The sequence below is a fragment of the Gymnoscopelus braueri genome, assembly GCF_963280865.1.
Source record: "Gymnoscopelus braueri genome assembly, chromosome: 10".
Lineage (NCBI taxonomy): Eukaryota > Metazoa > Chordata > Actinopteri > Myctophiformes > Myctophidae > Gymnoscopelus > Gymnoscopelus braueri.
The window spans coordinates 24,733,651-24,852,665 of NC_137611.1; the positions used below are offsets into that span (position 1 = coordinate 24,733,651).

A 119,015-nucleotide genomic window follows, 5' to 3' on the forward strand; every position below is an offset into this window, starting at 1 on the left:
TGCAGGTTAGTTTCTTTGAATAGAGAAAAGAGTTGATTTCTAAGGGGGCCCTAATCCATCTTTAAAATAGCAGTCTCCAAATATAGACCTTAACAAAGATATAGGCTAAGATACACATAGCAAACATAGTTTAAACATTGGAAACAATAGTTTCCAAAGTTTGAGAACCACTGGCCTGTATAAACCATTGGTTCTCAAAGTGGGGTCCCAGGGGGTCCTTGGTACGTGTGGGGGGGGGGGGGGGGTCTGCTATTCAAAAATAGCAGATCTACAAGCTAAGTGTGTCACTTTATGCCTAGCTGCAAGCTTGTAGATCTGCTATTTTTGAAAATGTTTGGAGAATGTAGAAAATGTTTGGATGTTTTTTAATAAATTGTTTTTTTTTTTAACTTAAATCTTCTCTTCTGGGGTCCATGGCGCAAAACATTTACTCCACTGTATTTGAAAACTTTAGTTTACTAGTTACTTTGTAGATTTGGATTATTATTACAAAATATACATTAACCACTTCAGCCCTACATGTAGGCTATATACATTTTGGCCATTTGAAAAGTAGCCGATCTATAAGCTCAAAATGGCATTGTGAGCTTGTAGATCTGCTGTTTTCAAAAGATTTTTACACATTTGAAAACTTGAAATCGGACATTCTGCACAATGAGTACTTTTAAAATGGTACTTTAAGTACATTTTGATGCCAATACGTTTGTAGGCTACTTTTACACAAGTATAGCCTAGGCTACACTTTGAATTCCGGTCTTTTACTTGTAACAGATTATTTCTACATTATTTGCAGCATTGATACTTTTACTTAATTAAGAATGTGAGTAGGCCTACTGGGGATGTGAGTACCTTTTCCACCACTGGGCTCTCTTGTTAAACAGTCGCACTCGGCACTATACTCTGGCTGTCAGAGATGCTCCATTCACAAGCACAGGGACACCGCTGAGAGAGGAGAGAGCAGTTCACTCTGTCTGGACCAATTATCTCTGGAACAGCAGCTTTCGCCATGGATGCTACAATATTTCAAATCCTGTTCGGAGAGTTCGGCGACCCAAACTGTAGTTTGATGGACGCTTTCCAAGACACTTTTTACGAGAACGCGTCCCTCTTGTTGATGAACACTGACGGTAAGCTGTCATTCATTGCGTGTTTCTTCTGGACGTTTATTATGAGCACTTTAAACTACTGTATGCATTGAAAATAGCCGATCTACAAGCTCACAAGGCGTCGCGATGCATCGCGTTGTGAGCTTTGCCTTGAAAAAAAATTAAAAAAAATCTTGAAATAAAATGTGGAATATTTGGAATATTTTTTGATGAATTGAGTAGCCTACACAGGAGGACCCCAATGGAAACAGCGCTTTCTTCGGTATAACCCTCTTAGCAGACCTTGTATTGAACTGTAGGCTACTGTAGGCTACTTTCCTGTGCTTTTTTTTTGCAAACTGATAAAGTATGCAATCAATCAACCAATCAATCAATCAATCAATCAATCAATCAATCAATCAATCAATCAATCAATCAATCAATCAATCAAACAAACAAACAAACAAACAAACAAACAAACAAACATTCTAACAACACAAATCTGGTAGGCCTACGGGACAAAACATTTCAGAGAGCTATTTTCAACCATTGCATTGCATGCACCAGAGCAAATAATAAGCGTATGATTGCTTTTTCCAAAGGTGCTTATTATTGCAACGCCACGACCGATGAGATCGGGACCTGCTGGCCACGGAGTGGCGCCGGGCGGATCGTGGAGAGACCCTGTCCCGAGTACATCAACGGGGTCAAGTACAATACAACAAGTAAGATACATAGTACATCAACGGGGTGAAGTACAATACAACTGAGATAGCCTACTGAACTCTTGCTCAACCCTATAAAGTCGCTCCACCCGCGTTATTGACTTTATGCATTTCTTTGCATTATGCTTTGAGCGTTCTCACCAAATCAATTCTGCAATAACGTAATACCTGTCAATATACTCTATACGTCGTTGGCCTATTCTTAAAGCCTATATCAGTCAAATGTGGTCCTGCCAATAATAATGATAATATAGCCTACTAATAATAATTAACAGTGTCCCAATAAATTATTCAATTAAATTGAATTATTATTATTTATTTTTCCAGTTTAAGTTTAAAAGGGTGTAACAAAAAAAAAGCTAAATTAGCCTGTAGGCCTACATGTATGAGAAAAAGAGAGATAGTATTACATAAAAGTTTTGGGGGCACAGTTCGATGATGTCCCAGCTGGTTCTCAACCTTTTCAGGCTGTGACCCCCCAAAATAATCATATTTGAAGTGAGGCCCCCCCACCCTGACAAGCACTTGGAATTGTAAGATTTGAGGCATTACATTTATTTTGACTCAGATGCACAGACAAATGTTGTGAAAATAGCCGATCTACAAGCTCGCAACGCCTTGCGTTGCGGGGCATTGTGAGCTTGTAGATCAGATATTTTCAAAATGTTTGTCTTTCTTATAATATTTGATAATTTGGCCAATGTTTCACCAGTTTTTATGTTATAGTTTGTTGATTTAGTTTGTCACTTCACTGTCATCTGAGGACCCCCCCCCCAACAAAAAAAAATCATGTGGGGACCACTGCTACATATGCAATAAATCCTCCTCATGAGAGACAGTTAATTCTGTCACTAGAGGACCTGAATTACAGTATACTATTTTAATAATGTCATTAATGTGTTAGAGGGGGTAGTTCATTCATTCCGCATCCCACCCCCATCCCTCTACCCTTACAGTTCACAGAGATGATGGGTCTACTCTGTGTGCACTGCACTTTAAATGTCTCTGCTAGTCGTTATGAATCTTGCTCTCGCATGTAGAAACCATTTCTGACATGCTGTGTTGTGTATAGTTAGCTGGTGTGTTGGTCTGAAATCTCTGTTTACCATGACAGCACCTGTTCCATTGCTCAGCCTCCCTCTGATTTTCTGCACGCATTGCTGGGTAGTACAGTATGAGTGCACTGACTGCAGGTGAGATTACTATGACTAGATAATTCTGGCAGACCATGCTGCCAAAAGCACAAGTGAGTCAGTTATAACTGAATTAGATTACATATTGTGTTGGATATAAAATGTGACAGGAGTTTCTAGGTGATAACAAAATCATATCCAAGAGCAGGCTTGGACTTAAAACTTGCACCTTTTGCTCAGACCTGAAAATCTGAAAACAGATCATGCATAAGTTCAAACATTCCTTATTAACAGCGTTATCTTGGTTTGCTCTGTAGTTCACTGTAGGTTTTTTGTCACATTCATGTGCACTTGTAAGAATCCTTAACAAGGAATAATGATGTTTTGCATAAATGCCTCATATAATTTTTCTTTTCTATGCTATTCATGATTGTTATAGCTGTGTATGATCAAGGACCATATTTTGCTCTTACGTCATACAGTACAACGTATACATCTGGTGGAAGTTGACGGGAGTGCTACAAATTCTCAGGTTCAACATCGACAGCATTTACTTTAAAACAAATGCAAATGGATTTTTGAAATGGGTTCTTAATAGCCCTCATTTGTTTTGGTACTTAAAAATCATTGTTCTTGGTTGAGGTTATAGGGTTATAGTAAGTCATTCTTAATTTGTTCATGATTTAACTTTTACCAAATGCTACAGCTCATCGTCTCGGTGAGTGGTTTCAAAGGTTGCATTTCAAATGACCCATCACTGTCAGAGTTCTTTATTGATTTCCATTTGCTCAAGCAATTCCACTGTGCTGAACATGAGGGTCTTTCAATGCACATCCAAATACACACATAATGCATACAATACAATCTTGTGAATACAACAGAAGTTATAGTTGCATTAACAAACATAATTGAGCTTGTAGTGTAGGTGCATGTTGAGCAAAGTGTGAAACAGATAAAAAAGAATTACATAATAGAATAAGCTTCGCAATAGTCCTAAATGCATAATTGATATCAATTCACTGAACCCAGCAGGGTTTTACAACATTGGGTCACATGGGTTCTGAGCCACGTGAGGTGTCATGATGTGATTATCCTTGTCTTACTATGGTATACACAGTAGGCTATATATACGCAAACACAATGAGCAAACAAAAGACAAAGCAGAACAGTTCTATGCTAAGAATATCTCCCACCTCCCTCTCTGTGTGGAGTTTGCATGTTCTAACCGTGTCTCCTAGGGTAGTTAATACCCTCACAAAAACATGTAGTAATCCTGGTCGCTATATCGCCTCCCCCATGACAGCCTGATGGAGGGGAAAGGAACTGGTTGGAATAACGTGTTCCTTCCACGCGCTACGTCCTACCGGGGAAACTCCCCCCTGTCAGGTGATAAGAAGTTCAGTTGGCTCTCATGCATTGAAGGAGGCATGACCTCGGCTCTGGGCTCCCTAGGCTGGCGGGGGGAGTGTAGCGCCCAGGATCACTTAGATAATTAGCACCGGGTGAAAAAGGGTTACAAAATTGTGGGATAAAAAAAAGAATATCTCCCAACATATGGAAGCTTTTGAATGTATTCATGTTATTAAATTACATTACACATTTATGTTACACCTAAACTCTGGAGTTTCGGTGTAGTCAAGCTTCTTTCTCAGCTGACTCATTTGACTTTAATGGGACTAATAATAATATATTGTTCTGCTTTTCAAATGGCATCCGTAAGAATCCTCAGGGCAGTAATGGAGTTTTCATTCTATAACGTTGTTTATTAGAACAACAGGTCAAACCCATGGATTACAGGGACTCCATTATATGGGCCATTATACTAGACCCCAAGTAGTTGGACATTAACCCATTAAGACCGGGAAAGCAACCACTTTAACCATTATTTTATACTTTGGCTATTCAAAAATAGCAGATATACAAGCTCATAGTGCGGCACCGAGTGCCGCGCTATGAGCTTGTATATCTGCTATTTTTGAGAAATCGTGAAAATGTGTGCAAATCTTTGAATATATTGTTTTAAAGCGAACATTTTTTACTAAAATCTTTGCTTCTGGGGGTCCCTGGAACATTTTTTTAGACGGGGGTCTGCGGCCAAATACATATAATTTTGGGGGTCCTTGACATGAAAAAGTTTTAGAACCACTGATATATATATTTTGTTCCAGGGACCCCCCAGAAGCAAAGATTTTAGTGAAAAATGTTTGCTTTTAAAAAAATATATTGAAAGATTTGCATACATTTTCACGATTAAAAACATACAAGCTCATAGTGCGGCACTCTGTGCCGCGCTATGAGCTTGTATATCTGCTATTTAAAAAATGACACCGATTCGTTCCCGGTCTTAAAGGGTTAAAAGATGTAAGTACAGTGTTTGACCTTGATGAGTGTTTCAGTAACCCTGTAAAATGAACAGCTGAGTGGGGTTAATGTTGGGGACATGTAATTTGACAGTCACTTAAAGTCCAAGGTTTCTCACAGATCTGACCCCATCAGGTGTGGGGCTATAAATTGCCATTTCCATTTCGTTCAACATATAAATATTAATGCCTGTGGAGTGCCTTGATAAGAAGGATATGCATTTTTAAACCTCCCCGTGTCCTTGTTCATCCAGTTCAATGGTTTATAGAAGATGCACTTCCCACTGTTGGAGCATAGTTGCTGTACAGTATGTGTCACAAAGTCATTCATTGTCAGTGCTTGGGGGCTACTGTGTCACTCAATAGCTGGCAACCTGGGCTAGCAAGGTCTGCAGATGAAAGTATGACCCTGGTGTCAAGGTTTCAATTATCAGGCCATACAGTGTATCTCTATGCCCAATAGCTGACTCTTCATTGTAAAAGCAACTCACCTTTGCTGTGTGTGATCCTCTATCCTTGATTTCTTTTGTATATAATGCACCACGTAGGCCTACTGCACATTCAGTCAAATCAACAGTGTCTACACACTTGTTATCACTGCAATGTTGTTCATTATTTGTGATGGTAAAGACAATTTTCAATACATGATAAGTCAATTGAAAAACACTGTCTACACAGTAAATTCAATTACTCCTTTTAATTGGCCGTAAGGAAACAGTGGCTGTGTGGCAGGTTTAGGAAGAACAACAGAGTTTTGGCAGCATTGCATGTTGGGAATAGAACTTGTCACTTCATTTTTAAATCAGAGTTATGAATCATGTACAGTACTACTGCAGGGAGCAAAAGCAGTTTGTTTTTCAGAGGGAAAGATGAACTGTGTCAAACTTAGATTTCCTGGTAATAGTTTGAGAGTGTGCCGATTTTTACGTCACCTACTGTATTTGTTCTTCCTTTCCCAAACAGATTGACAATTATTTCTAGAATTCAGGACATAATTTCAGTGACCAGAAATCAGGTAATATACAAAGCTCTTATAAAACTATAGGTTTAGATTCAAGCGTAATACCCAGGCCCGGCCCGGACTGGCCCTGTAATTCAGGCCGGGAGTCATACACTCTTCCAGTCCAGACCACCTTCCCAAATGCTAGGCTACATGAACACACATGAACACGCCTGCCGCCCGCACTCACACACATGCCTTGCGCATGCACATAAGTGACAGCCTGACAGTGCTTCAGACCATAACAATTGTCAATTTTGTCTGAGATGTTTCTTGTCAAAAAAACATACATAAATATAATACAGTAGTAGTCACTACAACACTCACCTCTACTGTACAGTACTGTATGTCACAGGACAATCCATATGAATTCAACAGTTACAGCATTATTCCTTTCCTCATTGGCAAAGTAATCACCGAAAATTCTTCTTATTATTCCATATACGGTACTGTATACCAACAGTCACACACAAGTTCTATATGCAGTCCAGTGCTTTTCTATTCCCTACATACAACATACCATCAAATCTTGTCAACAAAATGTTTCCCTCAAAACAACAGTCACAACAGGACTCCTAAAATAATGCTATACTATGGTATTATGAAAACGTGATTGTCTTATACACATTCGCACTACCCTAGAGGAACAAATGCCACCCTTTTAACATTGCCCTATTATAGCGCCACCAGGAGGCCGATTTTTGCAACGCTTTTTTATATTACTCCTACAAATTTTGTCCAAACATCATGCAAATCGGTACACATTATCTAGTCAAGATGGTTGGTATAGTCATTCTGATTGGCGAATTCCGAACATTGCTGGACCACAACAACCTACCTGACCTGGCGGAGACCTGTGCTCCGAGGAGCACTTTTTCTAGTTTTGTCATCAAATTAGCTTACCAATAGTCAATATGCCAATACCAATATTCAACAAGAGTAGAATAACAGTAAGAATAGTAAACGTATACAGTAGTAGTTCTATGTCAAAAGCAACGTTCAATTTGTGTGATGTTATTTCAGTAACAGTAAAAGTTGACAAAGTCAACTCACTAAACTATAAGAGACTAGTAGGTTTTATGTTTGTGATAGTTACCACTACAAACCACATCTACTAGCACTACATTGAATAAGCTTTGTACAGTAACAAGTAGCCTAATGCCAAAGTTATTTTTTACAGCTAAACATTCAGCCATATACACGAATCCACGGAGCGCTGCCCTGGGCGCAGCCATTGCTACGGTGTCAACGCTCCGCGGACGCGACACCGCAGCAATGGCCGCCTACAGGCAGCTACAGGCAGCGCGTCTGTGGATTCGTCTATAGAATAGCCTACCAATTGTGTCATGTTATGAGCTAAATCTTTACAGCTTGTTACAGGCTGGTGAGAATACAATACTTAGTAACATAATCCCTAGGAACTCACTATTATATCAGTTATGTCCAACTGTGGACTGTTTGTTGTGGCATCTAGGTCTGTGATTCTCAATTAAAAATGTAAGGCCCCACAGCTGCAGTGCATAATGTATTGATTAAACCACGGAACTGAGAGCTGCTAAATGATTAACTGTTAATCATAGCTGGTCTAAAGCATTCCTGAGAACCCCATTTGTGTTGAGAAGAATCAGTGTTGTGCAACTTACTTGCGACTGCAGCAGCATATTTGACTGACAGGGGGTTTGAATATCAGTCATTTTGAAACCGCCGCCTCCACAGGACAGACAGGCCTTTATTTCTTGTCCTTTCAGCTCCACCACTCTTTTTCTTACCGGGAATGGGCTTGGGGTCCATATTTGATAAAGATAACATGACACAAACGTCAATTAATCTCTCCTTCTCAGGAATCTCACAACTACTCCTCTCTCACGTTGCTGTTCTGTTTAGGGTTTTTTAACTGCACTGGTGATGGGGGCGGGGTGGAAAGCGAAACAAGCCATTCACGTCTTGATCCTGCCAAAAAAAACTTGATTACTGACATTTCGAGCAATCCAACTAACAGGCGCTTAGCCTATGTCTGACAGCGCTGCGCGGCCATTTTCTGCTTCTTTTTTTTTTTGCAGACAGGCCAGGCAGGCCAATCAGACGGCAGGCCACCGGGGATTGTCCCGCCCCTCCCGACAGGCAATCCGGGTGTGGTAATACCTATAGGGCATAGCAGTGGCGGCCATTTTCTGGTTCCACTTCAAAATACTCAATGCATTTTTCCCATTGACATCTCCAAAAATATTTATATCAATTCATTTAAGCCTAGAATCAAGCCATCCAGGGTCCTGGTGAATCATATCAACCATATTTTTCTGTGATTTTATATTTAATTATATGATATACTATATTTAATAAATACCCTTTGTTTTGCCGTTTTCAAAAAAATGTTTTCACAGTATCAAACGTTTTATGGTCATGATTCACCAGGACCCTGGATGGCTTGATTCTAGGCTTAAATTAATTGATATAAATATTTTTGTAAATGTCAATGGGAAAAATGCATTGAGTATTTTTAAGTGGAACCAGAAAATGGCCGCCACTGCTATGCCCTATATCAGTGTATATCAACCCTGGCAAACGTCCCAATTTTGGGCCGGGGCTACTGCTGAGGTGTGCCGCGCCGTTTGAAGAAGGTTTGAAAAAAATATCATTTTGAAAAAAAAGAAACTTTTTTTTTTTTTTTTTTTTAAATAATAATAATCAGGCATGCAAACAGCCCCGAGGTGAAAAGGGTGACAAATGCTGTTTTTTTCCCGGGTCAGGTGTCACACTATTGCCCTATTTGGATTCAAAACTGCTAGTGGAAGCTGAAAAGCTACAAGTTTGCATGTCTGAATAATGCAAAAACAGAAATATTTGTTTGCATTTGCTTTTTTTCTCCCCCATATATTTTCATGATAAAAAAGTGCGTATCGTATCGAAATCGTATTGAAGTTGTGTGCCCAATATCGTATCGTATCGTTTCGTGAAATTAGTGTATCGGCACACCCCTAGTTTGTGTATATAGATATACCGTAAATATATATATATATATATATATATATATATATATATATATATATATATATATATATATATATATATATATATATATATATAATTATATAATATATATATACCGTATATCTAGGTGTGCCCTGGGATTTTTTGGCTATGCCAGGTGTGCCTTGGCACAAAAAAGGTTGATAGACACTGCCCTATATAACTTTGTTTGGGCAGCAACTATTTGCGCACGTAAGTCATGATGTCTGAGTAAAGAATGGTGGCACCTTATATTAAATGAGTTTCAGGCAAACACAACCTGTGTTGATGAGGTGGTGACCACGGCAGGTAATAATGTTGATTTTTTTTTAATTAAATGGTTCAGGAAACCTGAAACTCTGAGGAAGACTATTGTCGAAACGTGTCATGTCATTTTAATTACAATATTGGGCAAAATATCTTACTGTAGACAAGTGGAGGGCAATCTGGATCGTTCAATTGTCCAGTCTATCACAATGTACTTGGTAAAGTCCTATAATAAATCATATAAAAATAATTGGGGAATATGTTCAACACATTTTACAGGCATCTATATGTAGTCTCCTTGCAAGGTTGCAATCTGAAATGACAAATTCAGATGAACCTCTGTAGACTAAGCAGGCCTCCACCATGAGCTGAGCTAAGTAACTATAAATCACTGAGGACACTTTTGACTGCAACTAATTAAGACACTTGTGACTGTGAGTATGTTTGAAATTGTGTCCGTTAAAGTCCTGTTTCAAAATGGAGCAGTAATGTGCTGTGCTCAACACTGATAGAAGCAATGTATTTTCCATAAGAAGCTTGATTTCCTCCCCTTCACAGCATACTGTTAAACAATAATTACTTAACAACATGTTGCCATTTTGGAAGGAAAGCTGAATTAGTGAGAGATACTCCAAAAATGTTTACTGCACATTCTGAAAGACATGAACTGGTGAATTACCACTGCGTATATCTCTATGCTTCCACCCGAGTTATAATATCTAGAGAACGGACGGCCCCGCCCCCATCTATTCATTTCATTGAAGTTGCTCACCCAGCGCATGAAGCACCCGGAAGTATCCTCTTCTTCCGCATTTGAGCACCAAATGTTGGTGCCATAGGGTAAAAAATAATAGAGAGGTAATGAATGCGCAGTAGTGTCACCTCCGTGCACAACCCTGTGCGCAAGCTCATGAGTCGAGCCCATTGGTCGAAATCGGTTTCGCTCGTTCATGTGTCTGGCCCCAGCCGTAATAAGCTGCGGTACCTATGAACGGCCACCATGTCCAATGCGCTTCACTGCTACCTCTCGGTTCTGGGGGCTTGGTTGGTGCGCACTAGGGTTTCAAACGGTAGAAGCATGCACAGTAGCATTTTAAATGCAGAAGTCTCTTCACTGGGCATCCATTTGTTGTCTCCGCCGGGCCGATCTCCTTATGCTGGCGCTACAATAGCCCACTTCACGTTTTGGCCTATAACTGGGATCCTTGGATCATGACACAATTTATAGGCTTATAGGCTTATAGGTTTGTGCCAGATAACATTTTCTGCCATAATGCGTTTTCTTCAAAACACCCTTTTTTGCTACTCTTCCTACAGATTACGTCAAAAACTCGCACAAATCGGTGCGCATTATCTCGGGGGTCTTGTGATCAAGATGTCTAAGTTTGATTTTCAGATCCCATTCCAAGTGGCTATGACCAAAGTTTGCGGGCCAATTCGGCCTGGCGGAGACCTATGCTCCGAGGAGCGCACTTTCTAGTCATATTTTTGCACTCACAAATTAATGTGCATTAATACAGTAACATTCAAACATCTATTTGATTTACTAATGAATCTTCACACATAATTTCACACTTAGATTATGAGAACATTGCTTAAGAATTACAGTCAAGATGTGCTGCCTGGCAGTAATAGTGGAAGGCCTGTCTTATAGATTTTTGCCATTGATGCATGTAAATCGTGCTGTGTAATCATTATGAACATCAATTATTAACATAACTATGCTTGGATGATCCAGTGTTATATAGTGTTTTGCTTCATTTGCAAACACAGTGAGAGATCAGGGTGACCTAATAAGCTCATTGCTGTCTAGTACAGTCTGTGGTGGTTCAAATTGACAGATATCATGGTGTTCTACATTAGTCTGCAGGGTGAGATTTGCCGGGGGGGGGACGGGGACGGGGACGGGGACGGGTTGGTGGGATCATGCCTCTGTTTTGATATGCCCTCTCTCTGGCCATTCATTTTTATCACCAGTGGGGATATGTTTTATCCATGCTTCTGGTCAGACTGATGTAATACATGCAATTTACAGTCTGATATGTTTGATATTTGTGTTTTATGATAATAACACAATTTAACAATATCATTAAAAATGTATGTTAAAAATGTGTCAAAACATAATAAAAAGTAAAATAGCAGATCTACAAGTTCACAATGCGTTGCGATGCGACACTTTCTTTTCTTTTCTTTTCTTTCTTTCTTTTTTTATTTTACAAATCAAGCCCAATGTCCAGCAGGAAATTGTATATTAAGGACAAATGCAGTATAATGTCAATTCCATTTTGGTTCTTGTTCTATTGTACTGTTGTAGTAAACTCCAAATACAACGTTGTCCAAATAAGCACAGATCAAGTAGAACTACAAAGATGGGGGAGAAAATTATCCGCTGTGGCGACCCCTGGTGATAAGTCACCCAAAGAAGAATAATTAGAGCTGCAAAATTGCATGAATGTGTCTGTACAGTGGCCAATAGTGATGAGCGGGCCGACCCGTAACCCGCGGGTCAACCCGCGGCGCGGGTGGGTCGAGTCAGAATTTCAGAGGCAATTATGCGGGCTGCGGGTGAGCGGGTCAGCCACTTTCACACGCAAAAAAAAAAAAAACTATTTTGAACAACATGCGTGTTTATTTAGCCCATGACAATGTTGTGCTACTGTAGACATTTAAAGCGACGTTGGGTACTTAAAAGAGCGCTATATAATATATATATATATTCCCACCGCGGGTCGCAGGGCGGGTTGAGCCATAGATTTATATATGGGTTCGCGGGGCGGGTTGAGGCGGGTTGGGTTCCGTCGCGGGTTGGGGCGGGGCGGGTCATGAAAAAACCCGACCCGCACATCACTAGTGTGGCCAAGTATGGCACATGCACCATTTACATGACAAACAAGTTGTACTTACTGTAGATTGGATGTAAGGATCAACAGGAGGACCAGTCATATGGGAGTTTTTTGCTCTCACAGTTGTGAGATAGGCAATTATGAAAACATTCGGAGATAAGCTCATTTCAAGCCTTTTTTTACGTTTACTTAGTGGAGGGAATAGGCCACTGGCTGGAAATATTTTAATATATGGCTATATCCAGTCCTTGGCCAGCACTTGTGGAACACCCTTAATGTATAATGCATAGACTCTTATTGTATTCTTAACTTGGTTTATAATTCTGTATGCATAGATTTCATGAAATATGACTGAAAATACTCAGAATACTCAAATCATACTGCAGCAGCAGTGTAATATGCTATTTTTTTGATTGATTGAATATTTTATTAGGCAAAACATGTAAAACAGCACAGTTACATTTAAAATACTTTGTCTAACAGGTCCGTTCATAAAAGTCCTTGCGGACTTGTTTCCAATGAGGGCCTTGGTATTCAATTCATAGACATATACAGTATGTGGCACTACAGTTCAAATATCATTACAAAAAAAACAGCAAAAAAAATAAATAACACTATGTACAACAAAAAAAATAAAAAAAGGGGAGAAAATATGTACAAGAACAGGGGGGGGGGGTCTGCTGTCTAACGGGAAAATGGTACTACCTCCTCTTTTGGCCTCCTGAAAGGTGATTTTTTAAAGCTATTTTAAATGAGCCCAGCGAACTGCATTTTTTGAGGGATGGAGTTAGACTATTCCAATCCTGGGTGGCAGTGCTGTAGAAGGAGAATTTGCCCATGTTTGTTTTATGGGTGGGTGGTACCAAATTGTTGTTAACGCTCCCTCTGGTATTGTGACTGTGGGTGTCGCTAACCTTTTGGAGGTATTTACTCAGATATGCGGGAATAGCGGGCATATCGGGCAAATTTGCATTTACAATTTTGAAGGCCAGTCCCATTTTTAGTTGTTTAACCCTGAAAGGTGGGTCATGGGCCCCAATCCGAGGAGTAGCCGAATCAGTTTGTTTTGGGAGGTTTGAAGCTTAGTCTTCAGTGACACTGAGGTGTTGGAGTATCAGGAGGTGCAAGCATAGTCAAAAAGTGGTTGAATCAGGGCCCCAGAGAGGGTCCTGAGGGCCTGAGGGTTGACAAAAGAGGAAACTCTGCCCATAAATTTGGTTCTCTGGTTTACTCTTTTGACCACCTTTGTAGCCATGCTTTCACCTGTCAGGTATTTGTCAAGAATACAACCCAAATAGGTAATCTCTTCTTTGCTAGAGATAATTGTGTCATCGACTTTGCCTGCCTATAGATGGGTTTCCTGTTTGTAAACATGAGAGGATGATGCGCGCGCAGTGGAGGGGTGAGCCTATAGAGGGCGCTATTACCCACAGCAGCTCTGGTCAAATGTACATTCATAAAAGAAATGGTCTTCACCGGGTTTAATGAAAGTAGATTAAATTATGCAGTTTGTAATATCTTCTTTACTCAATAAAAATGATTTGTCGGAAGTTGGATCTGTTTGTATATAATAGCAGCATTATGCCTATTATGCCTATAATAGCAGCATTATGCCTATCTAAATCCCGAACACAATAACAGAGTGAAGGGCGCTTCCGGTTCGTTCTACCCCAGGCATGCGCAGATTGCGCACTCTGCTCTGTGATGACGTCGCAAGCTACACTACAAGCTACACTACAAGCTACATGGCAAAAGTAGCTAGCTACATCGACACTACTTTTTTTTTTTTTATCTACTTCATGATCAAGAACAACTTTCCACCAAACAAATAGGCAGGCAATAAATGCTCAGTTCGATTGTTTATTATAATGTATAATGTGTGATGTCAAACAAAACTGACATTTTCAAATAATATTCCTATATATTCCTCATTTTGTAAGTAAAATCAATTGATCAATTGAGACTGTATTTAAATCCAAATACATATTTATAAAAAGTATGAATTATCAACTCTACTCTACTTTTTCAGGCCGTGACCCCCCAAAATAATCATAATATTTGAACTGGGGACCCCCCAAAATAATCATATTTTAATTGGGGGCCCCCAAACCTGACAAGCACTTGGAATGTAGGAGTTGAGGCATTATTTTGTATGACTTGGTTCCACAGATTAAAAAAAATGAAAAAAATTCTCTTTTTTTAATAAAAAAAGGCCTTAAAAGCCCATAAATGGTCACTTCACTGTCATCTGGGGACCCCCCCAAAATCATGTGGGGACCCCCCTAGGGGTACCGACCCACAGGTTGAGTACCACTGCTCTAGATGATCTTTTCCCTCTTATGTAGCCTACTGTATGTATTTATTTTAGTTTGCCTTTTCTTTTCCCCACCCCATAATGTTATTAATTTTCTGCCTACAGTGAAATAGCAGCTATCTATTAGTTATCTGTTGACAAAAAAGGGCATTGACTTGTGTGCTGTTTGGGAACAGTTGACAATGGTTACGTAAAGCTTTTCATCAGCTTATTTGGGGCTTATTTTTATAGACCTGGTTGCTTGTTTCTTTCGCACAATTTGGCAAGGCAACACTGCTTCTAATGGCTTTGATCATAGAGTTATAATATATCGTCTGTGATCCATGCTCTGTGGCTGCTATCAACAGCCATGGCTGGGACGGTGGATAGGTCTTTCTGTTACTGTATGATCCATCTAAAAGTACCATACAACTGAAAAGTATCGCGGACACGTTATTATGGATCCCACTGCGCATCGCGGACTGCTCTTCATGTGGTCTCTGGTCTGTCTGTATTGATTTACTTCCTGGTTTGGCATGACCCGCCCTATCATGCCTCTGATTGGCCTACCCGTAATGTTCCTTACCCAATCGTGAGTCGTCATATCTAAACCAACCAATCATCATGGATTTTCTCCGTGGATTTTTTTTTTCTTCAGAAAACTTTATTTGCAGTCAACTTTTCTCCAGAGAGTAACGTGTAGTGTTTGTTGGACGCTACGTCACTACTTGGGTCTAAAAATAGCTACACTACAGAAAACGCTACTTGGTTCAAAAGGAGCGACGCTACTTGGTTCAAAAGGAGCGACGCTACCATCACGCTACTGGGAAATGTAGTTAAGCTATGTAGCGTCACTACTTGTAGCTAGCTACTGCCCAACACTGACTGTAAGTTCCGAAGACTTAAAGTCCAGACTCTCTGTGTGTAACTGATTTCTTTTTACCTTACAAATCTATCTTCTGGAGCATCCTAAATACAAAATAAAAATACATAAAGATTACCCGACTGAGCAAATTAGATAATGTAGTGAAACCTGCAAAACTGTGGGCTTTATTCAGCCTAATAGGCTCTTGGCACAGCAGTCATATTGGCAAGAAATTGGGCCGCTTCCTTACTTCCTTCTCAGGTGTTACCAATGATACCAATTAAGGCTCTGTTCCATTTTGGTCAAACTGAGTCAGAGTGCTACTATTATCCAAGACAAACAATAGTAAAGCAAGACACTCCATCTCCACTTTACTTCCCGTATCTGTGTGACATACGTAGGTGGTCACCTTAGGAATCCAGAAGTAGGTCATGACAGCAATGCACGCAATGGGAGATCTACTGTAGGAACAGTAATCATCTAACATCAGACGGCGCCCACTTAGGCGACTATTTGTGGATCCTTTCACAGTAATTATAGTTAGACCTATTTCATCCCACAGGGGAATTTCCGTTTTCAGCTTCACCTAGCTGAGTGATTCACAAGTGAGCGTGGGGGGAAGTTACGGTTTAAGTGTCTTGCTCAGGACACCTGGACACATTGCCGGGGCTCGCACCAGGCACCTTCTGCTTCCCAGGCAGGCTCTCTACCCATTTGGCTATGGCAGCCTTAAATTAAGCATATTTGCCATTGTGCACGTTGGTTCACTGGACAGGCTCTGCTACACTAATTGGACAGAGCCTTAATTAGTATGATTGGTAACACCTGTGAAGGAAGTAATTGCCCGATGTTTGGCCAATATGGCCCCTGCATAGAGCCGAGCTCTCCGGAAATCAGTTCCATAAGGTAGACAAACTGTAAATAGTTGTTTGGCCAGGCAGGCAGGCAGCCAATTATTTTTGAGCCCCTCCATGTGTCTTATCGTCACTGTCGGGCGGAAAACTTGTATGTACAAAACCAGTTTTCAGGAAATGGAAAAAATAACCTGTGTTCCAGTGAATCCAATTTAGTTATTTAGTCACAAGCTCTTCTGGTTAAATATTTATGAAACCCACAGCTTAAACACTTGCTGTGTTGCTGCTCATTCCCACAAGAAATACAACCACTGAATCAAGTCAAAACACAGTTAATTTACAAGCTTGTTTTAAAAGCAATGGCTGGCGGATATCTGTGCACCGCAGAGCACACCTTTCTACTGTAGTTATTTATTTATTTTACATTTCTGTATTGAGCATGGATATTAGGTTATTTTCTTTCATTCTACATTCTCAAGCATTAATTTCCATGCATTTCAATATCCCAAAGATTTACCACATCAGAAGGATCCGCAATATTAGGGGTGGCAGTCTTTTTTCTTAATCTTCATCTTCAATGAATAGAACACAAACGGCTTGTGATCTTTTGGAGTGGTTCCCAAGATCAGTGTTTCCCCTACCAGTCAAATTAGTACCAAATCACAATAGAAGTAACCCAATGGCACTTTTAATAAAGAGCAGGTCTAGAACATACTCTTTACAGCCCATCCCCCCGCAAAGCAGTAAACCTAGGGGAAACACTGAAAGATTAATCTGATGGCTCAATCAATACACCCAACTAGGAACTTTCTATTGACATTATACATCCATCCATCCATCCATCTTCAACCGCTTATCCGGTATCGGTTGCAGGGGTAACAGTTCCAACAGAGTGCTCCAGACTTCCCTTTCCAGAGCAACATTAGCAACTTCCTCCTGGGGTATCCCGAAGGCATTCCAAGGCCAGTGTGGAGATACTGTATAATCCTTCCATCTGGTCCTATTAGTCTGCCACAGGTTCTCCTCCCTCCTTTCCGAGTCAAGGAGTATCGGTGAGTCTCTCACGTATGACTGAACTTCTCACCCTATCTCTAAGGGAGAGGCCGGCCACCCGTCTGATAAAACTAATTTCGTCCGCTTGTATCCGCGATCTTTTACTTAAATATAATTATATTGCTTTCAGTTGGAAGGTCTTGTTAGTAAAGGACCACAGCATCATACCAGTAATCCCAGACAGAAGAAATAGGATTCCCCCTTTCACATTATATTGCAAGTGACCTTGTGCCTCTGCCTAGCCTGCAGGCTTGAGTCAGCAGATGAGATTTGAACAGTCACCTCTTGACTGGCCATGGTGCACGACCTCGTGTGTGCAACCCCAGGGCCCCTTGCCACCGACCCAATGATCATAACGTCACTGTCGACCAGAATCTTTGTATCTCCATATTCCACACAGCTCTTTGGTCTTGTCGATGTTAAGAGCCATGGGTTGTTCTTCTTACATCATTGTATTGTGTTCTCGAACTGTCTCTGTAGGCTGTTTCATGGTCATTAGTGATCAGGCCTATCACTGTCGTGTCATCAGTGAACTTATTTAGCTTTTTTTTAGATTGCGTTAGTTCTCTCTCTCTCTTTCTCTCTCCCTCCCTCCCTCTCTCTCTCTCTCTCTCTCTCTCTCTCTCTCTCTCTCTCTCTCTCTCTTTCCCACTTGTTTATTTTTAACCTTGATCATTCTAATGTGGCCGGACAGCCCCCCAAAAGAGGACATGTTCGGGTAAAAGAGGACGTATGGTCACCCTATGCAGTCTCTTTGTTTCTCTGTCTATTTGTGTTGTGTGGACTGTGTGCATGCGTGCAATGTAAAACTGGTGTCGAAAAAAACAACAACTTGCATTTTAGTAGAGATCTAAACTAAAGGTTTCAATGATGTCATATAGTCTCTCTCGAGCCAGACTGTTGCGTCCCACAATTTTCAAATTCTTCTGTCATACGATCTGTACATGGGAAGCGCTGAAACCGATCTGGGGGTGAAGTGGATGTCCCGCCTTTCCCCCCCCGCGTCCATCTTGTCTTTGCAGTTGAGAAAAAATATATAAATCATAACATTGTGCTTTATGTTGGGATTAGTGACAGAACATTGTGTTACATACACATTTAAGATGTTACTATACTAGACAATGATGTATCCATCAAACATAGTACATGATTATACAGTATACTATATAAGAGCATGCTGTTAATTCGATGCCTTTTGCATCTACAGTCATGAATCTAGTAGGGATCATTCTGGGTAACGAGACTACAATCTACATGACCCTTGACTCAAATTACTAAGTATTGGTCTCCAATTTGTCAGTTTTGTCAACACTAGTGTATCAATGACACAACATTGAAAAGCCAGTTTCAATGCCCTTCAAGGAACCATATGACACATAAGATGTCAGCTTAATTGTTTCAGCAAACATAAAACATAATCTCTATAGTCATTGCTGAGTCACAGGCAAAACTGTAAAGTAAAAACAAGCTCTGAAGTATTGCAAGTTTAAAAGCTGACAATGCACTGTGCTTGACAACTTTATTTTGGAATTGGAACTTGGAACATTGACATTGACTTTCATTGGTTAATTTTCTTGTTTAGGTGATTCACATCTGTGGCTAAAGTAGATGTTTTAAAGACAGGTTTATAGTGTGTGGTTGTATTATAGTAGATGTAGACGGTCTTCTCCGCAAGCCAAAGGCGGGGCCTTCACAATTCCAAGTTCCTCTTTTTTAGACTCTGTGAAATACATGTTTTTATGTGGGAATTTCCCTTAATTCAATATCCAGGCTTTGAAACCAAATGTAGAGTTTAATCCAATCCTCAGCACCTTTTGGAAGGATATACTGTAGGACAAGACAAAATACGAAAGACAAGACAGAATACATCTTATGACATGTATATCAATTACACTGTAAGATATAGGTCCATCTACATTATGTTAAATAAAGCTGTGGATATTCAAGCTAGTATTCATTGAGCAGAAGGTGTAAGGTGATGACATTTTCCCTTTCACTCATATACAGTATAAAAGCAAAGGCACGATTTGTGACTACCGTAACTGCAATTTTCAATTGCATGCTGTTTAATTATGGCTACGTACTATGAACAGAAATAAAGCGAAATTGCGCTTGGGAGAGATTGAAAGAGATTGAAAGAGGGAAAACCATCTCATATTTCTCAATCAAAACCGTTCACGGAGGCTCTGCACATTTGTCATCTTCAGGAAATTTCATGGCAGTCATGCATATAGTTCCCATCGTATCGTTATTTCCATTGAAGAAAGAAAGGGAAGAAGAAAGGGGGGGGGCAAGGGGGAAAGGAGATCAAACAAGAAAGATCTTGTTTGATTTCCTTTACCCCCTTTCCCCCCTCTTCTTCTTCCCTTTCTTTCTTCTATGGAAAATAACGATACGATCGGAACTATGCATGAAAACGAATTTCACCCACTTCTTTACTTCTGACAATAAAGCTGATTCTGATTCTGATTCTCTGCGTTCATGATTTGTGTCATTTTGTGCAAAACGGTAGCCTAGAATCCTGACTGATTCGCAATGGGCCACCCCAGCAAACTTTGGAAGCCAATCGTAGCCAATCTGAATGGAATATGAGAAATCTGACCATTTTGTCTTGATCACATGACTACAGAGATAATGTGTGAGGTTTTGCGTGAGGGTTGGAGGAAATCGGTAGTAGTAGAAAAAGGCGTGTTTAAAAAGACGCAAAATAAGCGAAAGATCTTGGCATGATCCAAGGAATACAGGGGAAAGGACTTTTGATTCTATGACCTACGGTTCAAGAGTTATAGGCCAAAACCTGAATCGCCTTGTTATAGCGCCACCATGAGGCCGATTTGACGGACAGGGGCAAAACATACAGTAGTCTCCGGCCTTCGACTGCCCAGCCTAGAGGAGACAATGACTACATCACGTAAAGGAGTATTGTACAAAATGGGTGGGCATGTATTCCTGACTTGGATCGTTCTCGACTTGGGACACACACTCAGGTAGGCCGGCGCCTGAAGGGTGCTGGTCTTGTAAGAATTAATAAGTAAACATATGAATAAACATACAATATACTGTATACAGTAGGGAATGGACGTTGGTGTGTTAGTAGACCTTAGGAGACCATCAAGTAAGAACAAGGTAGTAGTAACGTTTGGAAGGCATGAACAGACAAAAAATAATAAACAAATTAAACTGTAGCAGCTGAATGGCATCTTTTGATTGATTGATTGAATACTTTATTAACAAGCTTTATAACAATGCAGGTAGTACAGTCTAATGTTATGCTAAAACAATGACACAAAAAGCATACTAACAATGCAATAGGATACAAATATAATACAAAACATATTGGAATAAAACTCAGTAGAATCATAAGGTATATTTACAGAGAAAGGATGGGTGGGGGTGGGGGGCAGAGGAGGTGTTCAATGAGTTAAACTGTCCACTTGTAGTTTAAGGACATCAATTCTTTTAGGTTAGTTTTGAGTTTGGATAGGGAGTCGAGAACCTTTATGTAGCATATTTTGGTAGGTCATTCATTCCACACTTTGATGGCAGTATAGTAGAATCTGTTTTGTGTTAAATGTATTTATAGTACAGAATTTAAAGCATATTCAATGTTACATGTAGCGCAGATGGTATACTTGGATCTGGAGAAAATATGGAAATGATATAGAAATGCAAATATCCTACTGGCATTATACTGACCCTTTTCAAAAGAGAGAATCAGGTTTCACAACATAAGTCTGTAATGCTACTGGGCTGGCAGTACTCAAAACTTTAAACCACAAGGCCTCATGTGATCATCATCTTTTGTTATAATAAGACATATATCTCTCAATGACGTTCACATCGTGTTATTGTAGCAACCCCTCTAAAAAGTTATGTAACCCATTAAGACCTGAGGCAGATTCAACGAATCTCTTCTAAATCCTAACAGTTTTCTTAAAAACGTATGTTGCTATATCTGTGGTGCTCAAACGTTTTCACGTCAAGGATCCCCAAAATGCATTTGGCCGCTGGCCCCCATCTAAAAATATTTTGTTCCAGGGATCCCCAGAACCAAAGATTTGAGTTAAAAATGTTTGCTTTAAAAATATATATATATTCAAATCTTTTCAACAATTTTCAAAAATGTTCAAAAATAGCAGTTCATATGAGCTTGTATATCTGCTATTTTTGACATAGATGCTTTCCCGGTTTTAATGGGTTAATCTATCAATCAAAACAAGTTGGAGAAAAAGGAAGAAAAAATAAGTATTGCAATAAAGTATGTGTAGAAATAGAAAAAAACTAAAACAAAACAACAACAGCAACTTAAAACAAAAAAACAACTGTGTGTGTGCTGGCCTACGTTTGTACGTACAGTACAAGATCCAACATGTCAAAGTTCATAATGTCACTCTCCTCTAGAACAGCTGTGACAGGTCTTTACATAGCCCACAAAAGGTGTCCATGTTTGTTCAAAAGTTCTCAGTAAACCTTTTAACGAAAATCTAATCTAGTGTGAGGTCAAAAATAATACATCCTTGATCCATCTATTATGGGTGGGTGGATACACATGATTTCATTTAAGGAGTATAAGGCATCTAGCTAAGAGAGAGGTAAAGGACATAATTCTATTAAGATATAATAGTCCCTGACGGCAGTGGTGTGTTCTCGATTTTTTTGGAGGGTATACTATAACTATTCCCTGCCTAGTTCCTCCCACATGTACGGCACACGCGCGTGTATATAATTAATTAATCTAAAAAAATTGCTCCACGCGCGTTTCTGCCGCGCACACACTCGGCCAGGCCAACTCAGGCCCAGTTTCACAGTAACACTGAGTACAATTACAATATGCGTTGTACTGATTTTCTACTGTTTCTAATGTTAATCAACCTGTAACTCAACCACTTCGGAGCTGCTTTTAGCATTAGATGCATTTTCAATGCAAAGCATGGATTATTACCATAGAATAGTGCAAGGATTGTTATAAATAAATGCTGGTTAGGCTTATCAGATATAATAGCAGTGTAGTGTTAACAGCGAGCATTCCTGTATCTATTACAGAATAGTATTAACTTGGCATCGAAGACACAAACTGATTCAAGATTTTGCTGTGCTATGACGCGCACTTTGAATACTAATGAAGTACTCAATTCAGTGACCTACGTTCAATGAAGTGAATGGTTCTACTCTACATGTAAAGTGTCTTGAGACAACTTGTTGTGATTTGACACTTTAATAAAATTGAATTGAATTGAATTGGCAGGTCGTTGAGTTAATGTGTGAATTCCTTCACCAGTAGCCATTAATTATCACCTCAAGAACAATAGCCACACACATGATAAGCCTTCACCTCGAGTCAGACTAGTCAGACAGACCGCATTCTTGCCTATTACTGCCCCCCCCCCAGCAGCGTATCAGATGCGTAGCAACGTATTTGATAGGACGTCTCGAACGTTTTTTGGATGTATACGATGGCACCGAAAAAAATCTACAGGCCACACTGCGTATACAGCGTACCACGCTAGAACACACCACTGCCTGACGGGAACACCAAACAGGCCAATGTGATAAGGGTGCCATTTCTTCATAGGCCTCGTGGGAATGTGTGTGGAAAATTTCACGGAAGCTGCGTTCATGATTTGATGTTTTAAAACGGACCAATCCTGCAAACTTTGGAAACCATTGGGCCAATCAAATTGCCACTCGGCACTGCACACGGGTCATATGGGACACACACGCCAAGTTTGAGGCCGTTCAGTCGGGTGGTGCCCGAGTTATGCCCACAGGTTTTGTGAATGAATAGATAGATAGATGTGTAATTCCTTTTTCCTATCTTCGATTACATTTGGATACTGTGTGTTGCCATGTTCTCACCCCTTAAAGCTGACAGAACTGAGGCAGAAAGAATCCCCAGGGTTTTATTCAGCTGATCTAAACAATGCTGATGTGATGATGTAAAAAAGAAAAAAAAGAACCTAAGGCTTGTCAAAAACATGGATAGATTTACTTTTGTCATCAACACTGTGGTAGTGTTTGTGCCTCCATGTCTGCAAATCGCATTTTGCACGTGACCCTGCCTTTTACAGTACATTTAGACAGACGCTTGCCATATGAGATGAGCTGAGATGAGATGAGAGATGAGATAATACTTTATTGTCTGCTGAAGCAGAAACCGTTGTCACAGTCTATGTGCTCCTTACATTCCTCTCTCTATATATATTATATATATACACTCAAGAATGTATAGAATGTAACCTGCTCTATGACCTCATTATGGTTCCTAACTAGATGATCTTTACTAGCCTTGTGATACATGTGCAGTATGTGACACTAAAATCACAAGTTTGCACTTGTTTATACTTTCTTTAAATGTGTGTCAGGCTGCATTCAAGATCCAATATTTGTCACATGCTCATACATGTGTAGTGAAATGTTGGCGCGGCATACTTTACCAGACTGTTCCCACAGTGTCCAATGTAACAAAAACAAGATATATTAAGTAAGGTAGATAAGATATATAAAGTAAGGTAGTAAAAGTTAGAATACAAGGTTAATAAGTAGTACTAAGTAATAAAGTGAAAATTGTCGAAAATGTAACCACTTAGACCCTGTTTTCAACAATAGCGAAAATATCAATATCTGGCCCCCTTGTATGCTTCACATGATGTTGCTGAGTTTCATATGATAGCTTGATTGATAGTCTTTATTAACCTGAAAATGATCAGAATCTGAGCTTTTGATTTAACCACCTGCAGGCACTGATGAATTCTGCTGTGCATTGCTGAAAGGGAAAAAAAATCATTAAGACAACGTAAGGTATTTAAACACCATAATTGTGTATTTTAGTGTTTTCTTCAAAACACACCTTTTGATACTACTCCTACAGATTTTGTTCAAAAATTGATAGACATTCTGGAGTTTGCGGGAGGGGATGGGGGGGGGGATGCCACAACGACAAATCATTAAAACAGCGTCCGATCTACACCAAATTTTAATCACCCACTGAGAGGCCTCTAAATAACGCTGCCAACCCTTAGGGGTGCTACAAATGTCACTGTTTGTTGCAGATACTTGACACCCCCCCCCGTCCAAATTAGGTCTACACAAGAATGCTACGAATGGCATTAGGTGTCACATGGGAGGACCACATCAGAAACGTGGAACTCTATGGGGACCTACCACGGGTCACAGACAAGGTCAGAGAGAAAAAGGATGAGGCTGGCTGGACACTGCGTCAGGCACCTGGAACTGGTGGCAAGCAAACAGACACTGTGGGAGCCAACCCAGGGCAAAACCAGAAAAGGAAAGAGGCGCACCACCTACATAGATACACTGCGGCGCGACAGCAGAGCTAACAACACTGCAGAGCTCAAGACCCTGATGCTAGACAGGAGGGTGTGGGGAGCAGCGATTCAGGACTCCTGAGTTGGTGTTGTCTAGTCTGCACTCGCACTTGCACTCGCATCGCATCGCATCGCATCGCATCGCATCGCATCGCATCGCATCGCATCGCATCGCAAAGCCTCTTTCACTTTCTCCCATAGGGGGTGCAACAAACATGAACAGTCTGTCACTTTGTGTCCTGGCGGCTGCACTGCAGAGCTGGCACAGGCCTGGGTAGACAACCCGGCCTGGCAGAGACCTGCACTCAAAGTAGCGCACTTTTCTAGTTTCCATTTGAATCATTTAAAACACACCGTTACTTTAAATGTTCCACGTGGGCCGTGGCAAAGCATTAATATTAGTTTAGGATCTCTTTTTTCTCTTTTTTCAAATATACTGTACGCCATCTTTAGATTCACCACGAGGATACTATGTTACACTTTCAATAGAATAAATAAAATCCTGAGCTAAGGTTTGGAGTTTGTCAAGAAATGTGGTGCATAGGGTCTGTCTGTCAGATTGTGCTATATGAGAGTTTCCCTGTCACACATACAGTAGTATCTTTCTAGCTTCTCAGTACACACTATGACATCCCAGCAAGAGGAAGTAGGACTGTCTGCTGTCATGTACTGTACCTCTATTTCTTGATGAAAGAAAGACCAGGGCTGTGTTTGAAATCACTCACTACTCACTATATAGTCCACTACATTTTGTAGTGCTGTCCAAATGTATAGTGAGAATTATTATACCCTTGTGGACTCATCATACCTTACAATGCATGGTGAAAAGTAGTGTACAACCTATGGTCACTAACCAAGCAGTAATAGTGTAGCCTGGTAAACCCTCCCTCCGGAAATCTCATTTGTAATTTATTTCAGGAGTGAGTCTGGCATGATCGCCCATTCTGCAATTTTGGCTGTGGGCTGGAGTTGGGCGGGAGTAATACCGTTGACTGACAACCCCTTCAGCCAATCAGCAGTGTCCCACTTCAGCATTTTTACCACCTCCAGACTAATGTGACGCAACGGGACTTTTGAGACGGCCATCCCCAAAATAGGTTGCCTTATTCGGATACATGCGTGTCACTGCCCGCCCCTGCCGGTTCTCTAATTTTTTATTTTTAAATAGGCTCTGTCATGATTAATTGACCACATATATGAAGTTAAACAACTAAATTCTATCCAAACGATATCTTAAAAGTAAATTCCGTGCCTCAAAAAAGAAGTTTGAGAGCGTTTTAAAACCGAAAGTAAAAAGTTAAACTGCCCACACAAAACAATAGCGGCTCGTTCCATTTTTGTCGGCTGCACTCGCTCTCATTCGGGCTCACTCGAACTCGCCACCTGATTGGCCAACTGTCGCTGTCAATCACAGAACGATGAGCGACGACGCTGATAGGCTCGTCCATTTGGTGAACGGGCTAGAAACGCCCAGACAAGCCTTCAGGCCAGACTCCTTCCTGAAATCAAATGGAAATTAGATTTTCCGGAGGGAGGGGCTTTACCAGGCTAGTAATAGTGTACACCATCGTGCATTGGGGTGAAAGACAAATTGCAGACGGATGAGAGGATAGAGAGCATTGCAAGCTTTTGTACATATAATATTTATAGTTTTTATGTTTTAATTGTGCAACAGCAATGATGTAATTAACAGTGACCTGAGTAGTGTCCAAACTACTTTTTATTTTTATTTTGCCAATGAGCTCGCTATAGTCGTCAAGGATAAAATGAGATCACGCACATCTACACACCCTTTAAAGGCAGGTGCTGAACCCAAAAGAACCAAACATCAAAGGATAATTAATAGGCTTGCAACTGTAGCTCCCTTCAGAGACTTTATTTAGGCATCCAGAGTGAAATTTCAGAAGCAGAAAGCTCTTCCTTCAGATCATAGTCCTCTCCATATACAGCCCCCTACTGTATAGTGAGTAGTTAATACTGAATAAGTGAATGACTTCAGACATACTAGGAGAAAAAACATAGCTGGTGCAGTCATTATTTTATTTGCATAATAAAATTAACAGAACAGATTAGACAAAAAAGGATGAAACTCATGGATTAACGCTAGCACCTTGAGAGAAAAGATAGAGTATGAGAGACAAAGGCTGGTTCTGAGATAAGTGGCGGAGGAGGTTGGTGATGTTGGCAGGGGGTAAACCAAAGGGTAATTGCATGTTTCTTTCATTTTTAATAATGCATGTTAAGTCGTTCGTCTATGCCTTTGGAGTCTTGCCATTGTTTTGTGCTTTGCTTGCATTCTCAACATCTTAACAGGGAGCCCTTATCAAGGACCATTATGCAGATTTGGTAGAACCTGAGGAACTTGTTATTTAAGAATATGATAGTATGCATGATGATGTAGGTGAATAGAGTAGCTTTATCATGTGTAATACACAGATGGTTGAAATGTAAGTCAGAAATGTGCTTTCCCTGCACCACTGCCTTGAATTAGTTCTGCCTCGCTGGAGGAAGCTCACAGGCACAAGTCACACAACCTGCTTCCCATAAGCTCTGTCTGCACCATTAGGACTTGCTTCACAAAGACAGTGTGATATCACAGTAACACAGGGAGACTAAGGGCTTTTGCTGTGATATTTCTGACACTGAACTCTGGATCAACTAGTGAAACTTTTATTTATTTGTATACTGCCAAGCCAAGTGCTGCTTTGACTGCAATATCCACCAAACACGCAACCACTGACTAAAAATATCCTGTTTGTATGGAAGCATGTACAAAAAAAATGACAAAAAGACAAAACAAAATGTGGTGCAGTGTCATCAACAAACAAATCTATGGCACCTTGAACAGACCACAGATGATGTATAACTATCTTTGGAAAAAAAGTCCTACAGTATGAGAAGCGTTTCTCAGTGTAAAACCCATGCATAAGTCCAATTCATATTCACCAAATTAACTACACAGACATCCTTGAAAAGAATAGTGCAGAACCTGCAGAATGTGTACTGTAATAATCGTATTTACTGTAGTTGACCAAATAGTAGGCCTAAGCCTTTAATAAAAGAGAAACCAATATGGATATTATGCCTTTAATATTCCTCTGCTAAATAAGGCTCTTCTGCATTTTAAGGTGGAACGACAAATAATAATGATTCTTCTTTGGTAACGGCACCAAATTATTGCCATTTGATTGCAGTTTGTGACCAATAACAAGAACCAACTAGAAAAAGTGCTCCTCGGAGCACAAGTCAGGTAGGTTATTATGGCCTCCTGGTGGCGCTATAATAGGCCAATGTGAAAAGGGTGCCATTTCTTCTTAGGCCTTTCACGGCAATCGGACACTGCATTCATGATTTGAGGCATTTTGTTCAAAAAAAATTGGTTTGCTAAATTAGACCTGCTGGTGGCGCTATAACAGGCCAATGTGAAAATGGTGCCATTTCTTCCTCGGCCTAGTGGGAATGTGCGTGCAAAATTTCACGGAAATCGCACACTGCGTTCATGATTTGAGATTTTTTGTTGAAATAGGACCTATCCTGCAAACTTTGGAAGCCAATGTTAGCCAAATAGGATGGAATAGGAAATATCGGACGGATCCATCTTGATCACATGACTATGGAGATACTGTGGACCGATGTGTGTGTTTTTTGGACAGAATCTGAGTAAGAGCAAAAAAAATGTTTTACAAAGGTCAGCCTCCTGGTGGCGCTCTAAAAAGCATATGTGAAAAATGCAGGGCGAAGGTTTTTCTTTGGCTTCTGTGCATGCAAAGTTTCACACAGATAGGTGCAGTTATAGGTAAAAACGTGAATCGACCTGTTATAGCACCACCATGAGGCTGATTTGAAAGTTTTCAAGTGGAATTTCTTCCTGGGCCAAGTGGGAATCTCCATGGGAAAATTTCACGGAAATCCCATGCTGCGTTCATGATTTGAGGCATTTTGTTAAAAATGAACCAATGCTGCAAACTTTGGAAGACAATCTTAGGCAATCAGGATGGCATATGGAAAATCGGACAGATCCGTGTTGATCACATGACTATAGAGATACTGTGTACCGATTTGCGTGTTGTTTGGACAAAATCTGTAGGAGTATATCCAAAAATGTGTTTTGCAAACGTCGGCCTCATGGTGGCGCTATGACAGGCTGATCTGAAAAATGTGGGGCAGAGGTTCTGATGTGGCATCCAGGGAGTGTGTGTGCGCGCAGTTTCACAGCGACATGGCCAACGGTGGCGGAGATTAGCTGCTCGCAGACAGAAGGACGGACACACGGAAGGACGGACAGACGGATGGCAAAACATACTCTCGCGCCATGCCGATAGCAGTTCATTAACACTACATGATAATACAATGACATCCCTTGCCTATTTTCAGGCTATACAATTGTCCTTCTAATAGTGACATGCTTTTTTCTTTTTTTCTTTTCCCCCCCCTAAAGTAGGCTAATAATCATATTCTAACAGTCCAGTTTAATGTCCTCCTGAGAACTGGCTGGAAGATCACATATAATAGTGCAGTCACCTAAGTGGCTGCAGTGGTGGCAGTAAAGTGAACGTTCTAAAGTGCAGTACTGTATAAAACTGAAAAATAACAGTCGAAGAAAAAACAGAAATGGCACTATGAAATGTGAATGAATCTGCTTTACAAAGTACTAAAATAAAAAATCCATCTGATCAAAAGATAAGATAATTGAACTGAGGCATCTCTGCATAACATGGTAAAATTGTTTTTCAAAACGGTAGAGGTGGGTGTTAAAATGAAGAAGCTTGATGTGTTTGGAAGGGACATCCTCGCCTCCTCTAGGGGATACATGTTTTGAGCATCTATTTGCCGAAGGATTTAACTGAGTCCAAACTCCACACACCACACTCCAAAGCCTTGACACCACAGCTGTCATTTGGGACTTTACTTCATGACCACATGCTGCAAGGATTTGCAAGTCCAAATGCAATGTATTAAAATCTCCTGTGCAATGAATGTCAGTCAGTTAAAAGTACAGTCAAAGTAGGCAAAGTATGAGAAAGCATTGATTGATAGTTAATGCTATCCCTCCTCCTACTGCATTTTCTGTACGGTCATTTTGACACAGATGGTCTTACTCCATTCTAGTGACTAATGGTGGTTTAGTTGCTTCACTGACATTCATGATAGGTTAAAGTGCTTACAAGGACTTTGGAGTCTGGATGACAGAAATAGGCTGCCATGCTCAGTCTGACTGGGATTTGTCTAAACCTCTACTTATCCTACAGGAAAAATCTAGGTTTTTCAACAGACAAACTTACTTTCCAAATTTTGTCATATGACAGGTTCTGGGTTTCAGGCCTACTGCATTCAGTTAAAGGAGTAGTTCACCCCTAGCCTGGTTCCAGACGAATCTGCCATTGCAAAATTGCATTCCACGCGAGGCTAGTTCACCCCAAAAATGACTTATTTTCTATCAATTACACACACCATGAAGCCTTGAACTTTTAAATTTTTGTCGCATTCCTGAGCCAATAATTTGATGGCCGTGTCATCATCGTTCAACTCAGTAGAAGACTCTTTGAGTAGGAGACTTTGAGACTCCTCCAGTCATCAAATTATTGGCTTAGGAATGCTATAATAAAGTTCACAGTTTATCATATAAAGTGCAATCTGGGAACCCATCGCCAACTGAAAATGAAAAACAGCGCCCTCTGCTGTTTGTTCTATGTCTGTTGGCTCTGGGCGGACGATAACGTAACACCAGAGCACAAGGAAACCGGTGTTTGTGATGCGCCTTCAGCGCATCACAAACACCGGTTGGTGCGACTATGTTTTCATTCCCACTAACAATATTTCTACACGGAACACTAACACCACTTCTCCCAGAGAACATGGATCGTTTTGGTTATAAGCCCACTTGTTTCTATGATGAAAGAGTAAGTTAAAATGTGAATATATTTCCGTGGTTTTGTCTGCTCCGCGGACGCTATTGTTAAATTAGTTTCGGTTTGTTTCGAGGGGGAAAGATCGACGGACATGTGAATCCCGCCCACTACATGTGATTGGGTAAAGCGCGGCCTACTTCCTGATCTGAATGCGCACTCGTTATGACGAACCTCCCCGACAGATTCCAACGCAGTGCAGAAGCTGTTCTTGAGAGATTATATAAAGTGCTATACCAAACAGTCTATTAAAGTGCATATTATGGCATACATTAACTATTTGAAACCATTTAGGTGACAGCAGGGCAAAGGTAACCTATAGAAAAAGACAAAAAGAAAGAAACAAAAATAACTATAAAAGTAAAAATACTTACCGGTAGATTTAGTTATTTTAGAGCCATTTTTTAAGAGTGTCAAAAAGAGCTGACACTTTTTTTTTGCTCTTCATTTTTTTTGCAAGTTCCAGACAGTGCGGGTCCTTTTCTTTGATGTCATTATCAGAGATCCCCTTCTGAATATATACACTTTTTGTCCTACGCACCTGTCACAAACCTTTGAGGTGTGCAACCTAGCCTTCTTCTAAAAAGTTAAGAGCTGTTTTAGAAGTGCTTAGAGAGACACTTGTTTTTATTTCCTCAGGCAAATCATTCCATTGCACTGCTGCGCTGTGCAAGAATCTATTCTTACCCATGAAGGTTGTTAAATTTACACGGAACAAAGTCTGTGTAATTGATAGATTTGGGTGAACTACTCCTTTAAAACAGGACAAATGCACAACTTGATGCAATTGATAGCATGTTAAGGGTCAGTGCCACGGTTTTGTACTTCCTCTGTTTTTCATTTGTCTATGGAGTCGACCGAGTCGGTTAAAATGTGTTACCACCCGATGTGGTTAAATGTGCGAGAATATATTGTCTGTATATTTTCTGTTTCTCATTGAATGCTGCAAGGTTCACTGGAAAACGGAGAATATAAACAGACTGGACATTTGTGGTATCAAGACCATACTGTAGCTACCTCCCTTCATATTAACATTAATTTTGAATCGTGTCGCTCAAAATAATATGTGTGTATTTATATATCACACTAGATGTGAATGCACCTCAATAACCAGGAAATGCATAGTGAAGAGAATGTGGAACTTCTTGATAATCTATGCATGTAATATATGCAGCACATGTAAAAATACATGTGCTGCAGCTATTGTCTTAGTTTCACCAGCACACTTTTGTGAAGCAAAACACTATTTTTATTTGCAAAGAGTAGTGAGTATGCTCTGGTGAAACAGAAAGTGGGCGGTCCTTTGGCCCCAACCTGGAATTCTTAATAAAATGTACCTTAAGCCCAGTCCACACCAATGATTGGCAACACAACACATTGCAACTGCAACCACTTGCAACCACTTGCAACAGAATCCCCAAACTGCACCAATCGGGTCAATTCAGACCGCTGCAACTGGTTGCAAGTTGCAACTCGTTGATGTGCACTGGGCTTATTAGATGAATGAAAAAGCTAAATGAAAAAAATAAACAATAAAGACGATTAATGAAACAAATATAGTACAGAATACAAACCACAAATGAGAAATTAAATACATTAAAAGCAAGTCTACAAAAATAAGGTTTTAATTTTTGACATAAAAGATGAGAGAGATTTAGCCATTGGGACAGAACAAAGAAGGCCACACTTTGAGGTGCTTTGAACGTGCTGTGTTTATGGGTCCTACTTCTAAATGTGATATATACTGTGTATATGCATATAAGCATATTTTTAGCATAAAGTGTACAGTGTGTACATTTATACAGGGTTCCGGACTAACTTTTAAGTTGGTTGCACTGGTGCGGCAACCTTTTCATATAAGTGCACCAGCATATCATTTAGATGCACCCACACATACAGTACATACACAAATGTAAGCTAAATGAATATACAGTAAGATGCACTGGTGCAAACAATGAAAGTTTTTAGTTGCACTGGAGAGAGTTGTGGGTGCACTCTGGAGCCCTGTTTATGTGTGCATGTGTTTGTGTGTGCAATCTTCAGTAAACTGTGTGTGGGATGTGTTTAAATAATATAGTACATGTGTGATGGATGCTATGTGTGTTTGTGTGTGAGACGGCCGGTATGGAGAATCATCTTCTTGCCTCTCCTTTGCAGGGAGTGCATACCGAGAGTGCATGGACAATGGGACATGGGCAATGAGGAGCAATTACTCCAGCTGTGAACCCATTTTGGAGGAAAAGGTTAGTATCCAGAAGTAACCCTGCTACATGTATTTCCTCCATTCTGTACTATATGTAGAGTACTGTAATCTGTTAGCAGCAAGAGACATGCTCACCATATTTACTCATCATTATGATAATGGTATGCGATTAAAAAATCACATAATCACATAATGCAAATCAAATTAATGTGATGTTCTAATTGCATAAGATTAGAACAGCTTTTCCTACTCATGCATAGTGCAGTTGAACACTAAATGTTTTGCACTTTGTCTGTGCGACATCACAAATAATACATTATCTTCCATTTAAACAGTTACATATACAGTACTAATCATAGGCGAGACTCCCATATTGTATGTAATGAGTTTTGGCCTGATTACCTCACATCATGGCCCCTGATTATGTGGCTCATGCTCTATTTCCATCTAATTTTAAGCCGAGACGTCTAAAGTGTGTCAATGACAGATTCCTTTTTGCACTACCATTTTACCTGCTGTCTCCCTTGATGGGACAGTATACTGTATACTCATGAAAACAAATTATGCATATTCAGCATACGACAGGCAGACATAAGATAGATCAAAAGCTAGGTAGGTACTGCAGATGGATAGATATATAGTACAGTAGATAGACAGACAGACAGACAGACAGACAGACAGACAGATAGAGATCTTTCCCTTTAGTTATTAATGCACATAATGTACACCATTACCCATGCACATTGCATTAAGTTGGTGTGTGTTTTATTTCATGTCCATTCCATGTAATGAAATGATTCATATTGCCCCTACAGAGGAAGTATCCCATGCATTATAAAGTAGCACTGATCATCAACTACCTTGGCCACTGCATATCTGTGGGAGCTTTGGTCGTGGCCTTCGTTCTCTTCTTGTGCTTAAGGCAAGTACAGAAATAGTTCCCTTCTAAATGTATCTTATACACATGTGGCCTCTTACAAATCAATCACAGAAAATCATGTAATGCCTTGGACAGCTGCTGTGCGTATCATTAACTCGTTTATGTCAGATGAATATAGCCCCCCCCCCCCCCCCCGCCTTCCAGTTCAACACTATGAGAGCAATCCATACTAAGAGATCCAGTACATATGCCTACTGTGTGTTTCAAAATCATGTTTAACCAACATGACTCCTTTCCATTTCTTGTTTGCACACCCACATGCACTCACACACGCACGCACGTACGCCTGCACGCACGCACTCACTCACACACACGCACGCTTGCACGCTCGCTCGCACGCACGCACGCACGCACGCACGCACGCACGCACGCACACACACACACACACACACAAACTATTTCCGGGAGGGATTAAGGCGGATAAGCAGTAAATGTGCTACATACAATGCAGAATGCACCACGGCTCTCATGGCTCAATTTATACTTGGTTGTGCATCGTGTCTCACACTTATCTCACTCTGTTATGAGTTTGGGGATCAGAAATGTTGTGGTGAGAGACACCGGCACACAACTACGTATAAATCAGCCCTCATGTATTGTACAGCAGTGGTTCTCAAAGTGGGATCTGGGGACCCATTATTTATTCTCTTCTGGGGATCCCTGGCACAAGATCCTTTCAAATGGGGGTCTGCAGCCAAATACACAGTGTATCAAATTTGGGGGTCATTGACATGAAGAACCACTGCTGTGCCGTACACTGATCAGTGTTGGTAGTAATCCATCATGTACTGTAGGCTAAACACATGATGTACAGTATGAGTATGACATACATACAGTAGGAGCAAAAAGAATGCCCTATGAATGTCTATTGTGGCATTCTTCTCTGTTCTATTCAGCCTTCCCTTTTCCATCTCATATTTCCCTAATCCCTTTGTGCTTCAGTGTGAAAGTAATGCAAAAGTAATATAACACATTTCTTGGCACAGAAAGTAATATTGTAAGTGATATGTAATACACTATATTATAGCACATTTTGAAAGTAACTCCCCCACACCGTGAATGAGCTTATGCTAATAAATAATTTTGACATCTCCTCCACTTGACTTTCACTACAGAAGCATACGATGTCTTCGAAACGTCATCCACTGGAACCTAATCACCACCTTCATTTTAAGGAACGTTATGTGGTTTCTGCTTCAGTTGATTGACCACAACATCCATGAGAGCAATGAGGTAACAATCATGATCTATAAGTGCTGTATGCACATATTAAAGTCAGTGTCACATTCTTCTAGTATTTTGTTCACTCAGAGTCAGAATTGAATGAGTATCAGTTATCCCACGGTAAATGTGACAATAAACACCTTGAGCCTTTGGAGAAATGAAAATAATACTTGTTTTAGCTTCAACCTTGAGTGACTAAAATACCCTTTCTCTTTCAGCCCTGGTGTCGCTTAATTACCACAATATACAACTATTTTGTGGTGACTAACTTTTTCTGGATGTTTGTTGAAGGATGCTACCTTCATACTGCCATTGTGATGACTTATTCAACTGGCAAGCTTAGAAAGTGGGTCTTTCTTTTCATTGGCTGGTGTAAGTACATTTATGTTCACAATGCAGAGCTTGAGTTAGAAATGCTTTCATAATCATAAGCCTTCTCTTGCTGGCCAATTGTCACACTGTTATTGGTCATTTCAAAAGCCATTATTCTTTCTGGTTCCAGTTAGTTAGACATTTTCCCACTTTTTAAGATACCAGGGTGTAATTTGGGGGTGATAGGTTGTGAATTGAAAATGTTGAACTCGTCACATGTCCACCAAAACAGGCAAAGGAATTATTGTTGAGATTGAAAACAAAATTATGTGTCAGCTGCCTACACTTGCTACAGAAAACGAAATTACCAGTCAGCTGCCTACACTTGCTACAGATGCCTGTTCAGTTTGTATTTCCCTCCAACTCCAAAACAACATTATTCCATGCTCCATCATGAGCTTGAATGCTTCAAATACACATCAGTTCGTTAACACAGTGATTCTCAAGCATTTTAATTTGAAGGATGGCCAAATTGATGTGCATTTGGCTGCCGACCACCATTTGAAAAGATTTTGAGCCAAGAGACGATAAGAGACGATTTTGTCAACATTTTGTCAACATCTTTCGTAAATAGCAGATGTACAAACAAGCTCACGTGTTGCGATGAGACACGTTCAGAGCTTACAGACCGGCTATTTTTGAATAGTCAAAAAACAAAAGAGGGCTCAAGTGTTAAAAAACTGTTCCTTATTTTGCTGGGGACCTCTTGGAACCCCCTCATGGACCCCTGATGGTCCCCCGCACCTCACTTTGAGAACCACTGGTTTAAAGGATTGTAGGAGTGGGATGGGCAGCAGTGAAGCGTGGACGATGGTCATGTTTGTGGTTATGCATGACTTCCACACTGTGATAGAACGAGCACTGGGGAAAAAATATGTGGGTCATGTTAAAGTGACTCACACCAAACATCTTCAGAATGAATTGCTCTGAATGGAAAACTCATATTGTCCCTAAAATGGAAATAACCACATTACTTTATATCAATTTATGGTCCAATCATGACTGGCCTTAACGGTTTTCTTTATTATGTTATGTATTATACACACATTGCAAGATGTAAGACTTGTATGAAGTAAGCAAACATGTAAGATGCAAGATAAGGGAAGTAGAAGGGAACACAATAGCTGACACATCACACAAAAGGATTGTTTATTTTGTGTAATTAATTGGCATTAATTCAAACTATTGTTTGTGTCATGAGTACATCCACCCAAAACGCGAATTATTACGTGACGATAAAGCGACATCTTTTAAAACATTTTTTTTACTGTGATTAAAAGCATCAACCTGTATGCATGAGGCATCAACTATATGAATAGTTTGATGTGAAATATTCGGCGATGCATTACCGCATCGTTTATTCGTCACCTTTATTATGAAGCTGCATAAATATTCTTATGTTCATGCTATTCTAGATTTTGATATCTTGGGTGACACCACCTTTAATGAGAATTGAGAACAGTGTCCATTCTTATATCACTCCTTTGTGATTGCTAATTATTATCTATCAGGACATGAAAGAAGTGGAACAGTTTAAATCTGTATAACACTAGGGAACTGATGATAGCCACTACTATGATTGGACCTCAGGTAGCCTCACTGTGATTGAAGTGTGCTGTATTTAAGAGGTGGGCAGGAACACACTACAAATGATGCGTAAGAAAAATAGAAGCAGATTTTCATTTCAAAACATTTTTATTTTATTTGTATTTCTTTATGATTAGTACTTAAAGGTAGGGTAAGTGATATTTTTTGGTTAAAACAAAAAGTATTTTGTTAAAAGGTTAAAGCACTATATTCTGATAGTAATCATTGCTATAGAGTGTTTGTTCAGTAACAGGAGTCTCCCCGTCTCTCCAGCTCTTTAATAAACAGAAAATACATTTTCCGGTAGGTGTCAAAATCTCAGCCAATCAGGAGAAAATACCCATTTTTAGGCTTCATTTTTATAGTGTTCCAGTTCCAATTTTGCCTGCTCATTTCTTAGTGTCATCACTTCCAATTTCACTTCAATCACTTCTACAATTCACACAATCTATATCCTGATTGAGTTCTCTATCCTGATTGGATAAAAATGCATTTGCTGTTTTATAAAGAGCTGGAGAGACAAGGAGACTCCTTTTACTGAACAAACACTCTATAGCAATGAGTACTATCAGAATATAGAGCTATTTAACACTTATTTTAACCAAAGAAAATCACTTACCCTGCCTTTAATCAATTTTCTCCGGTATAACAACATACAAATACATCAACATCATCAAATAACAGACACGTAAAATAAAATACACACATCAAACAAAACACACACACAATAATAAAAAAAAAAAAAAAGTAAAGAGAAGCATACAGAATTCCACCTCAGCCAAAACCCCAGACAATAAGTTATCTAATAAATCATTTCCAGTAGATATAGCTTACTTAGAGCTGGAAACTTGTCCATCCTGTTAAGCAACCTGTATGACAGACGCTTGTAAGCGGCCAGTTGTCCAAGAGAGGTGAACCACAAGGACGGTGCAGGTGCACATGAGGCTTTCCAGTCCTTGACCAAAAGCCTCCTACCTAACATGAGGGCAGTCTGCAGTCCATTCAGCTGAAGGAGGAGAAACATTCCTTAAAGTGGCAGGGTCCCCCAGAATAAACAGTCTGGGGGAGAAGGGGATGTCCAGGCCTGTTATCCTCTCCAATCTGTAGGGATTTTTGGACAGCTTCAGAGCATATGCACCAATGTATCATCCCTGTCCTGACACCTCCAACACTCAGGCCCTTCAGTCAGGCCCACTCTAAACAGTCTTGATGGCATCCAGTATATTCTATTTATGTTTTAAATTTGTACGCAGTTCTCTTGGCATTTTCTTCCCATTCCTGAGAATTTTAACCCATTCCCCATCTGAAAATGATACCTCTAAATCCCTTTCCCATGGTATCTTTGTCGCGAATATACTCGAGTGCCCCCCCCTTTATACAGGGGGGGCTGATGTGATAGAGCCAAAGGTCCTCACCAAAAGGTGTCTCAATTGTAAGTATTGTCAAAAGTGATTATGTGGTACACCAAACTCCGTTCTTAATTTAACAAATGATTTTAGTTTGTTTCCTTGGTATAGGTCTCCCAAAACTGTGATTCCCCTTTGAAACCATGAATTCCAAAGGAAAGGCTTTTTGTCTATGCAAAGCTTGGGATTATGCCAAACTCCTGCAGACCAATGGAGAAAGGGATTAAATTTGAACATACGAGCTATTTTCTTCCAAACCCAGTGAATATGAGACACAATTGGATGTGATTGAAGTGAGTCCAACTTGGTTGAAAGACAGTTGATAGGCATAAGAGGTGAAGTAGCAGAGCTTCGTGAGCATGTTTAATCTTATTGTTTTTTGTTAAAACCATCTAAAATCACATGGCTCTAAAAAATGTGGTAAAATTGCATCCTTAATTGGTTCAATTTAGTGGGTTGGAGTTGGGTTACATTTTTCATTTAATATATTGGTACTGATTGGTATTGGTATTGATTTTACTAAAGCAGTTGAGTCCAGATTGTGTACATAGACTGCCTTTACCCTACTTAGCTTAGAGCTGTTTCTGCTGCAAATTAATATTTTTGTGCAGATTAAATCCCTTTCAAAATGATATACAATAAATGATGTACGAGGTAATTCCTCTCTACAAAAATGTAAACTAATCCTATTCATTTCAGGCATTCCATGCCCTATCATTATTGCTTGGGCTATTGGCAAGCTATATTATGAGAATGAACAGTAAGCATTCACTCTAATTATTCATTGATATTCAACAATACAAATTCAACACAAAACCTGATGGGATTTTCACATAAAATTATTCTTTATGCCAACAGATGCTGGTTTGGCAAGGAGCCTGGAAAGTATATTGACTACATTTACCAAGGGCCAGTTATTCTTGTCCTTATGGTGAGCAATAACAGGGAAATTCAACTTTTTACTTATGTTTCACTTTACTGGGACACGCTGGTAGATGCAGGTGTCTGCTACACTCTGTAGTTACAATATCCCCTGTTTCCAGCTAGAGACCTGTGTTGCATTTTCCTCCCTCTCTATATATACTTTATCATCCCCACCCCCTACATTTGGTAAAGCATTCATTGATATCATAATGTACTGTGTCAGCATGTATCATAATAATTTACTTTGGGTTTATACATTGGAGAAAGCATTGATGAGACTTTTACTAACAAGTGCTATTCTGTACAGTTAAAACAGTTAAATGATTCTGTGGAAATGAGAAAATGTTTTATTATGTTTACTTTCTCATTGTGCACATGCCGGTCCCAGAATGGTAATAGATTGATGATTGATACCTTGCAAAGCCCTTCCCTTCAGTCAGAGCTGATCATGAATGCAGTTTGGTGTCTTCACTACCTAAAATTGCTGTCAGGTTCATTTAATTGCGAACTGTTAGAAATTAATCGAGAACTTTTTCTTTCTTTACCAGATCAATTTTGTGTTCCTCTTCAACATTGTACGAATTCTTATGACCAAACTGAGAGCTTCTACGACATCTGAAACAATACAGTACAGGTGGGTTCCTACTGCAGATGATTGCAGTACTTGTTTAATAAAAATGTCATAAATAAACAACTTTTTCCCCCAAATTGGTTCTGTCAAAGAAAAATCAGCCAGCAAATATAAGGGCCTTTATACACTACTACACCAAACAAACATTCATTTTGAATGCAGGTGAAGTTAAACCATTTTATATAAGGTGGCCCAATGCTCAATATATTAATTATACCTATTTTTGTTATAACATGCTACTATATTTGGGGATTTTTTTTTATTTCATTTGCATATGTTTTTCTTTCTTCTTTTTTCTTCTGTTCAACCATTTTCAACCTGGTGCTCCTATTTTGGGCATGTCATAATACAAGCTCACAAGCTGTAGATCAGCCATTTTCCATATTTGTTGTACAATGAAGTACTGTAGGGCTTAAAATTGATTTTTTTTATTGTTTGTTTTTTAAACCTGGGCCCTATTTTTGGATAATTTGGACCATAAATGAAGGGTAGCTGTGATTTTTTAAAAATTGTTCTTTCGCTCGCTTTAAAATGTTCCACTTTCCGGAGGGACAATCCGGTATTTCAAACTATGACCTTTCTTTCCAAATACAGGCTCACATTATTGTATTTGATTGAGAACATTGTTCCAGTTTTCTCTGGGCTTATCTGTCATTTTGACATTCCATGGGAATTGACTGTGTTGCTGGAAGGGGGTAGGGGTTCTGGGCAGAGGAGATAGTTTTTTTTATAAAAAAAAGGCATAGTTGGGCGCGCATACCACAGAGGCTGGTAATCCAGCTTGATGGTGTGTCGCAGGTTCGACTCCCGATCCCGATGACCTTTGCTGCGTGTCACCCCCCCCCATCTCTCTCCCCATGTCCTGTCAGCCTACTTTCCTATCAATAAAAGCAAAAAAAGTAAAATATCTTTTTAAAAAAAAGAAGAAAAAAAGGCGTAGTTTGCATCTGGCTTTGTCGAGCGTCTATAGACCATATTCACACGGCGGCCATATTGGAATTTAACATTGAAAGTGCCGCCACCCGGGGTGGCTACATTCATTGACTTCATAGAAACATGGCCGCCGTGTGAATATGGTCTATTGGCCGGTGTTCGGGGGAGAGAGGCCGGGCGGGGAGGATGATATTGTCATTGCAAGTAATCCTACGGAGCTGGTGGCGGCACCTGTCAGCATGGAGTGTTGGGCGGGAGGAGTAGGACGAATGGCTCTACGTCCTCCCGGTGGGGGCTCCTCAGTGGCAGGTGAGTCAGTAGGATACAACAGCAGTGACAACACACAAATTGTGTGTGGGGACTGGGAGGAATCAATTGGCACAACGACTAAAGAAAAAGGCATAAAAAGAAGGGGGAAAAAAGGAAAAAAGGCATAGTTTGAATCACTGGATGAATTATGGATTACTGGAATTACTGGAACGCCCGGAAGCAAACGAATGGACCAATTACAATCATTTTTTACGCCCAACCTCCGTTTGTGGTCCAAATGATCCAATAATATAGACCCAGTAGTAGTTTAGAGCAATTTACTGTTCAAATGCATTGCACAATAATATGTGAGTATACCTGACCAATAAACAGATTTTGATTAGGGCCATTGCTGATATTCTGGCTTCCAATTCAGACATCACAAACTACTGTAGTTGTATCTCCAGATAGGGCTGGGCAATATATCCATCCATATCAATATGGTGATATGAGATATCGTCTGGGATTTTCTCTGTCCTTCCATTCTCCACTTTGGCACCAAATAAGGTATCTCGATAATTACTGACAGGATTGACATGGACATTTCTGTGCACCTTCATAAACCCCAGAGGGTGTCCTCTACTGATTTTGACCTACACAGACCCGTGGTTGAAATGTCTCAACAGAAGAGTAGAGAGACCACCTCCAACCATTGCAGCTTTGTTAGTTATTGTGTTAACATACTCATATCATACAGATTGGTTAACCCATTAAGACCGGGAACACATCCGTGTCACTTTCAGATTTCTTTGGCTATTCAAAAAATAGCAGATATACAAGCTCATAGTGCGGCACCGAGTGCCACGCTATGAGCTTGTAGATCTGCAAAAAAAAAAATTAATCGTTGAAAATGTGTGCAAATCTTTGAATATATATTATATTATATTATATATATATATTATATATTTAAAGCGAACATTTTAACTCAAATCTTTGCTTCTGGGGATTCTACAAATGTCTTCTAAATCCTTTTTTTTGGGGGGGGGGGGGGGGGGGGAATTATGTTGCTATAATATCAGTGGTTCTCAAACTTTTTCATGTCAAGGAACAATTTGGCCGCGGACCCCCATCTCAAAATATGTTGTTCCAGGGACCCCCCAGAAGCAAAGATTTGAGTTAAAAATGTTTGCTTAAAAAATATATGTATTCAAATATTTGCACAAATTTTCACGATTAAAATAAAATAGCAGCTATGAGCTTGTAACGTATATCTACAATTTTTTAATAGCCGAAGTATAAAATAATGGTTAAAGTGGTTACACGGATGCGTTCCCGGTTTTAATGGGTAAAAAAATAAGTATTCATTAAAATAAGTCCCGGATTGTAGCTTTAAAAGCTCATTTTGAGAAATGACTTCACGATCAAGTGGATGATGGAATCCAAGCACATTTTCATCATTCACACTCAATGTTTTATATCTCTGTCTTCACAGAAAAGCAGTGAAAGCAACGTTGGTGTTACTACCCCTGTTGGGAATCACTTACATGCTCTTCTTTGTGAATCCAGGGGAGGATGACATTTCCCAAATAGTTTTCATCTATTTCAATTCCTTTTTGCAATCGTTTCAGGTGAGAGTAATGAAGGCTAAAGCAAATGCTAGATCTCAGGTTTCTTCGATCAAATGAATCTTAATATTTTTTTTACAATACTGTACATCATCCTTTTGTAGAGTTTCATCACTCAACCTTTCAGGTAATGAGCCCTCGAGAGGAAGAGCAATTTGTAATAGCATATCGTCACTGTCTTGTGGAAACCTTGTATGCCTAAAACTGTTACTTTTCAGAAAATAGGAAAAAGAGCCTGTGTTCCAGTGGATCCAATGTAGTTATTATTCAGTCACAGGCTCTCGTTAATATTGTTGATTGGTTCAACATTTATAAAAACACAGATAGGCCTACACTTAACCACATTTAACCAACATTTTCAGAAATAGCAAAGATAGCAAGTCTTCAAGCTTGTGTCGCATCGCAACAAGTTTGTAGATTGTTGCGATTGATAGCTATTTTTGAGTGACTATCTTGCATGATGAAGTAGGGCATTCATTAAAAAATGTAAAAACAAAACATAAAAGCTTGAAATATGGAGATACAAGGTTCCTGCCCGACAGCGATGATACTTGTCAGAACATACGGACTCGGCCGTCAGGCTAAGTGGAGACATGTGCGTCTGATCTCTGCTCTGTGGGTCAGGGTTTCCGCTAGACAATTTTTTAGACAGCCACCGTAACTGGCAAGATTACATTTTTCCGGCCAAAGGGTGAATTAATCGGCCATAATATAATAAATGTCACATGTGTGTTTGCAGATACATGCATGTGCAGTGAACCACCCAGCTGATCATTACACCTCGTTACGTTACTGCTTCTTTCCACTTATCTCAGATGCAATCTGTTCCTGCGTTTATAGTTTCCTGAAGCATATCTACTACATACATCATGGGTGTCCCTTACCAAAAAGAACAGAATAAAAGTCAGGAGGATGAATGTGATCTTGACTACTACAAGTGGTACAGTACGTACTACAGTATAAACAAACTATAGGCTGAGTATGTTTGGGGCTTTACCTCTCGTTCAACCTTAATGCGCAGTAACTTACAGTACATCATGTTTTGTTATGTGTATTTCATGATGGCAAGGAAGGTAGTCAACTGCAACGTGCCACCAAGTTATTCCACCGCTCCACCGCTCTCTCCATTGCAGTCACTTTGCTTTCTTGTATAATATCCATGACCCATATGAGTTGGGGTCCCTGTTTTATTATCGTCAATTGAGTCCGGGTTTTTCAATTGGGCCTACTCAGCGCTGATCAGGAGGAGAGATATGCGCTGTGCTGCTTAACTCGCCTGATGATTTTGGCTGATTCACCAATCAATGTAAGCTTAAAAAAACTTAAAATATGATGCTACTGTAATGGTTGTAAACCACATATTGTAGGGTTGCTTTATCCAAATAATAATAATAATAATAAAATAGTATTTTCCCAACCTGCCACGGTGGCCGGCGATGTTCATATTTAATGGTCGATTAAGATTTGAATCTGTCAATGACCGGCATATATCGTTTAACGGAAACTGTGGGTATTCTATCTTCCATTGTAAAAACTGCACAGCAAAACCCTGATAATTAATTTGACTTCTTATTGTCACTGTATTGTGTCTTATTTTTAGGGCTTCTTCGTGTCAGTATTTTACTGCTTCCTCAATGGAGAGGTGAGTCGATCAGCATCAAACTTTGCATGCCCACTCCCAGTAGGCCAAGGAAGACACTGCACCCCCAATTTTTCAAATTGGCCTCATGGTAGCTCTACTTTTTAACTATTTAAACGTAGGTCATACAATGAAAACAACATTCTCCTCTGGCTTTCCACTGGATTTCCCCCTGCTTCCTTGGGATAGGCCAGGCCCATTTCTACTGAACTAGATATTCTGCCATTTTGTCACTAAAACCGAAAAGTTGGTACACATATCTCTGGAGTCATGTTAAATGGTGCCTTTATATACCTGTATGCTTTATACAAATCGCTTTACAATGGGAATTATATTCACACACACACACACACGCACACGCATGCACTCACGCAAGCACGCGTGTGCGCGCACACACACTCACACAACTTCTCATTCATCTTTTAGGTGCGCTCTGCCACAAGAAAAAGGTGGCATCGCTGGCAAGACAATCACATGCTTCGAGTGCGAGTGGCACGAGCCATGTCCATCCCTACATCACCCACAAGGCTTAGCTTCCACAGCATCAAACAGACGACAGCTATGTGAGGAGAGGAACGCACACAGAACCTTCATGCCCATGTGGAAGGAAACAGATGAGTGCATACAAAGGCATTGGACCTTCACGTTACTTCATTGTTTTGTCAAGTACAAACAGCAAAGTGATTTGTACAGAAGTCTGATTTCCAGAGATCACAGTAAAGTTTATGTCTCCAGTATGACGTACAGTACGAGACTGGATGATTTGTATGTGTTTGTTGGAGCAGACGGATTTCTCACATGGATTCATACTGTAGAGTGGCTTTGGAGAGAGCCTTATACAAGACCACACTTTTGTTATTATTACTATGGTACGGCCCATATTACAAAAATGACCTTGTTAAACTATTAGCCTTTACATTGTACAGCTGTCTGCTCCATAATTATGAATAGGATCCATGTAATATGGTGGGAGCATGTAACCATAATGAAGTCATGCGATGGGAGAAAAAGTTTGTGCAACTTGACATTGAAATGTCTAACATTAGAAATGTTCACATTAATATGTTTAATTTAATTCAGGAAGCAGATGTTGAAATGAACACTAGAGCTCAGAAACTCTGTGTCAGGTAGGCCTGCAGTAAATTGCAACAACACACTCGCTTGTTTATTAGGGTCGTACCGCAAATGATAAAACAATGTCTTGGTTATTTTCAGACATGTTACTTTTGGATTTAACTTAATTAAAACTTAACTTAATTCTCAAGTCATGATCTTTGCATAACATGCACGGCTATGTTGTTTTACCTCTAGCCAAATATAACTCCCGGTGATCTTTTTTTCCTGATTAATTTTATGTTGCTTTAGGCTACTTTATTGTTTCCGACAGTGTGAATTAAAAGTCATGGGTTCTACCTTGTATTTATCAGCCATTTTAGAGTGAAATTGGGCCACTTCCTCAAGTCCCTCACAGGTTTTACCAATCAAGGTTGTGTTCCATTCTGGTCAAACAGAGTTATGGTGCTGCTATTGTGCATTTTGGAAAGGCTCTGCTACTTTAAATGGAACACAGCCTTAATTAGTACAGTATCATTGGTAACACCTGTGAAGTAAGTATAGAAGTAGCCCAATTTCTTGCCAATATGGCTGCTGTGCATAGAGCATTTAGCGTTTATAGTTAGGCTACTGTACAGAACGTGCTACAGTAAAATACATTCTTCAATAATTATTTATTGTCAACTGTTTTTGTATTTTGTACAAAATACTGTGGTACAACATGCAGTATGACTTGCTTTTGTGTTGCTGTACTGATGTCGACCATTAAAACTGCAATCCATAACTTATTTTTGTGAACAAAATGTTATTTTGACCAAACTGTATGGTAGAGTACATGTTGTATAATACATTATACAGCTAGTTGGTCTCTCTGCTATTCAATTGAAACATGTACTGTATTTCCAGTGGTAGGATAGGACCACTACTGGTTGACAAGAGGTATTGCATGAAGCTCAAAGCGCAATAAATCCTCTGCTCAAACCGGATTTCTGTCTTAGCTCAACTGTGCAGGGGACCAGGGTACGAATCACGGGTAGGACATAAAAGTTATGGATTGCAGCTTTAACAACAGTGGGTTCAAGTCTTGACTGTCAATGTGTTTAGATGTGAAATATTTTATACATACACCACTGTACCACGCTCCCATGATGTTTTAACCTTGTCATGGGAAAACAAGCTAAACCAGAATATGTGTGAAAGGTCTGTGAAATAATCTCAGATACTGTAGTAACAGAAAAAAAATTATTCGCCAAAGAGACAAACCATGTTTACCTGCGTAGTTTACTGTTTCCACTGCACTTCGGAGACCAAATCTTAACATAATTTTATAAATCCTCCCCACGCTGAAATGCATATTTGTGTGATGTCAAATTTGATAATTTATTGTACATAGATACATTTGACCTATAATGATTTTCTTGAAACTCTTTTGTTACACCACCCATGTTGCCTTATAAATAAGTGGAAAATGCATTGTTTTGTGGACAAGAAAATTATATCTCTGCAAATCACGTATTGGTTATGTGAGTGATATGTTTTTTTTTTATTGTACATGCACATGTTGAAAAAAAAGAAAAGATTTTCAGATTTAAAATAAAATAGATACTCTTCTATGTGTTTTAAAGGATTCCACAGCATCAGTATCCTATCCTTGTTGATGATGTGTTGAGGCCTAAGGATTGGACAGCTTGAGTTACACTGAGCTGTAGAACATTAGCCATGTATTGCACTAATGGGATGTGTTTGCCCGATGCACATCTAAGCTTTTTGTCTTCTGTTTCAAAGCATTGCATGACATGAGTATTGCCGTAAGCCTAATTTATACTTTGATGTACAACTGCATTGCTGGCCAAAAATTATGTAGGCCTAGCTGATATCTGGCGTGCGATACAGTCGTACAACAAAGTGTAATTTATCAGGTGATTATCTCTGTGATGGAAGTTTATAGTCGACTGTTGTTTTGATTTCTGCAGTGTGCAGTTCTTCTCCCAAACAATGTTTTAGTCATTGGAGTATTTTAAGACTGGCGAAGGAAAGCGTTCCTGCTTGGTTATGTAATATGCATGTGGAGTTTCACACGGCTCTTGCTAAAGGCTAGGCTAGGGTGAAGTGGAGCAGAAAATGCTTGCTATGCCCAGAGCCCTCCGGACTCTGTATGTATGAGATATACATCCCCTTACAATTAGCTGGGAACTCTGATGCAGCCCAATAAAGGCTTGTTGGGACAATTAATCCTTTTGATGCTTCAATGCTTGACAGTTGTATAAGGGGCAGACTGAAGATCTGATGTTTTGAAATCTACTCTGCTACAGGCAAAACTGCACATCTGCACTCCATCTCAGACTGTCTCCCTCTCAAGCTCCCTTGTAGGCCTATATTATGCTTAATTTCACCAGTCATTAATTTGCCCGCATTAACATGATTGGCATCAGAGCGAAGGGCTACATCTACAATCTAATAATGCTAGGTCATCTATAGCGGTACTAGTCCAAATGTTATTTCTTAAAGGTGATGTACAGTAAGTGATATGTTTTGTTAAAGTAACAATTCCAGCAGAAGGCCTCTCAGATGGCTCTGATGAGCGCATGAGGGAGCTGTTAGGTGTCAAGTGTCTTGCTCAAGGACACGTCAACATAACTGGGGTCAAACTGGCGGCCTTCCGATTCAGACAGCCAGTTGGCCCACTCATCTGCGGTCTAAATTCACTATAAATTAAGTTCACTATAAAAGCTACATTACAGGCCCTTCAACTTCCAACTTGCTCTGCATCTCAGAGGTGGGCTGTGGACAGAAACCTGCCTACCAGTGACATCATCAGTATGCAGTTTTTTTTTCATTTTTATTGAACAATGGATTCTATTTAAAGTGTTCCATAAATGCATCCATCCATCCATCCATCCATCCATCCATCCATCCATCCATCCATCCATCCATCCACCCACCCATCCATCCATCCATCCATCCATCCATCCATCCATCCATCCACCCATCCATCCATCCATCCATCCATCCATCAACAATGGCAAATCTTTTTCACCATCTCTGTCAAATCTCCAAACTTCTTCTCTGGATTAGTGGAGCAGCAGTGTCCTCTACTGGTTATAAAGGGGATGTGCTGCTATTTTTCAAACTGGATAAATTTTCATGTCTCATCGTTAAAAATATCTAGATAATTGAGCCTTAAAAATGTCAAAAAGCCTGCCAATGACCCTATGCCTACCGTTCACACATTTGAGCTTATATACCAAACATGAAGGTGTAAGGTTTCATAATTCACTTGTTAAAACATTTACGAAATGTCTGTGTCTAACTGTATTGGTTATTGATGAAAATCTAATCAGAACATAAATGATCGATTTCACAAGGGTATTATATTATTTTCCCTAACATTTATACCCATTCCCCCCTAATCTTGATCAAATGGTATGCTCCATTTACCTGTGGGGGTCATAGGTCAGTAGGTGTTATGTTTGACTTTGTTTAGCTGGATTTAAATATAAAAATAAACTGTCATCTCTGGATGCATTCTTCACAAAAACAATTGGCTGGCATTCTGGCATGGTTGCCTCATTAAGATCAGGTGGCCTCAGTGGGTGCGTTAATTAACGACCAATCTGGGAACCCATTAAGAATTCCTTTGGGAGCACCACAGCCACACCACCTTATTTTTAACTCTATGCACACCACCTACCTTTTTTGTGTAGAAACCATAGTTAGAGGAACTCGGTTTGGCTCCTCCCCTTTCTTGGTCCACTTCCTCCCGGGTGTTTATTTTTTAACTCTATGGTTTATTCCGATATAAGTTATAGTTAACTCTATGGTTTATTCCAGAGCCTTATATTAGAATGAATCCTTGAATGGCTCCGGTTTATTCCTACTAACAACAACATTACATGTTTAGGGCAGTGGTGCTGACATATTCTGAGAGATTAATTAACGACTAGTTAGAATCAGCATGATTAAAACTCTAGCTGGTTAGGATTAGTCATCATCTTCTTCCTACTAATTGTTGATTGGTTCATCTTAAGGTAAATACAGCATTTTCTTATAAAGTCAGTGGATGCTTTATTTCCTGTACTCAAATGTAGCGTTATGCTCACTTTAAGCATACTGTCATTAGGCTAGGGCAGTGGTTCTCAACCTGTGAGTCGGGACCCCCACGGGGGTCCTCACATGATTTTAGGGGGGTCCCCAGATGAAGTAAGAAAAGAAAAAGACCATTAAAATATATCAAAAGTAATCAACAAACTATAGGCCTACTACAAAAACTGGTCAAACATTGGCCAAATTGACAAAATTATATAAGAAAGAGGATTTATTTTTGAAAATAGCAGATCTACAAGCTCTGCTATTTTCCACAATATTTATCTGTGGAACCAAGTCAAACTAAATGTAATGCCTCAAATCCTACAATTCCAAGTGCTTGTCAGGGTGGGGGGTCCCCAGTTCAAATATTATTATTTTGGGGGGTCTGGGACTGAAAAGGTTGAGAACCTCTGGGCTAGGCTACTCCACCACTTGTCAAAATAGAAAAACAACAAGCTAACAAGTAACAACGCATAGCCTATTGTATTCTTATACAAATAGGCTATAGGTGATTTACTGTAACTCAGTCATGTTCAGTAATTTTCATGTTTCATATAAGTTTAATATTTTCTAACTGCAAAAAAAAGGTTGCATGCCTAATGTTTTGTATTGTTGTTATTATTATAACAAAAAGTGACTGTATATGTAATTTCACCAGATGGCAACTTTCTGTCCGATTTCTTTTTCTGGCTTTATACTAGCTACTGCTGGAGCGTTTCTCTTCAGCTTGTACAGTACTTGTTGCATTTGGACTTTACTGTGGATCTTGTCTATTCATGTGATACTGTTGCCTGGTTAGTGAATGGAATCAGTGAAATTGATTATGTTGCTTGCCCTTGCTATGTTTAATTCATTTAAACTTAAACGTGCATCGATTCGTAACTGAATTAATGTATTAATCATCAGAATGAATCCACAAAGATCCTTGGCTTATTTCACTCTTCTGCTCTTTGACCCTGCTGCTCCCTGTCCATGGTGCTGACAATGGAATGGTGCATGTCAGAGAAAAGACAATATTGATTAACACTGATCAACACTCCAACATAATGTATGAACTATTCATATTAGAGGGATGAGAATACATTAAAAGTGTTGCGAGTGCGTTGGCAAGTGCTGGTGACTTCATTTGCTGTCCCATCATAGGCTACTCTGAAGACTTTTGTGTTGAGCAGGCCAGTTCCCTAGTTTTTTGCTAAAGAGACTTATTAGGAGGGGGAATTATAAAAGGGTGCTTTCTCCTATGAAGTCAATTGGGCAGGTGTTCAAGCACTGGTTGTCACCTGTTTGTGCACATGCCTAAACAGATGGCCTTCCTTTCCTGTGTGTCTTCATAACTGCAGCGGAACTGCTTGCAAAGCCAAGTGTTCTGAATATGTTACGGCCGAGGAGCTACAGAAGACCCAGAGCTAGGTTAGGTGGCAGAAATGAGACTTCAAGTGTCAAGAGTGAACAGACTACATTTTAATTGCCCATCCTGAATGTCCATTCTAGAATTACAACCAGGGGCTGTCAGGACTGCTGACAGTAGCCTACCCATGTTGATGGTGAGGTGCAGTCTCCATCACAGTTGCATCGATGCAACAGGTTGCCGCGATGTGAAGTTGATTAATAATTCAGCGCAGCCTGGGATAATACACCAGTACACCAGGGCTTATAGGCATTTGTGTCTGTGCCTCCTGACATGCAGGCAGTCTCAAGATGAACTGATGAGCTCCTGTGGGTGCCAGTGGCCTGGACTAGTTTACCAGGCTGTAGCTGGAACAACACAGTCCTACCTGCACTGTCAAACAATGACACGACCATTACACAGGTAAAACATCAATCCAATGCAATCCAACTTCATTTACAGAGCACATTGACTGACCAAGTCTAATTTAAACTTTGTTGTACAACTGCTGCTCAATTTTCAAGTAAAACATAGTAGAATGTGCTTTGTAGTCATAAACCTGCATGGCATCCATATTTGGGGAAGTTGTTCAAGGAATTGTAACATCTTTAACAACAACAATATTCCCAAATGTAAAAATATGGACATGTCCACTTACTTTAAACTAACATTAGTTGTAGAGTTTTTGTGTTGTACACAACCAAATGTTTGGCTTTAAACCAATCTATTATTTGCCAGTACCGACACAGGAACAAATGATAGAAGTTCATGCTTTAATATTCATTATCAGTGCTGAATTCAACAAGCGTAATGACGGCAGAACCAAATAGTAGGGCAGTTTAGAGCACCCCAAAAACACATCTCTGTAACCTGTTTTTTTAGGACCCTAAAGGTGTCTAGTTATGATTTCTTCTTGTTGCCCTGGTCAACTAATGTCCCATGGGGTTTATTTTTAACCCTTTCTGACACCTACCCCCAACCCAAACCATAACATGGTGATAACAGAGAATACCATAACTCTTGAAGTAAACAACATACAGCGACAAATGAACACATTTTCTATATCATTTTGACCCAAGGAATTCATTAAAGTGGTTATTATAAAGATTCAAGCACATCTTGACTCTATTTCAGGACATAAACAGCCAAAATCTAGCAGAAAATGTTCAAATCACAATTATCACATCTATATTTCTCTTTGTACTAAACTTTTAAGGTGTATTCTTTTTTACCATATGTTTTTTAGGACCTTTATGGTGTCTAATTAAGATTTATTCTTGTTGCCCTGGTCAAATAATGGCCCATGGGGTTCATTTTAACCCTTTCTGACACCTATTCCCAATCAAACCATAAAATGGAGATAACAGAAAATACATAACTCTTGAAGTAAACAACCTACAGAGACAAATGAACACATTTTTCTATATCAATTGGACCCAAGGAATTCATTGAAGTGGTTAATATTAAGATTCAAGCACATTTTGACTCTATTTCAGGACAGAAACAGCAAAAAGAATAGCAGAATATTTGTGTTTTTGGGGTCCAAGTCCTGATGGTTTGATATGGTCGCTGACTATTGCTGCCTATAACGGAATGACGCTATAGGGCTGATAGCCTACTCGACTTAGTCTATCGTTAAGTCTCTCTAGTCTTAATGTGGTGAATCCATCCATCCATCCATCTTCATCCACTTATCCAGAGGGTCTTGGAGGGAACAGTTCCAGCAGAGAATCTGTCTTCCCACATCAGCCACTTACCTCTGGGGAATCCCGGGGCGTTCCAACTTCCAAGGCCAGCATGGAGATATAATCTCCATTGGTCCTTGGTCTACAAATGTCACTGTGAACCACATGATGTTTTTATTTTTCTTCATCTACATTTTCTCCTGAGAGCCATCATCTTTCAATTCATCATCTTTCTCTTTATCATCATGTCATAATCTTCTTATATTAGATGCTTGGACCCTGTTGCCACTTGCAGTTTATTTATTTATTTATTTATAGTGGGATCACATGTTTGTTTCTCTTTTTACAGGCCTATGTTGTTTTCAGTTATTGTTGGCAGTCATGACAGCCAGTTCCCACCTGATGTTATGTGGGAGTTCAGACTGCTCCAGACGGTACTGAATAACTGCCAGCTTGCATAACATCTTCAGATTAGACATTAAATCTAAGATATACAGGTTATCAGATATGTGCCATCCTCCAAAGACGATAATACGATCTCCCACCATGCAAACCATCCTAGACATCCCCCACGGGGCTTTTCCTTTGGGCTTAACCTTCTTCCATGAGCAGGTCTGTGGATTGAATTTCCACAGATCATTGAAGTTCTGGTTGTCCTTGTTGCCACCAAATATGTACAGCTCTCCATTGTAGGCAAAGGCTGAATGACCCTGGCGTCCTCTTGGAAGACGCTGTGCAGGGGTGCTCAGCCAGCAGTTGGTCTCTGTGTCAAACACTCTGATGTCGTTGTAGTATTCCCTCGGGCCCCCGCAGCCCCCAAATACAAACATCTTAGTCCCGATGATGGTGGCAGAATGAAATGTTGAGGCAGGCGGTGGTGTTCCTCTGGTGTTAATTAAAGGCCAGACCATTGTGGTGGTGTCCAGCTTGTAATGTAAATGTCATTAGTGCGTCCAGTCAGCTGGTTGTATCCTCCATGAACATACATGACCTTCCTCAAGACACAGGCTGAGTGGAAGCACCTCCTCCCTGGAAGAGTACCAGAAATATTGGGTTTGGACCATCTGTGGTTGTCAACATCAAATGAATAAAGCACATTACAGTAAGGATATCCCCCCTAGACATAGACCATATCTTCTACCAGAACAGCTGTGAAGGGAACCTCACGGTGATGTTCTCCTCTTCCACTCCTCCTCGTCAATGGGGCCAACTTCACCCAGCGTAGAGATACTGTGTTCAACATGTGGACTTCAATCTGACCATGGCTGTTCCTGTTACTGCTACTGTAACCTCTAAATGAGTACACCTTGTGTCCGACTGCCACAGCAGCGCAGAGGTAATAACCATGTCCTCCTTTCAGATGTATCGTCCAGTGAAACATTTCACACACCAGCACCACTGTGAATCAGAGCAACTAATTTACAGAAGAGGTTAGAAGGCAGGGGATGTTGTTGCTACAATTTGCTGAAGGGAGTTCTGTTGGAAAATAGAAAATAAAACATTTAAAAGGACAATTGTATTGGACGATGTTGTGATGTCATTCCTTGATGACATCATTATATGGAATAGCTAATGACGTAACTCCTTAGAACTACTGCATCATCTGGTATGGAGATAATTACCTTCAGTCATCGCGGTTTTGCCGGACGAAGGATCACATTTGTAATGGAGAATATTGTGTTGTACGATGTAATCTGTCCTAATCGTACCTTAGGGTGCTGGTGTTGGCGAGTGCGTTACTTAAGCCTCGGTGAAGAAGGTGGTAGCGGATCCCAAGATGGAGGGCGAGGGTTTAATCCTTGAACTTACGAAGGCAAGATGGTAGAAATGGAAGTAGCCCAATATTGGTGAGACTTGGGTGTTTAAGTTCCAGGTCCTGATGGTTTGATATGGTCGCCGACTATTGCTGCCTATAACGGGATAACGCTAGTTTATATGAGATTATTTTGGGGGGTCACGGCCTGAAAAGTTTGAGAACCACTGGTCTAGAGGTAACCTCGAGTCACATGACTTGGACTTCAGTCATAGATTTGATATCTTCAGAATCAGTTTGCCTAAATACAGCCTAAATCCAAACATAATATCATGACACAATGTACTTGAAACAAAATGTTCTGGACTTGTCACTCAACTTGCCCTGATTATTGTGACATGGGACTTAAGACTGGCTTATCTTTACCTGGAACTTGATTTGGGCATTTGGGGCAGAGGTTCAGCTCTGGCATTCAGGGAGTGTGTGTGCACAGTTTTGCTGCGATCAAGCCAACGGTGCCGGAGTTAGCTGTTCACAGACGGACGGATGGATGGATGGACGGATGGACGGACAGACAGGGTGCAAAACATATTCTCGGCCATGCCTTTTGGCCTGGCGGAGACAATGAAAGGATTGCAGTTTCTGAAATGTGCTTCTCTTTCTGTCCTATAAAGAATGTCTAACTAGGCAGCAACGCATGGACTAGGGATCTCAGGGGGTGACTAATTTCAGGATCGCCTCATGAATTCTGGTTTAGAGCCACATGAGTACAGCGAGGTTTCTCATTTTGGCAGCCAATCAATATGTAGCACACCGGCATTATGAAGAGGTAGTAGGGCAGTTTAGAGGCTCCGTGAGCACCCCAAAATGATGATGGTTAGGGGTGGCAGAAAACGGAGGGATTTTGGAGCCTGTCTGGTCTTGTGGGCCAATTCTGCCCCTATCTCTCATTGACCTGTTGGCTGCTGGTGTCATCAGTGATGATGATGAGAGGGAAGAGGATGAGGTGGAGTTTGATGATGAGATGGATGATACTGATCAGTGTAATTATGTTTTTATTTAAGAAAGTTACATTATGCCTAAATATAAGCCAGAATTTGATAGTTGTGTGTTTTTCACCAATAAAGAATGGTTGTACCATGTCAGTGACCTTTCCATTAGATTCCTGGTGTAAACATTCTATGAAAAAGTGGGTTTATTTGTCTTTGTACGTTGTCTGGTTCAGATATGAAAACGTCACTCCTGTGGACATCGATTTAAAATGGTCACCAAATGAACCCCATAGGACATTAGTTAACCTGGGCAACAAGAAGAAATCTTAACTAGACACCATTGAGGGTCCTAAAAAACATGGGGTAAAGTAGAATACACCTTAAGTATTTAATAGGATTAATATAGATGTGAATGTGAACATTTTCTGTTTGCCATTTCTGTCCTGAAATAGAGTCAAGACCTGCTTGAATCTTAATAATAACCAGTTTCATGAATTCCTTGGGTCAAAATTATATATGTGAGATGGCTTTCACCGAGGACGGTCGCACCTTTTCACCGCTCCTGCTTTCCACACCGCGCTCTATTCTTCAACGGCGAAAACAACACCTACGCCTCAAAAGGATCATCACTACCAGCAACAACCTGGTGCTGTTCTACGCTGCTATATTGCAAGGATTAATATTTATCGAATCCCACAATGTGCAGCTTCAACGGAGAGCGTGTGCAAACGGAGATTTACCGCAAGACGCGGCGACGTTACTTTTTAAAGTTTTCGGCGCGAGTAAATCGGTACAAACACGGAGAAGGACACCAAACCAGCTGGACGGCCTTACAGTAAGAAAGATTATTTGGTTGAGTCTAATGTTGTCGGGAAATGTACATTCTAATCCCGGCCCACCGACCGTGAAGAGCACCACGGAGACTCCCTATGATCACCACTACAATGTAAGCAACATCACAGCTGATTTCAAACGCGACGGAAGCGCCCGACAAGGTCCGGACCACAACATGCAGACAATTAACTTTGTTTGGCAACGGCCCACCTCACCTGATAAGAAAGAACCCCAGCAAAGAGCTGGAGAAACAAGGATGGATTATTTGTCCCGGTTAACGTCTGTGCTGGCTCCAAATCCTGCATTCTCAAGCAGACCACCGACTGAAGGAATGTGGGTGACGAGACAAGGGCTTCCCCAACAGCAGCGTCATCAAGAGGATTTCCTCCTGCGACACACAGGCCCAAGACAACCACAGGGTTTCTCTCAGGAAACACAGGAAAACAGTGTTTTTCCCCCTGTTTCTGCCATCTCCTGGCACCACCGCTTGACGTCGACGCGGGACAACAGCTGCACCCCTCCCCCACCCCCCCTCCTCCTCCTCCACCACCACCACCACCACCACCAGTCGATACCAGGACAACCGCATAGTATCCCACCAAGAGGAATGCTGGGAAACGGAGTTCCTTTCCCTGTTTTCCAAGCGGTCACTGGTCATCTACATGGTTTTCCATTGTGGGATCGGCGTGGAAACTTCTGCCTCACCCCTCCCCCACCCCCACCCCCCTCCCCCACTGCACTGCTGCAATCACAAAGCCCCCACCCCCCTCCCCCGATCATACCCCCCCTCCCCCCACCCCATCCCCCACAGCAGGACAGAGGAAGGTCTGGCAGTCCCCCCTGCAGAGACCACGAAACCAGCTGATCAGGTTTTAACCCAAACCCCCCTACCCCCCCGCCCATCAGCGACCCCCCCCACCGACCTCCCAGAGACTGTAAGGGACAATGGTTACTACTCAACTGAAGACATGGATGGCCTTTTTTCTACTAGAGGTACTCACATTGTTCACTTGAATGTTAACAGTCTTAAAAACCCTGAAAAAATGTCTGAACTGAGATCCATGTTTGGAAGTGGCAAGGTAGACATTATTTCATTCTCAGAAACTAAGTTGGATAATTCCATCAAAGACTTTGAGATTGAAATAAAGGGCTACAATGTCATCAGAAAAGACAGAAATCTCTCTGGGGGTGGGGTTTGCATCTATGTGAGATCAGACATTATTTACGATGTGATCCCAGATATGGATAACAACCCCACTGAATCGGTCTGGGTCAAAATTTTATACCCACATGCAAAACCACTGATAATTGGCGCCATCTACAGACCCCCAGATCAAAATGCTTTTTATGACTTGATTGAGGATCATGTGGCGGGTTTAGGAAACTCTGAGATCGTACTAATTGGTGACTTTAACACCTGTGTTCTGAAGAAAGACTCAGCTACCTTTAAGTCCCTCAGAAAGTTCTGTGACCTGCACAGCTTTACCCAGCTGATAAAGCATTTTACAAGGGTAGGCATTGCTTCTCAATCAATCATAGACCTAGTGTTGACAACGGACCAATCCAGAATTTCCAAGAGTGGAGTGATTGAGTGTAGCTTAAGTGATCACAATATCATTTTCTGCAGACGGAAGATTCACGGACCTGGAGCTTATTGTCACAGGACAATCAGCTGCAGGTCTATGAAACACTACTCAAGTGATCTTCTAACAACAGCTCTTGGAAAAATGGACTGGTCCCATGTCCTAAATTGCACCTCTGTGGAGGAGTCCTGGTCCTGTTTCAAAAAAGCTTTTTTGTGTGTACTTGATAACATCGCACCCACAAAGGTGGTGAGGGTCAAAGCTAGCACAGAACCTTGGATGAAGGGTGACATTTTGAATGCCATCAAACTCAGGAACAAAAGCTACTCCGAGCTCAGGAAAAACAAAAGTGAGCAGCTACTTGAAAAGTGCAGAAATCTACGAAATGTAGTTACTAAATTGATCAGAAATGCCAAAAAGAATTTCTTAAATGAGAACATAGAGGCAAACAAAAGCCACCCACAAAAACTGTGGGAGGCACTAAAACAATTAGGCTGCAACGGAAAAATTCAGACTAAATCTACAAACATTTGCATTATTTCAAGTGGCTCGCTCACTACCGACAAGCAATTGGTAGCGGACTGTTTTAACAGTTTCTTCACCACAGTTGCAACCCAGTTGGTAAGCAAACTCCCTCAGCATTCAGGTCTGTATGGCCCCGACCACATTCAAGCTCACTATGAGAAACTAGGGGCTAAAAAAGATTCCTTCTTTTTCAAACCTGTATTGACTGATGATGTGCAAAACAAACTCCTCGCCCTACAGCCAAACAAGGCCACCGGCCTTGACAACATCCCCACCAGATTCCTCAGAGACGCAGCGGTCTCCATTGCTCCCATAGTAGCCCACATTACAAACTTATCCATCAGTCAGTGTCACGTCCCACAAGAATTCAAGTTGGCAAGAGTAATCCCTCTATTTAAAAAAGGAAGCAAACTAGATCCTGGCAACTATAGGCCTGTTTCCATCCTTTGTTCCATCTCAAAGGTTATAGAGCGATCAATCCAAGAACAAATCAACAGCTACCTCAGCGAGCGTAAACTGTTGTTTGAATTCCAATCAGGCTTCAGAACATCCCACTCCACTGACACATGCCTACTATATTTGACCGACTACATCAAACGTGAGGTAGACTCGGGCAAATACTGTGGCATGGTCATGCTGGACCTCCAAAAGGCGTTTGACACTGTAAACCACGCAATTCTACTTGATAAGCTGAGGGCGATTGGTTTTGATTGCACATCACTAAATTGGATGAGATCTTACTTGGAGGGTAGAGAACAAGTGGTTGACATCAACGGAACCATGTCCTCATCCCTCCCGGTGAGCTGCGGGGTTCCTCAAGGCAGCATTCTAGGGCCGTTACTGTTCCTTCTATACATTAACGACATGAATGCTGCCTGTAACTGCAAACTGTTCCTGTTCGCTGATGACTCGGCACTCCTGATCTCGGGTGAGGACAAGTTGCAAGTTGAGGAAGCTCTCAGCTCTGAACTCTCAAAAATCCGTACCTGGCTTACCGATAACAAACTGTCTCTACACCTTGGGAAAACTGAATCCATCCTATTTGGGACCAAACATTCCCTCAGTAAAATGAAGGTAAATGACTTCAAGGTCAAAGTCGATGACACAATCATCACTAGCAAAGAAGAGATTACCTATTTGGGATGTATTCTGGACAAATACCTGTCAGGTGAAAGCATGGCAACAAAGGTGGTCAAAGGAGTAAACCAGAGAACCAGATTTATGGGCAGAGTTTCCTCTTTTGTCAACCCTCAGGCCCTCAGGACCCTCTCAGGGGCCCTGATTCAGCCCCTTTTTGACTATGCTAGCTCCTCTTGGTACTCCAACACCTCAGTGTCACTGCAGACTAAGCTTCAAACCTCCCAAAACAAACTGATCCGACTACTTCTCGGACTGGGGCCCATGACCCACCTCTCTCCCATTCACTTTGCCAGCCTAGGCTGGCTCAGGGTGGAAGACAGGGTTAAACAACTAAAAATGGGTCTGGTCTTCAAAATTGTAAATGCAGATTTGCCCGGTATGCCCCCTATACCCGCATATCTGTATAAATACCTCGAAAAAGTTAGTGACACCCACAGCCACGAAACTAGAGGGAGCGTAAACAACAATCTGGTACCACCCACCCATAAAACAAACATGGGCAAATTCTCCTTCTATAGCACAGCCACCAAGGAATGGAATAGTCTAACCCCATCCCTCAAAAAATGCAGTTCGCTGGGCTCATTCAAAACAGCCCTAAAAACCCATCTTTCTGGAGGCCGAAAGAGGAGCTAGTACCAGTTTCCCTGTAGACAGACGACCCCCCCCCCCCTCCTCTTTTTGTACATATTTTGTATTTCCTCATGCTTTTTTTGTATATAATTTTTAATTTTTCCATGCTTCCCCCCCCCTTTCTTTTTGTACATATATTTTTAAATGCTTTTTTTGTACATAGTGGTACTTTTTCTGTATTATCTGTATTTTCATGTTGATTTTTGAACTGTTTGGTTGCTACTATATATGTCTATGAAATTAACTCAAGGACCCCAACGGAAACAAGTCCGCAAGGACTTTTTTGGCCGGACCTTTTAGACAAAAGCATTATAAATGTAACTGTGTTGTTTTACATTCTTTTGCCTAATAAAAATTTCAATCAATCAATCAATATAGAAATGTGTTCATTTGTCTGTACGTTGTTTACTTCAAGAGTTATTGTATTTTCTATTGTCTCCATTGTATGGTTCGGGTTTGGAATAGGTGTAACAAAGGGTTAAAATAAACCCCATGGGACATTATTTGACCAGGGCAACAAGATTAAAACTTAACTAGACACCTTTAGGGTCCTAAAAGACATATGGTAAAAAATAATACACCTTAAAAATGTAGTACAAAGAGAAATATAGATGTGATTTCAAAATATTCTGCTATTTTTTTTAGCTGTTTCTGTCCTGAAATAGTCAAAATGTGCTTGAATCTTAATATTAACCACTTCAATGAATTCCTTGGGTCCAAATGATATAGAAAAATGTGTTGGGTTGGGGGTAGGTGTCAGAAATGGTTAAAAATAAACCCCATGGGACATTAGTTGACCAGGGCAACAAGAGGAAATCATTACTAGACACCTTTAGGGTCCTAAAAAAACAGGTTACAGAGATGTGTTTTTGGGGTGCTCACGGAGCCTCTAAACTGCCCTACTAAAAACTATGCCAGCAATGCACCTCACACCAGAATAAACATGAAAGTCCTCTCCCAATGTGGTTGCAGCTACACACAGCCAGTGGTGTAAAGTAACTTTACTCAAGTGCTGTACTTAAGTACAATTTTGAGTGCCTCCTTTCTATACTTTTACTTCTACTCCACTACATCTCTGCGGAAAATATTCTACTTTTACTTTAGTTAGTTACTTTTTAGATTTTGATTATTATTACAACACATGCACTAACCACTTCAGCCATATGCATTTTGGCCATTTAAAAATAGCTGATCTGTGAGCTTGTAGATCTGCTGTTTTCATACTTCATACATTTGAAAACTTGCTAAATGTGACATTCTGCATAATGAGTACTTTCTACTTTTAGTACTTTAAGTACATTTTGATACCAATACTTTTGTACTTTTTCTGGACTTTTACTTAAGTATTTCTACATTGCAGTATTAATATTTTTACTTAAGTAAAAATGTGAGTACTTTTTCCATCACTGCACACAGCTATGATCAGTTGAGCCAGTGGCTCTGGCGGCAGTTTTCTAAACTGCAATGCCATCTGCAGGATTATATACTGCAGATATACAAATCCACTCTCAACATGTCTAGGCTCTGAAATACAGTATAATAATGATATTAATAACTTAGATTTATATAGCACCTTTGAGAAAATCCAAGGACATGACATATGTTTGATGTTATCTATACCTTTTGCTTTCCGGTAAAAAAAAACGTACCCCCAAAACACATCATGACAATGAATCCGTTTATTTCACATTTGTTGATCTACAATATCAAGTGTGTGATGTGAAATGCACAGAGTCAATAAAGGGATGATAGAAAAAAGAAAACAATGAATAGTTGAAATGTGCTTGCAACTTGTTGAAATATTGATCCATCAGGGACACGTGGAAAGGGGAAATATACAGGCTGGATTTAGCACAAAATCCAAACATCTTCTGAGGTCAACAATTCAGTGTTTTAGTGTCCTAGTGAAAGAGAAACAACAGTCATTAGACTCATGTCATACTGATATTATAATTCAATAGGCATACAGTAAGCAGCACCAGAGACATACGTATGTATGTGTATATATATATATATATATATATATACTATACTGTACCAGTTTAATTTGCCATGATGTGCTTTACAAAAGCCTCGTAGTTTATGCATCCGTTGGCATCCTCCTGGTCTTTCATGAGCTTCTCGACCTCGTCCTCCTTCATCTTCTCACCTGTGGCCCACAAGGCATGCGCAAAAAACAATTCAGCTTTGACCCATACAATACGGGAACACATCTGTGTCACTTTAGATTTCTTTGGCTATTCAAAAATAGCAGATCTACAAGCTCATGATGAGCTTGTAGATCTTTTAATTTGTGCAAATCTTTGAATACAAATGTTTTACTCAAATATTTGCTTCTGGGGGTCCCTGGAACAAAATATTTTGAGATGGGAGGGGTCATTTTGGAGGTCCTTGACATGAAAAAAGTTTGAGAACCACTGATATAGCAACATAAGTAAAAACATAAATAAACTGTTTAGAAGACATTTGTAGAATCCCCAGAAGCAAAGATTTGAGTTAAAAAATATTCTAAAACAAATAGCAGATCTACAAGTTTGTGGCGCGGCACTCGGAGCCGTGCTATGAGCTTGTAGATCTGCTGTTTTTGAATAGCCAAAGACATGACACAGATGTGTTCCCGGATTGAATGAGGTTTGAGGCCTCTCTCACCAAGTGTAGTGCAGTGACAGTACAGTATCTCTATTGGAATCGTGTCGCCGTGCTCCGTCGCACGGCAAAAATATATCAGACCTACAAGCTCACAACGCGTTGCAACGGTGTGGCTTGTGACTCAGCTATTTTTGACACGTGACACTGTCATGCGACTAAGTATGAATCGGGCTTACGGGGTGAGCTCTCCGACTTACCCAGTGTTGCCAGAACGTGCCTGAGCTCAGAACCCATGACTGTGCCGTCTCCCTGCTTGTCAAACACCCTCAGACCTTCAACAAAGTCCTCAAATGTCCCACGGTCCTTGGCCTTGCAGATGTGGCCGAGGATGGGCAGGAACTGGTCAAAGTCGAGCATCTTGTTCGTCATGTCTAGACAGACATTACAATGGATTGCAATTCAATTCAAAGGAGCGTTATTGGCATGAGAAAACACACGTTTACATTGCCAAAGCAAGTGTCAAAATATAATAAAAACAGTTGAAAATGGGTATAGTTGGAGGGGGTACAGCATTGTGTAAACAGAGCTATGTCACATTGAGTCGTTATATACATGTTAAATGTACAGGGTATAGAGCTATTTGAGACAAATAGCAGCAATCTTTTGCAGTCACGTTGGGACAAAATAGCAGCATTTGTTCTCAAAACTATTTAAATAGTATACCAAAAAAGCCTCAGATTTAAAATGCGTTTTTTAGTCCTTAGGGTGGTTGTATTCCATTGGCTAACCTTCTTTTATCGCAACAGTTCACAAAGCTGTGTTCGCACATTGTTGTATTTCTCCCAGTAGGTAGGCCTATGGGAGTTTTTTGTCGTTGGTCATGTAATCTGTGGGAAGTATGTGTCTCTCATGTCTTGGTATAGTGGGCAGGTGGTTGGGGGGGGTCTGTGTGTCTGTCTGTCTGTCTGTCCTACGTTTTCACTATATTTGAAATAGGGTTCATTCATAATATATATTTTGTACGTTCCGGTCCCAAGAGTCCATTCCTAGAAATGTATATTGGACACAAAAGTACAGTATTTCTATTTAAAATATAACGGAGTGAAAGTCATCAGCTTGCAAAAAAAACTAAAACTTAAAAAAAAAAATCACTTAAAGGAGTAGTTCACCCAAAAAAAATACTTATTTTCTATCAATTACACACCCCAGGAAGCCTTGAATTTATGGAAATCATTTGTATTTATGCCGTTATTATTCATGCAACGCTATGAGGTGGAGTCTTCATGTTACCGACCATCAGGTTTGGGCTTTCCAAGAACAAAGCTGATCTCTTTATTGGTGGGATTCTGTCCCAGTGCCCTGATCAGATCCCCACACTGCCCATAGGTGATCTTCATCTCATTGAGTGGTGTCCTGTCGAACAGCTGGAAGGCATCTTTGAAGTCTGTGGAGAGAGCATCATCACGATAAACTAGCAGTGGTGTAAAGAAACTAAGTACATTTACTCAAGTACTGTACTTATGTACACTTCCTGTGTATTTTTTACTTTACTGGAGTATTTCCAATTGTCAGTACTTTTACTTCTACTCCACTACACCTCAGAGACAAATATTGTATTTGTACTCCACTACAATTATTTGAAAACTTGAGTTACCAGTTACTTTGTAGATTTTGATTATTATTACAAAACATACATTTACCACTTCAGCCCTACACATTTTGGCCATTTGAAAATAGCCGATCTACATGTGATGCGACGCATTGTGAGCTTGTAGATCTGCTATTTTTTCTAAATATTTGTATACATCTAAGAACTTGTGAAATGGGACATAATTAGACCTTATTGATCCCACAGGGAAAATTCAGTTTTCAGCTTAAAGGAGTAGTTCACCCAAAAAATTACTTGTTTTCTATCAATTACACACCCCCATGAAGCCTTGAATTCATGGAGATTTTTTTTTTTGGCGCGTTCCTAAGCTAATAATTTGATGACTGGCGGAGTCAAAGAGTCTCAAAGAGTCTCCTACTGACCGATGACCCGGTCATCAAATTATTGGCTCGAGGAATGCGACAAAAACAAAATATCTCCATGAATTCAAGGCTTCATGGGGTGTGTAATTGATAGAAAATAAGTCATGATTTTGGTGAACTACTCCTTTAACCCAGCTGACGGCTGCTCCTGAGGATTTCTAGTAACAGTGAGTCATATCTCAGGCAAAAGGTTTCTACGCTAAATAATAAAGCAACAATCAAAGTACAGTACGGATGGTTTTAGATAAATGGGTTTTTTGATTGCTGTTTTTGTGTTAATGTGAATATAGCTCATCCCTAAACTACTATAATCATCAGCTGAGGTGATATTTATCTATTTGACACAAATGTACTGGTACTAAAAAAGCACAACAAAACAGCCATTGCATCTATAAATAGCTTGTAGTCCATGCAACACAAGTGACAACTGTGATAACAATGTCAATCTTACCCTCAATCTGTTCAGGGGTAAACTCCAGCTGAAAAAAACAAAAACAAAGTCATGTAAATGATTAGATTTTATGTGAGGGCTGTCCAAAAGATCAGACATTAAGTCATTTGACACAGTGAAAACTTTTGAAAAGCAGGTGACAAACTGTTAAGTGTGCCCCCTGACCTCGGATTTGAAGCATTTAGCCAATGCTTAACCCGGAGCAATTTACAGTGAACGAGTCAGAGTTCTGTATGATTCGCTTAGCGGAACTTTGACCCGAACACATGCCGCCATTCCACTATGATGAGGTCTGCAAGACTGCCGTAACCCCACTACAGGGACCCTTTCAACACCTCCTGTCCACGTCCTAATGCTCTTGAAGATTCCACAGCTCCTGTTACACTCTGCTTATTCACGGCATCCGTTCCAATCTTAGTTTGCTTTGTTTAACCTTGGCCTCGAGACCAACACCATCTGCTTGCACATGCTTTCAGGGCCAGCATAATATACATTAAGGGCCAACCTCATTTGACACAAACACTTTAATTTGGTCACATAAAAGGAGAGGGGCTTTGCCTGCCATTGTTAAGGCTACACTTCAGACACCAAGACAAGACTTAACATACTGAACAATCAGCATGGTCATGACCTCCCTGCTTAAAGATGGATTTGGACAGCCTATGATACTACTTGAGGGCACTTTACATGCACAACATTAAAGTGGTATTTCAGTGGAAAATGAATTATAAAAACATAAAAAGTAGATAATTTCAAGTCATGCTCCAAAATGATAAAGTGATTCAAAATAGTGTGACACAAAACATTAAGTAAACAATTTTAACTTTAAACTTAAAACAATTATGAAGATGAGCAAACCATGCTCCAAAGTCTTACGAAGGGATACTGTTGGGGAAAACAATTTATATTCTTAGATGACCTGTATCATATCACATGTATCATAATAAAATACCAACTGGACTAAAAATAGCTCTCAAGTAAACCTGGGGGTTCTTTTGTTCACCACCATATGTTTGTTTGAAACAAACAACAGCACAAAAGTAACTACACTCACTGTATTTTTGTTTGGAAATGCAACAATCCACTGTTTTGCATTGAAAAAGGTTATATTCGGTATGTTTGTGTTGGATTCAGTTCAGACAGAGTTACTGTCTCTGCATATCTACAGACCCAGCCCTGTCATGAAACTGTAACAATATTATCAAAAAGCCTACCCAAGCATGTTTAAAGTTGGATAGTGTAACTCATAATTATATATATTTTGCTTCCTTCTGGTTTTTCCACCCCCACCCTTGCCCTCAAAGTAGTGGTGTGGGTGGTCTGCTATTCATTTTGTGTGGCTTTAACCTCACTCCATTGTAACATGGCTGCTCCCTCAACCAGGAAAACATTTACCCTTTGAGAAGGGGCCAACTCAGCATAAGACAAACTTTCCAATGATGTCCTGTATCAACTGGTACATTTCCAACTCAAGCCTGACAATGATGCCAAGTTGCAGCGAAGGCAGTTCATAATTTGTGATACATGCTTGAGGCCACTAAAGATATACAAATGTGAACTATGTAATAAATGTTTTAAACATTTTACACAGTCACATGTATTTTACATGCAAGTTCCCAGCAATATCAAAGCCATTTTCTCTTGAACATTCATATTTGCATGCACCGCCCTGCTCATGACACATGGGGTCTCTTGAAACCCATATGTGACTACCAGCCTAATGGGTTTGCAGACAAAAATAAACAAAATAAAAAGAAATGTTGACATCATAGCATCTACTGTATAAACACTAGCACTATTCAAATTATGATTATAATAATGATACTACTACTACCACTACTTCTACTACTAATAATGATGATAATGATTATTATAATTAATAATAAACACAATGATTCCGTTTTTTCCTTCACTGTGTACAGAATATCTCAACCCGACATACCATAGATTTGTAAATGAACCCAAACCGATCAAAGCGCTTCCATATAGAAACAATCATTTACCGTCACTGTAGCGGGGTCAAAGTCTGGGGTCTTGGGGCGCTCGGGCTCTACGGGTTTGGGTGCTGCTTTTGGTGCGGGCTCTTCCTTCTTCTTAGGAGCCATTGCAAGGAGTTTTCAGGAGATGCGGAGGGTTAGTGACACTGCAGAGGGGTATGGCACACTCTACGGTGGAGGTGGCCCTTTGATGCCAGGGCCCTTTATGCGTTGCCCACGGGTGCCATCCCCACCCCCATCCATCACCCGCCATGCTTGCCAACAATAGGACGAGTGCTATAAAAGGACATGCCTTTGTGCTTCTATTTAAGACAAAGGAAGGCTTCCTTTGTCTGGAAGCTGTGTGCGCTCTACTGTACATCAAGACTGTGTGTGGCCTGCCGTGACATTTTTCATACCTGTGTTTAACCACTTAAACCCCATATGGGTAACCGGAGTCCCTCAGGGTTCAATACTAGTGTACTTTTTGTTTATTGTGGGGAAAGTTTTCGCTGAAAATAGCCATCACATCTCTCTTCATTACAACGCGTTGCGTTGTAATGAAGAGAGATGTGATTGCAAATTGAGTTAATTTGTTTGATAACTTCCGGCAACTACCTGCCATTGAGATGCATGAATTATTAATCAACGTATAATGAGGCAATGTTATTCTTTACTCATATTGTAGCCGTCGGGTTGAAACTTTGTATGTATGAAACACAGTTGGTACAGTTGGAACACAGGTTCCTTTTTTCCAAAGTAACAGTACTTTAGGAACTGCATTCCATTGGTTCCAATGTAGTTATTATTTAGTCACAAGATCTTGTTAATGCTACATTGGTTAAATAATTTAGAAAAGCCACCTTAAGCCCCCCCTCGATGCTGCCCCAGACCATGCGATGTACTGTACAAAGCCAAAGCCAAGGACACTGGCACATACTCATATGTGTTTACATTTAATGTTGACGTCCTTGGAATAAGTGGCACAGGTCACGGCAGTGGCTCAGGTGGCCAGTAGAGCGGACGGATAGGAACCACAAGGTTCCCAGTTCGATCCCAGAGTAGTGTCCCTCAGAGTTAGTGTCGAAGTGTCCTTGAGCAAGACTCTGAACCCCTAATTGCTACCGATGAGCAGGTTGGTGCCTTGCATGGTTTCCTCCGCCATCGGTGTGTGAATGGGTGAATGTCATGCACAATCTATGTAAAGCGCTTTGGATAAAAGCGCTATATAAATGCACCATTTACCATTTACGTTAAAGCTTCTGCATGCTTCTACATGATCATAGCATGTTTACAGGAGTAAGAACTTAGTGTACAGCACCTGAAACAGACAGGCGAAGGTATCAGCAATTTATAGAAAGATTTATGAACAGTTGTTCTGATCGAGAGATTTGTATTAAAGTAGTAGACATTCACCAATCAGGCTTAATTTAGTGTTAATCTTGTGTGGTTTTGGAACGTAAGACCTATTATATTTTTTACTGTACATGTATCTACTGTTTTGTTGAAAAGGACTTTTTCAACAAAATAGAAACTGTATATCTGCTCCTGTGTCACTGGATGAAACACTTTCTTTTGGTCTTAAAGCTACAATCTGTATTTTTTATGTCTGTTGTCTCCTTTTCCCGATGGAGAGAGGTAATTGCAAGACTGTCCAAACTGCAATCTTTATTGCAGTTTGGACATTCTTGCATGTACTGTCCAATCCGGTGTGCCTTTTTCTTCAAATAAATGTATTGACGTTGTCAACCAGTAGGTGTCCTACTCGACACCAGGGTCTACATTTCTCAATGAAAGAGTAGGGTGACCACATCTAACCAGGGGCGTGATTTATGATTTAGCTGGTGGGTGCTCAAGCCCCGCAGCGACAAAAGGAGTCATTCGAGTCAAGGGGTCACCCATGTCAGGAACCAGTTGTAGCACAACTTTTGAGATATATGAAAGTAATATCAAAACACGTTCCTCTGGTACAAAGATGTACCCTAACACTGGTACAAAAATATTCACATAGCCTATCTGTGCACCCAGCACCACAAACAGCTGCACAACGCACGTACCAAGTTTTAACCCCTTAATGAAGAGGCTTTACTGTGTGACAAGACCTTTTCAGACTGGCAATAACTTTCTCTCTCTCTCTCTACGGCTTTGAGAGACAGAGAGAGAAGGTGGAGAGCGAGAAATAGAAACAGAGAAAGCGAGAGAAGAAAATATAGGCTACATTTCAAGTTGTGCAATTTGATTATTAGCGGATGATTGGCACAAGGAATTAATTATCAGACTTTGAAGATTACAGAGAGAGTTTGAATGACAGACATCCCTTCAGAATTATGTGTGGTATAAGATTTCAAAGCATCCTGCGCAGTGCGCACGTTACAAAGCATTTTAACCGTCCGACCGGCGCATTCCCAGTGGGTGCTCGCTAATCTATCTCCAGTGGGTGCACCCTCAGGATCGGCGCCTATGCATCTAACCACTGCAGATGTGCTAGTTGTATTGTATTGCACAACATACTCTACCATAACATCAGTTACAAGGTTACAAGCTGTAATGTATTTGTAAAAGCTTACTTTAACTCTCAGCTTCAATCAAAAACATTAATGATAACATCAACTAATCCCCATTATCCTCCCATGCATTGTGAATGAGCCACTCCAGAAGGTGCTAGTCTGATCATGCACTCTTGAATATTCTGATCAAGCTTTTGGAAAGATTTGTTTTTTTTATACTCATTAAGGGTGTTACAGTTAATCGAACTAATCAATTTAATCGATTATAAAAAATAATGGATAATTGATTTTAATAAAAATGTTGTTGGCAAAATGTAAATGTATTAATTTAATAGCTGTTCTACAAGCTCACAACACGTCGCATTGCGAGTTTGTAGATCAGCCATCTTTGCTATTTTTGTGTGACACTTTTGTACTCAGATATTATTTTTTCGAATATTGCTGGAGCATCCTGGGATCGTAGTAAAAAACATTATGACAATTCGATTAGGGGAGATTTGTCTCTGGAAGAGACAGACAGACAGACTAGTCTTTTCATGAACAACCAGGCTGAAAGCATCATAATTGATTCCGCACCAGGCCGTTAAGGTCACTGCATATAGGCCCGCTAGAATGAAAAATAGCTTGCTTGATCCAATACAAGGCTACTGTGTCTATAACTTGAGTGGATTAGCTGGAGTGATCGCTGTCTCGGTTAACCACATGAAACCTGGCGTCTCTATTCTGGGGCAAACGCTCTGCAAAAAGAGCAGATCTGCAAGCTCACGTTGTGGTGCATCTGTGAGCCTCTAGATTGGCTATTTTCGGTGAAGAGATTTGGTGTATAGGCTTTATTCGATGATTAATGTCGTACAAATAATTGCGATTAATGATTTAATTGTGTTTTATGGCATTGAACATTGGTATGTAATAAAACATGCCATTTCTGTTTGCCTTTTAGACTTTGTAAACAAAAGTTGCACCGGGCAGATATGACAAATAACTTGAATATAGCCTTCAAAGAAATTGCTGACTATTGGTACCAATAATTAAAAAAAAGACTGTGATATGGCCAAAACAGCCCATATTTAATAATTGTATATTAAAAGCAAAATGCAAATGGTGTAAATCTACAATCTTGTAGATTTGCTAATTCTAATAGTTTGAAAATGTCTGAACATTTTTCAACAGATGAATGTATCCAGATTAATGGAAACCTTTCTGATGATTATGCAAAACCTAATTGTGATTGTCTCAAGTAGACAATTGTCTCTATTCTGGTCTAATGGTGTAGAGGAGAAAAGGGAGCAGACCTACCTAACTGTGGGGGGCACCGGTCAACTAAATATACTGTATATGGTAAGTGCTTAAAAGCCAGTATGCATTCAAAATAGAGAAAAACTAGAAAAAGTGCTCCTCGGAGCACAGGTCTCCGCCAGGTCAGGTACGTTAGGGGGAATGTGTTTGTGAAATTTCACGGAAATCGCACGCTGCATTCATGATTTGAGGCATTCTGTTCAAAACGGACCAATCCTGCAAACTTTGGAAGCCAACCTTAGCCAATCAGGAGGGAATATGGAAAATTGGTCCGTGTTGATCACATGACCATAGAGATACTGTGTACCGATTTGCATGACGTTTGGATAAAATCTGTAGGAGTAATATTTAAAAATGGGTTTTGCACAAATCGGCCTCCTGGTGGCGCTATAACAGGCCAATGTGAAAAATGTGCGGCAGAGGTTCTGAATTGGCATCCAGGGAGTGTGTGTGCACAGCTTGGCTGCGATTAAGCCAACGGTGCCAGAGATTATCTGTTCACAGACGGACGGACGGACACACACACACACACACACACACGGACGGACGGACGGAAAGGGGGTAAAAAATTGGCATCCAGGGAGTGTGTGTGCACAGCTTGGCTGCGATTAAGCCAACGGTGCCAGAGATTAGCTGTTCACAGACGGACGGACGGACGGACGGACGGACGGACGGACGGACGGACGGACGGACGGACGGACGGACGGACGGACGGACGGACGGACGGACGGACGGACGGACGGACGGACGGACGGACGGACGGACGGACGGACGGACACACACACACACACACACACACACACACACACACACACACACACACACACACACACACACACACACACACACACACACACACACACACACACACACACACACACACACACACACACACACACACACACACACACGGACGGACGGACGGACAGGGGGTAAAAAATTGGCATCCAGGGAGTGTGTGTGCACAGCTTGGCTGCGATTAAGCCAACGGTGCCAGAGATTAGCTGTTCACAGACGGACGGACGGACACACACACACACACGGACGGACAGGGGGTAAAACATACTCTCGCCATGCCTTTCGGCCTGGCGGAGACAATAAGTGCCTATATGAGGTGCTATTACTGAATGAATGGGGTTGTACAAAATGAGATGTTTTATCATTATTACTTTTTATGGACGGGGCTGGTTCTCATTTCCTCTCTTTGTCTGATGCCAGATAGACATTTTAGTACTTTTTACTTTTGGTACTTTTAAGTACATTTTGACACCAATACTTTTGTACTTTTACTCAAGTACATTTTTAATTCCTGACTTTTACTTGTCACAGAGTACTTCTACATTGCAGTATTGATACTTTTACTTAAGTAAAACATTTGAGTACTTTTTCCACCACTGCATGTAACCAACAGCTGCTTTGTTCTAGTAGTTCATATATACTGCTGGGGATTGGGCTCACGTCATGTGAGGAATCTGACAGCCAAGCAACTCAAGATTGTAGCAAACGACAAACTCTGACGAATCCATTGTCATGACACATTAGGGTATACACTAACATGCGTCATGTACTATAAGTAGTCCTATGCATGTGTAAAAATAAGCATGTCATTTCTATGTTCAACCCAGATCAAACCCAAATGTGTCTCTCACATCGTCCCTTGGGTCTGTGCCCCAAGTGCACTCTTCTACTTCCGATGGCTTCCGTCCAGATTGTCTGTAAACCGTTAAAGCCCCAGCATTTGGATAGTAAATTCTGAATGAGTCAAGAGATTTCCGCTCGTAACGAACAGGAGGAAGACGTGTAAGTGAATATGAATACTGAATGAGTTGAGAGATTTCCTTTTCCCTAAAAGGATAATTTAGCAAAGTTAACAACACTGCTTTGTGAATTGTGAAGCCGAACAGGGACATTTTAGCTTTTGAAGGGTTCAAACCCAATCTACCTGGACAGCATGTCAAATAAACAGCTATTGAAACTGCTGGCAAAGTGTCTGCACGCACTGAAAAATCCTGAGTCAACTCTGGACCCATAAGGTTCCGCTTTCACACTCTCAGAGTTAAATTTACATTCAGGACCTTACAGTGTAGGCCTTGTGCCAAGAAGGCAGATCATTATTAGCATAATCTGTCAGTGGCAATTTGCAAGGAGAGGGTCACTTCAGGACTGTGATAGATTTCCATTGATGGTTGTGTGGACTGTTGTGTGATGATGATAAACAGAACAGACATTTCGACAAACCTTCGTCACATCACAGGGCATATCTGCTCAATGGCAAACCACTGGATCACTCCTGTCAGAGTCATTTTGTAGCTCTACTGATGCCTGAACAGAGATGTCTAATTTGTTCTGAAAACATCCAGTGTGGCCAAGCCTTTTGCAGTGAGGAAACACAACCACACACCTAATAAATTCGGCTTGTTCTGCAACTGGTTAGCTGCGATGAAAGCCTGGGCCCCCTCTGGTCTGGCCCTCTGTGGATAGGATTGGACACCGTTGCATAAACTAATCATCAGATTAGTGTGCGCTCGAGAATAATAAGCAAAGACTGCAGTTTGTTCCTCATTATTCTCAAACAACACATGACTGCACTTGTCAGACTCCTGGCCGGGACTAACCTACATAGAGACACAGATGGAAACAGTCTATGTCAGTCTGAGTATAAATGGATCAAGCCTTGCATAGCACACAGCCAACCCTGAGTCCATCAGGTGATTGCCATGGACAGGCTACAGCAACAATGTCATGACCAACGCTGCGGGGACAAGCTCTTGAAGCACCCAAGACCTGTGTAGTTTGCTATTCTAGTGGTAGCCTGTTGTTGGCATGGAATGTACTTGGAAAAGCTCCAACTCAATAACAATGCCAATTGTTAGTTAGCCAACATGCGACCTTCAGTGCAGCTGTACCACTGCAGTTGAGCAGTCAGGATTTAAAATTATAAATGTCTATATTTATCCAAGACACGGCAGTTCATTTCAGGTCTTGTCAGTTATCTATGAGACCTGAAGCCGATTCTACATGTCTCCTCAATCGCAACAGTTTTCTGAAAAACCTGTGTTTCTATATCAGTGGTGCTCAATCTTTTTCATGTCAAGGACCCCCAAAATTATATGTATTTGGCCGCGGACCCCCATCTCAAAATATTTTGTTCCAGGGACCCCCAGAAGCAAAGATTTGAGTTAAAAACTGTTCGCTTTAAAAGTATTTATATTCAAAGATTTGCACACATTTTCACGATTTTTCAAAAATAGCAGATCTACAAGCTCGTAGCGCGGCACTCGGTGCCGCGCTATGAGCTTGTATATCTGCTATTTTTGAATAGCCCAAAGTGTAAAATAATGCTTTTTAGCTCAAATCTAAAAATGACACAGTTCCAGGTCTTAATGTGTTAATAACTTCAACTTCAAGTTTATTGTCACATCACAAGTTTATAGGTTATAGGTGTAGAAAAGTGGGCAATTTTTTTTCTCTCTACAAGCTCCAATGATTAGCAGTTACAAAATATAGAATCGAGAAAAGAAGCGTTCGGGTGGCGCAGTGGTAAAGTCCCTGCCCACCACCACGGAAGTTGTTCGGGGGGGATATTGATATGGTCATTGCACAATACTCCTACGGGCTGGGGCGGCACCTGTCAGTGGGGAGTGTTGGGGCGGGAGGAGTGGGACAAAGGCCCTACGTCCCCCCGGTGGGGGCTCCTCACTGGCAGGTGAGTCAGTGGGATACAACAGCAGTGACAACACAGAAATGTGTGTGGGGAGGAATTAATTGGCATAACGACTAAATGTGGGAGAAAAAGGGGGGTAGAAAAATATTTGGCTACTCTGAATTTAAAAGAATACAAAATTAAATAAAGGAACGGAGGAAAAAGTTATTTAACAGGACATCAGTTTCGACTGGAAAAGTGTGCTCCACGGAGTGCATATCTACGCCAGACTGGCCTACCTAGCCAGGGCTACAAATGATGGGAGCTTGTACAAAAAATCTTTTCATCCACCGTTTTACACCTGTAAAACGGTGATGTGACAATAAAGTGGGTGTTAAGGTTACAGGGCTCAGTGCTTGTCAGCACTGAGCCAGTCAATATGGTTATCAATGGGATGTGTTTAAAGGAGAATTCCGGACAAATTAAGTGTTATCTTTGATGTCTCGTTACTCACCTACCGATGTGAAAAGTAGCGTTCTTTTTTTTCATATATTCCCCTGTCGTCATTTTTTAAACACCCTCCGTTGTTATAATGGGAGCCGCTGGGTTAGTGAAGTTCGTCTATTATAACCGATGCAATGTTATTTTTTTCTCTACTACGATTCATTGTAGAGTCTCATGATAGTCAAACATGCGCTGAAAATTCCTGCGAGCCTGCCGTTAATGGCGAACGATTTAACACTGGTTGCTTGTTTCCAGATTCTGGCAACACGAGTTGCCAGGTTCTGGAAGAAACAAGCAACCAGTGTTAAATCGTTCGCCATTAACGGCAGGCTCGCAGGAATTTTCAGCGCATGTTTGACTATCATGAGACTCTACAATGAATCGTAGTAGAGAAAAAAATAACATTGCATCGGTTATAATAGACGAACTTCACTAACCCAGCGGCTCCCATTATAACAACGGAGGGTGTTTAAAAAATGACGACAGGGGAATATATGAAAAAAAAGAACGCTACTTTTCACATCGGTAGGTGAGTAACGAGACATCAAAGATAACACTTAATTTGTCCGGAATTCTCCTTTAATGATAAAATGCCACAGTGTAAGGCCATTAACCAATTGTCTCAGTCAAACAGTATAATTCAGTAGGCAATAACATATCTCACCATGCTGGAGTGTATTACTACTACTCACTGTGAAATGGCAGATCATGATAAGGAGAAACAGTAAAATGACCTATCAAGAATAGATGACAGGAAACAAACACTGAATCAAGCGGATAATGTCTAGTTTGGACAGGGAGATCTTATGCTGCTCCTTTTTCAGGAACCGTATAAGGACAGGAACTTTTTTTTTTCTTTTTTTAGAATACTTTTAGTTAGAGTTCATTTCCATGTTCAGTATTTCTCAATACATGTTGGTTGTTGAACTGCTGCTCTACCAACAACCAACCCCACACACACACACACACACACACACACACACACACACACACACACACACACACACACACACACACACACACACACACACACACACACACACACTGTACATACACCCGTATATAACAAATATAACAATAGAAAAGCAAAACGTGACAACAGGAGAAAGTGAGAAAAAAAGATTAATTATTAAATGAAAATGATTACATAACAATTATGAGAAGAAACCTCCCTTTTTACAACCCGTCATCACCATCAATAGTTTGTAAAATGTACAGGTCTTGCAAGCCAAAAAAACAGGAAGCCAAGTCATGCTACATTATTAGCACACAGGGGGGTACAAATCACCTGCCGACATTATAGATCTTGTTCAGATAAAGCTACTGAATGAGCAATCTGGGAACTCATTCAGTTAAAGAAATCTGTGTTGAGAGGTTACTGAATGAGTAATCATTTTCAATGTGCCCTGCCTCAGCCATATTCAGAGTAATTCTTCTCAAAAGAAGGTTTCCAATCAAAAGGGCACCTTTCAAAAGGAACCGGGAGAGCTCAGAGGGGAGCTAGTCTAAAATTGGAGATAAAGGCGCTAAAGGCTTTCTTTCAGTACTGCACTTATTCTCTCATGGGGGAGAACGCAAAAAAAAACTGTTAATATTTAAGTGTAGCAGTTGGAGGGTTGTCTTTAAATATATTTTCGAGCAAGGAGTAGGATCCATAATGTGACGAAGGAAGTGTGAGCACTTTTGAAAGGAAGATAAAGGTTCATAATAAAAGTTTTCTTTGAGGTACAGTAAACTTTTGTCTCATTCAATGTACTTTGTAAACTTTTGTGTACTTCATGTCACAGTTTGACCTCAGGATTAGACTGAAGAGAGAGGCAGTAGTTTAATTACGTTATCTCTTTTGATCTATATTAAGATCCCTACATACTCCAGAGTAAATAAACAAACCCAAATGTGATTTGTTATAGATTTATGTAAGGTTGAACCATAAAGGACATGTCACCTATATCACTCAAACATAATCACAAAAAAAGATGATTTCATTCTATACAGCTGATGATTTGGACTTTTTTGACTTGACGTGTATGATGTAGTGCATGTTATTTAATACCTATGTTTTTAATGATTTATTATAATGAAGTATTTTTTATTGAAATGTTATTTAAAATGAAACCATAATTCAACATAATTCAAAATGAGTGTGCAGAGTATCGTGATCTGTGTGTGTAGAACTTAATGACAAAATGACAAAAGTCTCTATGGCTCAACATTTCCTCTTGGTGGAGGTGTGGTGTCACTGCAGCACCTACTGTAGCATGTTAATATTCATGAGATCAACACAGTCTGCTGCCAGAACTAGCATGTTGATTTTATCATTGCTGTATTAATTGAAGTATTTGGGCAAGTTTTCAAGCTTCCCTTCCCGGCCAAACAGGACCAGGAGAACCCCTGTTGGGATACCTTGTTAAGTATGCATAAATGGACTGGGGTGTTTGCCTGTAGCTACAAGCTTCTCTTCAATAAAGCTACATTATAGTGTACTCTCTGTGTTGCCGTGTTGTTTGGCAGATATGTAGCCTACAGTAGTTGATGTGGTCAATTTGATGTAAATACTGTTTTTGGTTCAGTCGTGGGAACCCTTAAAGGAGAATTCCGGACATTTTAAGTGTTATCTTTGATGTCTCGTTACTCACCTACCGACGTAAAAAGTGGCATTGTTTTTTTTCCAGAGATTCCCCTGTCGTCATTTTTTCAACCCCCTCCGTTGTCATAATGGGAGCGCGTGGCTTAGGGAAATTCGTCTATTATAACCGATGCAAAGTTATTTTTTTCTCTACTACTACTCATTGTAGAGTCTCATGATAGTCAAACATGCGCTGAAAGTTCCTGAGAGGCTAGCGCTACTGCCGAACGATTTAACACTGGTTGCTTGTTTCTCTCCAGAACCTGGCAACTTGGTGTTGCCAGGTAGAGAAACAAGCAACCAGTTTTTTTCCCCTGGATCTTGCCCCTACACAGGGACAAGCTGGGTTTACAGACCGGGCCATGGCCTCGTTGGCCCCAACGACGATACGCGCCTGGCTCCCATTATGACAACGGAGGGGGTTGAAAAAATGACGACAGGGGAATCTCTGGAAAAAAACAATGCCACTTTTTACGTCGGTAGGTGAGTAACGACACATCAAAGACAACACTTAAAATGTCCGGAATTCTCCTTTAAGCACTATTTAACGTTTAAAGTTGGCTTCCCTGAACCACATTTACTTTGCTCCAATAATATCCTTCCATTTATGCCTGACCGCCATGTGTGCATATTTGCATGTGCATGTGTTTGTGTGTTCCTGCATGTGCTTTGGTATCTTTTAATTGATCACATTTTCTCCATTACAAATCACATCACTAAAGGACACTCACGCACAACCCAACGCAGTCTCACACCCGTTGCCGTCAAACAGGTGATGAGTTGGGACAGATTTGACCAGGAGTCAGATATCTAACGCAACGGGACGCCCCGTCACATCTCATGTTGATGAGGAAGTGATCATTTACAATTCTCGGTATGCAACTCTAATTGCGTTGAGTCGGCAGAAGCGGACTTGAGCCCTGTGAGGCACCCCCGAGGGAGCCATTAGGTGAGCGAGAGGCCATGCTGAGCAATGCGAAGTGTCCTGACGGCACGCCTGTCTTGTCATAAATGTTTTTTTGGCGGACGTGTCAACCTATTACAAATTGGGAGCTGCACTTTAGTGTGGGGGGCGGGACTACAGGGGGCATAAATAACACGACGGGGACCCTTTTGAGTCATACAGGTGACGCATGGTCAGTGGCCAGAGAGTGAGAATATGTAACGCACACACACACTTAAACACAAAGACTTTTGTGTGGTTATTGTCTCCGCCAGGCCGAAAGGCATGGCGAGAGAGTATGTTTTCGCCCCTGTCCGTCCGTCCGTGTGTGTGTGTGTGTGTGTCCGTGTGTCCGTGTGTCCGTCCTGTCTGTGTGTTAGCAGCTAATCTCCGGCACCGTTGGCCCGGTCGCTCCGAAACTATGCACACACACTCCCAAGATGCCAATTCAGAACCTCTGCCCCAATTCTTTCACATGGGCCTGTTATAGCGCCACCAGGAGGCCGATTTGTGCAAACCCCTTTTTTTTTACATTACTCCTACAGATTTTATCCAAACGTCATGCAAATGGGTACACAGTATCTCTATAGTCATGTGATCAACACGAATCTGTCCGATTTCCCATATTCATCCTCATTGCCTATGGTTGGCTTCCAAAGTTTGCAGGATTGGTCCGTTTTGAACAAAAAGCCTCAAACTATGCACGCAGCTTGCAATTTCCGTTAATTTTCACACTAGGCCGAGGAAGAAATGCTACCCTTTTCACATTGGCCCGTTATAGCGCCACCAGCAGGTCTAATTTAGCAAAACACATTTTTGGAACAAAATGAATCAAATCATGAATGCATTGTCTGATTGCCATGAAAGACCTAAGAATAAATGGCACCCTTTTCACATAGGCCTATTATAGCGCCACCAGGAGGCCAGAATAACGTACCTGACCTGGCGGAGACCTGTGCTCCGAGGAGCACTTTTTCTAGTTGTTGTTGTAGTGTAGTTGGAGATTTCCCTCAAAACATTAGCTTTTTCCTTTGTATGAGTGGGATCATACTCAAGCATTAACGGATAAAGTGCCCTCTGTTACAGAGTTAGTATTACTTGCACTACATTCCCTTCTCAATTTCATTTCACAAAATGTAAAACTTTAATCATTGTCTTGCAGCAGTCTCTGTGGGATATCGGGTTGAAGTAGTGGTAAACAGCTTGTACAGCCTCAAGATACTGCTGTGCAGATACCCAGTAAAATGTTTTTACCTTATTTACCTCTCACTTGCAAGCTTGTGAGAAGTCTGTGGAACTTGCCTTATTAAAATACTGTATACTGCCATCATTACAGCTTTGCTGTTCACAAGGTACCAGTATGTTAATGTATTCTCTTTCTCACACACACACACACACACACACACACACACACACACACACACACACACACACACACACACACACACACACACACACACATTTCAATTTCTTTATTTGAGTCCACATTTATAAAATACATTACAGGAGCACAAATATTTTTCAGTTGCTTTTGATGTCCCGCACACTCAAAACAACATGTGTCCCAGTGCTTCAGTCCAAACAAGTTCAGAATATAAACAACAAATGCACATGAACTTATTCACAGTTAACATTGGTGATACACTTCAGTCTGCCATATTACCAACGCCGGAGAAAAAGTTATGGGTACAGGAAGCACCTTCTCCTCCAAATAGATCGACTGCCTATAATGGAGGAGATTGAGCAATATGTTGCAAGCTGCTTTGCCTTACACTTGGACAACCCCATAATCCCCAAGCCCCTGACCACCAGCCTGTGGACATGGCCCAAGCTGCCAAATATAAAAACAATGAGCTGGCACTTGTAGCCTAGATGTATAATGGCTTGTACTAATGGCTGGTACTTTACTTGCTTAGTAAGGAAAGCTTCCTCTAAACTTGAATCAAAAGTACAGCCAACTTCCAATAGGAAAACCTCTCTGCTGTTCTCATCAATCACAATGACATCCGGTGTGTCTGCAGTTATATTTGCAAATACATGGGGGTCATTGCATTGAAACATTTCTGGTTTCACACAAGAATGTTTGTAAAACACAACAGAGGAATCAAACGTGGGTGACACATCTTTTGTAATAATGTCAACAATTCTGTCATGCCTGGCTATGTACAGTCCTTTGTAAACATTACAACCGTTTAATATATGGGACATGGACTCTATGGTCTGATACTGTCCATGGTGTAGGCAGTAAGAGTCATGTTTATTGGGATACCAGATGGACAGATTCAGTTTGGTTGGCAGCACTTGGAGGCGTGCCTTTACCGTGAAGATGAGAATCTCCTCATCAATCGCTGCGTTTTTAAGAATTGAGTGGGACACGGAGTGATCAGCTGACTGCAGGCAAGCGAGCTTCCCTTGCAGCCGTAGTCCTGTCCATCGCTGTTTCCTCTGTTGCGCTCTCAGCGCTAGAAGGTGCGCGCGCGCGCCGATGGTAGGGAGCGCGCTTGATGTTCCGTCGCAGCTCACTGTTGCGCGTGCGTTGATTGACAGGTCAGTGATCACAGACTGAGAGACGCTCACCGTCTCGTCGTCCGCTCCTTTCCACTCCAGAGTGACATCAGTCCAGTTACACAGATCGTTCAGATCGGGCCAGTCAGAGTTTACGCCAAAACCAGCTGCGTTGGTGTCCAATTTCCCACTGGGCTTCTTTTTAAACCCAAGGAAGCTGGGGGGGTCGCTAGTTTTTGGGACCTTGCGTCGCTCCAGATCGAGAATAAGCGAGGCTCTGGCAAGCTCTCTGACTGTCTGAACATAAAAAATGTGGTTTTTGAAAAAACATGTCCATTTAAATCAACTGATCATTCACTATTACTCCACATGTTCATATATATGATAAATATTCAATATTTATTGTCTCCGCTAGGCCTGAAAGGCATGGTCGAGACTTATGTTTTGCACCCTGTCCGTCCGTCCGTGTGTGTGTTTGTGTGTCCGCCGCCCCCTACGTCTATGGACAGCTAATCTCCTTGCTTGATCGCCGCGAAACTGTGCACACTCCTTGGATGCCAATTCAGAACCTCTGCCCCAAATTTTTCACATGGGCCTGTTATAGCACCACCAGGAGGCCGACTTATTTAAAACACATTTTTGGATATTACTCCTTCAGATTTTATCCAAATTTCACACAAATCGGTGAACATGATCTCTAGTCATGTGATCATGATGGATCTGTTTTATTTTTCATATCCCATCCTGATTGGCTAAGATTGACATCTGAAGTTTGCAGGAGTGGCCCGTTTTTTTACGTTACTCCTACAAATGTTATCCAAACATCACGCAAATCAGTACATATTATCTCTTTAGTCAAGTGATCAAGACGGATCCGTCCGATTTTTCACATTCCAGCCCGAATTCCGAACATTGCTGGCCCAGTGGCCCACATTAACCTACCTGACCTGGCGGAGACCAGTGCTCCAAGGAGCACTTTTTCTACTTCATATTTATTCTATCAGTATTTTATTTCAAATTTGTTTATGTGCAACCTCATCCTTGAAAGGCTCTATGTTTTAAACATTTAAACATTTGATTATATGAGTTTTAATCTGGGCTTAATGGTGTTTATTCAGTCAGCGCGAGTGTAGCCTAATTCATATTTTTTCAGGCGTTGCGTCTGAAAGTAAACAACACCGGAACCATCCACACTCACGAACAAAGTATAGAAGTTAGAAGTATTTAATAAGCCGCAGCAGCAATTAATGATGGACCTGAAAATTGGGACACATCAGATCAGCCATTTTGGGCGAGTAACACGGTTTATGACAAAATATAAATAAGGCGTATCAGTCTGCAGGTCTAACTTATACGTTTTTGCCACCACCAGTGTCCATTAGCACCAGCAAGTGAGCCAAAGTGCAATGCATTGGTTCCAGAGTAACAACTGGGACCTGAATGCAAATATTTGTTAAAGCTCAAGTTTTTTATTTGACCTGATCAAATTCAATCCCAAATTTGTGGAATTCTCAGGTATGTCTCCAATGACTTGAACTAATATACAAGAAAGAGACTCAAGGCATAGATATTGACTTTGGAGGCTGGGCACAGTGGTGCGCGGTGTCACACAGCATCACTTTGACATTGTGACCTTAGAAAATAAAATGATCAATATCCCTTTCCTTGACAGATGCCCCAATTAGTTCTGTCCTCTTGAGATTGTTCTCTCTGAGGAAATGCCTTGAGTGCTAGCCAAAAGATCCTCCACCCTCCTCAAATTCTCTCATTTGGAAAGTCTGATACAGTAGTTGTAGCTGATATTTTCTCAAATATATTGTGTTTTTTTTTTAATGTAAAAGATCGACTCGTTGCTGCCACTTCTTTTCTTTTCTTTTAACCTGTACTGGACTTTGGTGATCTTTTATAAGCATACTTTGTTCTGCAAAGTGCTTTACATGGTTGACACAGCTTTAACATGCTTCCATGGGGTTCATTACCAATAAGACATACTCACCATTGTGAGTTATACTCCCGGGTAGGATGGCCTATGGTCTGGCCAAGCGAATGCTCTGACATTGATGCACATTATATACAGTATAAGGCAATTCTGTCATGGGCTGCTGCTCCTGTGCCCCCTTTTGACATGTTTTCCAACCATGACCTTTATTTTTCTCTCTGTCTGTCTGTCTGTCTGTTTGTGTCTGTCTCTCTCTCTCTCTCTCTTGTTTTTGTCCTGTTTCCCTGGTTGTTTACTTAGTTATATATTGTATGTCTCCTCAGCTCTATGTCATGTATATTCAATGTCTAGGTTGAGGTGTCTCTAGTTGTCAGTTGTTTGTAATCCTTCCATGTACTGCCCAGTTTTCTCTGTTCTTTGTCACTTCGTCAAACTGTTTTAGATGTGAGTACCTGTCTGTCTTGGCTCCCCAGCATTCTGTTTGCCTGAAGTGTTTTTGATCTCCATATTATTTTGGATTTGCCTTCTACTTTTGGACTGCTTCTGCCTCGCCTTGACTGCATTGGGCCTACTCTGCATACGTCTGACAAATTATTGGTCTGCTGCCATATTGTGTGTGTTTTTATCATGTGGAAACATTTTGCACATACTCTTTGCTTTCTCAAGACACGTTTATGCTTTCTAAAAACATCTCTATGCTTTCTGAAAATTGGGAACAGGGCATTCTGCACCCTCGACATGGAATAGGTTGCAGAATGACCTGAAACTAAACAAATTCATTAAATGCTTTTAATTCCAAAATGAAAGATTTATAGATGCAGATCAATGTTCTTAATATAGCTGGTTATGAAATTGACTTCTAGAAATCTCTTTTGAAATTTGATACATTTTTATCTCCTCTGCTGTCTGTTTTTAATTATTATGCTGCTGCCTGTCTTGGCCAGGTCTAACTCCAAACACATTTTTAAAATCTCAATGGTGGCTGTATATATATATATATATATATATATATATATATATATATATATATATATATATATATATATATATATATATATATATCAAATGATGCCCCATTTGCAAAGCACATTTGTGGAATGAGCAGCGCAGCTGAGTATGTGGGTTGCGCCCATGAAAAGTCGCCCATGAAAAATGCATTGAAACAGCCACAAGCTCACAGCGCGTCGTTTCGGCTATTTAAAATAACAATAATTAAATAGAATAGAATAGACTTTATTAGCATTTGCACGAATGCATAGGAACTCTTGGAGCTCAGCTCCCAGGGTCAGCATTTAAAAACAGAAAACAGACAGAAAGAACATACTACAATACTACTACATATATCCTACAATAAATACTCTTTAAAAAGACAAAAAAATAATAAGTACTTCAACTAAAACCAGTGCAATTCATCTGTCATGATTCAGTTCACCTATTTCCTATATACGCCTGATATGTGATATGTAATATTGGCTACCATCCTTAATGTCTTCGGCTTCTAATCTCACAGTGGCTAGGAAAAAAAACTGTTAAAGAAGCGTGTCCTGTGGGTGGAGATGCTCTCTGGCCTGTGGTGTCTCAGGTTGTGTCCTGAATCCCTCCACACGAACAGAGGGTGAGCTGATGTGGATGCTTAAGGATGCTCTGTGTGCTTTCCTCCCGCAGCATTGTGTGTGTGTCCATGGCAGGGAGATCCGATCCAATAATTCTCTCTGCAGTTTTGATTTCTCGTTGAATCGATTTCCTCTCAGCTTGGGGTAGTGTTTCCAAAACACACCGTGATACAGCTGGCGAAGATGGTTTAGACGAGTCCTCTGTAGGCCAGGGGTGAGAGGCTGAGGACTGAGTCCGGCCTTCTTCAGCATCCCGTAGAGCCGCAGCTGTGCTTTACTCGGACAGCGCTGAGTCGGCTCAAGCGAACTTCGCAACGTTCGGCACGGCAACTCGCTCGATTTAGCTCGCTCGGTGGTGCCTCTCGTAGCTCAAGTTCGCTTGAGACGGCGCTCCTCCGCCGCGGTCCAAAACTATACTTTATACGAAACACCTACTGAGCCCCGTCGGTAGGTCAGTATCTCACATACTTAGACCAATCAATAGTCTGATTAAACACGGGTAGGTCAGTATCTCACCTACTGTACTTGGACCAATCAATAGTCTGATTAAACGTGATAGTGTCCCATTCAGTGCATTGACAGCATCCAAAATGGGTGGTTTAGGACTGAGGCAGCAGCTCTGAGGTGTATTAACTTATTTCACATCCTCACCACTTGTGGTTTATTGTGTTGAAATCCGAGCTGTAATCCATAAAGAGCATACTGTACGTACATATGTTTTGCTTTTGTCCAATGTAGAATGACGTGCTAGAGCCACTGCATCATCCACAGATCTGTTTTTGTGATAGGCAAACTGTAGGGGGTCCAATGAGTCCGTTTTTCCATGCACTTAATTGCCACTGAAGTCAGTACTACTGGCGTAAAATCATTCATTGTGCTTGTGTTAGCTTTTTTAGGGACTAGTATGATGACAGAAGACTTAAAGGACCGGGGGCTATTTCCTGTGTAAGGGAGATGTTAAAAATGTATGTGTACACCGCCGCCAGTTTCTCAGCACAGAACTTCAGGACTCTCAGTGACACTCCATCAGGACCAGCTGCCTTTCTTAGGTTGACCTTCCTAAGCGCCCACAGGACCTGTGTGTGTGTGTGTGTGTGTGTGTGTGTGTGTGTGTGTGTGTGTGTGTGTCACCTGAGGGAGATTTTGAGGGGGTGTCTCCATTCAGTCTGTCAAATCTAGTATAGAAACTGTTGAGGTTATCGTGCTTCTCTGGATCCCCTGCCACATGCCACACTGTGTGTGTTGTTATCCAAATAACAGCTCTCAGGTTTCTGGGAGTATAGTATTTTTGCGGCTTTGATGGACTTTTGTATACTCCGGCTGCACACCGGTTCCTGATTTTCATACGTACATCTGCATTGAACCAGGGCTTTTGGTTGGGGAAGACTTGAATAGTATGGGAGGGGATGCAGATGGAAGGGCACCATTCAACATAACCACTAACAGTCTCTGTGTAATCATGAATATTGTCCGTGGTCTCTTTAAAACATTCATGTCCATAGCCTCCAGGCAGCCCTGTAGGTAAGCCAGTGCACTGTCAGTCCACCCCACATCCTAGCAGTCTTAACTGTGACTGCGTTAGTTTTCAGCATTGAGATGTAAGTGGGCCTTAACAGGATTGCCAGGTGGTCAGAGTTACCAAACTGAGGTTTGGGAATGGCGGTGTGTGCCTTCTTTATGTTACTGTAGCATTGATCTAACAAATTGTCCGCTCTTGTAGGGAAATCCATTTGACAGTGATTAATATCATGCAGCTCGCTCAGAGCTTTATTCTCATTAGCAGAGGGGGAGACATTCAGTATACAACACTCAGAATGTTGCACTGTAGCTCTCTTGGTAAGAAAAATGGCCTACACTTTAAAGTAATATATTCCACATCTTCGGAACAGGACTGGTATATTTACCTTTGTGTCAGTACACCAGGACTGCTTGACAATTGGTACACATTATCTCTATTGAAATTTGATCAAGACAGATCTGTCTGATATTGCATATTCTATCCTGATTGACTAAGATTGGCTCCCAAAGTTTGTGAGTGGCCCGTTTTGAACAAAATGCCTCAAATCATGAACAGCGTCTGTGAAACTTTGCACGCACATTCCTACTAGGCCAATAGAAAGAAAGGCCACCCTACATTATTGGCCTCATAGTGGCGCTATAACATGCCGATTCACATTTTGGCCTATAAGCCTTGAACCATAGGTCATACAATCAAATGTCATTTCCCTCTGGGTTCCTTGGATCGTTACACAACTCAACAAATAGGCCATGCCCATTTCCACCTGACAATATTAATTCCATTTTGCGTTTGCTTTTGCTACTACTCCGTGCCCTACCGATTTTGTCCAAACCTCACCCAAATTGTTTATTTCTGTAGTTATGTGATCAATATGTATCCGTCAGAGAGAGAGAGAGAGAGAGAGAGAGAGAGAGAGAGAGAGAGAGAGAGAGAGAGAGAGAGAGAGAGAGAGAGAGAGAGAGAGAGAGAGAGAGAGAGAGAGAGAGAGAGAGAGAGAAATGATGTTCTCCTCTGATTGAATGTAGACATCTTGCTAAGTAAAGCAAAGCATGGCCACACATGCTCCAGCCCCCAGGTGCTCTATATCTGGCGGTCGATCGTATAGTGTGAAAACCACAACGATATTATGACAGAAAGAGACTTGTATAGTGTGAAATACATAATGATCTGATGACTCCGGACGACTTAAAAAGTCGTACAGTGTGTAGCTACCTTAAGACTGCCTTCCAATGTTTTGGGGCCCTGGGTAGACAACCCAGCCTGGCGGAGACCTGTGCTCCGAGGAGCACACTTTCCTGAAAAGTAACAGTTAGGGACATACACGTTTTCCACCCGACAGCGACAAAATGCTAACGGCACTGGCACACCACACAGTCTCCCTGTCTTCCAGGAGCATCACAGAGTCCTTTGAGGTTTACAAAGCAGACTCACATTCTTTATTCTCTTTCTGGGTATACCACTGGGACATGTGAGTGGGTGATCTGTCAAGGCAATCAAAGTTGCTTTTCATATACCATGTACCTAAGACTGAGCTGACTCTGGGTCAGCCGTGAAATGTAATCACCTGGGACATGTCAGCCATTGTTTAGAGGTGTGAGCGAAATGTATAAAAGGAAATGGAATAAATTGTCAACTGGTGGACAGTAATAAAGTAGATTTACTTGATTACTTACCTTACTTAAGTACATGCAACACGTGAGTTTGTAGATCTGCTATTTTCACTGTTATTGATAGTATGTCTAGCCTTTTTAAGATTTATATTTGGAGATTTATATTTGGGCTTTTTTAAGCCTTTATTGATAGGATAGTAGGTTGACAGAAAATGGGTAGAGAGATGGAGAGTGACATGCAGCAAAGGCCGTCGGGATTGGGACTCAAACCCGCAATGCGCTGTCAGGCTACTTTGGTGCCTAGGTGCCCGGACCGCTAGCTATAGATTTCTAGCTGAATGTGCATCGAGGTGTGCAAACTTTTTTTATATAGCACACTGAAAAACGACTGGAGTCGACCAAAGTGCTGTACAGGTCAAGAAACAATAAAACCAAAGTTAAAATAAAGCTTGGCTGTGATTAAAAGCCAAGTCGAAAAAGTGAGTCAAGGACAAGGACTTAAAAACCTTGATGGACTGGGCGGATTGAATGTGAAAGGGAAGATCATTTCAAAGCCTGGGGGCAGCCACAGCAAAAGCATGGTCGCCCCTGGTTTTCAGTCGTTGGCTGAGTCAATAATGAGAGGTTAGCTGACCTTAAAGCTTTAACTGGGTTATGGCGTTCAATGAGTTCAGCCATGTAAAGGAGGGCCAGCCCATTGAGGGATTAAAAAGCAGTTATCAAGATTTTGGTGTGGCATGTAGATCTGGACGTCATCAGCATAGCAGTGGAATGAAATGTTATGTTTTGCAAGAATAGGCCCTAGAGGCAACAGAGAAAAATAGGATAGGGCCCAGAATGGAGCCCTGGGGGACTCCAGAGGTGAGAGGGGCTGCAGAGGATGAGAAATCACCTAGCTGGACGGAGAAGCTTCTTTCGGACAAATATGATCGAAACCAAGCTAGGGCAGTACCCGCAATGCCAACGCGATGCTCGAGGTGTGAGAGACGGATCCCGTGATCTATGGTGTCGAAGGCAGCCGAGAGATAAAGCAGGACCAGAATGGTGGGGCTACCAGAGTCAACAGTTAAAATCAGATAATTAAAAACTCTTAAAAAGGCTGTTTCAGTGCTATGGCCCGGTTTAAAACCTGATCGGAATTGATTGCAGCTGAACATAGACAACTGTAAAACCTTGGACAGGAAGGGTAGTTGGGAAATGGGCCTGAAATTGGAAAGAATGGATTGATCTAAAATTCTCTTTTTAATTAAAGGATGCACCACGGCATGTTTAAAGGCAGCCGGGATGCATCCTGAGATGAGGCATGTGTTGATCAGTGTTAATACACTTGGGCCGATGGACCTTTGAGAAGACGGGAGGGGATGCAATCTGTGGGGCAGTTTGTAGACCGGAGATGGGTGACTATAGTCGGAGAGTGAGGGGAGGGATATTGGCTGAAACTGACCAAAAACAGCAGCAGGGCATGGAGAAGATGCGGGATCTGGGACAATACATGTGTGAGCTGACCTAAGATCAGTAATTGCATCAATGAAAAACTCCCTCTGTGAAAAGGTTTTCACAGAGGGAGGGGGATGGAACCAGAGGAGAGGCATCACAGGATGAATTGAACATATTAAAAAGCACCTGGGGTTTGTGGCAATTTTTTAAAAACAAGATTGGAGATAAAAGCTCATTTAGCAGCTCTGACAGCAGTTTGACTGTCACATAGGATTTCATAGTGAACCTGAAGTCTATCCTTTTCCCATGATCTCTCAGCACGCCTGCATAAGCGTCTGAGAGCTCTGGTAGAGTCATTGAGCCAGGGCTCTGAAAGTGCTTTAGTGCGCTGTGGCCTAAAAGGGGCAATAGTGTCGAGAATGTGGGTGCATGTGGAGTTAAAATTTGAGGAGAGTGCCTCAACATTGAGGGAGCAGTTTTCACCCATGGCAGTAATTGTGGAGTCATTGAACATATGGGAAAAGTGTGAAGCAGTTGATGGATTGATGGAGCGTGTATGACGTACAAGTTTACCGGGTTTATCATTTTATCATTGATCATCAATGCTCAGCTTACCATGGGCAGTCCAAAGGCACTGACATCTGATTATCTCCATACACTGCAAGTCTTGGTTTAACCCTTAAGTACTGTAAGAATGGAACCAGGGCTCCATAAGTGAAAAAGTGAGAAAAAAAACAGTACATCTAAACAAATAAACATACTAAATACTATATAAGTTAAAACAATGGTAATTAAGACATTATTGGTAGTTTTCCTAGACACCTTCCAAGAAAGCTGCAGAATTTCCCCCATGTGACATTTGTGCTCATTAGTGAGGACAGTATGACTGTAGAATGAGCCTTTATTCAATGACATTTCTGAATTAATTATTGTATGGATGTTACACAGTGTATATTTGTTAGTCAAGTTATTATGTCTCATTATGTAAATACATAATTTGTCTTCGACCATTGGCTGAGCAGTCATTAATACGGTTAAAGAGGCTTAATGCTCATCCCTGGTTAATACCCCCTCATCTGTTTTGTTGCATATGATGGCTGTTATTTGCCATGTACTTAGTGGAAGATTGAGTTGGATATGAATCCCTCCACATGCAGACCAAAGTACCAAACATCAGAAGCCATATTTGATTTTACTTTTTTACTTTATTTACATTTTAAACAAAACAAAAAAAGAAAACGAGATAGAAAACAAAACAAAAAACAACTAGAAAAAGTGCTCCTCGGAGCACAGGTCTCCGCCAGGTCAGGTATGTTATTGTGGCCTCCTGGTGGCGCTATAATAGGCCAATGTGAAAAGGGTGCCATTTATTCTTAGGTCGTTCACGGCAATCGGACACTGCATTCATGATTTGAGGCATTTTGTTCCAAAAATGTGTTTTGCTAAATTAGACCTGCTGGTGGCGCTATAACAGGCCAATGTGAAAAAGGGTGGCATTTCTTCCTTGGCCTAGTGGGAATGTGTTTGTGAAATTTCACGGAAATCGCAAGCTGCGTTCATGATTTGAGGCATTTTGTTCAAAACGGACCAATCCTGCAAATTTTGGAAGCGAACCTTAGCCAATGAGGATGGAATATGGGAAATCGGACAGATCCGTGTTGATCACATGACTATAGAGATACTGTGTACCGATTTGCATGACGTTTGGATAAAATCTGTAGGAGTAATGTAAAAAACTGGGTTTTGCACAAATCGGCCTCCAGGTGGCGCTATAACAGTCCCATGTGACCGGGCCAACGGTGCCAGAGATTAGCTGCTAACACACGGACAGGACACACGGACACACACACGGACGGACGGACGGACGGACGGACGGAGGGAGGGTAAAACATACTCTCTCGCCATGCCTTTCGGCCTGGCGGAGACAATAAACAAGGAGGCAAATCAAATTAAAACCAAAACCAAAACAAGGAAATAGTAATTTAAGAATAGAAGAAGCCATGTGATTTGATGACAACTTGGAGGCTGCAGCACAGGATCACTGGTTGGGAAAATGTAGTATAGAATAACCACTGATGGTGACACAGACATACAGTACAGTATATAGGGTATAAGCTGCCCTTCAGTTAGGACTGCAGTCTCACGCCCCATTTCCGGCTACAGTCTGTAAAGTGACCTCTTCAGACTGTACCTCGCCCCTTAGGACTCCTCATTCCTTTTATCACTTATGGCCTGACGTCATATTTATACAAATTAATATTGCAGTGCACACAAGCCTTGGCGCTAACCCTTACCCTATCAAATATGTACAGTAGCTCAATTGATGTCAGTATTTGAACACGGTTAACAAAGCCAACCATTCCATTACAGACAGAGCCTACAAGGTGAAGAGCTGTCAAATTAGGGATGTGACTGATTCAGGATTTTGCTACTTTTTATGATTAACTGCCACCATCATGTTCAGAAATTGCATCAAAGCGCTGAAGTTTCAAAGCCATAAAGTTTCAAAAATAAAATCTTTAATTGACAATTCCTAATCATGTCTGTTAATAGTTATAATAATACTTTGTGGTTTACGGTGTTGCTGAAATGTCAGAGCTTTAATTTAGCTGAAATCCTGCGTCCTTCACAACTGCATAGGGTTGCAAATGTTTTGCAATAAACCACTCAATGTTTTAGTTATTTAGTTTGATCTGTCTGAATTATTAATCTGCATGGAGACGCTGTTTACGTGGAGAAGGTATTATTTCTCTCCTCCACGTGCTGTCATCAGACATTGGAGTGATGTCTTCATAAATGGGTCATCATATTGAAAGTAGCCTATTACCGCTATACTGTACGTGTTGAACAGATTAATCACTTAATCCGTGAAACCCATTTTATATGCTGCATATTCTGCACTGCACTGTTTTTTCATCCAGTTTTTCAAAATCATCACACTCACAAGTTACCTGCAGCAGTAACTTGAGGAAAATAAAACTCCTGTAGCTCGCCACGCACCAGACGCACACACTGTTTCCTCTCCTGTCTGTAAAACACCAGTCTCTCACTATCCTTACCCTCCTTCACGGCAATTGCCCCTTTTCCTCTCCTAAACTGATGACACAATTCCACCACATTCTCTCACAGCTTGATCTGCTGTCACTCACGTCAGCTGAGAGAATCGGACGAAGATGGCAGACTCTGACTGTCTGATGACGTCACAGACAACGTCACCAACAGATACAGTTTTATTGGTGACGTAAGACGAGTGACTGTCACACAAGTAAATGGAGAAGAGAAAGAGCTATGATCATGGAGATGTTTGGGCTCAGCGATAGAGGTGACAATAGAAAAGGAAAGAAATGCAACCTCTCTGACATGTCTCTGGTGGAGTTCCTCAAAATTGAGCTAACAAGAGGATACTTCCTCGAGCACAATGAAGCCAAGTACTCGGAAAGCAGAGAGAGGCTCTACAACTGCCTCCGCATACCCATTGAACTGGAGAAGTTGATGATGTTCGCCTCCTTCCTGTGTCTGGATGCGTTTCTGTACGTGTTCACTCTGCTGCCCCTCAGGGTTCTGCTGGCTCTGCTCCGCCTCGTCGCCCTGCCCTGCTCCGTCCTCGCTGGTTCTCGGCTGCTGCAGCCAGCCCAGGTGTGTGATGTGTTGAAAGGTTTAATCCTGGTCGTGTGCTACTGTATGATTGGCTATGTAGACTACTCCATGATGTACCACCTAATCAGAGGACAGTCTGTCATCAAACTATACTTCCTGTACAACATGCTGGAGGTGGCAGACCGCCTCTTCTCGTCGGTTGGTCAGGACATCCTAGATGCTCTCTACTGGACGGCTACAGAACCTAAACAGAAGAAGGGTACTCACAGAGGGGTAATCACTCACTTGCTCATGGCCGTTCTCTATGTCTTTCTTCATGCTATTCTCATCATGGTCCAGGCTACCACCCTCAGTGTTGCCTTCAACTCCCACAACAAGTCACTGCTCGCTATCATGATGTCCAGCAACTTTGTGGAAATCAAAGGGAGCGTGTTTAAGAAGTTTGAAAAGAACAGCCTGCTTCAGATATCCAACAGTGACATAAAGGAGAGGTTCACCAACCACATACGCCTCCTCATTGTGTGCCTCAGGAACATGGAGCAGTTCTCCTGGAATCTGGACCACCTGTGGGTGCTGTTCCCTGACGTTGTCATGGTGATAGTCTCGGAGGTCGTCGTGGATATTGTCAAACACACCTTCATCACCAAGTTCAACAACATCAATGCCGATGTGTACAGAGAGTACCGCGCCAGCCTCGCCATCGACCTGGTCAGCAGCTGGCAGAAAAATGCATACACAGACTACAGTGATTCAGTGTCCAGACGAATGGGCTTCGTTTCCCTACCTCTGGCTCTGATGCTGATCAGAGTGGTCAACAGCTCAGTGAAGATCCAGGGCTCTCTGTCCTTTATGTGTGTGCTGCTCTTCTACTTGGGGATGATAACTCTGAAGGTGCTAATAAGCATCGTTATGTTGGGGAAGTCGTGTGTGTTCGTCAAAGAAGCCAACATGGAGGAGAAGCTGTTTGATCCCCCTCGTTCCATCGCCCCCAGCCGTGCCAACTCCAGAGCCCACCGCATCAGACACACACATACTGCTACACTACAAGATCCAGTGACAGAGAGAGGTGTGTCTGTCATCCTCAGGATAAGCATCTGTCATCTCCCAGCCCCCCCACCTGCCAAAGAGCAACACATTACTGACCACACCTGATGGTGATGACAATGAAGACGACAAGGTGACCCTGGTCTGCAGGGAGACGGATTCAAACAACAAATGCCAAAGGAAAACCTGCTGGAGACTGACCGCTTCACCATCTGTGACAACCATGCATCAATCAACAACGGATCCAAACCCACACCCACCCTGCCAGACAAGAATTCTGGTGCAGCCAACTCCAATTAACCTGCTTGAGTGTTTATTTCTATTACCATTGATTGATTGATGTAGTTTATTTAGAAAGACATGAGAATAGTACATGACAGTACATAACAGTACATGGAAGTACAAATTCACAATACAAGGTCTACTAAACTGGAAACCCTCATTAAGCATTACGCTTGTTTAAGATGAGGACCCCATGCACACAAATCATGATGAAATATAAGAGGCAGGCAGATATACACACTACTATACAGAATGTCATACAATCAGCTTTCAGGTTACTGGTATGACGAGAGAAAAAAAAATATATATATATATACAAAAGAGGAAAATGAAAGAGGGGGGGGGGGGGGTAGGGAGGGGTAGGTTAAGACTTAGACAGGGGCCATTTTCGAATTGCAGCCTCCTGAAGGTGTATCTTTAGGGCAGTTTTGAAAGTGAGTAGGGTTTTACACTCCTTTACTCCTTTTGGTAGGGCATTCCACATTTTTGATGAATAGCATGAGAATGAGTTCATACCCTTAGTTGAGCCAAATCTGGGTTGAACATGATCAGTGGAGCTGCCTCTGGTGTTATGATCATGGACTTCATTAACATTTTTGAAGTATTTTGACAAATACAGGGGGATCCCAATGTTGTGGTGTATCTTGAAGACCAGGCCCATAGCAAGTTGCTGTACTCTGTCCTCAACCCTAAGCCATCCAATCCTAGCAAAATGAGCAGGGGTTAGATGGGTTCTGTGATTGAGGCCAAGAAGTAGCCTTACAAGTTTGTTTTGGGATGTTTGGAGCCTTGTTTTTAAGGCCTTGGAGGTGTTGTGATACCATGAAGTGCATGCATAATCATAATGACCTTGAATGAGGGCCCCTGCAAGAATCTTCAGAGTATTCTTACTGACTAGGCGATCAATCCTCCACAAATAGCGTGTTGTTCGGTTGACATTTTTGATCACTTTTTCGGCGTTTTTGTTACCGGAGAGGTTTGCCTCCAAGATGGAGCCCAGGTAGGTAATTTCATCCTTTCTTTTGATGACATTATCACCCACTTTGATCGTGAAACTCTCTGCCTTGCTAAGGTTAGGACTGGACCCAAAGAGGATGGATTCAGTTTTACCCAGGTGTAATGAAAGTTTGTTGTCAGAGAGCCAGATGCAGATCTTGTTGAGTTCGGAGCTGAGAGTTTTCTCAACCTGCAGCCTGTCCCTGTCCGAGACTAGCAGGGCCGAGTCATCTGCGAACAGGAACAGCTTGCAGTCGCAGGCCGATGACATGTCATTCACATATATCAGGAACAGTAAAGGTCCTAGTATACTTCCTTGTGGGACACCACAAGTCACAGGGAGGGGGGGGGACTGGGTGCCGTTTACTTCCACCACTTGCTCCCTCCCTTCCAGGTAGGATCTCATCCAGTTCACTGACGTATCATCAAAACCTATTGCTTTGAGCTTATTGATCATAATTGGGTGATTGACGGTGTCAAAGGCCTTTTGGAGGTCCAGCATGACCATGCCGCAATATTTGCCCTTGTCGACATCTTGTTTGATAGAGTCGTTCAAATAGAGAAGGCATGTGTCAGTGGAGTGGTTTGTTCTGAAACCAGATTGGAATTTGTAAATTAGATTTTTTTCGGCAAGATACTTATCGACCTGTTCATAGACTATTTTTTCCATGACTTTCGAGATGGAGCTAAGAATAGAAATAGGGCGGTAGTTGCCAGGGTCTAATTTGTTTCCTTTTTTGTACAGAGGGGTCACCCTTGCTTTTTTGAAATCGTTAGGGACCCGTCCCTGTATGATGGAGAGGTTTATTATGTGGGTAATGATTGGAGCAATGGAGGCGGCCGAGTCTTTTAGAAATTTGGCGGGGATATTGTCGAGGCCTGTGGCTTTGTGTTGATGAAGAGCACTCAATTTTTTAAACACCTCTTCTGTTTTCACAGGGGAGAGTTTAAAATCATCTTTCCGTACACCCTGTTTTTTGTAAAATGAGTCAACATGTTCTTCACCATAGCACCCAGAGTGAGGGGGAAGTTTTTCAACCAAATCTGAGGTTATGGTCGTGAAGAATATGTTGAGGATCTTACTCACTTCATGTTTGGATGTGATGAGAGTGTCATTCACCTTGAGGCTTATGTTTGTAAACCTGGTTTTCAATTTCTTGCTGCAGCCTAGTAGGTTGTTGAATAGCTTCCAAAGCTCTCGTGGTTTGCTTTTGTTTTCCTCAATTTTGTCATCGAGGAAGCTTTTTTCTGCTAGTTCGAGCATGCGATTAACCTTGTTTCTTAGCTTGTTTCTTTCTTTTACAAGTTTAGCTACGTGGGATTCGAGACCCTTGTTAAAACACCTGGCGAGTTTGATCCTACCTTTATGAAGCTCAGAACACTTTTTGTTTCTGACCTTCATGGCAGTAAGGATGTCCGAATTCATCCATGGTACCGGGCGGGATTTGACCATGACGGTTTTCATGGGGGCCACACTGTCCAAAATTTGAATGAATTTGGTTTTGAAACCAAGCCAAGATTCGTCTACCTGTGTGCTGTTTAGTACGTCGGACCAGTCCAGTTCCTCTAGCCTGCGATCTAAGTCCTCACTCTTATAGTTTTTGAGGTCTCTGATCGTGACTGATTTGTGGCAACCGTTCTTAGGTTTACGTTTCTTTCTGGTGCAGAAGATCATGTTATGATCAGATATGCCACAGGTAGAAACACCACTATTGAGGATTTTGTCCTTGTCCGTTGCTAGAATGAGATCTATGGTAGTTTGAGTGGAAACACACAGCCTTGTGGGCTGGGTGATTAGCTGGTGGAGTGAGTGCCGATGACAAAACCCCTTGAATGACTTATACACTGACGCTTCCTTACAGAGCATGTCTGTGTTAAAGTCACCAAGAAGAATCGTCTCCGCACACTCCACCTTAGCTAAACACTCCTCAAGTCTTTCATAGAAATCAGTCTGGTTAGGAGGTCTGTATATGGTACCGACTAGCACAGGCTTGGAATTTTTAAAAATGATCTCGACCCACACAGCTTCAATGGCTGCATCCTTCAGGTCTTCGCGAAGGATGCACTCATTGTCAATATGTACATACATGCATACACCACCTCCGTTTCTCCCATTAATGCTCCTATCATTTCTGAAAAGTTTGTAATTTTCAATTTCAATCTCAATGTCCTTTATCGTATGATCAAGTTTAGTTTCAGAGAAAGTTAAAATGTCAACCTTACCATCATAAAACATCTGCTTGATTTGTGTTAGCTTGTTTCCTACAAGGGAATTCACATTGAGGTGAATCATGTGCAAGCCAACACCGAACGATTTGATCATTTGATCAATGGAGATGTGTTTGTCCACAGAGATATCAAGTTGAGGAGCAGTATCGAGGGGGGAGGGGGGTGTTGTGGTGTTAGCGTCCATCAAAGCATCTGTTCCGTCGTAGGCAACTAGCTGTGGGGGTTGGGGGGCGGTGGGGGGCCTTTGTCTGGTTCTCGGAGGTAAGCAACCAGCTGTGGAGCTTGGGGGGTGGGGGGATGGGGGGGGCCTTCGTCTGTGTTCTCGGTGGTCCATCCTGGTCCCTGCGCCGCCTGAAGCCACCAGAAGATGTGTCCGTGGATCGGCTTCTTCGGTCGCGCAGCGTCTCTCCGTAGGACTTCGTGGTGCGTTGAGGACGGCTGCGGTGTCGATGTAGTCCGAGGGTGCGTTGGCTTGCTGGGACAGAAAGCTTGCGGTGTTAGCCTGGCGTTGTTGTTGTTCCCCGTTGCCGTTGGCAACGTTAGCAACGTTAGCAACGCTAGCTACGTTGGCAAAGTTTTCCTCCCTCGCCAGACGGGCAGAAGTTTGCCTGGTGGTAACTGGGCCTGGGTTAACGTGGATATCACCCGACAGGAGAAGAAATAGGATGATTATATATCTTCTGTCCATGCGTCCTGTCGGGGGCGCGTTCTTCTTTCTAGCCGAATTCATGGCCAGGAGCGTATGGAGAGCTCCAGCTGCGAATCCCAGATGTTTAGTTGATTCTGTCGAGCCGATCAGATAGAAGTCGGAGTGTTTTTCGTTTTTCATTTCCCGTGGATTCCCCTTTTCTGTCTCCATCAGGTGTAGATTCTGTGGATATTCGAGGAATGAATCCGTCGTCCACAGAAGGACCAACTAAACACCAGGGCATTCGAGACTGTGATGTGAATGTCATACAGGAAAAGGTCATAGGAGACTGGAATGAACCCCCTCCCCCTACCACTACGATGCCTCCACCTCACATCGTTTCCTCCATGCATCCTGGGCAGAACGGACTAAGATGCAAGGTAAAGAAGAAAGTGAGGGAAAAGGTCATACTTAACAAATGTATGCAAACACCAATACTAACTGACTGACTGACCAGGGCTAAAAGACTGAGATAACAAAATTCAACATGGACCATGGATCAACCCGATCACAATCTGTAAACCGGTCGCTCTTAACCCTCAACAGATTTAATTCTTTCTATTTTTCTTTCTACTTCTCTTAATTAAACTTATACATTTTTGTTGTTCATTGTGTTTTGATGAAACTATTCTATGAGCATGTTAGATTGTGATCAAAAACAAAGAAATATGGAATTGTGGAAGTAGTTAGTAACCCTTGAACATGCAGTTATGTTCTGACAATTGGAATATTATAGAATCATGATTTCATGGCACGCAAGCCTGGTGTTTATTGTTTTGAATACAGATTGGTCCTATTACGCAAGCCTCCCTTATCTTTGTATCTACGCTCTGATCCCTGCTTTCCCCAGACAACTACTTGACAGCCGACCAGAGTGTTTAATGTACTTCTCCATGAGCTCATGTAATAATCTTCTATCTTACACAAAGTGTCTCCATCTCTGTTTATTCCTCACCATCAGCTACAACAATTGTGATGAACACAAGACACTTCCATTACTGCAATACTGCAACTGTCACAATTCCTCGCTACAAGTCAAAGCAGGGAAACAAAGAATCAGAGAAAACATAACCGGTGCCATATTTCTTGTGTACACTGCCAGTAGGCCAAGGAAGTACATCCCTACATATACTTTTAATATATTATTATTATTATTATTTTGTGAATAATCCATTGTTCATTAATAATAATACTTTTTGATCCCCTGTCCCGCCATCACTCCATATTTGGACAAGACTGATCAATATGATGTCATTAACATGATGTCAGAGATGCACAAAGAAGCCACGCAGCACCCTGTTATGGGACTTTTATGATTATGTTTTTTTTTTTGCTAGCTATTTTTGTGCATCTCTGTACCAGACTAGTTAATTAATCTATTTATATGAAATTATAACAGGAAACAAACTAGGTCCCCACTCTTCTCAATCTGAGGGCAAAAAAGAGAGGAAAATAAATAAATAAATAAATACATTTAATACATACAAGGTTCAAGGTTCAAGGTTCAACTTTATTATTGTCCCAAAAGGGCAAATGGGTTTACAACAAGAGTCAGCAAAACATATTACATACATTAAACATATCTCTTGTTGCTGGTCGCTGCGTGCGCAAGCGCCCTGTTCCCTAATGCAAGAATTGGGTGGGTGGGGGGGGCGGGTGGGATGGAATGGAACGGGCAAAAAACATAATAACAAAAAAAAGCATAAATAAAATGTTTTACAAAAAATTAAAAAGCATGCGACAGAGCCTAGACTTCCATCTCCACACTGGAGTCATCATACATAACACATACACTCTCTGGTTGGCAAGGCCCACTAAACTTCGTCCCAGCTTCTCTCCAACAGCAGGCAGTCACACCAGAACCTGGTCACCTGCCTGAAAAGACTGTGACACTGGCTTACTGTATCTTACCTGCAGGTTGGCTTTAGCCACCTCACATGCTGCCCAGATACTTTCCCTAAAGGGCTACTGTACATACTGCAGGACATTAAACTCTGGCTGGATTTCATAAAGCTCTCTTTAGCCAGTTTAAGGCCTTGACTACACATATGGATATTTATATAAAATGATATCTTCTACCTGTTAAAAATCCTGTCTACACTTAGTTAAAAAAAAACAATCTCTGTAGACATGTAAATGCAAAAACATTCCTGATCAGCAGCAGATCAGGAAGTTGCTTATGTGTAAAATTAGACACAAACTGTCAAACAACCCTGATTTAAAAGGTTGTTTCACAAAAGTACCTGCACCACAGGCACAGCGGAGTCCAGGGGTTTCGAACCCACCGGAGTGCATCCGGCTTTGCTGAGCGTCTATATACGAACACAACTGGCCCGTGTTCGGGGGAAGGAAGCCAGGCAGGGAGGGGGATATTTGTCACTGCACACACTACTGCTGGCTGGGGCGGCACCTGTTTGTAGGGAGTATTGGGTGGGAGGAGTAGGACGGAGGTGCTGCGTCCTCCCGCTGGGGGCTCCTCACTGGCAGGTGAGCCAGTAGGATACAACAGCAGTGACAAGACACATGCATGTCAATCGGCGTAATGATGACTAAATTGGGGAGAACATTTTGTTGTTTTTGGCCGGTGTAGCCGCCCCTATAAGTGGGGTTGGGACACCTCATTAGTACACCCTTCGCTGTACTGTGATTGGCTCATAATCAGTACACCCCTAGCATTAGTACACCCCTAGCTGTACTGTGATTGGCTGACTCTATTGGCTGACTCTATTCAGCACTGTGATTGGCTAGCGAGACACATGATGAAATTAATAACCTATAAATAGGACTATGCACTTAAAAAAAACATTTTTTTTAAAGTGAGCTTCCATCACTGTGATGACCACTGTGATGACCACACCGCCCACTTCACACTGGGTGTGATTTTTTTTACTACTCCTTAGACAAAAAGACAGAAACTCTTGACTACCTATACATTTTTGATACACCATTGAGAAATGGGTAATATGAAATGGGTATATACTATAGGTAACCGACTCCCGGAGCCACCCAGAGTTAGGGGATATCACAGATGGGGCTAATCCAAAATCGTTGTATCTGGTGGATGATGTGGACTAAGTAATATTGGATGTTTTCAGCAGATGCCTTTGCTCGCCGGTGAAGTGGTACATTTATTTATTTACAATGTTAAGTTGTAAACTAAGTTGCAATTTAGTCTAACAGTGCTAACCAAACAAACAGCTCTGTACATCCACAATTATTATTGTTGTTGTTTCCAGGCGCATGCTCATCAGACATCATTGTATCTCTAAAAGCTCAGTTTTACGGATTTCATTGTCTCCGCAGACTCCGCCAGACAGCTAATATCCGACACTGTTGGCTTGATCGCAGCGAAACTGTGCACACACACTCCCTGGATGCCAATTCAGAACCTCTGCCCCACATTTCTCACATGGGCCTGTTTGAACAAAATGCCGCAAATCATGAACGCAGCGTCCGATTACGGTGAAACTTTTCTTTTCTATTTAATTTTTTTTCTTTGCTTTGTACATGATGTACATTATGGTACAGTACACACTTTTATTCTATACAAATTAAACATCATCCAGTGTTTGCAGTGATTTATAGACTTTTGGGGGAAAATTGCTTTTTTTTGTTGTGTATTTGTGTGTTGTTTTAAGCTATATCTGAGTATTAAAACATTATACGGTAATATTATCACTGGATGTGCAAAGGCATAATTCTCCTGATAAGGCATTCATACTAGTGTTTTCCATTTTTCATGTGTACTCGTATGATGGTCTGTGTCGACTATGTGTATCATTTGAACACAAAATATCATTTTGTGAAGACATAAGATAAGATAAGACCTTTATTGATTCTGTGAGGGAACTTCAGTCGCAAAAGGCAGCACAGCAGTTCAGATACAGTTACAGGGCAAGAGATACAGCATGGTGGTAAAGAAACACCATCAATAATGAACAATAGTATACAACAGTATACACCCTCAACAAGGCTTGCATTATACAGGACAAAATAAATAATGTGAATACACAAAGTTAGTCTATCGAACGAGCAGAGCGACCATCGTGTGCCTCACTATAAGTCTTCATGGCTATCGGCAAGAAAGACAGTCTAACCCTTGGGGTAGATGAATCTATCATTAACTCCTCCTGCTCAATTGCCCCACAATCTCCATGTGCGAGTGGATGTCCACAATATATAGCGTCCATCTTCCTCACTATACGTATCTACACCCACTCTGCAGCAGGCAATTGCAAAGAAGAGAGAAGAGGGCACTAGCCACACTAGCCAGTAGCCATTACAGACTGATTTAACATATGCAGCATCCTATTACACAGCCTTCTCAGAAAGAACAGTCTACTCTGGCCCTTGCTGAGGGTGTCATTAGAGTTGTCAGTCCAGTCCAGTTGCTTGTTCAGAAAATGAGGGATGCTTTCAGAAAACATAAACCATTGAGAAAAACTGTACAGTGATTGGCATACGTTTAATCAGCTTAAAGTGTATAAGAAAATTGCTACAGAGTACCAAAGTCCTGATGTCACTCCTTTATCCCCTGGTTCACAGAAGTAATTTGTCTATGGAGAATAACATTGGGTCATCTTAAAATCGTCTCATATATGCATTGTGGTACAATAATAAACAAACTGTCCCGTTGATATTGTCGGGAGGTGGCTCTGTATCGTTTACGATAGTCAGTCACTCATATTTGATAGTCTGCTTCTTGCGAAAATTTTACTAATTCAGCGGCAGTGACATTAGGGTATTCTCGCCATCAGTTGATGCTTCATATCCATATGAGTCAAACCGCCATGCTCATTTATTTATTTATTTTTGGAACAGTTCTTATTTCACGCGATATTAAAGTCAATGGGAATTCTGAATGGGGAAAAAAACGTGACCCAGGTAGGATGCGTAAATTACGTCAGACTATTGCAAAACAAACACACACACACACACACACACACACACACACACACACACACACACACACACACACACACACACACGGACCAACAAAAGATCCGTTATAATGTTAGTTTTAAGTGTTTTTAGTTTTTAGTGGAGTTCACTACGTCAATAAAATTCAGATGCCAGTAAATAAGATGCCAGTAAATCAAGTTGATTATATACATAATCCAATTATAGCTGAACACTGTCTCCAAAGGTCCAGAGGTCTCCAAACATGTCTTATATAGTTCCATGTGGCAAACACCAGCCACGTTAAAACCAACTCTATACTATTTGACTCAGGAGTGGTGTCTAGTGTAGTCTTCCCAAATGTTACTGGCTGAATCATTACAGAACATGCTGTTCCAATGTTCAGCTGTCTGACAGAATGGCTTGGCTAGATACTAATACTACACCAGTGGTTCTCAAACATTTTCCTGTCAAGGACCCCCAAATTGATATGTAATTGGCCACAGACTCACATTTGAAAATATTTTGTGCCTGGGACTGCCATGTGAGAAATATTTTCAACATTTATCAACATTGTTTTTGAGAATAGCTGATCTACAAGCTCATAATGCCATGCAATGCGCCACTTTTTTTAATAGCTCTAAATGACCTTAATTGTCCATCTAAATGGACAATTAAGGCAACTTTTTACGCTCTGCAGAGTAAGGACAGGAGTTGCACAGCGTCAACACCATATGGTATCGTGCACCCACAGAACTATCTTTCATCCCTACAGTACTGTATGTATAATAGATAAGACTTCTCACTTCAAATCAGACTCCCTTCACTCCATGTCTAAATATACCTTTTTACTGAAAGGCTTTAATTTGTCTCCCTGAGACACATTTGTTTGTTGTGCTCAAAGTTAAATTTGGACTAGTGAGGGGACAAAACCTCAGCGACACAGTACGTCAGAAGTGCGTACATACAGAATGTCTGCTCCTGAACGTGCTATTTTCACATCATTTGTCTATACTTTGGTTTTCTAGGGTGTTCTTTCACATACAACTATCCAATTTTGTGGAATCCATAAAAAGAGAATCAAATTAGGTTACAAACAGCTTATTATCATGGACATTTCTGCACATACAAATTTGTCTTAGTTATACTTTTTCAATGAAAACCATGATGCATATATCAGCACCTTAAATGGGACCAAGCTTGAAATAGCCTATACCTTGACTGTTAGGCCTACTGTAACCATTGGAAGCAATCAAGTGCATGAGCATTTCATTGCTGTCAGGCCTTGTATCTCCATTGTATCTCCATATTCCCCCATAAATTAATGCCCTATTTCGTATGACAGTGTCATGCAAAAGTAGCAAAAAGAGCCATTACAAGCTCACAATGCGTTGTGAACTTACGTAGGTCTGCTATTTTAGCTATTTTTGAAAAGTATTTTTGCCTACAGTAAAATACAGATGGTGGTGGTTAAATCTGTCTGTGGGTTTTATAGATATTTAACCAATGAAAAGAAGTAATAAGAGCTCGTGACTAAATAATACCGTACTGTAGCTACTTGGATCAATTAGAACACAGGTTCTTTATTGTCTTTTCCTGAACAGTTAAGGTCCTTACACACCGGGGCGATTTTTTCATGCGAATAATACTTTTTTTTAAAAAACCTTATAAAGTCAATGCAAGCTTACATGGAGCGAAAAAGCGTCTTTTAATTATTCGGAACGAGTCTGAATTTTGCGTATATTCGCATATTCGCTGGTGTGTAACCGCCTTTACAGTGTAGGACATACAAGACTTCTGCCCGACAGTGATGATTTGCGGTGCAGTGTGCTGCAGATCTGACTCACAACTGCACCCCACAAGCTCCAACAAGGACTTAAGACCAGGGTCCCGTCCCGGTCAGAATGGATGGGAATGAAGCAGGAGTCTTGGAACTTCCTGTCCCATTCCTCTGGTGGTAGTGAGTTTCCCATCCATTCATGAACCTGATGGTACACTCTGAAGCTGGGGAACATCGCTGAATGCAGTTTGCATTACAAAAGAGAATTGTTTCTCTGCTCGTCATTTCATCAATTATGTGCATTATCCCTCAGGGACACTCTTGCATATCCAGGCTTCTCGACCTCTTTAAATCCATGGTTATAATAAATTAATTAATCATATGGTTCATTTCCGGATGCAGATCTGAGCTGTGTTTTTGTCAAAGCTATGCAATAACTGGATGGTATCTCCTTTATAAATGATCATATATGCAAAGGAAATATCCACTTTGTTAGATTGGCGTTGACAACCTAAGCGTGACAACTTAAGCAATCATGAAAAAAAGATGTCATGAACAAAGATTCCGCACACTGCTCTTGCTCAGCAGCATCAGAATTTAGTGACTTTTCGGTCCCTCTGGACCTTCATCAAGAGTGTCTTACAGCAATCATACCATGGTACCAATGGTATCATTGCTGTAAGACACTCATGTGAAGCTCCAGAGGGACCGAAACCTCAATTTGAATAAAAACTGATGCTGCTGAGCAAGAGCAGTGTGCAGGATTTTTGTTCATGAAGTCTAAATCTTAACTATCTGCACCAGGCCTGCAATAAATTTCTAGATCTCAATGTCTCAATTGTCCTGAATATTTTTTTGACTAATGCTCTCTCCACATGATAAGAGCAAGCTGTGAGAAATGCTCCCTGCAGTTGAGCAGTTATAACCTATGTTTTTAAAAGTGCATTTATGCTAAAAGTAAGATTGTTATCTCAGTAATCAGAGGCACTTCATATAAAATGCAGTAGCAGTGTAATGAAAGGAGCGGGCCGGGAGTAAAAGTTAATTGATTGAGTACAGCACAGCACAGAATCTCCTTAGTTGGAAGAGCATCAGCTAACTGATTCACATCATGCAGTGTTTGCAAATCATTATATAGAGCAAACTATAAAAGGGCACTCCTCAGAGCGCAGATCTCCGCCATGCTGGATTGCCTACTGTACCCAGGGCTGTGTCAGTCGTGGGGTGCAACCATCAGGACAGGAAGCTGCAGGAGAAATAGAGTTTGTACAGCAGATGGTGTAACTGTTCACAGTTGTGGCACCCCCTGTGGGCAAAAGTGAAAGGTTGATTGATTGATGTACTGTACTTTGTTTAGTAAGACATGAGAAACAGTTCATGGAAGTACAATTCACAATACAAGGTCTACTAAACTGGATAACTCATAAAGCACTAAGCACACACTTAAAATGAGTTCCCACGCACTGACACAAATCATGATGACATATAAGAGACAGAAAGATATACGCTACTATACAGAACGTCATAATCAGCTTACAGGTTACTGGTATGAAACATACACTTTGGACACTTTGCATACACAGGTACACTTTGGAAGGCATCTCCCAGTGTACCGACGGCCACACTAAAAGACTGGAGAGAGTTCAGAAACTGCCTTGCAAAATCATACTTGGTCAGAGGTACTCCGGGTATGCAGAGGCTTTCCGCATTCTCACATTTTTCACCCTAGCAGAGGGGTGCACGCAATTGTGTCTTGACTTTGCAAGAAAGCTGTTTAAGTCCAACTTCAGAAACTGGCTACCAAACAAGGAACTCAAACACACAGCATCCCAATATGCCAAACTGAGAGATGCAAGAAATCCCCAATCCCATATTATGTGAAGACTTATGTGAAAGGCTTATATTTGTGGTTTACATTACATTTTTAATCAGCATAGTGTTTCAGTGTTTTTAATGCCACCTGTCTTTTTAAACCTGTGATCACGCTGAAACCTGAATAAACCTAATCATAAAAAATAAATAAAAATATATATATGTTTTTGCATTTACAATACAGACAAGGTGCCACCACTCCAGAACAAAGACAAACAAAAACAGAAACTCTGTTCCTCAGTTCCCCAGTCCCTCCCCCAACCTCCTACCCCGCCCACGCCTACATAATGTCAGGATGAAATAACAGACAGACAGACAGTCTCCATATATTTTTCAATTAATCTAAACAGATATTAATGCACAACTTGCCTGGTATAATGGAGGGGAAAAAATAGTTCTTATAGTTCACTGGCAGAATCAGAGTTTTCAGGAAGGGGGCCCAGGTGTCATAGAATTTCGCTATTTGTTTTTTTGTATAATGAAGTGATTCGTTACATTGATAGATGTTCTGTCAATAAATTGAACCTTTTGTGATGTTTACTTTGTGTCTGTATTTTGCAATGGCCACGGTGTGAAATTTCAGGCAGAGGAAAGTGGAAGCCTGTGACCAAGGATTTGGGAGATGGTAGTTATTATGTTTTTCTAGAAATGTTGGGCTGGTTAGCAAAGCCATACTGAATGAAAGTAGTTGTCTGTAGTGTTGAGAGTGCATTGGGGACATAATTATGTTGGTGTCTGTGAAACCCATTAACTGCAGCCTGTGAGGTTTGAAACCTGGTTTCTGTGTGTTCTGTGTATTGTTATATTGAATGAGCTGTAATCTGGGGAAGATGTTATTGTCTCCGCCAGGCCGAAAGGCATGGCGAGAGAGTATGTTTTACCCCCTGTCCGTCCGTCCGTTTGTCCGTCCGTCCGTGTGTCATTCTGTCATTTTGTGTACAGCTAATCTCCGGCACCGTTGGCTTGATCGCAGCCAAACTGTGCACACACACTCCCTGGATGCCAGAGCAGAACCTCTGCCCGACATTTTTCACGTAGGCCTGTTATAGCGCCACCAGGAGGCTGCTTTGTGCAAAACATATTTTTTTAATGTACTCCTACAGATTTTATCCAAATTTCACGCAAATTGGTACACATGATCTCTAGTCATGTGATCAAGACGGATCTGTTTGATTTTTCATATTCCATCCTGGTTGGCTAAGATTGACATCTAAAGCTTGCAGGAGTGGCTCGTTTGAACATAATGCCACAAATCATGAACGCGCCTCCGATTGCGGTGAAACTTGGCACGCACATTCTCACTACGTTGAGGAACAACATTGCCCTATAATAGCGCCACCAGGAGTTTTTTTTGCGAAACATTTTCTTTATATTACTCCTACATCATCACATTGAATACTGTTTTACAAACTGGTCTTGCACAGGCGTGACGATTCTAAAACCCATTGAACAGCTCTACAAAAGTGCGCTCAAGGTGTTTGACAGGAAGCCTCACTCTTATCATCATTGTAACATACTCAGGAGGCAAATTTTTTTTTGCTTCGACAATTTCAAAAAGTTCAAACAGGTTGGGGTCATATACAAGACCTTACATGGTCTGTGCCCGCCCCCCCTAAGGGAATTCATTAAAAGGAAGCCTGAAAGAGGAATCAGTACCAGAGCAACCACTCGAGGAGATTGTGAAGTGCCGCACCGGCAAACAACCTTCGGTCAAAATGTCCTCTCAGTACAGGGTTTTGTAGCATGGAATGGCCTTCCTCTGCATATAGAGCACCGAAGTCCTGACGTCACTCGTTCATCCTCAGGTTTGCGGAAGTAATTTCTCTATGGAGAATAACATTGGGTCATCTTAGAATCGTCTCATATAAGAATTGTGGTCCAAAAATAAACACCGCGTGTCGGCGTTATTGTCAGGGAGGAGGTTCTGTATCGTTTATGATAGTCAGTCACTTATATTTGATACAGTCTGTTTCTGGCGAAAATGTAACTAATTCGGCGGAAGTAACATTAGCGTTTTCTCACCGTCAGTTGATGCTTCATATCCATAAGAGTCAACCCGCCGTGGTCATTTGTTTATTTTTGGAACACAGTTCTTATTTGACGCGATATTAAATACGTCTATGGGATTCAGAACGGGGGTGGAAAACTGCGAACCAGGTAGACAAACAAAGGATGTGTAAATGACGTCAGACTTCGGCGGTCTATAAGGGATTGTGCTACATTTCCATCTTTTAAATTCAATGTGAAAAGATGGTTGCTTGAAAACCAAAGCTGCAACCATTTGTGATCATATTTTAGTTTTTTTATTAGGCTATGTAATGTTATGTAAATGTATTTCACCGTTTGTCTGTTTTCTGATGTTATGTTTTTCTGATTTTATGTTTTGTGTGAGGACTGCGGATGAAAATCTGCATCTTTGCTAAATCCGGTGTATTTACGTTCATGTGACGTTCATTAATATGCTCTGTCCTGTCTGTCTAAATAAACAAATAAAGTAAAGTACAAATATTGTCCAAACATCACGCACATCTGTACATATTATCTCTTTAGTCAAGTGATCAAGACGCATCCGTTCCGATCCGTCCGATTTTTAACATTCCAGCTTGATTGGCAAATTCCGAACATTGATGGCCTACACTAACCTTCCTGACCTGGCGGAGACCTGTGCTCCGAGGACTTTTTCTAGTTTTGTCTGTAGTTTCTTGGCTGTTGATATTGTAAATAGATATGTTACTAACGGTGGTGGTTACACGTATGTGTGATATCAAATGTTATAGAGTGAAATCAAATTTCTGGATCAAATCATGGAGCATTAATATGGTTTTGTTCTCAAGCAGGTGTTCTAAGTTGCTGATTCCTTTGATTTCCCATTAATTAATTGGTCCAAAATAAGAGAAATGGTAGAAGAACAAAACAAAAAAATCCTCCCACTACATCCACACCATTGGAAGACTTCAACATCTCAAAATAGTATAACATTTCATATCTGGGCATTCATATTTCTTCCAATCTTCCAGAGTTCTTCCATGCGTCTCAACTTTACCCCCAATTTTAAATCCTGAAGATCAGTTAAATTGCCATAATCATTCTCTTGCAGGCTGCATTGCAACAATCAAAATGTAAATTATACCCAGAATCAATTACCTCTTCTCAATGATCTGTGTTCAACACCCAATTCATTCAATACATTAGACCAGAGATGGCCACACTTTTTTGACTTGAGAACTGCTTGACCAGTAGTAAATGACCAGCTCAACAAGATCTACCCACCAAAAAAAGTATGCGCAACACATGAAAATAAAGCATTGCATTGGGGGTTTGCCTGCTATAGAAGCCGTGAAGGGAGCTAACAGGCCCTTCTTGATGTCAATCAATCAAGTCACCTAATTCAAGTGGCAGATGCCAAAAAGAGGAGAAGTTTTGTGATTTTTGTTTATAAATATTTTTTTTGATTTTAATTGGTATTTTTCAGGGGCATGTTATGTGGTCTACCTGCACAGCCTTTGTGATCTACCGGTAGATCGCGATCTACCTTTTGGGCACACCTGCATTAGACTCACTAATCACATAATTCTACTGGAAAAAAACAAACAGCCTATAACCAAACTCACAGCACTGCAGAAAAGCAAACAGCTTGTACTGTAGGTTGAAATGTCCAAATTTTAGCAATCAATTACAACACATCTTGAAATGGATTCACTGAAATGGACACGATGGACCCATGGTTAGAAATGGAAGAATGCAACAAACCATCAAAGAGCTACTATTTCCCTCAAAAACAAAACAAATTACAAATAAAATGTTTTTTAAACAACAAAACTTAACTGTTATTGTAACTCTTGAGGCTCTTGAGGCTTTTGTAAATTTGTAAGTCACCAATCACACTCACCATGTACATTTTGATTTGGAACGACCCAGACTTTGCGATCAATAAGCACACCATATCTTTTGATAGAATAGTCCGATATGGAAGATAACATTTCTGAGTTTAAACCCAGCAGGTATATTGATGTTTTTTGTGCACAGAATAATAAACTGGCTATATAAACAGACCTTATGTCTTGTGTTTGTGGTGGTGATTCCAATTATTTAAGTGTCTTGGTGAATAGTTTGCTGGCAGTTCTATAAATAGTGGTGGAAGAAGTACTAAGATGTGTTACTTAAGTAAAAGTAGCAATACCACAAAGTAGAAATACTGTTAAATATGTAAATTTCCAGTATTCAAAATATTACTTGAGCATACTGAAAGTACAAAATTATTGGCATCAAAATATACTTGCAGCACTAAAAGTAAAATAGCTGATTTTCAAGCTCGTTTTGAGCTTGTATTTTTGATTTTGAATAGCTGAAGTATAGAATAGGGTTTTGTATAAATAATAATAAATCAATAAAAACCCTGCAAAGTAACCTGTAACTAATGCTTTCAAATATTTGGAGTGGAGTAAAGCGTACAATATTTGCCCATGACATGTAGTGGAGTATAATTGAAAAATGGATATACTCTAGTAAAGTTAAAGTACCTCAAAGTTTTACACAAGTACAGTACAGTTCTAGAGTAAATGTACTTAGTTACTTTCCACTGCTGTCTATAAATAGTGTATATGTCACAGTACGTTTGGAGAACCAGTACGATTGAAGACAGAGCGCTCGTTTTTAGGCACGGGGCTTCGGGGCGATGCGGGGCTTTTCGAGACAGGGTTTATTAGCGAGGCTCGCGAGGAGGAGCTTCTCCTTCTCCTCCTCCGTGTGTGTGTGTGTGTGTGTGTGTGTGTGTGTGTGTGTGTGTGTGTGTGTGTGTGTGTGTGTGTGTGTGTGTGTGTGTCAGGGAGAAACTAAAACAAAAGCCAGCAGAACACAATAAAAGTATCTTAACAGTCCACCTGATTCGAATGCTATCTGCATTGAATGGGGAAATAGGCGAGTTTATTAGACCTTTGAATGGGCGAAATAGGCGACCTACTTACCTACCCACGATTTATCAGACCATTCATTGGGTGTTATCAAGACATACTAACCTACCAACTGACATGACTTAATAGTTCAGTTTAGGTTTCGCTTTTGGTTTTGGACCCTGACGGAGGCGCGCAGTCACAGGCGAACTGTCACCCCGTGAAGGACCACAGAGGGAGCTAAGGCGACCGAGTTGCCGTCCTGAACGGTGTGACGTTCGCCTGTGCCTACTCAGCGCCGTTTGAGTTATGTACCGATAGGCACAGAATCGTAAATATTGTTGTGCGGACTGCTCCGCCTCCAAGTAGGTCAGTAGCTCCTGAATGAATGGTCTGATAAATCGCGGGTAGGTAGTAGCCTATTTCGCCCATTGAAAGGTCTAATAAACTCGCCTATTTCCCCATTCAATGCATTGATAGCACTCGAAGCCGGTCACACACGCGCGCACGTGTGTGTGTGGTCGCGGCAATATATGCTTGTGCACAAGCCTGGCTTGTGGCTCCCTCTAGTGTTGCTTCTACAGAATTGCTGGGTGGGTGGTAAAAACGAGCGAGCCTTCTTCAATCGTACTGGTTCTCCAATCATACTGTAACATATATAATGATGGAGAGAGCAAGACCAATGTAGGACATGCACTGCCTTCTTAAAGTACAACTTTAACCACTTAAACCCTCTAGTCTTAGACTAAGACTAGAGGTCTATAGTCTAGTCTTAACAAGACGTCTAGACTAGAGGTCTAGTCTAGTCTTAACAAGACGTCTAGACTAGAGGTCTAGTCTAGTCTTAACAAGACGTCTAGTCTAGAGGTCTAGTCTAGAAACAGACTTGAGTTAGAACTGTTTCCTGTCTATACCAAATCTATACCGATCTACAAGCTCAAAGCACGTTGCAATGTAGATCTGCTATTTTGGGATAATGTTCCCCTCAGAATATGGGCTTGATAGGGTTCAAGTGGTTAATGGACTCTTGCTAAAAATATAACCATCAAACCAAAGACAAAACCAAAATACTAGGAGTGGTCTCCTGGAGGCAGTGTCCTTTCGACATTGCCAGGCTTTTGCTTGGTAATAGCCAGAATGACATGAGTATGGAGGCTATTGTGACCTTAGGGCAAGAAAATAAAGTTTTATTATTGTTTTCTAGTTTTATTATCTCTGCCAGGCCGAAGACTGATTGATTGATTGATTGAATCCTTTATTAGACAGAAATGTAACATAGCATAAAAATAACATAACACCAAAATACAATACCATCAACAAATATAAAACACTATATATACAGAGAAGTAGAAAAAGGGGGGGGGACTGTAGGCAGTGAATGCCAACACCTTTCTATGGGAGAAGTGAGTTTACCAATACCTCCTCCTTTGGCCTCCTGGGAGATGGATTTTTAGGCCTGATTTGAAGGAAGCCAGAGATCCACATTTATTAAGGGATGGTGTCGGGCATGCCACACTTTGGTGAGTGCAGTAGAATGAGAATTTACCCATGTTTGTTCTATAGGAGGGTGGTACTAGCCTGGCATGGCCAGACTAATATCACTGCGTAGATATTAGTCTGGAATCTCTGTGTGGAACCTGCATTTCCGACGGGCAAATGCCTATCGTGATAAACCCGCCCAACATTTGCATACTGGGCCCTGATTGGTCCCTCACAACTTTGGAGGGAGAGAAATCCAATCTCTATAGAGCATCGCAGTTCCCGCCCACTTCCTGGTTTTTCGTGGTGCCGGAAGGAACAACTCAATGCATTTTTCCCATTGACATTTCCAAAAATATTTATATCTATTAATTTAAGCCTCGAATCAAGCCATCATGACATGACATGAATCATGACCATAAAACGTTTGATTCTGTGATTATTTTTTTTGGAAAACGGCAAAACAAAGGGTATTTATTAAAAAATCACAGAAAAAAACGTTTTATGGTCATGATTCATGTCATGTCATGATGGCTTGATTCGAGGCTTAAATTAATAGATATAAATATTTTTGGAAATGTCAATGGGAAAAATGCATTGAGTTGTTCCTTCCGGCACCACGAAAAACCAGGAAGTGGGCGGGAACTGCGATGCTCTATTGAGAGGGGCCAGACCTAATCTGCCAAGGGCATATATTTTTTTTGCATTGGCAGATTCGTCTGGAACCAGGCTAGGGGTGGTACCAGATCGTTGTCGTTGCTCCCTCTAGTATTGTGGCTGTGGGTGTCACTTCACTTTGGTGAGGCAGTTAGTCAGGTATTGAGGGCATTGAGGGCACTCAGGGCAAATCCCCTTTGACTATCTTGAAAACCAATCCCATTTTAATTCCCCAACCCTGTTAAGGGCTAGGGGTGTGTGTGTGTGTGTGTGTGTGTGTGTGTGTGTGTGTGTGTGTGTGTGTGTGTGTGTGTGTGTGTGTGTGTGTGTGTGTGTGTGCGTGCGTGCGTGCGTGCGTGCGTGCGTGCGTGCGTGCGTGCGTGCGTGCGTGCGTGCGTGCGTGCGTGCGTGCGTGCGTGCGTGTGCGCGCGCGTGCCCATCTAGTACTTGACCAATCAGTTCCACATTTCTTGTGCACACTGCCAATAGGTCAAGGAAGTCAATCCCTGCATATTTTTTAAATCGGCCTCATGGCGGCGTTACACCAGGCCACTTAACTTTGGTCTATAACTCTTCAATCGTAGGTCATCCACTCAAAATGTATTTTTCCACCAAACTAGATTGTCAATATTTTTTTCTTCATCTTCAAATCACACTTTCACTACCCCTATACAGATTTTGTCCAAAACACACAATTTGATAAGCTACACATGATCTCCGGACTCGTGAATTAGTTTTTGTCATACTTTTGATATTCCATGGTAGTTGGGGGCCCCGGGGAAAAAAAAGGACCGTTTGGTTCAGATTCTCGCAAATTCGCCAAATTTGGCACAGATGTTGTCCATACCGTACTTAATCATTTTAAGATGGGTGCCAAGATTGGCGCCCCATGGTACTGCCATATTGCGCAATCCAATATGGCTGCCACCCGAAAAAAACAAAAAGGCCTAGAATCATAAATGATACCACTTTTTAGGGGTTTTCTGGGCCGTAAAATCTGATTCTGGTGTTATTTAAATGATTTGAGGTCAAGATTACCCCTCAAGGTCAAGTTTACTCATCAAAGTTAGTATATAAAGGTAATATCGGGGTAAAATTCAGTATTTCTGGTGCAACATGCCAGATTCTACCCCCATTTTTTTTTCTCATTATAAGCTATACTTGTATGTATCAATGTTGGGAGAAGACAAGTTGGTTGCCATGATGGGTGCGCTGCATATTGAAGACAAGATGCACCTAATGATTGGGAAGCTGCTGCTCGACTCCGGGTGGGCCACCATCCTCGCTAAGGCTGAGGTCCTGACATCCGGTCGCGCACAATCTGCGCTCAATGAGCATCACATCAAACGCACAAGGTATGCCCATCAAGTTTCTCTCATGTCACTTTATGAGCTCAAACAGACCGCCTACGCAGAGTATTGTGAGAGTATAATGGGCCCACCTGAGTCATTTGATATGTGGGATCAACGTTCACAAACTGTTCCCCAGTTCAAGTTCTGGTCAACCATAATGAAGCTGGAGCTTCTGATGTGTCGCTTTGTGCGGTCCCTGCGGGAAGGGGACTTTCCACTATATGTGCAAGCATGTGACGAACTCTGCGGCTGGTTTCACGCCCTGGACCACACAAACTACGCACGTTGGATGCCAGTCCATGTCCGTGACATGGTTCAGATAGCTGATAAACACCCTCAAGTACATGCTGAATTCATGAAGGGCAACTTTGTTGTGCAGAAATCAGCTAGAAAGTTCAGCCTCATGGCCAAGGACCAAGCACATGAGCAGTCCAACAAAAGCCTCCAGGCGCATGGCGGAGCCGTTGGACTCTATGAGAATCCTGAAGCCCTTACATTGTTTATGCTGGCTGGACCTGATTGCACACGGATAGTTGAGGAGTTTGAGGCCATCAATGACCCACCAACGTCATCCACTGCTCATCATGAGGAAGGACATAACTTGCAAGTAAAGTTTCGCAAGGATGTACTCTCGTTCATCGATGTGGTACAGCAGCTAGGCAACCCCTTCCTTGCTACAAGCCAGGAGCTTATTGCACTCGATACACAGAATGTCATGGAGCCGGCAGTTGTTGCTTCTTTATCTCAAATCCATGAAGCCGGCCAGACCCTTCACGCAGCATATGTCAAGGAAAGATTGGAAATGGCTTCAGTACCAGTATCTGATACCGTCAAGCGGAAAAACATGCTAACATTCGCCAACCGAACTGGCCCCAAGAAAAAAGGTACAAAGGACAGTGGCATACAGAAGCAGAACATGGTTTTAATCACACAACTGTTCCTTTCACTCCAGTCACGTCCCAATGCTGACATGACAGACTTCTTTCAATTCGAAAATCAGAGAGAGCCACCGAGCCTGGCGGACAGAGGGTCTCTGCGATCTGGGACAAAGTCTGACATTCTTCAATGCCTCAATGCTAGCACAGGTCGTGCAGCTTCTGCCAAACAAGCTACCGTTGTGGTGTTGGATATGGCAGCAGTCATCCACATGGTGCGCCCCACAACAGCAAAGACATTCAGCGAGTATGTCTTGCTCAACATTACACCATTTCTGGAGGCCCAAATGACAACTAGTACCCAACGCATTGATGCTGTATGGGACAACTACCCAGAGGAAAATAACCTAAAATATCTTACACAGAAACGGCGTGGGAATGGTTCACGGACAAAAGTCGGTGATGGTAGCACTCCAATCCCTAAGCATGAATGGAGTGGCTTCCTAAAAAACGAGGACAACAAAAAGGAGCTCTTCTCATTCATCAGCACACAGATCTCAAAGAATGACATGCGTGGAAAGCTCCTTCTGACTACCCGCTTTGAGACTGTGCTCTCCAACATGCCTTGTGATGTCACAAAACTACAGAAGTGCAACCATTCTGAGGCAGACACCAGGATCCTCCTGCATCTGGCACATGCAGCAGAGCAGGGTCATACAACAGCCTTTGTTCGCACCGTAGACAGCGATGTTGTCATTTTGGCAATCTGGTTTTTCGAGACCCTTGGCCTAACGGAGCTCTGGGTGGGTTTCGGTACTGGTCGAAAATATCGTGACATACCAGTCCATACCATCTACTCTGATCTCGGTCCATCAAAGTCATTGGCACTACCCCTCTTCCACAGCTTAACAGGGTGTGACACAACTTCCCAGTTTCTTGGATGTGGCAAGAAGACAGCTTGGGCAGCCTGGAGAAGCATACCAGACCTCACCAACGCACTAGTTGCTCTCACAAACACCCCTGACCTCTTCAGTCTTGAGTCTGTGCATATGCAGAACATTGAACGATTTGTCGTGCTCATGTACAGCAAGGGGTGTGGTGCAGCTGGTGTCAATGAGGCCAGACATTGCCTCTTCACCACTGGAAGTAGATCACTGGAAAACCTCCCACCTACCCAAGCTGCACTGTTCCAGCATGTCAAGCGAGCGCTACTGCAGGCAAGTTTCTACTGGAATCAGGCAACCTCGGTCCAGCAGGAAATTCCTGACTTCAGTGAGTGGGGCTGGCACAAAGATGGCACTGGCACATGGCAACCACTGTGGACCACTCTTAGTGATGCATCAGCAGCATGTGACCTTCTTGTGCGCTGTGGCTGCCTCAAGGGATGCATGGGAAGGTGCAAATGCCACCGTATCGGTGTCCGATGCACAATCCTCTGCAAATGCGAAGGTGGGTGCCTTAATAATGAAGATGACAGCCAGTAACTCCACACCTTGCAAGGGATGGAGACACAAAGAATGTGAAAGACAACATTGTGATCTAACTTTTTGATTTTAGCAAGTTTTACGGAGTAACTATTTTGATTACATTGTCCCCTACTGTTGTTTACTGTTGTTGAAGTTGGACTTGTATTAGTTTGTTGTTTATAATAAACAATCTACTGTTTTGAGTTGTGAAACATTGATACATATACAACTACAACTTATAATGGAAAAAAATAACTTTTTGGGGGTAGCATCTGGCATGGCGCACCAGAAATACTGGATTTTACCCCAATATTACCTTTATATACTAACTTTGATGAGTAAACTTGACCTTGAGGGGTAATCTTGACCTCAAATCATTAAAATAACACCAGAATCAGATTCTACGACCCAGAAACCCCCTAAAAAGTGGTATCATTTATGATTCTATGACTTTCCGTTTTTTTTCGGGTGGCAGCCATATTGGATTGCGCAATATGGCAGTACCATGGGGCGCCAATCTTGGCACCCATCTTAAAATGATTAAGTACGGTGTGGACAACATCTGTGCCAAATTTGGCGAATTTGCGAGAATCTGAACCAAAAAATCCCCGGGGCCCCCGACTATGGCAAATAATAATAATTGGGCTTCAAAAGTTCCAAATGTGCTATTAATGTGCTATGATGATCAGTACAGGCAAATCTTCTCCAAATTAGGTATAGGCTACACAGTCATGTGACAATGAGAGCACAGCATGAGTGTGTGTGTGTGTGTGTGTGTGTGTGTGTATACTGTAATTATTATTCTGTTCTTAATGGTCACATACTATCTGTACATACACTGTAATTATTATTTTGTTCTTAATGGTCACATACTATCTGTACATACACTGTAATTATTATTTTGTTCTTAATGGACAATGTTGATTTTTTTTTAAGAACACATAAAATAAACATAATGAGTTTAAAAGGGGTCACAGAAAATGATGTTTGGCTCAAACCGGCTTCTAAGTTCAAATAACAAATAGATGGCGAAATGTATGCCCATATCAATCAAATGCCCATTATTGCCATCATGTAGTAATCCAGTATCGCCAAGTGTAACTTTTAGGGATTGCAGAAATAGTTTGGCAAACGCCCCGAAAAAGTGTTGAATGTAGAGTTTGTCTGAGGGGTGAGAAAATATGTCATTTCGGAGTCGTGGTTTAATGTACTGTAACGTCAGGAGAGTCCGAACCAATGAAAGTCTTTGACGCTCCACCCTACCTGCCTCTCTCTCTCCACCCCCCCTTTCTACACACATCAGTGTTGCCAGGATTTGCGAGAGAAACAAGCAACCAGGTCTATGAAAACAACTCGAATAGAAGCGACTAGGCCACATCACTTTAAACCGTCGGCTATTTAAAAATAGGCGATCTACAAGCTCACTAGGTACATGTTGTGAACTTGTAGATCTGCTATTTTCAAAAGACATCTTGAAGAAAATGTGAACAATTTGGAAACATTTAACAACGGGGGTCCAAGTCCATCCCTGGCATAAAATATTTTCAGATGGGCGTACGCAGACTGATTGATTGATTGAATACTTTATTAACAGTTTGCAAAGAC

The 119,015-nt window shown here is 41.2% G+C and overlaps 3 protein-coding genes across 3 annotated transcripts; 2 read left to right on the forward strand and 1 right to left on the reverse strand.

Annotated features, from left to right (window-relative positions):
• Positions 1-1,006: 1,006 nt before the first annotated feature.
• On the forward strand, positions 1,007-45,015 carry LOC308093711 (corticotropin-releasing factor receptor 2; the record flags this gene model as incomplete). Its single annotated transcript, XM_080440041.1, has 12 exons — positions 1,007-1,127; positions 1,688-1,810; positions 32,873-32,958; positions 33,734-33,840; positions 34,974-35,091; positions 35,301-35,454; positions 39,147-39,207; positions 39,306-39,378; positions 39,920-40,005; positions 42,677-42,812; positions 44,410-44,451; positions 44,875-45,015. 12 exons carry the CDS (start codon positions 1,007-1,009, stop codon positions 45,013-45,015), a joined length of 1,248 nt encoding a protein of 415 aa, XP_080296167.1.
• Positions 45,016-61,812: 16,797 nt separating this feature from the next.
• On the reverse strand, positions 61,813-67,343 carry myl13 (myosin, light chain 13). Its single transcript, XM_080440090.1, has 6 exons — positions 67,191-67,343; positions 65,188-65,215; positions 64,000-64,149; positions 62,963-63,136; positions 62,155-62,265; positions 61,813-62,017 (listed from the first exon to the last, which is right to left on the reverse strand). The coding sequence occupies exons 1-5, from the start codon at positions 67,290-67,292 to the stop codon at positions 62,159-62,161; spliced, it is 561 nt and encodes a 186-aa protein (XP_080296216.1). The 5' UTR covers positions 67,293-67,343; the 3' UTR covers positions 61,813-62,017; positions 62,155-62,158.
• A 25,256-nt stretch (positions 67,344-92,599) lies between these two features.
• LOC308093468 (transmembrane anterior posterior transformation protein 1 homolog) lies at positions 92,600-94,054 on the forward strand (the record flags this gene model as incomplete). The annotated part of the gene is made up of 1 exon (XM_080439804.1): positions 92,600-94,054. One exon carries the CDS (start codon positions 92,600-92,602, stop codon positions 94,052-94,054), a length of 1,455 nt encoding a protein of 484 aa, XP_080295930.1.
• Between the last annotated feature and the right edge of the window lie 24,961 nt (positions 94,055-119,015).

Coding starts and splice junctions, on each gene's coding strand:
- myl13 (XM_080440090.1), bottom strand. CDS start 67,292: ATGGCTCCTAAGAAGAAGGAAGAGCCCGCACCAAAAGCAGCACCCAAA. Junction 64,150..65,187: donor TACCCCTGAACAGATTGAGG/GTAAGATTGACA, acceptor CTCTCTCCACAG/ACTTCAAAGATGCCTTCCAG. Junction 62,266..62,962: donor GCACGTTCTGGCAACACTGG/GTAAGTCGGAGA, acceptor TGTGGGCCACAG/GTGAGAAGATGAAGGAGGAC.